The sequence below is a fragment of the Tasmannia lanceolata genome, unplaced genomic scaffold (genome assembly GCF_043159265.1).
Source record: "Tasmannia lanceolata isolate RefF3 unplaced genomic scaffold, GAP_Taslan_0.1 ptg000003l, whole genome shotgun sequence".
NCBI lineage: Eukaryota > Viridiplantae > Streptophyta > Magnoliopsida > Canellales > Winteraceae > Tasmannia > Tasmannia lanceolata.
In genome coordinates, this window is record NW_027518680.1 from 4892738 (window position 1) to 5009827 (window position 117090).

Below are 117090 nucleotides of genomic sequence, written 5' to 3' on the forward strand. Positions count from 1 at the left end.
ATAGAGTACAAAAGCATCGAAAACGGATAAGAGATGAAGAAGTTATGATTTTTCAAAGTTTTTTTGTAAATTTTCAGGGTTCAGAAGTCCGAAAACCTTGGACCAATTCCACTGGCTTCCCTTCGGAAGTCCGAAGGTCCCAAACTGTGTTTTTTATGAAAATTCCATATTCGTCCCAAAAACTTCAAGAGGCCATAACTTTCTCGTTTTAACTCCGATTCGCAAATGGTTGGATCCGTTGGACTTGTATCGACGAGAGGAATCCATTAAACTCAATTTCAAGCTCCAAATCAATACACATAATTATAAGAAAATTATCCAAGCTTGTACTTTAAACCCACCAAAACTTCTCAAAAATCAAGACGATCCGATCCTAGATTCGTTAGAGATTCTGGAACAAAGCGAACCCTAAGAAATTGAAGGTCAATCCTTGAACACATCTTAAACAAAATCAAAACCTTCACTTTTATCTTTTCGAGATCACCTAATCCTTGTTTTAGGGTTTCTAAAATCATAACCCAAAGAAGAACATAGTTCTTACCTTGTTCTTCACTTTCTTCTTCCAAAACTTGTTCTCCTCCTTTCTCACGGAAAATCCTCTCTTGGGGCTGTAGAAAATGAGTTAGGGTTCTCTTGATGGCTCTAAAGTTCTTCTAAGATGTGTATTTATAGGCTTTCTTAAAGAAGTCCTAATTTTAGTCTAATTCACATGGACAAAAACGCCCTTCATTTTTAGAGGGGAACGAATTTTTAAAAGAGGACAATTTAGGTATTTACAGTAAACAAATATTTTACCTCTTATTTACCCTCATTTGTGTCACGGTTCTCTCAAAACCCCTTCTAATATTTCCAAGTGCACCAAAAAACAGAGGCATGTTTTCTCTTTATAAAAAGGATAACGGTGTTTCTTGTCATAGAAAAGCCCATTTTGCTAGGGATCGTCTTAAGGCATTTCGCGGGGGCGGCTGTTGCATGAGAGAGTAGCCACATAGGCTCACTTTTCAGCAAATTTTGTCTTATTTATTTAATTCATCCAAGGTGGCTGCACTTTCATGCAATACCCAGCCTACGAAATGCCTTCTGCGATGGTCCCTAGCAAATCAACCCACGAAGAGGTTTGTATTTAAAATAGAGACCTTTGATCTTATAGAACATCATGTGGTAACCCACATGGTCTTGGTCCCATCTCGAACGTACATTCCATGACTAAGATAAAGTAGTTGAAAAATCAATGATCATATAGAACATCATGAGGTAACTTTTGTTAGTGAAACCCTATACGTTGGGCCCCTACTTTAATAGGACGTATCCTAAAATCAACTCCATAGGACGATCCTAAACGTCATATCTATAGTGGTCTAAAACCTCAATAAATTGGAGGGTTAGGATCATCATATGGAGGTGATTTTAAGGGAACAACCTATTTAAGTCAGGTTCTAATCTTATGCCCTCCATTTTAAACCTCCTTGCGTTAGAGGTTTATTTTCGATCATCCTAATTCCTATGGAGATGATTTTTGGGCACACGCGAACTATGTATCTGGGGCCTAATAAATAAGCAGTTAGGGTCATCCAAACAATTTGTTCTCACTGATATTTTTCAAAGGAATGATTTATGCAAGGGCGTCCTTGCATAAATAGTCGTGAAAGGGCTCATGATTTGATCCACGTCATTAAGTATAACTGATTTTACATTTTCAACTGGTTTTAAAATGTAACCGGAAATGACGTGGATCAAATCAACGGCCCTTTTCTGGCTCATTATGCAAGGGCTCCCCGCTCCTTTGCCTCTATCATTCCTCTATTTTTTATATACGTTCTAACACCATATAAAAACCCATTATATGATTTGAGGGGTCGTGCAAGAGAGAAGTTTTAGTTTTGGAGACATATGCAAAGTGTATGCCATTTTTTGAATTGTGGATTGAATTATTGAAATGCAACGGTCTACAAGTTTAAAATAATTGTTTTTTTTTTTTAAGAAATATAAAAAGAATTACAACTATTCGTATGTAATTGTCTTGGCATAGATGTAGTGAGAGCAGAGTAGGCATGCACATCGTCGGTAAGGCAGAAGGATCATGTCCCAAGAAATAATCAGTTGCATAGTTCTAGAAAGGATCTAAACATTATAAGAGATCCCTTGCCCTAATGAGCCAGATTTGGGGTTCTCTGAATGATGTACTCTTAAAAATAATTACTGAAAGCGGAGTTGTTCACCAGAAATCAAGTGGATTATGACATTACGTATTTGGAATTGGAACCTTCTCCAAGCAACCAACTCTCCATAAAAGGATCTCCAACCACCATGGAGGATAAATAGGAGACGAGAATTTGTAAGACAAGAAACGGGCAAGACCCATAAAGACAAGCGAATCTCCCACATCCGCATTCAACGAAAACACCCTATCAGGGAAGCTTTCTAAAGCAAAAGAGTTACCACTCTTAAAAACGGCTACCTCCTCCTCTTTTTTGAAGGCTTGAAGTCGTAAAGAGTGAAAGCGATAAGTTTCTGACAAAACAGCTCGCTGAATCGTGCGAACACAGAGCTCCGTAAAATGAGAATGAAAACACTACAAGAAAAAGGGCATTCACCGACGTTCGTCATGTTGAACGTCCCTAATAATAGTACATACACCGACGTTCACCAAAGGAGCGACGATGAAGGGTTTTTCCGCGCGACTAACCACTCGCGCCCAAAAAAATATGCTTAATAATTTACCTACGTTTTCTAATTATAACATCGTTAAATGTCTATTTAATTAGAAGAGGAATTACCGGCTTTCTTGAGCATCGCTGGTTTGGTAAAATACCGGCGTGATTTTTGAACGTCGCTGAGGGCAAAGATAAGGAAACCCACGCGCGCGGGAAAACCTTATTTCTATTGGGTTAACCTTTTTCATCATTTTCATCGACTTTCTCTCTGGCGCGAACAAAAGCTAGGGTTTCCTTCTTCCTTTCTCTTGCCGTCGCCGTGAAGAAACTCAGCCGCCGTCGCCACTGGTTTCAAGGTAGGGTTTGTTTTCTGAAGAGGAAGAAGAAGAATGGGTTTGGGTTTCGATTTATGGTCGTTTTGAAGAACAAAAACAGGGAGGATTCATAAAGGAGGAGCTCCATTGTCTCAGCCTCCATCATCTCTCAGATCTCTTTTTTGGGAGGATTTTGGAGGTCTCTACGTAAAAACGGTACCCTCTCTCTCTCTCTCTCTCTCTCTCTCTCTCTCTCTCTCTCTCTCTTACACACACACACACACACACACGCTTCTTTATAAATAGATTAATTTCATGGAGGATTCAGTTTGATATTTGGGGCTTTTTTCATGGATTTTTTGGGGTTTTTTCATGGTAATATGATTATGTTTTTTTGGGTTTTCATGAGATTTTATTTTGGGGTTTTCGTGGACTATGTATGTATCGGACCTAGGGTTTTCGTCGGTAGCGAATCCAAAGCTTTGCCTTCATTTTTTTTTCCTGTGAGTGGACTTTTTTTAATGGAATGTGGAAGTATATGTTGAATGTCATCTGTAAAAGTTGTTCTGCTATTACTTGTTTGATTTTGTTTGATTGCGTAGCTACTTTCTGTTAGTCTTATTCATGCATGTTCCATTATTTGTAGCATCTGTTATGGTTTTGTATGGGTTTGGAATGGGTTTCAGCCTAGAAACCCTATATATGTTATTACACCCTAAAAAAGTTATTAAACCCTAAGGGGCGTTTGGATACGTGGATTTTGGAATCCTGGATTTCTTCAAAATTGTAGCTAAGAGACAAGAGAAGAAGCGGATCAGCTGTCGTTTTTGACTCATTTCTGACTTCTTGCCCTTCTTCCCGTCAGCAACAGAGAAGCATATCCTCTCATATTTCCAGGTTTTAGAAATCTGAGGATGCAAGAAAGATTTTTAAAACATGATTTTCTCACTTAAAATCCATGAAACGCTGCCACGACAGCGGCAGCAGCTTGATCATGAACCCTCTTTTACACTGTTTTTAAACTAAAAACCTGGATTCTAAAATCCGCGTATCCAAACGGCCCCTAAATATATTATTAGACCCTAAATCACTACAAGAAAAACGGTAATTAGCGGCATTCTCTTACCGACGTTCCTAAAAAGCGACCCTAATATTCTATATGCAATGACGTTCAAGTAGTAGAACGTAGGCGAATTGATATTCCCGCGCAAGTAACTTGTCCCGCCCAAAATAACTTATGTTTAGGTGGTAACTTGCGTAAATGCTAAATTGATCATCTGTTAATAAGCTCCAGTATTCGCTAAATAAGTCAAATTTCATTTTCTCAAGTGGAATCTTGCTAACTTTGGCTTGAAGTTCTTATCTTACAGGTGAATTGAAGGTGGAGCACTATTACTATTACGGATTTAGAGGTTAGATCCCTAGCCAAGATCTCTGGGTATGTATTGGGGTTTTTTTCTCTCATTTCAATTCTTATGGATTCTATATTTTCTTTAATCGTTATTTCAATTGGAAAGTAGCTCCTTTGGTGATGGAAGTGTGAAATCCACTGCCAGTCTTTCTAAAAGTTGCGGCGATGGTTACATAAGTTCTTGGCACCCTCCCCTTCTAAAAGTATGATTTTCTTTCTGTATTTAATTAGATCAAGCATAATGGTTTAGTGGTAGTGTGTTCCTCCTGGTTGGATGACAAACATACTAATTATCATCAAATTGGAGCATTCACTGATGGTCGTCATGTTGAATGTCCCTAATAACAGTACATGCACCGACGTTCACTGAAGGAGCGATGGTGAAGTCCCACCATCATTCTTTGTTAGCATCTTGAAAATTTTTAGATGCTTATCTTAATCTTGTAGAAGTCCCACCATCATTCTTCCTTGTTCGTTTTGCAGAAATGGTTATCCTTTGATTATAGGATTTAATTGTTAGTGATTTTTATATGAAATTGTTCTTGACTTCCTATAACTGTGCCGAGGATGTCCATTGAAGTGTATCGAATATTGTTACTGATGTTGCCTGTGTTGGGTATATAATATAACCCATGTATGTTCTAATATAAGCCCAATAAGATAATGGACCGGTGTAGTGGGCCTATTTGGGCTAGAGTCCACTAACCTATTAATACCCTAGTGTATCTAATATATATAGGGGCTGGAGGCAACAAACTTGGTATTCCAAATTAGATACCTTGGGTGTAATGCTTCAAGCAACATCTTGCTTGACCTAATTCCTCTAACAATCTTGAAGCATTTAACATAAACCCTAAAATACGTTTGTTTTTTTTTCCCTCTTGGGGACGTTCTAAACTCCCACAAAACAAGAAGAGTACGTCTGCCTCTAAAACATGGGTTGTTTTCAAGCGTGGGTTCCCTGAAAAGAGAATCAAAGAAGCCATCGTCAGACTTGTGGCCTGCAATTATCTCTCTTGGATATTCGTTGAATTTCTCATTTATTATTTCCACCAGGAATACCAGCAGAGATGTGATGACTCCTTTTTCTCGCACAAGGAAAAACAACTCGTGTGATTATCCTACAGAAAGTGTGAGTGTGTATGTCGGTTGGAAGAAACCTATTGAAACGGTGGTGAAACCCTCTTCAACGGCAGTAGGAAAAGTTAAACAAGGTTTTGAATTGGGGTTTCTATCCACGGTGATTGATTATACACCGAACCCCATCGTTTGTTGGAACCTGCTATTATACACCGAGCAGCCCTCTCCCTCATCCGAGCCTTTGTGCAATTGCAAACTTGAAACCCAACCATCCTTGGTGGCCAAAATTTATTTTCTTTGTCGCTTGGATTTCAAGTTCCAGAAATTGAGCCGAAGTGCTTGGTTTTTGGGCGATGGTCACTCTCTTCTCATCTTGGGTTCTATCTTGTTGAACGACCCATCCCTACTCCAAAGGGCTGAGATTGTGGAAGTTCTTGGTGGCCTAGAATATTTCTTGGTGGAGACCAAATCTTTGGTGAAATACTTGGTGGAGGTTGTAAGTACACAACAAGTTTTGGTGGAAAATGAACTCTTATTGGTGGTGTAGACACCCCATTTTGACCGGCCCCTTTTCCTCGAAATTGAATAAAATTCCTGAATTCCGAGTCCCGAAATCAATATTTGAACCCTGGAATCGTGAGCCTCGATCCCCATACCCATGTTTCTGAAGTTTCCAAAGATCACAAAATATCCCTGAGTTTTTAGCATTAGCAATGCTCCATTTGTACCGTTAAACTCTAAATGACATTTTCACCAACCCATCTTGTCTATCAGTGTTTATCAAAGTTCATTACATTTCCTAAGAAGCTCTCACAAGCCTTTTAGAACCGAATAGGCAAGATCAGTTGGCGCGCTTATCTGAGCTTGGCTGTGACAATATCATTTTAAAAAAAAGAAATCATTTATCCCACCCCTACTCTTACCTGGGACACCCCCTATACAGCCAGCAAGGATGGAAAATTACACCAGAGGGGGCTGTCCACGGAAAGTAGAGCGCGCGGATATGTCATTCCCCTTTTCTACTTGGGCCACCCCTTTGTAGAATAAAAAAAAATATATATATATATATATATATATATATATACACTAGGGAGAGGGGGGCTGTCCAGGTAATGAATAGGGGGTGTGAATGCCTTTTGCCCCTTTTAAATACCCAACCAAATTAGGGCTAGAGGAGGGAGTCCCCATTTTTCAAAGGGAGAAAACCTAGCTGCAAGCTAAGATTTTCGAGAAGAGGAGAGAAGCAGAAAGCAGAGAGGGAGAGAGAAGGGGAGGAGCCGCCATCTCCACGGCCTCGTCCCCATCTTCGTCATCATCTCCCCATCCTCCCTAGCCGAGCCGCATCTCAAACCCTCCCCACCATAGCAGCCACCACTCCAACCGCCTCCTCCAACCGATTCTCATCTCAGCCGCACCACCCTCGCCACCACCACTTCAAGCCGGAATCCGGCAAGGCTTCCTCCATTACCGGAGCCAAGCTCCACTTCACCTACCACCACAGAGCTGTCGGCCAATCGTCTCCCACCTCCTCCGGTGAGTCCGCCACTTTCCTTCTCCATCTTCTTCTTCTTCTTCTCCCTTTCTCCTCAAAGCCCATTTCACCCAAACCATCAAACCCTTCTTCTCCGGTCGGATTCTCACCGGAATCCGACCATAATCTCCATTAGATCCGGCCCTTCATCCACTTCCCACCATCTACCTCCACTAGCCTCCATCTCCTCACAGCCACCACCAGAAAACCCATTTTATTTTACTCTCTGTAACCCACGGCCGAAACCCATCTTCTCCGACGATTCTGCCGGAAATCCGACCATCTCCACACCACCGTTCGGCAACCATTCCCTCTCCTTCACCACTCCATCCCATTTCTCTGACCATTAAACCCACCTCAAACCCATCTCTGCTACCCAGCAAACCCTCCATCAACATCTTCTACATTTGTTTACGCCATTAAATCCGGTCATCCTCACCGATTCCGGCCGGAATCCGGCAAAGCCACACCACCTTCACACCCACACCGACCATAACCTTCATCTCCGGCAACCCCATCGGAGCTCCGACCAAATCTGCGCCACCATCTTCTTCGTCATTTTTCTCTTCTTCTCTAAAACCCACCTCAAACCCATTTTTCTTAACCCCAACCCAACCGAGCTCCACCATCCATCTCCTATCCCCAGTTCAAACCCATTCCACCAAACCCATGCCATTTTCCCCCAAACTCACTCCTCAAACCTTAAGATCTGAGAATCATCCTTCTTTGTTCAAAAATTAGGTTTCTAGATCAGAGTATATTTCCATTTCATGTAGAAAAAAAAATGCGCAAGGGAGATTTCAAAGCTATGTGTTCGTGGATCCTTGAGGAAAGGAGAAGCTAATTCTGTCATCATATTCCTCTCGCTGTGGATTTGTCATCGCTGCAATCACACTCGGCATTGTTTCTTATTTCTGGTTTATCATTTGCTGTCATTTAGGGGTCCAGGTAATTTACTTACCTTCTTTTAGTCCGCATGCATATATAAAAGGTCAATTTCATATTCAAGCTCATAGTAAATTTCTTAATTGCCTCGGATTTAGAATTTCTTTCTATGTTTTCTCTATTAAATTCTTGAGGGCGGCTTTAAACTTAATGCTTGCCTGATAGAAGAGATAGCCTTGTGCTATTCTTGGAGCATTATATTGCAGCATTTGTGTGGGCATCATGTTAGATTGGATGTATGAATGACATTATGGCCTTTGTATTCATGTCCTGTACATGTACAGAGAGCATAGTTCATGTCTAAATTGTGGCCATGCTAGGAGGGATTGCTGAATTGCAAATGATTTGTGAGGATCATTTATATGGTTGCAAGCTCAGGTTGGTAAATGATTAGGTTAGGACAAGAGCTTGGTGTTTTATAGGCAGCTTAACTCATTTTGACTTTTTAACCTGACCGTACTGTATTTTGGCAAATTTCAATGGTTGTGTTCGGTGGTGAATTAGGTTCCTTGTAATATTGGAAGTAAGGTCGTAGGGATATCGTATGTACAGCGAGCTGCTAGGAATTCGCATATGCATTAGTGACCAATTCATGGAAGCCATTGGTCCCAACAAACAGTTTTCTTGTTGCTATTGATAATTGCTGAAATCCTTGATTCTAACTCTCATTTCCTTCAAGGTGCATTCTACATTTGTTTCCAAGCGAAATTTGATTAGCATGTTGGAGTAGTCACTCTCGAGTCTCTTATGTTCTAATTTTACTTCCATATATCTCTACGTAGTGAATGAGCATCTTATTCTTATCCTAGGATCATATTCCTTTTCATTTCCTTTTTAGGACCTCCTTTGATTTTGGGATTTACCTTGCTTTTTCGAAACTTTCATCGGTTCTCGGAGTTTCATTGATTTTTGGAAATATCTCTTGGGTTTTGGCAACGATGGAACGTTTCTTGAGCCAGCCTCTTCCCTTCCTGCCTTAGAGTTTTCGCAGGTTAAGGGATTCTCTCCTCTTAGAGTGTTTAGCCAGTTAGAACCCTTCTCAGGGCAATGATAAGGTTACTTGGAGCCCGTCTTTATGTTTTGTGGCTCACCGCTTCGCACTTGGATCTGCACAAGTTGATGTCCCCTGTATGTACTGAAATTTTTACTAATTGGAATTATCATAATCTTTTGATATTTCTAATACTCTTCTTATCTTAAGCATTGAGTTAGGTTCTGAAGACAATAATGAATGGACTGTTCAGGTGAGATTATCTTGAAGCTTATCATATTTGTTTAATTTTATTTAAATAAATTGTTTTAGGAAAGAAGGAGATCAGATGACTACTCTATTCGATATTATCGACATGAGTACTGTCTGATTTCAAGGCGGGATTAGAAATATTATCTTGTGTATTATGATATCAGATGATTACTTTAGCATCATCTGATTTCATCCCCACATTGGGGTGGTGTTTGTGGTTGGGCATAGAAGTGTTTGATATTGTTTCTGCTTTATTAGGCTATCCAGCGGCTGGTCTGGACTAATTTATGTTGTTTATCATTTTATGATTGCTATAGGTTGTGTATTTTTTAATTGAAAATTCTTCTTTGCTTAACACTTGATTTATTTTTATAAGAATAGAATGGAATTTGCGATTATCTGGTAGCCTTTTCTTCTCTCTTTGATAGACTAACACAGTCTTATAGATTTCTGTTAAATTTCTTTAGATACTAGAATCTCCTCTCATTGCGAGGGCGATGAAGGCGCTAGCCCAAGCCCATCCTTAGGGGACTTGCTCAGTCCAAGTAGCATACCCCTCCTTTGCATATAGGAGACTTGCCCAGTCTCATTCTCTTGCTAAACCTCCTCTTCGTGCGTCGTTTGGTTTTGGGAGAACACCCTACTCGGGTTGGCGGCATACCCCTACCCTTATGGGTATTGGGTTGCACATTTGTTGCACCCTAGGGCTAGGTAGCTGTCCGGCCCGGCTGGGTGTTTTACCTTTGCCAAATATGCATAGGGTCTCTTATTCCTTTTTACGTCATTTGTGTCTCGGAGACACGCCTTGTCTCATGTAGAGAGTTTCCCCTTTAGGAGGCTTACCTAGCCTCATGTTAGAGTGGCCTCCTCTATTAGAGTGAGTCTTTGACTCAGTAGTGTTATTAGAGAGTCTCTGACTCATTTGTTCCCCCCTCTTTAGTGTTGTTAGTTCGGAGTCTCTCCTTTAGAGTTGTTGATTACTTCGCTTTGATTAGAGGCTAACTCAGTCTTATTAGAGCTTTGCTTGCTTGGGATCTTGGATCGTTTTCTCTCTTCTTGGGACGCTATCTTTCTTGTTGTGGTTCGTCTCTTTGAGGCGTCAGTTGCTTGTTCGGGGTTTCCCCTTTTGGATTTAGGGCTTTGCCCTAGTTTGTGGTTGTTCTTGCGTGTTCCCTTTAAGATTGAAAGCATTTAAAGGGTTAGAGCATTGGAAAAGCTTTAAAATCCAAAAGCATTAGAAATTTAAAACTCAAAAACATTTGAAAACTTTAAAAATATCAAAAACATTTGAAAATATAAAAAAACCTTAAAAAATCTGAAGTGTTAGTGTTTCTTTTAGAAGCGTAGTTTGAGAGTTCGTTTCGAACTACGTTGGCTTGATCCTCTTCCACGAGGTACGTAGTGCAGCTTGAGATTCTTATCTCAAGTCCAGCCAAACTTTGTAAATAAATGCTTTAACCCTTTTTTCTTCAAAACCTTGTTTTCAACAAGATCTTCCTCTAGAGTTAGGAGTTTGTCCTAGATAGAGAGTTTTAGAGTTAAGAGTTTGTCTTTTGTTGTGTGCTTGTTGTGTGTTTGTGTTAGAGTTAGGAGTTTGTCCTAGCTAGGAGCGCCTCCATCCGGTCAGTTGGCGATTCACATCGCCGACTGATGACTAGGTCTTGGATACGTTAGCAATCCTATGGTTTTCCTTAGGGCATACAGCCTAGTTACACGTAGGTTGTAGGAACCACCTGCATTAGCTTAGGGCTAACCTGCATTTAGTTATGGCATATAGGGTGTCCTAAAAATTCACAATTCACTGGAATTTAAATAATCGTTCAAGAAGCTTTAATAATTAGTCCGGTCTTTTAGATTGAGTCTAAGATAGAGGTCTAGGTGTCTTAGGCATCATAGTTTAGAATAAGTGCGAAGAACTACGTTGCCTTGATTCTCGTGGAGGCGGGGATACGTAGGCTTCTTTGGATGAATATCAGACCATCCGAGGACTCGGGCTAATGTTTTAGAGTCTTAGGATTTATTGTGTTGTTATTATATGTTTTGATGTGTTCTCTTACCTTCTTGTGCTGATCCTATACCTTTAGCTATATCATGCATGTGTTTGTCCACCAGAACTTAGACACATGTTAGGCATGTCACTCATAACCTAGCTATGCTTATGTGACACCTCTTTCATTTATTTTTTGTGTGCTTATTATTTCTATTCTCAGGAAATGCATGCTTAGATAGACGATTCCTGAGGATCGTTCCCATTTCACATGATTTTTGCCCAAAACTCTTCGAGGTTAATAATAAATGGCATAAGAGACCAAGTGTTCGCACTCGGGCGAATTGGGGGCGCTCTTCGGACCTTCTCCATTCGTCATCAGGCACAGACCTTTTGTATCTCTGGTTATCCATTGCAAACAGAGCATTTGTTTTGGTTCCATGGCTTGTCCATGGATGGCGACTCTGAGTTATTTTTCAGATATATCTTGGTTTCGAGCCCTGGCTCCGGATCAGGATGTATCTCTTTCTTTTATATCGCCACTCATGCTATGCTGTGAGGGTGGCATCCGTTTCGAGAGTTCCTTGGCAGAGCTCTCTTCCGTTGTGGAGATCTTAGAGGATTGCTGTGGGGGCCTCGTGTCCCCCGCCGCACTCGTCCTCTCAGGATCGGGGTCCACAGGTGGTTGTTCCATCTGTTTTGGGCGTGATAACAGCCCTCACACTTGGATTTATTCCATCCATTGCCGAATCCAATTTTTGCATAAACTTCCATTGTCGTCGAACCCCTTTTTGGGTCATCATGGTGGTCATTTGGTGCAAAATCAAAGCGTTTGGGCTGATTCTTTGTGGTGCAATTCTTCGGGCGGATTACACCAACACCGGAAAAGGTTTCAGTCGGATCTCACCGGTTCTTCACCGGTTTTGCTGTGGTTCAGTTCAGGCGGATTTTGCGATTCGGCTTTCTCAGGAAAGGGATTTGGTTCTTTGAGCTCGGCCTAGAATTTGTTTCTTGCGCGGTTTCTTATAGCCGGTTCTTGCCGGTTTTTCACCCGGTTCACGCGGTTCGTTGTGGTTCTCGCGGTATGGGTCTTGGATTTGGCTCTCGGATTGGGTTCTTGTGATTCGCCAACCAGGTGCACTCTTTCCACTTTATTTTCGTCAATAGTTTAATACAATGGAAAAGAATGGTATGCCTTTTGAGATGGTCAAACTTCAATCCTTTGGTAGATCTGAGTTTAACTCATGGAAGCAAAATACTCAATTCGGTCTAAAATATATGAATTATTTTTACACCGTTTTGAGTACCTTTGCTGAGACAGATGAAGAAGTTGATGAATCTCAATGGCTTAGAGCTGAGGATTTCTGCAAAGACTACTTGTTGAATTATCTTTCAGATCGTCTTGCAGAAACCTATAGTAAATATAACACTGCTAAAGCACTATGGGACAACTTAGATGCTCAATTCAAGAAGGAGGAGGAATTGTCCAAGACTCATCTTGTGGACAAATTCATGGATTTCAAGTTCCAGGAGGACATGAAAATCACTCATCAAGTTATTGATCTAGAGAATTTGAGATCTAAGTTGTATAATAATAAAAAAATAGTTGTCTGTGATTCGTTTCTTGTTGGTGCAATTATATATAAGTTACCATCTGCATGACACTCCTTCAAAACCGAGATGTATCGGAAAATGTGCAAGTGGGACTGGATGATCTCAAACGATTCATTCGAATCGAAGATGAGAATCGAGCTAGGAATAACTTGGAGATGGTTAGACAGCAACAGTCTGCTACTAACGCGGTAATATATCCCAAGAAATTTCCTCAGAAATCCAAGTCACCTAAAAGTGAACATCCTAAGTTGAAGGCCAAAAAGACTATCTTTCAGAAAAAGAAGGGCAAGTACCACAACTGTGGGCAATAGGGTCAGTTTGCTGCAGAGTGTACACAACCTAAGACGGTAAATCTGACTCACCATAAAAGGAAGCTCATATGATGGTGAGCAGTGCTGAGCCTAAGAGTTTTGTTGCCATGTTAGGCAATGGTATGGCCAGTGCTTCCTCAGACTGGTGGTTAGAAACAGATGCCATTTGTCATGCTTGCAACTCAAAGAACGTTTTTCACTAAGTGTTATCGAAGTAAAGGAGACTGGTACAGTGGCTAGTGGAGCAGACATGGAAGTCACTCACACTGGTACTGTGAACTTGGCCCTTTTTTCAGGTAAACTGCTTAGTTTATAAGATGTTAAAGTGTTTTCCATTAGTATGTTTGACTATGCTGGCATATGCACTTCATTTATGTGTGGTAGAGTAATTTTTTATTGTTAACTCATACTATTTTGATTGTGCATACTTGATAGATGGTATGTATGGTTTGAGTTTAAGAAATGAGACTGTTAGTTATGATAGTCCACCGCTCATTGATCCTAAGTTGTTACACAACCGATTGGGACATGTGCACTATCAAAAAATGGTCCACCTACTATGACTCATACGATACCATTATATATGTCAATTAAATTTGACAAGTGTGAGAGGTAGGAGTGATAGAGAAGGAGAAGATACATATTGACAGGGTTCAAGGAATTCTGTGCCTCTCAGGGCATAATCCTTGAAACTACTGCTCCTCACTCGCCTCAATCAAATGACATAGCTGAGTGTAAGAACATAACGTTAACTTAATGTTAAACTCCATGTTAATGACAGCTGGCATGCCTAGTTGCATTTGGGGAGAGGCAGCTTTGACTGCACATCACATTCTAAATCTCTATATGCTCCTCCATGTGATAGAGTACTTAAGAATTTGGTGAGGACTTTGTGACCTACCAATTGGAGAATGATCCATCATCCTATCAGGAAGTGATGAGATCTAGGGACTCTATGTTGTGGGCAGAAGCCATTCATGATGAAATGAGCTCTCTGTTAGAAAATCTAACTTGACAGCTAGTCCATTTGCAATGAGGCTAAGACTATGGGTTGTAAGTAGATATTTGTTTGTATGTTATTCTACACATCTCGTATGGATGTTAAGATCTAACAATCCTTGTATTGGTCTTCATCAAACACTTAAATTGTGACATCAGAAATTTGACAAAGTAGTAAAGAGCTTTGGGTTTTCTGATCAATTACTCAGATAAATGCCTTTACTATCGTTTTGTGTCAAATAAGGTTATGCTTATTTGCTTGTATGTAGCTGTTGATTCTTGTTTCCAATCTCTCTGTGGTGAGTTATGTGAAACTAACCTTGGGTAAAGAATTCGACATGAAAAGACCTGGGTGTTGTAAACACCATTCTTGGTATGAAAGTAAGTTTTTTGAAAGGCAAGGAATCACCCTTGGCCTAGCCCATTATATGAAATACTACTTTTCTTTTTGAGGATGCAGTGGGTGCAAACCGATTGAGACACCATTTTGATTATACCAAGAAGCTGATCTCTAAAGAAGAGACAGTGTGAGTCAGTTCGATTATTTTAAACTGATTGGTAGTCTCATGTATGTTTTATGTTGCACTAGGCCAGACATAGCCTTTATAGATGGCATGCTGAGTTGTTTTGCTAGCAATCCTGACCATGAGCATAGAAATGGCCTTATGAGGCTGATGAGATACCTTTCGTGTACTCAAGAGTATGCTCTAAATTATGATGGCCATCCACTTGTTGTGGAAGAATATTCTGATGCGTCATGGGGATCAGAATTAGGGGAAAGCAAATCTACTGCTGATGTGTGGAAGTCGAATTGGAACTTTATGCTCTAGCTTCGGTTGCAAATGAAAGCAGAGGAGATAAAGATTCTGATTATGGTTATGGACATTCCACTAACCCAGTTAAGGTTTAGTTCCTTAAGTATGTTCTGTGATAATCAAGCTACAATTACGATTGTGAAGAACTCACTCTTTAATGGTAAGAGGAGACATCTTAGGCTGAAACATGCCATGCTGAATTATCTCATTGAACACGGGATTATCACTTTGATTGATGTGAGATCGAAGGATAATATGGCCGATGCTCTCGCAAAGGGACTGAACAAATATCGAATATTCAAAACTGTTGGGGAGATGGGGTTAAAGTCTTTATAGACATGACTTAACCTACATTCATGTTATTTTGAATCTTCGAATCTCCCTTTTGGCCAAGATAAGCACTTGATATGTTTCGACGATGTTTACAGTTGTTGTGTGTCATTCCACATTTGATGACATGTCCTTTTTGGGAAAGGTTGTACATTCCAAACTTGATGATACAGCTTAACTCAAATATGGATAAGATGACTATAACATTCCAAAAAGAAACATGAAATGGTTCTTTGCAAAAGAAACTATTTGGTCTTGTTCTTTAATGAAACTTGACAATTAGGAATGGTTATTTGCAAAAGAAGTTGTTTAGGTCTTGTTCTTTATTGAAACTTGACAATGATGCTTATGGTGAGAGTGATACTGATACTTTTTCAGCCATTTGAATTGTACTAAGTTCTTCTTCAGGTAGAACTAGATACTTTCGTGAATTATGGAATTGTACTAAGTTCTTCTTCAGGTAGAACTAGATACTTTAGTGTTTTACACAAATGATTGGATTCATTTTCATGAAATCCATATTTGGTAATTCACAGGGATTGGCAAAAAGGAGGAGCTTGTCTTCATTTGGACTTTGATGAAGATGACTTACTTGATGAGTAAATCTTCTAAAGTCATAAAGACTATGCTTACACTTCAGTATGCATAGAGTTCACTTTTTTGTGGAACTTTATTTTGGATCTCGATGAGAATCATACCTCATGAATGAATTCATCTAAGATCAATGGGGTTCACTTATATGTGAAACTACCTTTTGGTTGAGTTTAGCTTGTTGTATATCTAAAATTCTTGGTTTGTCATAAAAGGATTCATGTTTTCATTTGGATTACAGATCTTTTATGATATAAACCATATGGTGATGTTGATGTTTCTATATTTTATTTTGAACATTACACTATCTATCTATTGGATTGTGCTATATGTAGAACATAGGAGGAGATTGTTGGGTATATAATATAACCCATGTATGTTCTAATATAAGCCCAATAAGATAATGGACCAGTGTAGTGGGCCTATTTGGTGATGTGATATAAACCATATGGTGATGTGGATGTTTCTATATTTTGTTTTGAACATTACACTATCTATCTATTGGATTGTGCTATATGTAGAACATAGGAGGAGATTGTTGGGTATATAATATAACCCATGTATGTTCTAATATAAGCCCAATAAGATAATGGACCGGTGTAGTGGGCCTATTTGGGCTAGAGCCCACTAACCTATTAAAACCCTAGTGTATCTAATATATATAGGGGCTGGAGGCAACAAACTTGGTATTCCAAATTAGATACCTTGGGTGTAATGCTTCAAGCAACCTCTTGCTTGACCTAATTCCTCTAACAGCCTGATGGTCTTATTTTTGCATACTGCTCTTGTAGAGACAACGACACTGACTTCTCTCAGCAACAACATCTCTTCTCTTGCCTCTACATATGGTTTAGGAATGACAAACTCTACTCCATTCTCATTTTTCGTTCACATATGATGCTTTTTGTATATAGGGAAATGTTATCAACACAAATATCTTTTAATAATTGCAAACACCCAGCTTGTATTTTCTTTCTTAATTGGCTTGTGAGAGCATGTAGTGACCTATAATAACCTTTGACAGCTGTTTAGATAATAAAAAACTGGAAATATCCAAAAATAGTTGTATTGATATTATTTCCCTTGATTTATGTGGACATATGTGTGAGAATCAGGAATAAAAAAATTGCAGGAGTGGACGATTGGTTGAAAATTTTCAGTGAATGGTTGGAGTTCATTTTGGATTAGATAAATGGTTGGAGTTCATTTTGGATTATCCAAAAATCTTACGCATGTTTAACGATCCTCTACAGAAAAACTAGATCTGTATGATGAAGCAAGGAGAGATTTTGGTTGTCGTATGGCCATTGAGATGATGAAATGCTACAATTTACTTATTTAGTTGTTACTTAATTTGATGTCTTCATTATTTATCATCTAATAAAATGTGTACTTCTAAAGCAATGGGATATTTTTTTACTAGAGGATGTGCTTTGGGTCTAAGATAGTAGAGATAGAAAGCTTTGTTGTGCAAGAACTAAGCCTCACATGCAATTATTAGGGCCATGAGAAGAACTAGAGAACTTTTGATTCAATAAGTTTATGCTTTTCAATTGAAGATTCAATAATTTATTGTTGTGGTTCTTGTGAATTTTTGATTTGCGAATAAAATATCATGTCAATGATAGATCCATACGGAAAATAGGAGTGACTACAGCAAGAAAAGTTAAAATGCTCTAATCTATATTATGTACAACATGAAGTTGTAAGAAAGAAGATGCAGAACATTGATCCAATCTTGGTAGACCATATTGATTCTGAAAATAATTGGATAGCTGAAAAAGAAGGTTCTTTTCTTCTTGTTGATCGTAGCAGTCAGGATAACAATGGCATGGTGTTTGATTTCATTGCTATTCAATCATTTCTTGTTCGTTCAACTGATGTGCCACTTTGACCACCATCCCAATTGGTTGGTAGTAGTTTTGGATCTACTTCCCGACCTAATAGGAGACAGAGTACTACTAAAAGTAAGTATAATTTCTAGTTTTATAAAATCTATATTCCAGTTCAGCTTTATAATTAATTATTTTTAGTTAAAATTAAAGGTAAGGTTGTAGCACATGTGTATCATGTTACAATAGATGAGGGAGAGGAGTATAGTGATAAAGGTGATTGTGAGGGGATTGGATATCACAAGTACACATATTACATGGTTGAAGAGGATGGGGATGATGCGATTGAGGAATAAGACAGATAAACGATGAGTCTGAGTCCTTATTTATACACCTTTTCATGTGTGTTTTCTATTTGTGACATCGTGTCCGTGACGTGGAAATGTGATGTAAAATTGTTATTTTGTTTGCCCAGTGTTGGTAGCTTGGTAAGTATTTGAAAACTCAATGACCACTAGGCCATTAACTGATTGTTTGTAATATCTGTTAGATGGGTTTCATTCTTTATTTTCTTTGCGTAACATCATTTCTGGGAAGAAAAAATTATCATCCTCAATTGAGTTACTCATGTCTGAAACAACATTTGGATGCATGTGGGACCCATTCACTTTTTTAACATGCAGCTAAGTGCATATGTTTTATTAATCACTGATGTAGATCTCCCTTTTTATATTACAGGTCATATCTTTATCATTTAGTCATGGCAAAGAGAAAGAATATCCCCACCTCCCATGACTCACAGCCACCCTCTATGAGGAGACATATTACCCCCCCCCCCCCCGCCCAGAGGATAGAGCCTCACGCACCTTGCATGGTAGTTGAGACGCTCCCATCTTACATGGAAGATGAGACACTCCCACCTTCAGATTGGCAAGAGCCGATCACACATTCAGAGATACAGGAGACGAGCCCACATTTAAATGCACACGAGCTTATCCCACCTTCACAGGATCTCCATATGTCTTCCCATTTCATCCCCTCCTCATTGAAGAGGACTCGAGGGGCCACACATTGCAAAGATACATGGGGTTCTAAAGAGAAAAAAATTATGGAATTTAATGAGCTTGGGCAGCCCGAGTGTCCAAAAGCTTGCAAATTGGCGAATTTCCTCGGGTCTGTAGCGAGAATGGGTGATAAATTGCCGCTTACTTATCTTGACTGGAGGAAGATGCCGAAGCAAAATAAAGATGACGCATGGGATATTGTTATGGTATACTGAAATGACAGACATTTGTCTTTGTTTCTTCATCATCAAATTGCCAATTATATTATATTCCAGTCTTTTTTTTTACATGTAATGTAGGAAAAATGGGCTTTTGGTGATAGCCATAAGGGTTGGGTTATTGCAAACATTGGAAGGAAGTGGCGGGAATGGAGGTGTACCCTGAAGACAAACTATTTTGACGAGGATCTTCCGCCGCCACTAGATAGAATTACTGAGTCGCACTACCGATTTCTGTGTGACCACTGGAGTACACGAGCATCGAAGGTAAGATTGAATGTTAAATAAATTTTGGGTTCTTCTACGTGCAAAAGAATGAAATTGAATATTTTTTGGATGTCATGATTTAGGACCTTTGCATTCAAAACAAAGCGAACCGCGCCTTACAAATGATAAAACACACCGGTGGGACAAAAAGCAACGCAGTGTATTGGAAAGAGGAGGTAATTTCAATAATAACTTTAATTGATTTACTTGTCAGCTCTTCGATACTTACAAACAATGATATTTTTCTATGAGGACAGACCGTCAAGAATGGTAGGCCTCAAAGCCGTGGAGATATCTTCATACGTATCCACCAAAAGAAAGACAAAACGCCTTATGATGATACCTGCAAAGCTATTATAGTAAGTTTTGTAACATTCGTAGTTAATCTACTATATTACTCTTGATATGACAATTTATATAAAACTTGATTATTTCACCTTCTCTTTATTGCAGGCACAAATAAAGGACATCCAGACTCAGCATCCCGAGTCTAGGTCCTCAATTGCCCCAGATGATGACTTAGGGCGGGTCTTTGGCGCAGAGAAACGAGGCAGGGTGGTCATGCTGGGACCTAGCCCTACGCTGTCTAGGTTGTTTGGCTCGCCATCAGGTGGTGGGATGTGGCAGGAGAAGGCTGCATCACTTGAGCGGGCCAATGAACAACTGAATGATGAGGTGGCGCGTATGAGTGCGAGGCCAGTCTGAAATGGAGCGACGCTACTTTCTCATTTTCAGGGCATTGAAAGTAGCAATGTATGTGTAACTTTCTCATTTTCAGGGCGTTGAAAGTAGCAATGTATGTGTATAATTTATTTTTCATTTAATAGATCTACTTGTTCAATCGTTCCTTCACATATCTATATTGTTTTTTTTCTTAGGCATCTTGCGATCTTAATCCTCTGCAGCAGCATGTACCCCCCACTAAGCAGCCAGGGAGATGCGATTCTAGTAAGACCGGAATAAATTTAGTGACTTTTAATCTATATCATATGGCAAAAACTGTCCGAATTAAATAATATATGATTTTTTTCTGATTATTTGGCTTTTTCTAAGGTTACATTAATGAGCATTTGACGTGCGAGGGTCAGAGTTGCACGTGGCGTTCGTATGAGCGTCGATCCATTACATGTAGTTGATGATGAGCCATTAGGGGAGTTTTTCACCGAGGTCGAGATATCGGTCGCAGTGCTTCCGGATGAGGCTCTAGTAAGACCGTCTGAATTCTTCACATGTATGGGAGACGCGGTAGGAGCACCAATCGCTTGGCCATCCCACCTAGTAAGTAAATGATATATAAGGCATGAATTTATTGGTGGTTGATGATATTTATATTGACAAGTATACTAATTTTTGTCAATACTTTTGCGTTTCATTTATTTTCAGGTAAGACCGGGATGGATTCTTTGAGCCGCCTTATGTTTGTGGCTTCCCTTGCACTTAATTAGTTTTTTTGAGCCATTGTATTACACTTCCTCATCTTATTGTCGTAGAACCTTTTTGGTTTTTGTATATATTTGGTGATGGGGATGGTGATGGTAATGCTGATGGTGGGGGAGGTGGTGATAGTGATGGTGATCCTTTCCATTAAACACTCTGTCTATTTTTTGTAAAATTATACCTTTCTATTCGTTTGGGAAGATATGCTTATGAGCCTGTACATGAACTTATATTTTCCTATTTGGTTCAGAAATGATACATGGATCTTTGATGACTAGAAAGAAATGTTATATTGTTTTATTATACTTACATTTGGAGATTTTAATCCATCCCTAACCATTTCTTGCGTGTGTATATTTAGTTGGAATTCTTAATGAAAACGTATTACTTGAGTCAACATATACATGTAAGACCTTGCATGCTGAATTGAAAGTTACTTCCTAAAAGCCAAGCGATCGGTCAAGAATCTTGTGTTAACTTCATCAATTTCAGCGGTGTGGAAACAGGATGGTTTGGATAAAGAGAAAAATGATCCTTTAGATCCCTTTGTGTTTTGTACAGGATACTACAAGTCCTGGGAGGGCATTGGATCAAGAGAAAAATGATCCTTTAGATCCACATAATGGAAATCATGAGTTTTTTTTTTTTTTTTGGTTATTTGTTGCCTCTTTCCTTCTATGCTTCTATAGTTTATTTGATTTGGGGTTTTCATCTAGGGTTTCTATTTTTTTCCCTCATGGAAGCAATGAATTTAAGTACAGGCAAGACTACATGGGTTTCCCTCTTCTCCCTACTTCAGACCCCTTTTGGGTTTGCTTTGTACAAGATACTAGAGGTCATGGGAGAGCTTTGGATCAAGAGAAAAGTGATCCTTTGGATCTACATAATGGAAATCGTGAGTTCTTTTTGTTATTTGTTGCCTCGTTCCTTCTATATATTAGGATGTGGCAACACTATTGATATGATCGTTTGTCTCTTGAGTAATTGTTCATCTATAAGTGTATTCAAGATGCTATCTAATTGTACATCTACATTTATGATATGCATAATCTGGTGGTGGGTGGGGCCAAGATGAAGAAAAGACCCTTGAGGGAGATAACCGTCCATGGGGTTAAGCATGGTGGGGTTTATTTGGAATTGCCGAATTGGTATGCAAAAATCTCCTATTTCTGTTATCTTCAACTTATATTCAAAATATACTTGAATTTTTTCTGTTCGTTTATTTGTCAGACATTTTTTTAGTTTGGGTGTTCATGCATAGACTGAAAATAAAACCTGTAGTTTGATGGGCTTTATAGGAATCTCACCAAGTTTATTGGGTAATGTTTTAATTTATTGGGTTTTGAATGTCCCATTAGTTGGGAATGTTTTAATTTCTTTCTATGTTTTCCTTTCTGAAATTCTGAATTTGATACCATGGCCCCGTTCGTTTGGGACTCTCTCTCTCTCTCTCTCTCTCTCTCTCTCTCTCTCTCTCAAGCTCTCTATCTCTGTGTTCACACGCTCGTGTGTTTCATTTCTAGATACGCATCTGTTCAAACGTTTCTTTCTCGTTCTTTTTTGAATTTTAGCATCATGATTTGGTTTTTGTTTTTTAAATTTTCTATTCCTATGGTGTTCTCTATATCTTTCATGAAAGTATGGTGCAGTCCTTCTCTCCTTCTGGAGGAATTGTCTCAAGTATGTTACTATCACTTTATATGATGGCTGGTTAACATTTTACTTCAAATTTTTCAGCAAGTAAGTTTTTTCCACGATGTGGCAAATTGTTAGGTGACCAGTTAAAATTATATGGCAATTGAAACATTTGCATGGTATAAAGTGTTTGAATTTGTATGCTAGGGATCATGGGTCCGGTTGGTGATGTGTCTACAATGTCCCCATTTGCACATGGGAGTGTTGCTTTGCAAGAATCCGACCTTAACCATTCCCAACTGTCATATATTTGCACATGGGAGTGTTGCTTTGCAAGAATCCGACCTTAAGCATTCCCACCTGTCATATTTTTGCAAGAATCCGACCTTATTAATTTACCTACAGTTCAAACTCATCTCCAGCTATAGATGGTAAAAGATTATCATTAAAACCATTAACAATCATGAAAGTGTAATTCATTTCAATTCGGACAAATTGTATGTTTTATGTGACACTTGAGTAATGCGGACAAATATGATTTTAGGTATAAAACATGGGCTGTGCAACATTAGTATCATGCTGTTAGTGCTAAAATCTGTGAACACTTTGAATTTCCAAATAAAATAATATTAATGTTCAACATTCTATTTGATTCTTGGTTGATGCAATGCTGGGCATAGAATTCAAAGTTATGTCGTCGTTTTAATGTTTAAAAGCTATTGATATCAAACATTTTGAACCTATTTAAATAGTGAGGAATTATATGATGAAAGGCTGTATAAACACGTAAAGGTGGTACGACGGAAGTACCACCCTTGATATTTGATCCAACAGCAACTCCTAAAAAAGTGAGCTGCTGTTATCAAGGATGGGATGATGGATACTTGTTTATATGGCCCTTCATCATATAATATGATGGATACTTGTTTATATGCAATCTTCTGATGGAGCTCTCCAAATAATGCTTTTTGCTTCAGTTGGATTTTGGAATAGAGGGAGGTTCAAAAGCTTTGTGATCTTCTAGTTTTCTTCACTCATAATGTCATCAAGATTGAGGAAGAGGATTCTCTCACGAGCGGTTCTAATAATCATTTTTATGATTACCTGCTGTGCCTCTTGCAACCTTCATGGATTATGATATTTGTCTCAAGCCAGATATGATGAATGGCTCCTATGAAGAGGATGCGAACCAAGGTATATGTCTGATCTTTTGCTTTGAATTTCTTTCTTATCCATTCTTCGTCATCGGTAAGAGTTTTGTTTTGTTTCTTGTTTCTTCCTGTTTGAGATGCGCCAAAGTATTGACCTCCAGACCCAGGCAGAATAACCGCATGAGAAAAAGAGGTGATTGAGACTTTCAGGTTCCGCATTGCATAGAGGCCATCTAATATCTCTTGTTGGGCCAAGGAAATGCAGTTTGTCACGGGTACTCAGCTTGTCAGCTTGCCCTGTATTGCTTGCCATGATGTGATGCTGTATTTTGGAATTTGACCGGGGAACCAAACAGTCGAGGTCCAAAGTACATTTTGGCTTACAGATCTGATGGTATTCCATTCGCTTTTTGTGGAGAATTTTCCGCTTGCTTCAGTTTTCCAGATGATCTTTGATTCAGATTAAGTATACACAGCAGAGATGATGATTATTTTGAGTTCATGAAGGTGCTCTTCCTCTTGGATCATGTTCCACCAACCTTTGACTTTTGTATTATGAATAGAGGCATTTTGAGGGATGAAGTTGAGGGAGGATCCTAGGGTCGTCTGAGCACAGATGGGACTGTTTGGATGCCATGGGTCAGTTCAGAACAGCAGCTTTGATTTGGTTCCAACTAGATAGCAAGTGTTTGGGCTGGCCAAAACTCTAGCTTTTAGAATGCTTCTGGCTACCCATGAGAGGCTTCTAGGCATAGGCATGCTCCAGATGCTCCGGCCTCTAATGTACTTTAGGTTGAACTATGGGATATTTCTATTTTCAAGGATGTGCCATAACAGCTTGAGCTGCGCAGCTTTGTTTAGATCTGACTCCTTTTTTTGGTTTGCATATGGTTCCCAGGCAGCACCATGATATCTCTTTTCTAGGCTGCAACCCGACTAGAAGAAATCTAGAAGAGTCTTCTCATTTTTCTCCAGCACATTTGCACGGATGTGAAATGCAGCAGACCAGTACATCTGGTGGGTGCTAAGAACTGCTAGAATTAGCTCCATTGTTCCGGCTCTTGATAAATTCTTATTGAACCAAACTGAGATGCGACTGTGATGCAGGTGAGGTGGTAGGAATGATGATCAACAGTTCACATCAACCTTTCATTGGCTCGTGTAACACTAGTCCCAAGTTGCAATTTAGAAAATGAATGACAATTTGAGCATTAGATGCAAAGAGATCTTCTATGTTCAAACAGAGAATGCATTGACTTGATACATCTGGTCATTTCTTAAACTCCATATGCGTATCTTCATCAAGCAATTGCAGAGAGCTCACGAAAAATCAAGGAGCTGGACAGTGGGGCATCCAGATCTATTACAATGCAAAGAATTCTTCGCAAAATGAAAGTGTCTTACAGCAGAGAAGAGGGAGAAGCTTGAATCTCGGCTCCTAGAGTCTTCTTGTAGATGAATTACATTCAATCTGAGATTTTCCCAAAAATTCGAAAAACCCTCGTACAGATGCATATAAAAGTTCTTCATCTAACTCCTTTGTAGATAATTTTTCGGTCTATCTTTTAGAATGAGTGTGATACAGGCTGTACAATCCTTCATTCAGACTCTCTCTCTAGAACTTTGTTAATCTAGTATTCAGAGATAGTCATAATATCCCTCAAGCTCTTTTTCTAAGAAACTCTATGCTAATGACATAAGAGGTTTCATTCAAATCCTTCATTTTATAGTTTTGAGTGAGAGATTGATTCACTTTATGTAAAGAACTCAAATCACAATTGGCAAGTATCGCACTGACCTCAAGGTATATACATTGATCTACAATAATCAAATTCAAAAATGATTTTAATATAGAAAAAACTATATTTTGAGCTTTAGAAATCCATTTTATAGCCGAAGTTGTCTGAGTTGAAATGTCTCTTATAGTCCTTTGATTAAGCAGACGAAATCTCCAAAATTGTGATCGACTATATGAGCTTAAGAAACTCATTTAAGTAGAGATTGTCTTATTTTTGAAATGTCCCTTGTAGGCCTTTGATCGAGCAGTTGAAATCTCCAATCAATATGGGAATATTTAAGTTTCTTGGTGAGCTCAAGAAAGGACAATATTATAGTCCTCGAGGACATTTTACGTTTTGGATGTAAATGTTTCGAGTTAAAGAGAGAAGGTAGAGGTTTTTCTTCTATAGAATGGGAGTGTACATATCAACTCCCGCCATCCTCGCCCATTTATATTTCAAGAAAGAGAAGGTGATGATGATACATGTAATACAAGTTCTTCTCTAAAATACAAAGTGTCCCACCTAAATTATCACAAAAAATCAAAAATAAATTGACAAAATAAGAAAAAAATTAAAGAGAAAAAAATAGTTCAAGGATTTAGGTTTACCAAAAAAAAAATATAATTGAAAGTAACTATCTTGGTGAGTTGAGCATAACTAAGGTCCTCTCTCTTTAAAAAGGGATAAAAAAACTAAAATGTAGGTACATTTGTTCTAGGAAAACAATTCTAAAATGGGATCCAGTGTATAAAATAAAGAAGGTGGTGAAATTGACAGATGATTTGGTCATTTTCAAATTGATTTTTTTGGCATTTGAAAGGATTCATGCCCCTTTCTTTGTCACAAGTGCCATGAAAAGACACTTTCATCTTATTTTCCAGATGGGATTCCCATTTTGCTAGCAACTCCCTACGTTTTAAGTTCCATAAAATAGATAACTCTTCCTCACTTTCCATTTTTAAAAGTCGAGGAGGTGAGATGTTTTAAGAGAGGAACTCTTTGAAAGCTTGAGAAACGTGGGATAAAATTAGGGAAATGATATCAGCACTGCGATGTTTTAATAAGATGCGTGAAACATCTTGTTGTTTAATATTTAAAGGGATTGTTAGATCTTTTTGAGAACTGTAATATCTTTCTTAGCCCTTTAAATACTAAACAAGAGGATGCTTTCACGCATCTTAAAATGTTGCAGTGTTGATATCATTTCCCTAAAATTAATCATACAAAGTTATTATGGGGGTATGGAGAGACAGATAGACTTTAGGAAATTTTTTTTTTTTTTTTTTTTTGGGGGGGGGGGGGGGGGGGGGGGGGGTGGTGGGGGGGGGGGGTGAGAGGATTTAGGAAATCTAAGAGAGGATAGTTTGTGAAAGTATGAAACAACCGATTACTCCCAAAGCTTAAGCTGCTGGAGAAGGTGTTATTTATTCTTTTATACTTTAACACTCCCCCTCACGTGCGGCCCCTCTTTCTTTGGGTTGGCCTACACATGGTACACGTGGCCCCGCTTTTGGGTTGGCCATTGCATGTGGATTTTTTTTTATCATGGAGGTTTGAACTCAGGACCTTTTACTCTGATACCATGTGAAACAACCAATTACTCCCAAAGCTTAAGCTGTTGGAGAAGGTGTTATTTATTCTTTTATACTTTAATATAGTTACCCAAAAATTCATATTGAACTTCGATAGGAGCTTCTCTTAGGACAATGACGCGTTGATTTAGTCGTCGCTGGAGCCACAAGGACTATCTAAATTGATTTTTAATAAAAGTTAAAGAGATTGAGTAATTTTACATTGGATACTTCATGATCGTCACTGTGCGTGCAAGAGAGGAGAGTTTATGAGAGAGAAAGAGAGAACCTGCAAAAACAACTAATAAAAATTTCAGGAAAATGGCCCCGAAATTGCGTTTTATTTTTTTAATTATGGGTGGTTGGTACTTTCAACTTGTTGTACAGTGCAAAAAGACCGGTTCGCCCTCAAGTATGCATGCATGAGAATAAAGCCAATTTTTCTTCATCACCTCCGAACGGTGGAAATGTCGGGTCGTGCTGGGAAAATGCTCGGTCGAGTCATGTAAATGTCGGGTAAATGTTGAAACGACTCTTTTTCGACACGACCCATTTACGTGACATTTTTTTGTTATTATGAAAGATAACTATATTTTGAACATAAAAAGACAGAGACATTTACACACATGACCCTACTTATTTTTACATGAGCCGACATTTTTCCGACACGACCCAACATTTCTTTTGACACAATCAGACATTTTTCGACATGAACCTAACTTTCATCGAGTTAACCCCAAATTTCACCATTTTTACACCAGATCGACTATTTAGACCGGGTTTTTTTGTATTAAAACTCTTTTTAGCCATTGATTCAATTCATTTATGAAATGATTGAAGTAAAACAATGGTGTGACTTAACGTTCAGGTGGCCGACGGTTACTAATTTTGCTATCTCGAAGGAGGTTGCTTGCATGGTTTTAAATTTTGGTTTCGGTATGCATTTCGGCCCTCATCGAAACCAAAATTTCAGCTAAAATCTGAAATTTCAAAATTTCGGCCGAAATCCAGTACACCATTAAAAACAATATTTTATTCAATACCAAATTTCGGTCTAAATTTTGGGAAAAGACTATATAATTAAAAATTTTGAGAGTTTTGAGTTGGATTTCATTAAATTTATTTCGGCCGAAATTTGGTACCATTTCAGGTATTGGGAATTTCGGTTTTGGTGCTGACCGAAATTTCAGATTTAGGTCGAAATTTAAATCCATGATTGCTTGCGAACGTAGGTTGATGTCGATGTTGCTCTTCTCTCATGCAAAAGTCAACTGTGAAATGGCTTTCCACGAAATTGCCTAGCAAATCCCTTATTTTAAATTTGTGCTGGTGTGGCATGGTACTCTATAATATGGGGCTTTTCATTTTTTATGTGGGAAGTTGGGAACACACGAATTGTACAAAAAAAAAAAAAAGTGGTTTTATGACTAAGTTTTTATGACGTGATGACAGAGACAATAAAGATCAATAGCTTAAATTTATGAGTTAGACTGCCTGAACAATCATTGTCAAGGTATGGATCTTAATGATCAACATTGTGTCCCATATAGCATACATGTTTGGTCAAGACCGTTGATTTAGTGGATTCCCACTAGGCAAAGCATATGATCTTGGCCCTATGCCACATGCAAGGCCCATAAAAACGATCACCAACAACAAACAGTTGTTTTCTATTCTTTTGACTGGCTCCTAATAGGACCCGTATTTGATGAAGGCTTGAGGAGTGAGGACCATCCAATTACAGTGACACCAGCTGTAATGGAGACTAGACTTGTGGTTGCTTGAGAATTCTAATTTCAAGATAAATATATCCAAGTCAAACAAAATTATCTAAGGAAACTTCCTCATCTTCTATTCTCATTAAAACCTTGGATACTGACAATTGATTTGCCTTTTCCATTTGAAAGGAATGATTGTATGGGTCATAACATTAAATCTTGCTATTGGGCCGATGTAAGATTTACCATCATACAATTTTTAGACACTGCTTAATCAAATCAGGTAAGAAAACTAAAATTTTGTTTACACCAGCGTTGATCGTTTAACTAACATAGGTTGATGCATCAATTAAGACCATTGATTGCAATCTTCACAAATAGTGCACTACCCATAATCAAGCTCCACTTATAGATTCAAGCTCCGTGGTTCTTCTTCCACAACCAACCTGATAGCCTACACTCTAATACAGTGAAAGTCACACATGTAGAGGAAAAGAGGAGAAGATGAAAGAGAAAAGAAACCCCATAATCTACTTGACTCATAGTCCTTTCACTTTCTCACACGAAAAAAATACTCTCTCTCTACCTCCTCAAGGTGAAAAAAGAGGTTTGGGGTAATGCCTATGGGTCTATTGGTTGAGGTTTTGTATCTCAACCTCGAGGTCAAAGGTTCAATCTCATCTTACCTATCCAAAAAAGGTGAACAAGAAAGAAAAACACTTTTCTTTCTCCGGAACTCTCCCACAAAAAAGGTTCAATCCCCTCTTCGTGTGTTGTGTCTCCTTTAGGTTTTGTGTGAGGCCTTTTGTATAAAGTTTATCTTTTAAAAACCTAATGTTTGGACCTTCGTAATATATAACTAGAAGGATTGGGAAACAAATTCTCATTTTTTTATTTATTTTCTGCTTTCCTTACCTCTTGATTTTAGAGGAAGTAAAAATGCTTGCATTTGGAAAATTGACAACCCACAAGGACTATCTGCGAATAGTAGATGGCAACCAAACAATGCTAGGAAGAGAAAATTTTAGGGAAATGTTATCAGCACTACAGCATTTTGATGATCGCAGTCCGGATTTTATTAAAAGTACTGTATTGCCCTCACCATAGGATGATCCAAACCGTCCATTAGATGGGCCCATAGCCTAAATAGGTTGTGCCCCAAAAATCACTTCCATAGGTTTATCCTAACCATCTGATCTTAATGTTAGAGGGTTGATCCTAACCCTCCCTTTATAGATCAGAGGGTTAGGATCAACCTATGGAAATAATTTTTGGGGCACAACCTATTTAGGCTATGGCCCATCTAATGGACGGTTTGAATCATCCTATGGTACCGGCCATACTGTACTTTTAATAAAGTGAGGAGAAAAAATGGATCGTACTATTGTGGAGGGTGATTCTCCAAACGTGATACGTTGGTTGAAAGGTTTGAGAGAGCCTCCTTGGAGATTTTCTCTTTTTTTTAATGAAATAAATGACTTAATTGCGGGGTCTTTTATTGTCTTCAACCATGTGCGAAGATCGCCAAATAGGGAGGCAGATTCTTTGGCTGGAGGTGGGGTTAGTCGGGTGTTTTCTTATTTTTGTTTTGTTTTTCTGTCCTCTGTAATTTGGGGGTGGTCCATCTCGATCTGCTTCCTTCTTTAATGAAATCATCTTTCCATTTCAAAAAAATAAAAAATAAAGTGAGGAGTGCGATAATCAAAATAAAGTAGTGCTGATAACATTTCCCATATCTTATCCTTATTTATACTTTGATTTTTCCAAATTTGGTGCAACCAAATGGATCCTAAGTAGTCAAATTATGAAACCCATAAGGGGAGAGTTCAATTTTTCCTAAAACTAATTCATAGTTAATATCAGAAATCCAACCCTCTCTTTTTCATTTTAGGTTTTCTCTAAAAGCACAAAAACATCTCCTAGTTAAAACCAGGAGACCAAATAAAATAGTTTACCATCTAGAAACAAAACAAAACCCAACAATATTTCAGTGCTATTTGAAATCCAAGCTGGGGTCCATCAAGTGGAAAATCTAAATAAAAGTGAAAAGATTGGTCCCACCCCCACTACATTATAAAACAGGAAATGATATATCACTCCCTTATAAAACAAGCGTGTCTCATTGGCGTCCTACCTTACTATATCATGAGAAGACGACAACCGGCATCAAGATTAATGCTAATGATCTGTTCTTTGGTATTGTACATATAGGGACATGTATACGACAATAAATGCCATTGATCTTTTAGAAAATCTTGAAGGCCCAATTTGTAGGGGCGTCAACTGATCCACTTCGGATCGGATCCACCTATGTCTTAGTCATGATCTATTCAAATCCCTTATCAGTCGGATCATATTCGGAGTGTTCTTCGGATCCTACTTCTTGTGTCCCAGTCATGATCCATTTCAAATCGGACCGTCCATCTGAGTGTCCTAGTAGGTCCTACTTACAAAACAACAAAAAATCTCAACCTTCTTCAGTTGAAATGAACTCCAAAACTTCCTCAATTATGAAAAGAATTAGTCACTATATCTAATAATAACACATGATTTTGATGAAGAATATGATTTATTGTTGAAAAGAACTCCACTATTTGAGGGTGCACGACGATAAAACTTTTGAATAATTAATCCTTGTTGAAGGTCAGTGGCAAGTTTATAAGAAGAAACACCGATTGAGGATAGGAATAGAAAAAGATGCCTGGAAAAGGGGGGAAGTGGAAAGTTGTAAGCTAAGTAATATTTAGTTCATTTTTATGAAAATGCCCCTCCTTTAAGTATTAATATAAGAAATATTTTGAGGCTATTTTAGTAAAAGGATTTCGGATCGTGACTATCCATTAGATTTTTTTGCCATGTCTTGATCACGATCATAAATTTTTTGGATCTTACGAAGAGGATCCACAATATGTCCATGGATCCTTCTCATGTGCCTAGATCCTGTTGATTAAGGTTCGGATTCGGACTATCCATCGGACCATCTAGGTCCATTGACACCCCGCAATTTGTTTGTACTTTGAGAACTAATTTCGAGTCCCAAACTGATTATTTGACTCATAATTAAGGCACTGTTTGTTTTTTATTTGGAGAATTAGTTATGAGTCCAAAACTGATTATTGACTCCAAAGTAAATGTAAATCTGAGCCCAATAACCAGTTTTCGATGCGCAATCAATTCACAAAATCCAAAATAAATAGGTCTTAAATGTAATTTTGAGTCTAAAAGAAGTTGGGTCCGAGTGAGTAGTGACCCACATGATTGCCCTATGCTGGACGTGCTTTCTATGGTAAAACGAAAGACTACAAAAAAAAACGAAAAAAAAAATCAACAATTTTTTTTTACAACCCTAAATCAGTTTTTGTGGATCAAGTGCCTATGAGTATCCGATCAAGGTTCTTTCAATTGCATGTAACTGCCCTAGTGGTGCTCAATCGGATCAATAAACCCGATCACATCTAAATCACACACGACCCCAAACCATGATTGTTGTGAAACAGCCTAAACATCATTTTACAAACATTCACATTTGGAATTTAGGTTTCCTCGGTACGGGTGAAACTCGGGTCGGGTTTGATCGGGTTGAGGCCAACCATAACCCTAACCCAGCCCGAGATAGCATTCCCTCGACCCTAACCCAACCCGAGGCTTGGGTTGAGGATGGTCAACCCTAACCCAACCCACTTTTAAATTTCTCAACCCTAACCCAACCCATCTAACCAAAATCGAGTCATGTTGGTTCGGGTTCACCTTGGGCCAAATAGAAAAATACAATAACCCATAAGAGGGCGGAAGTCATGTTCAGGTCAGGTTGCCAAGGCCATAAACCTAGCCCAACCAAAAATTAAATCAGGTTGGCTTTTCCTAACCCTAACCTAACCCGAGGAAATGCCAACCCAACCCAACCCAAGCCAAAATCGGGTTGAACCCGTCGGGCTCGGGTCGAGCCCGACCCAACTTGACCTTATTCGTCGAGGTGTGTTCCAAAGCGTAGGCAACTAGGGCAGAGAAGTAGTGGAATTTATTATTTAAGGAGCTTCCCTATCCAATATTTACCCAAAAAAGCAGGGATAAGTCCAGACCTCATTGGGATAGTAAATTACGAATGGGGGTAAAGTCTGTGGGCGACCTAATTTCGTGAGTCTCTACACCGTCTTTCCCGACCTGTTTTCTCCTCTATCTGGTAACTCTCTCTCTCGCCGGATATTCTATCTATCTCACCGGATTTCTTCATCTTTCACCGGATTTTTTTTCTCAGATCGATTTTCCGGCAACAACGATCGATCTTCGATACGAGGTGGATCTGAAAAAACTTACGCCAATGAACGGAGAGCCACGAGATCTCGCCCCTTCAAAAGAGGCGGATCTGCAGGAATCACCTCAGAGATCTTTGATCCAAGGTATGTTATTGTTTGCCTTTTCCTCTACTCACGATCGATTATCTCATTTTCTAGGTTTTTTTTTTTTTTTTTTTGGCTGAACGCCTTTAGTTCTGCAATCATCTGTATCGGTTTGGTTAAGGTTTTTTCTAGGGCTTTTAATCGCTTTGTGATTTTTCGTGCACAACTGTGGGGCTGTTTTGGCTTTTAGGCTGTTTGTAGATTCAAAGTTTGGATTTTTTAAGAGGTTCTGATAAGTTCAGCAGTAGATTTTTTTTGCATATTTGTTTTGTGTTTTTTTTTTTTTTTTTTTGGGGGGGGGGGTAGTTTAGTTTATGATAAATTTAGGGTTTCTGATCAATTTAGCATCCCCTTTAATATCTTATTACTGTGCTTTTGGCTTTGTTACTATTTGAATTGATTTTCTGGATATGTTATAGAGGCACTGATATGTTTAGCAGGCTAGTTTGTAAATTGAAAGTTTGGTTAGATTTAAGTTCTGATAAATTTAGATGCACTTTGTATTTTTTTAATCACTCTTGGGGGATTAACGTATCTGGACTCTTTTTTTTTTTTACCCGGACTATGTTTGATTAATTAATACAAGATTTTTGATATGTTTCACGCAGATGGGATTTCTGAATTTATTGATTCTCGATTCCTTTGCTCTTCTTCTTTTATTTTTTATTTACTAGTTTGTGAGAGGATGAGAGGTTTTTTTTTTACTCCGGAATTTATCTAGGAACCAGAGGGCGGCACCTTGAATTTTATTGATGAAAGAAAATTACAAAAGGAGGATATTCCATCTTACCTCATCTTATTTAAAACGGATGTTTGGAATACCCAAACATTACATCTAATAGCACCCCTGGCATTAATAGGAAGATCCTTCTACTGGTTAAATGCTTTATTACCTTTTCTTTTGCAAGCATAATTTGCCAAGGAATCGGCAACTTGATTGGCTTCTCTATAGACATGTGATATCCTAGGCTTAAGCTCCATGATCAACGATACCACTTCCTGCCAATACAATTTAATGGTCCAAGGGGGAGATGTGAGAGGATGAGAGTTTCTTATGATGTTGATCAGGTTTTTCTTTTGAATGTAAGGATGTATCTAATTGTGTGATAGATGTTGGTTCATTTCTTGTTGATATTCTGATCAAATTATCCTCTTTTTTCCTTTTTCCCCTTTTTTGGACGTTCATGAAATGAACGGGGTTACTAGATTCCTGATTTTTTCTTATTTCTTGCTCTTATATGAGACAACATTCTGAACTTCTTATCAATGTGATGTTGCAATTTCAATGATGTGATTTAGTTACAATTTCAATGATTTTAGCTCATAGATATGTTTTTCGTCACAAGTTTTTTGAAGTGTTTAAACTTAGGTTTTTTAGAAATCTGCATTTTGGAACCAAAATAATGTGATCCACAACATGTTAATAATTTTTTGGAGAAAAAAATAGGCTGATCTCTAACTTAATGCTTCATTTAGATAGAATCCTTTCACACGGAATCTTCTGTTCTCTCGTATAATAAAGAAACGTTTCAAGCAAAGAACCCCACTCAAGTGAGCTCTCCCATCAACCAACGGATCAATTTGTTAATTAGATTCTTCTACGTTCATAAAGGATCAGCAGCATTGATTTGATTGTTTGTCTTCTTTGGATCTAATTTGGTTCAACTGAACTTATTGGCTTGTTTGTCTTCATTTGTTCTAATTTGTTTTTATATCATTAATTATACTGAAATAGTTTTATTGAAGTCCGTCCTTTTTTACTTTTTCAATATTGAATCAGATAACTACATAATCATGATGCCATTCAAAAAAAAAAAAAAAACTACATAATCACGATGTTACAGCCAAATTTGTGTTAGGTGTAGAATTTACCTTGAGCAGTATGTAACTGTGTTAAGAGCTGCATTCCAATGACCCCCACCTTACTTTGAGCGATGTATAATTGCTCTTGAAAAATGTCACTACATTTTCTTCCACCTTGGCCTTGTCTTTCACCATTGATCCCCTCTTCTACAAGTTGCAATATGGCGAAAGAAACCCGTATTTTTATTCCCCGCTTTGAGCCAGGTCTGCATGCACTTTTTCCTCCAATTAACCTCCCCCATTCGAAGAAGGTCTTTGAATTCATTTTTTAGTTTGACTCTATCCACTTTCTCTTCCTCCAATTAATCTTCTTGTCCTAGTTCGTGTTTTGCCCTACAAAGTCAATCAAAACTCCTTTGACTCTTCCAAGTATTGACCGCATCAACTGAGTACTCCTTTGACGCTTCCAAGTTATGACCACATCAACTGAGTACTCGATCGCGCTGCTTCTTGTCGACTAGGATTTACTTTGGCTATGTTTTGGCCCGCAGATGCATTTTGAAACACTGGTCTCTTCATAGATTACATCTTGGTCTGGCCTTCCAAATTTATATTTTGGACCCCAAATACTTGTATTTTACCAAAATAAAGTTACTATTTCAATTTGATTTATTTCCTAGATGGATGTGGTATGATTAGGTAATAGAAGCACCGATGATTAAAATAAAAAAACATTCCTTTGTTTTTTGCTTAGAGGCCTATTCTCAGGCTAATATTTCAGATGGTACCTATGCGTTATATGTTGAATGTGATTGTGTATTAGACTAATGTAAACTCCAATTTGGTGGTGGTATTTTGAAGCTGGGATAATTGGGAATGTCATGCACTGGTGTATTGGATCTTGTAATCAATGGGATAGGGTGCTCCAACATCAATGTTAGATTTCTTTTCTTCTAGTCTGCAATATAGTTTCACAAGCTTCTTGTATGGTTATGATTATATGTTACTTCTAAATACTCTTTGGTGTACTTGGGGTTTCTCCTTGCCTAATATTTGTAGTACTCTTTGGTGAATTTGGGGTTTTCATTGCCTAATATTTGTAGTACTCTTTTGGTGACATTGGGGTTTCTCCTTGCCTAATATTTGTAATACTTTCAATTTAATGTCAGAAAAAAATTAGTATCTAAAGCTATAATAGAAGTTTAAATTCTCTAGATTTCCTTTAACTGATGCATTTTCCTACCTTTGTTGCAGGTCTTCATGATAAGCATCGACTGGATCTAGAAAATTTGACATTAACGACACAGCCCTTCAAGACATTCAATCTTTTCACTTTGGCTACTTTGCAATATCTGAAGCAATCGATATTATATGTTCTGAGAAAAGGTAGTCATGTTATGCTTCTGGGTATCGTGGTACTGGTTTCTGGATTTCTGCTGATGGTCATTGATGGACCTCATGAGAAGGTATTAAGCGTTATGTTAATTATGCAAAAATTCTCCTTGTATCTCTTGTTTGATAATATATGTACTATATTGTGTGATGTGCAAGGCTGCTCATTATCCATGTGACTGTAAACTTGTCTTATAGTAGTCACGGATGGAATTGTCAATACATGAGGACCAAGTTATAAAATTTGTTCTTGCTGATGTTCATTCCAAGTTCCAACTGTTTAGACTTTAGAGGTCCATGTTGCTTGGAAGGTTAATTTAGCAAACTGGTTGAAGCTTGAAGTTTTGTATTATTTTTTTCTTTTTGAATGGCGAAGTTTTGTATTATTTGAAAGGTATTATTATAATATGACCAAGGGTGCTAAATTTGGAATATGTTGTAACATTACGGCATTTTAGGAGTAAACTCTGAAGTTTTTTCTAGTTCTTTACATGTACTTTTTCCTGCCGTTGTTGTTCAAATGTTTCTTTGACTAATTGTGATGAATTTATCCTGTGGCATGCTTTTTCAGCATGTTCAGGAGTTTCTTCGCTATTTCAGATTTGTATTGTGGTGGGTTGCACTGGGCGTGGCTTCATCAATTGGACTTGGTAAGTGGATCTGAGAGTATTGTCTTAGTATTTCCATTAATCTCGGTGATTGAATGTTTGGACTCTTTCCCTTCATGAAAGTTGATGCTATCATAACTATTGTCATCTTAGAGATCAAGTGAATTTATTTTGATTGCTATTAGGAAATTCAGTATTTCATAACTTTTCTTTCTACATCAAATTCACTAACACACAAACATATGCTGTGGCCATCACATGTTTATACATAAATACTTTTTTTAACTTTCTTACTAGCTTGGATATTGTTCTAATATGTTCTTAGTCATGCAAACTCATATTAAAGCAACGGCAGGGACTATGAGACCTCCAATCTTTTGATTATTCATTTGGATATTTTCCACTTTGCACATTAAAATCCTCTATGTTTTCTCATGGTATCCAGTGTTCAACCTCATCACCATGCAAAAAATCAGCAAGGGGTTTGCGGTTAATCTCCAACTCAGCCTATTTGGACCATAGTTACCAGTAATCTTTCTATTTGAATCGGAAGCTCGCTTCAGGATTTGGGGGGGGGGGGGGGGGGGGGGGGGGTTGATGCTATGTCACAAATATCTCCGATATTTCAAAATATCACGTTTTTATCGTGACAATTTGATAAGACGACAAAATTCCGAAATAAAAATATAGTGATAAAAATTTGGGGTGGTGGTGGTGGGGGGGGGGGGGGGGGTGTTGATGCTATGTCACAAATATCTCCGATATTTCAAAATATCACGTTTTTATCGTGACAATTTGATAAGACGACAAAATTCCAAAATAAAAATATAGTGATATTTTCATTTTCATCATAAAATATCGCGATATTATCCCGATATTTTTACAATATTTTATTTTATATTTTTTTCTTAAATATATATATATTTATTTATTTAAATAATTTTTTTAATCATTTTTTCCTCGATATAAACACGAAAAATAATTTTAAAAAAATCCAATACATCCCGAGATTTTCCCTTGTCGAGAAATTCCCGAGAATGATATTTGTGACATAGGGTTAATGTACATTGACGAAAATACCCCAAACTGGGTATGTAGTTACACCACTACGTCTAACACTTCCCCTCAAGCTAGAGTGTGTATATCATGCATCCCCAGCTTGGCACACATATCATTTATCCTTGCTCTACTTAGAGGTCTAGTAAACGTGTCAACTGTATGTGTGTGGTTAATGTACAATGACGAAAATAACCCAAATTGGGTATGTAATTACACTGCTACGTCGAACACTCCCCCTCGAGCTCTCCGTATATATTATATATCCCCAGCTTGGCACATATCATTTATCCTTACTTTGCTTGGAGGTTTAGTAAACATGTCAGCTATATGATTTCCTGATCTAGTGAAAACACTACAAATCTCCCTTTTTATATCCTCTAACGAATGAAATGACAGTCCACCTCAATGTGCTTCGTTCTCTCATTAAAGACAGAATTTGAAGCAATAAGTACTGCTTCCTTATTATCACAATACAGTGAGGCTCTAGATGAAGAAGGCAAACCAATCTTTGACAAAAAGGATCTCAACCAAATCAACTCACCACATGTGTTGAAAGAGAAGAGGAATGAGAAGAAAAGTGAGTTAGGGAAAATGTCTCCCCCTCACAAATATATATATATATATATATATATGACCATGGGGGGATCCAAAGCATTGTGCCTGTCCATTTCCCCCCTTCACAAATGGCAGGGTTAGGATGATCCTATAGGGCTGATTTTTGGTACACACCCGCCTTCCTAATGAATGCTTTGGATCCCCCCCCCCCCAAAAAAAAATAAAATAAAAATGTGCCCCCCTATGGTTTGTGAGCTCTGCTCGGATAAGCTTATCTGAGCAGCTGCTCACAAACCATTTCCTCATATATATATATATATATATATGAGTTCCTACACCGTAGTGTAGATAACTTATCTACACCCTAGCTTAAAATACAATGGGGGTGCGCCTTGTTTGGGTGATCCAAAGCCTTCATTTGATAGGCCCTTACATAGATAAGGTGTGCCCAAAAAATCAGCTCCATAGGATTATCCCAACCCTTCAAACTATGGAGGCAAAAGATGGACAGATTTGTGAAGGTTTATACACGTCCATAAACCTGTCCATCTTTTGCCTCCATAGTTCGAAGTGTTGGGATAATCCTATGGAGCTGATTTTTTGGGCACACCCTATCTATGTGAGGGCCCATCAAATGAATGCTTTTGATCACTCAAACAATGCGCCTCCCACTGTATTTTAAGCCTATGGTGTAGATAAGTTATCTACACTAGGGTATATGAACTCCTCTCTCTCTCTCTCTCTCTATATATATATATATATATATATATATATATATATATATATATATATATATATATAAGAATATAAAAAGGTACAATGACCAAAATACCCTTAGAGCATATAAACCTTTGAACACTCCCCCTCAAGCTGGAGTGTATATGTCGTACATTCCCAGCTTGTTACAAATATCTCTCAACTTTGCCTTACTCGGCTTAGTAAACACATCAGCTAGTTGATCCACTAATCCAGTGAAAAATGTGCATATCGCTCTTCTGAATTATCTGACGGATGAAATGACAGTCCACTTCAAAATGTTTGGTTCACTCATGAAAGACTTGATTTGTAGCATTGTGAACATCCTTATTGTCACAATATAACTGAGATGGAGAAGAGGAAGAGAGACCAATCTCTGATAAAAAAGAGCGCAACCAGATTAGCTCTCCACTTGTGTGTGCCATGGCTCGATATTCGGCTTGTGCACTTGATTTAGCTACCACTTCTTGTTTCTTGTTTCGACATGACACCAAGTTACCTCCAACGAAGGTGCAATATCCAGGGGTTGATCTCCTATATGTTGGAAATCCTGCCCAATCTGCATCTTTGAACCCTACTATTTTCTCATGACCATGTCTCTTAAATAACAAGCCTCTCCCTGGAGCACCTTTCAAATATCTAATAATCTGAAGCACTGCTACCCAGTGGGAGGTACGTGTTGAGCTTATGAACTAGCTGATACAACAAACGAGATGTCGGGATGAGTGACGTGAGCATGGCTTTAAATTTCATCCAAAATTTGAAATTTTAACACTAAAACTGAAATCGTCGAAATGTATTGCTACCTAGTGGGAGGTACGTGTTGAGCTTATGAACTAGCTGATACAACAAACGAGATGTCTAGATGAGTGACGTGAGCATGGCTTTAAATTTCATCCAAAATTTGAAATTTTAACACTAAAACCGAAATCGTCGAAATTTACCAAATTTCGGCTGAAATTTTGGTCGAAATTTCGATAAAATACTAATTTTTTATTTCTTTAAAGAGTTTCGGAACAAAACCGATATTTCGTGAGCTTCTACCGAAATTTTGAGATTTTGGCTGAAATTTCAGTTGCAGTGAACACCGAAATTATACCCGAAACTGAAATTTAAAACCATGACCGTGAGATAGATTAGCCTCCCAACCAACCTTCTGTATAAGCCAGGGTCATCTAATAACTCTCCCTCATCTGGAAGAAGTTTTACGTTCGTGTCCATGGGCACATCAGCAGGTTTTTCCTCGAGACGACATCAATTCCAAGAAAGTACCTCAAACGACTCAGGTCTTTGGTGGAAAACTCTTTCCGCAGGAAAGTCTTTAACTTCTGTATACCCATTGAATCCCTCCTAGTAATAATAATATCATCCACATATGCTATCAGAAGAACATATCTAGCATCAAACTGATGGCTAAATATTGAATGATCAACGGCACATTGCTTCATGCCAAACCGCATAACAGCAATACTGAATCTCCCAAACCATGCTCTAGGAGATTGTTTAAGGCCATGAAGAGATTTTCAAAGGCGGCAAACCGAGGATGACATCTCCCCCGGAGCAACATACTCTGGAGGTTGCTCCATGTAGACCTCCTCGGTGAGGTCACCATAAAGAAAGGCATTCTTAACATCCAGCTGATATAAGTGCTAACCCCGGTCGAAGACCAAGGAAATCAACACACGAACTCACGGAATTTTGGCAATTCGAGAGAATGTTTCAGTGTAGTCAACGCCGAATGTCTGCGTATAACCCTTTGCTACCAAGCGTGCTTTAAGGCGCCCAACAGTGAGAGAAGTTAGGGTTTTCAGGAGGGGTTGGCGTGGGGTGGGAGAAGGTTTAGAGTGAGCGAAATTAGGGTTTTCAAGAGGGGTTGGCGTCGGGCGAGAGAGGGTTTAGGGTGAGAGAAGTTAAGGTTTTTCAGGGGGCGTGGAAAGGGAGAAAGAATGGAAGAGGGGTGTCTTCCAATGGCGGTCCCTAGGGCTCCAAAAAACCTAGGGCTCTGATACCACGTTGAAAGAGAAGAGGAATGAGAAGAAAAGTGAGTTAGGGAGAATGTCTCCCCCTCACAAATATCTCCCTCTCCCTCTCTCTCTCTCTCTCTCTCTCTCTATATATATATATATATATATATATATATATATATATATATATATATATATATATAAGAATGTATAAAGGTACATTGACCAAAATACCCTTAAGCACGTATAAACCTTCTAACAATATGTATGAGTAGGACTGTCAATCGGGCCGAGCTTGGGCGAGCCTGAGGTGCTCAAGCTCAGCCCATGTCTATACAACGGGCTTCGGGCCGAGTTCGGGCTTGCCCATCACCTCTTATTTTCTGCACAAGAAAAGACTAAGCTAAGCACAGAAAAGCCAATTTCATAGAAAACAATTAAACTTGTTGGCTTTGGCATGTGAGAAAAGCCACACCGATTAATTTTTTGCTATATTTTGTCTTATTCATTTAATAAATCTGAGGTCGAACTATAGCCTATGGGATATGATGATCCAAACCGTTCATATGGAGTGGGCTGAAGAGGGGCACAATAAAGAAAGAAAAAAACCTATTTAATGTCGAACTATAGCCTATAGGATATTAATGTTTAAGTAACCTATTAGTTAATATCTACTAATTTCAAGGGCATAAAAAATCTTGAAAAATTATATAGTAAAAATATTATCGGGCCCGGGCCTATAACGGGCTGGACGACCCTTGATCAAGCTCAGCCCAAATTAGAGTTCGGGCTTCAACTTTTGACCAAGCTTGGTTTGGCTTGTTCTCATTTTAATTATGGGCGGGCTTTTAGCGGGCCAAACGGGGGGGTTCGAGCTTGCCCATCCCGATTGACAGTCCTATGTATGAGCCATGACTCTATATATTCTGCACTTGACCTGGCTACCACATCCTGCTTTTTACTTTTTCATGAAATCAGGTTGCCTCCAATAAAGGTGCGGTACTTAGTTGTAGACCTCATGTCTGCAAGAGATTTTGCCCAGTCTACATTAGTATACCCCTTTACTCTCATGTGATTATGTTTTCTGAAGAACAATCCTTTACTAGCTCTGATACTATGTTAGTGGTACCCTAAACTCCCATTAGTGAAAGAAAGAGAAGAGAGAAGAGATGGAAAGGAAAGATATGAGAGAGTTTAATGCCTCTCCTTCTCATAGCATATTTATTTGTGTGTGAGACTGGGGTTAATGTACAATGACGAAAATACCCCAAACTGGTATGTAATTACACCGCTACATCTAACAGCTACATTAAATCAATAGGAATGAAACATGTAAAATTATTGTTTTTTTTATTGATAGAAAAAAATGTAAAATTATAAATCTCTAAGGCCCTGTTTGGTTGCTCAAAGGTGGCTGGGAGAGTAGCGGAATAAGAAGTCAAAAGGGAGTAGACAAGCATGGAAGATGTCTAGAATTTCCACTAGTGGAAAAAGTGGTAAGTAGTGTTTGGTTGCGAGGCAATCCTCTTGAAGAGTAGTGGAAAATGTAGGGGTGTCATTACCAATATAGATTATGGTAAAGAGAGATAGGGAAGAGCGAAAGAGAATAAGACAAAACCTTTTCCAATCTTCATCCACCCAAATTTCTCCATTTTGGTAACATTTGGTTGGAAGATATGAGGGGTGGGAACATTAGCGCCACATGGGTGCCACGTAGGAAAAAAATGCGATGATGTCCCAAACATGTCTGGGAGTCAAATGGAGTTTCAATGCAAATTTGGCAACCAAACATGAATCGGCATTCATTGAAAGTTTATTGGCATTTGATACTCCAATAAATGGTGAGTGTTTGAGCAACCAAACAGGGCCTAAAGGGATTTGTTAGCGACCATTGCAGAAGGCATTTCGCGGGCCGGCCGTTGCATTATGGATGATTGTTTTGCACGTACGACGGTTTCTAAGTGTGTATTTGCGCTTATTCTAGTATTTCATGAAGTTTTATCTTAAAATTCTATTATTTGCATATGTTTCCATGCGTTTCTGTGATTTTACCATATTTCTACCCCAATTTCTAACCGAAACCGAAATGTTTCTGTTTCTGTGGCAACAGAATCGAAACTGAAACTGAAATTTGAAACCTTGCTTTAAAGGCTGAGTAACAAGTAACAACACCCTGAAGTGTATATATGTTGTGCTAGAGTCTGTATTGTGAGGGTAAACCGAGGTCGGATTCTGATATACCAATGAGTGGGCAACACCAAAAATCCACTATGGGGACCAGTTTGCACAATATGGGAAACCGATTGTCCAAGTCGAGGGCCATGACCATAGAAACTTTATGACAAGGTTTTAAATTTCGGTTTCGGGCATTAGCGAAATAGAAACATTTCAGTTTCAGTAGGAATTTATTGTCCAAGTCGAGGGCCAAGATCATGAAAACCATGAAAAGTAACTCATACTCTATGTTTTTTTATTATGACCACCAAATCTTTAACTTCTATTGTTTCAATTCAGGTGTCTGAGGGCTTATTGTCTTTCATTTTTTGTCGTACGGCCAGCTGGAACTTAAAGTTTTTCTAAATCAATAGTAGTCTTTCTTTTTGTGATGTTCTGAATGATACAGGGTACCAACCGTTCTTTGTATTTTGAAACCTGTAATGTCTGTTAGTGTCTTTTTTCTCCAATAAGGTATTACATCTTCTCAATGATTGTTGGAAGGTGTGTGTCTGCCCTCTGAAATGTTGCTTGTTGCTATCTTGGTTGAAACGACTTTGCCTTAAATCAGTTGTTTCCACTTAGTACGATGCTGACCCGTGTTTTTTTAATTAATTAATCTGTTTTTTACAGGATCCGGTTTGCACACATTTTTGTTGTATCTGGGCCCCCATATTGCCCTGTTTACAATAAAAGCCATGCAGTGTGGACGAGTCGATTTGAAAACTGCTGCATATGATACCATACAGTTGAACAGCAGCCCTTCATGGCTTAAAAAGGATTGTTCTGCATATGGCCCGCCATTGTTTCAATCGTTACCTGGTTCAATGGTTAGTGTTCCACTTAGCAGCATATTGCCTCAGGTTCAGTTAGAGGCTATTTTGTGGGGCATTGGAACAGCCCTTGGGGAGCTTCCTCCTTATTTCATATCAAGAGCAGGTATATTTTCTAGTTATACATCAATGTGGATACCTCATTATTATGTTATGAAATTTTATTGTTTCTAGTTTATAATTGAGAACTTTTCAATGGGAAAGAATCGAATTTGTTCCTGAGAGTAACTAAATCTTTTAATGAGGATGAAAATGTATAGAATAAATCACTTGTGTACGATTTAGAAAATTTTTAAGTTGTGTTATATCCAGGGACATGGTATCTCTTATCTAATAATAGTAGGAAAATATTTAAATAAGAAAATGACGAGTGATTTTAGAAAAAATTTTAGGTTGTGTTATACCCAGAGACATAGTATCTCTTATCTAATAATAGTAGGAAAATGTTCGAATAAATTACTATTAATATAAGTTAAGACTTATCAATTCTCATGACACACAGTTGGTTACAACTCAATCATTGGATCTTGGGTGGGGTTTTGTTTGGGGTGGGGGGGGGGGGGAGGGGGGGTTGTTTAGTGTTTCTTATGAGCTGAATGGCCTCACCCATGTGTCCAGAAGCTGATTTAGTCATGCTTACAACCAAGAATTATGCTTACTCTACTTTTTAGAAAAAATTATGTGTATTTTTGGTTTGATTTATTGATCCTCGAGAGATGAATGGCCCGTAGAGCAGAAGAACTTCATCATGGTCTTAATGTGTGTTGATAGTTGCCCGTGGATTTCAATAGGTTGTAAGGGGATAGACACTCTAAATGGAGTTAGTTGGGCCAATGATTTGGCACTCTATGTGAGACGGGGAATTCTAAAATTTCTTAAGGGAGTCAGGGATGTTCCAACGCCTTATATCAAAACAGACTGATGACCTTGCAAAATGAGTAGATGGTTGTCCAAGTTTCAAGTACTATGTGGGTTACGTTGTCACATATTCATGAAAGCAAGTAACAATTGGGCCCACTTACTATTTAAGATAGTACACTACAAATCTACAAAAGTACCCATGTCAACTCAATACGGTTTTATCTGTCTGCATATACATGGTGGATTTAGTCTTTTGTAATATGATGGCTTAGTCAGGAACCTTGTTAGTGCACTTAAAGGTTTCTTCTACATGTTGAAGAGAACAAATGTGGTTGCTTTTTTCGTTCTTGAAACTTGGGTGAGCTATATTCACCATTCAGTCTGCATCTAGGCATCATCTATACGAAATTAACTGGATGGGTTGCAAACTACTGCAGCATTTGTTCTCTTAGTAAGGTAGGCTTTTATTTGAAACAAATAAGTTACGCTCTCCCCCTTAAAGTTACTTCTGTTTGTGCTTCCCTAATGGGAGTTCAGATAAGGTTGTAATCAATGTTCTTTAACATCACCCTTCTGCAACAAGTTACTTATTTATACAATCATCCGTAGAAGTGGAATAATAAGAGACTAGATTGTTAATTTTTTCAGAAAATTCGTCCCTGTTGAATCGAGCTTTCCAACTATATAAAGCTGGAATTAGTTGTGAACTTATATGATCAAGTATAGTTTTCTTTAATAAAGTTTTATCACCATTAAAAATAAGTATAGGCTTGCAATGCAATGTGATATCTTATCTTTGGCTGGACCATTGCCCCAGTAGTTGATGACCCAAGTGTTACTGCATTGAGGTGATGGTCAATCAAAGTTTGCCCACTGGAAGGGGGAAGATTTTTTCTATTCTTCTATTGTAGTTGCTTTGACATACTCATATTTTCGACATGAGTATGTGTAAGTATCATGGTTTAATCAGTACGTCCACATCCAATGTCGGTTGTTAATCAATGATTTTATTTCATTCTAAGTCGGTTCTATATTGCAACATGTATGTCAGGTAGCAAATCGGACGCAGTGGAGCTGGATGCTCCTTCAAAGGAAGATGGAGTCATTCGCCGTCGTCTAAAGCAAATTAAACGCTGGTTCTTCCGTCGCAAGCAGCATCTGAATTTTTTCACAATCTTAGTACTTGCTTCGGTTAGTTTAAGTTCTTGTTCTCTTTCTAGTGTGCTGTTTTCAAAAATAATACTTTTATGCTGACTTCCATGACAATTTTTAGTGTTAAAAGCCATTGCTCTTTTTGTTTAGTAGTATATAAAATTGATTTATCCAATAGGTTTACTAATTTCTGCTGTTTGACTGATGATGAACTTGTGGAAGAGTAACAACTTTGTATCTATTATTATGTTTATTTTATTTTGAATGGTAACAACTTGTAGCTATATTTGGGATATGAGTGAGTATGAAACTCGTTTATGTTAAATGATGTCCTCGCATTTCAATATGATTCAATTTGCATTTTTTTTTTTTTTTAAAGTTCCATCTGGATTACTAATCCATTCCAAAATCAATTTTGTCATTCCATTTTTTGGCTTCCAATTGCATTTTAAGTTTCAGTTACATCTTGGCGCTGCTTTGAAATGTGTTTTATCTTGCAGTTCGACTTGGGGTGGAGAAACTGCTACCTCTGTTTCGTGACATGTGGTGCAGTGTGAGGCAGATTGTAGGCCCCCATTAAGTGGCATATTTTCCCATTAGGACTTTTAGGGATTATTTCCTCATTATTTAGTTTCTAGTATTTTTATTTCCATGTTTTAGTTTTAGGGATTTTACTTTCCATGGAATTTTATTTCAGTTGCCTATAAATAGGCCTCTTGTATTAGGGATTTTTAACTTTTTAAGGCACTGAAACAAAACAATTTTGGGTTAGGGTTCTTGTATGGAATTGGTTGGCTTTTGTGTGCATGGTTTGAAATTTTAAAATTTCGGATGCGAGCCCGAAATTTTGTACACGCTCACGAAATCCCGGATTTTTTGGACGAAATTTCGATCGAAATTCTTGAAGGCTTTAAAATATTTATTATTTTAATTTCAATTTCGACGAAATTCCCAAAATTTCGGCTTTGGTCCTCACTGAAATCCAAAAATTGGATTTCGGTCGAAATTTAAAACCATGTTTGTTTTTACCCGGGCTGTTTCACTAGAAACTTTTGCTGGGCGTGTTAATCACGGGGGCCTTGGATGAGCAATAGATGAATAACACACCTTGGATCTTTTGCTCTGATACCAAATTTGATGTAGAACCGAGAAGAGAAATAGAAGAAATGGGAGAAAGAGAAGTAGAGAAGAGAGGGACGAAGCGTAGGAGAAGAATCGAAGAAGAAACCTGTATAGGGGAGAAATCTCAATCAATTCAATTAATCATCAAAAGTTAAAAATCCCTAATACAAGATTCCTATTTATAGGCAACTGAAATAAAATTCCATGGAAAGTAAAATCCCTAAAACTAAAACATGGAAATAAAAATACTAGAAACTAAATAATGCAGAAATAAATCCCTAAAAGTCCTAATGGGCAAATATGCCACTTAATGGGGGCCTACAATCTGCATCACAGTGTCTTCCTCACTCTTCATGTAGCAGTGACTTGGAAACCACTCGCTCTCTTGAAAGATACAAGCACAGTTATTTCCCTTTGAGGGGATTTTCCCACTGCAAATTTTTGCAGTTGATAGTTCTGTCACCACAGAGATTCAGGGTCTGCTCGAAAACCCACCCCTGCAGATAAGGCCTATTTGCAAATGAAATTGTTTTAAATAGATTTCATGTGCAACTTGGGTAAGTGGTGCTCTTGATTGTCACATCTGAATGCATTTATAGATTACTCACGTCATCTATAAGCTTTATTTGCACATGAGTTTATTTCTCATCGGAGGAAAATGACTTCATCTGCACGTAAATTTATTAAAGTTTTTATCATTGTCATTTTCTTGGGCGCGTCATTTTTTGCCTTGTTTCTCCTTAGACAAGCACCTGTCAACTCTTACCACCAAATCCACCCTGATTTTCAACTCGTTATCTGATCAACGTCTGAATGCCATTAAAAAAAAAGGCCGAATGTGAGAGACCCTTACTATTCCTCTCTCTTTTTATTTGAATGGTACACTTACTATCTTCCTTTTGCAATCCATTATGTTTCTTCTGTTTGGAGGATTTCCTGGCCTTATTTCTCACCAGCGACCCAACCCAGGTCATTCCTAGTTTGATCCGAAGATTGGGTCGGCAATGCCATGAACTCCAAAATCAGGTTATCTGCGAGGGAGATTAGATTTGAATTTTGGGGTTCTATTGGTGAGAAGGATTCTAATGAGGCTGAGCTACAATCCCTCCTGTTTGGTATATATCTTGTGGATCAGTATTTGTTAGATCATCTTATCATTGAGGGCAATACTCTCAATGTGGTGATATGGTTGAGAGAGGGATTGTTATACTTGAAGGTCCGTGGATGATATTGAAGAGTTACTGGTTATGATTGAGGGTCATAATACGGAGTTTTGTTACATGGCAATCCGCCAATTGCGTTGCTGATCGGTCTGCTCGCACCGAAATCTTGAGATGAGATCTTATCATTTGATTAGCTTCCTATCTGATAATATTATGGTGTTTCCTTCTTTCTTTTTCTGTTTTGCTTTTAGCTTTGCTTCTTCTTCTTGACATCCTTAGCCTGTGTTTCTTTTGCCCTTTTGGTGCTTTAATCATATTTGCTTAAAAAAAACAATCATTAGCGAGTTGATATGGTGTTCTAGTTCCTTATTCCCTTTTCCTCTGTATATTACCTTCTTCTAGTTCTACCTATATTCTGTGCATTTTGCTTTTTTTAATCATTTTTTCTACATTTCACCAAGAAAAGATGTATGTTATGTTTACCTGTGCATTTAGAGTTCATTGCCAATGGAAAGAAAGGAAGTCTTTGGTTGCCATAGTTCAAGATGTCATTGGGGTTGGAAGGAGGGTGCAAGACGGGTCACCATTAGGCACACTCAAGCTCAATTTTGATGGTTTCGATTTAAAATCCAGACATGGCTCATATTATGGGAGTTTCTATAGATGCGTGAGGCAAAGTTGTGACTTTTCTCAGGTCCGTTAATGGCATGGGTTTGTTAGCGTTGGATTGTTTTTAATAAGTTTCTGGTATAGTGGTAAGCTAAAGGGGAAGGGAGATTCTTCTGATGCCGTCACGTGGACTCGAGTCCCATGGATGCAGTCGTATATTATTAATGAGATCAATAATTTATTTAGAGTTGAAATGTAACCTTTTAAGCACACTGAAGAAGGAAACAAATGTTGGTGGGTACACTTGCCAGGGCCACCTAATGATATTGGAATTGTGTGTTGGGCATTTTGTCTCCTTTTTAATTTGCTTTCGGGATGTTAATTTTCGTAATTTATCCACTTGGATCATGCATCTCCATACCTACTTCCAATGTTTGCGTTTTTGTAACTAGTAATACTCAACTCAACTAAGCCTTTGTCCCAAACTAGTTAGGGTCGGCGAATGAATCCTTTACAAAATTTTCATGAAGAACGTTAAAGGATCTACCTGGCTCAAATTGACCAAGTCTACTCCGGACACTAGTTGGGTTCTTCTACATGGATCATTTTCTTCCATTCTATCCTATCCAAAGTCATGTTCTCTGTTATGTAGCGTTTGTAATTAGTAATACCAGTGAAAAATATGTGGTGTTTTAACTTAAAGAATGACAAATCACACCACTCTTCCTTGAGGGAGCACACTGTAGCTGCATATCATTTGAGTAAATACTAAATCATAATCTTGTCAGTGCAACTTTGAACTTGCATAAATTTAATATGTTGAAGGCTTTATTCCTGGCAACTTGTTTTTCAGGTGCCAAACCCACTATTTGATCTAGCTGGGATCATGTGTGGCCAATTTGGAATTTCGTTCTGGAAGTTCTTTCTTGCAACATTAACTGGGAAGGCAATTATTAAGGCTCACATACAGGTTTGTCGAAGTTATCCTTGCTTTTCTGTTTCATAGGATTATCAAATGTGCCACTGGGAAGGCACTTTTCCAATGATCCAATCAACAAATGCTGGTACTTTTTGAAGACAACTTGTCATTTGACAAGGCTTACTCTTTCATTTACATGCTCATTAACAAGGTGGATGCAATTGAATCTAAGAAATCGAGAGGGTGTCATCAAATATTTATGAGATGTTCCCTTTAAAAAAAATGGAACTATTTATGGGATCCAAACAATCAGTAGTCACTTAAAACTTTAACCATCCAAGAACTGAAAAGTGAATTTTTTAAGTACCCATTGTTATGGCATCTGATATTGCCGGTTGTTTTGGTTTATGTGGCAGACGGTCTTTATCATCACTGTTTGCAATAATCAACTATTAGAATGGACAGAGAATGAGCTGATTTGGGTGCTTCGTCTCATACCTGGACTGTCTTCTATCCAGCCCAACCTCACTGCTAAGCTGTATAAGATGAAAGACAAGTACTTGACCACTACAGTCCCAGCCCCTCCAAGTATCAAGGTATGAACAATTATTTTTTGCTATACAAGTATAATGGGCATTCAAACAAACAGAAAAGATCGATGCAGGAGCTTTTCAAGTATTCCTGTGACAAGCAGTAGTTAAAGAATAAAGAATATAAGATGTATTTTCTATCCTGTTAGTTCTGTATCTTTCCAACTGTCCTACTCTCCCTCATTGCATTATTCCTCTGTCCATTTTTTAATCATGTGCATATATTAGAAAAGACCGGAGGTGCTCAAGCAACAAGATAAAAGGGAAAAAGAAAGATAATGATTGTATCAGATTACTTCTATGGGAGATTCTCTGAATGAGACTTTTCACTTTTGAGTTCTTTATAATCCTTTTGCTGTTTTTGATCAGTTGGGTACCCCATTGGATCTGTGTTTTCTAGGGGTATCCCATTGGATCAGTTGGGTACTTCTATGGGAGATTCTCTGAATTAGACTTTTCACTTTTGAGTTCTTTATATTCCTTTTGCTGTCTTTGATCAGTTGGGTACCCCCATTGGATCTGTGTTTTCTGGAGATTCTCTGAATGAAACTTCTCACTTTTGAGTTCTTTATATTCCGGAGGTGCTCAAGCAACACGAAAAAAGGGAAAAAGAAAGATAATGAGTGTATCAGATTACTTCTATGGGAGATTCTCTGAATGAGACTTTTCACTTCTGAGTTCTTTATAATCCTGTTGCTGTCTTTGATCAGTTGGGTACCCCATTGGATCTGTGTTTTCTGCCTTAGGCTGTTCATCAAAATGCATATAGTTTTTAAGTTCTGTGAAAGATTATGTAACCTGGGTTGCTGGATTTTTCAGATTAAAGTGCTTCTTTCACATAACTTGCTACCGTTTATTTGATAATATTTGAAATTAATCCATTTAATTTTTTTTCCAGGGAGATCATTGGGATCTATCTGTTAGTTCCATCTGGAATACTATTATTTGGCTCGTGGTCATCAATTTCTTTGTTAAGATAGTCACCTCAACAGCTCAGAGGTTTCTCAAGAAACAGCAGGAATTAGAGTTGGCCGCTTTGAATAACAAATTGTCTGCGGCAAGCCAGTCCAATGCCGGGGCCGATCACATATCTAATTGATTGGAATTTAAGTGCTTTGTGTTTTTTATTTGTAGAAGTAAACTGCACGATTGAAGCCAGCCATTGCAAGATTGTTGTCACACCATTGAAGCCCAGTACTAGTTGTATAGGAAACAGCCTTGGTCGAAAAAAAAAAAGGGGGAAGGTGCAGGTTTATTTATTCTGCTAGAGGGGGAAGGCATATTGTGCATGGCATTGGGCCATTGCTTGTAGGAATTGGACCTTTTAGAATGTAATTCTTTGGGCAAATGCAAGACATTGTTTACGTAATAATTTCTCTCTGACTGACTAACTCTAGATAAGAAACTAAAAATAAACTATGTGCATGTCGAACAAGCCTGAGATATTGTCTAGTCCCACTTATGATGGTCAACCTGTATGATTAAAGATGAGAATAGCAATAATCGGCATTGTACGGACGTGGCATGCTTGAAACATCATTAACCAAAGTAGATTAAGAGCAGGCAGAAAAAGCCATACTTGGTTTGGTAGCATAAATTCCTTGTACTTATGAAGCTGGTATTTACACACTGCTGTTTTCAACTGGCTGCTATGCTTCCCAACAAGCCATATAAGCCAATGAAGGAATATATAGAGAGGGTGTGCATGTTATCAAAACAAATGGGGTGTAAATATCTCTAAATGCAACACGATGTGTGTTCGTAGTTCGAAAGGCTGTTTTTTAGAATTGCGATAGAAAAGCTACAAAATTGCAGAGGACGCATGATAGGCAAAATCCTTCATTTACTGATCTTAACAGGGTAGGTCTCGAGAGTCGAGACCAACCAACTTCTTTAGATCACCGTAGAGAATCCTACTAAGCTACAAACTTGCAGAGGACCCATGCTAGGCAAAATCCTTCGTTTACTGATCTTAACAGGGTAGGTCTCGAGACCAACCAACTTCTTTAGATCACCGTAGAGAATCCTACTACTTCAAGATTGACCTGTCTTTGTAAAATCAACTCATCTGACTGAACTTGCAAAATATCAGAAGTCGCATGAGTATACATAACACAGATAAATTAGTGACAGATTTCCTCAGGAAGTGGCATAATATGTACATGATCTTAACACTGTATCCTGAATCAAATGAAGCACAGCATAAGGAGCATTCTTAGCTTGAATATCTCTGCATTAAATACAGTTCTTTTACCATAACTAGGGTGCTCTTGCCTGCTGCTCCCATCTTAGATCCCTGAAGAACTGGGAAACTGCAGCCCTAGGATCACCATTTGAAATGGCAAAGTAATATTCAGCAGTTCCATCATCTACTTGCATAGTTCTCTTCATGGAATCAACTATCCTCCTCTTTCCCCTTCCGGTTGTCCTGTTCGCCAGATTGCTCAATTTGTCATCAGGGCCGCCTTCAAGATAGAGCACTGCCACTTCTCTTTTCGCGTGGACATCCAACTCTATGTAGCAGGTGCTGTTGAGAAGAGCATCTGGGTTGCTTAAAGGGATTAGAAGCCTCTGTCTTGAGTATATGCCATGGTCACTCATCATGTTGTTCAAACGCTTTATGTCCATCACCTGAAGATACAAGAGCAGTCAGAATGTTAAAAGTAGTCCAAAGAGATAACATGTTTACTTACTATCTTTTAAACAGTACAAACTAGAAGTCAAAAAAATAAATAGTTAGTGCCTCTAAAAGTGGAAGGGTAAGCAATGTATGGCACCCAAAGTTAGTGCCAGAGTCACGACTCATGGATATCATACAAGACGGTCCGATCAAAGACTTGAATCACTGAACCACAGAATACAAGTTGACGAGAATCTAAACTCTCTCACACAAGGCCCCTGACTTTAAATAGCACCCCAAACAAATTTCCCCTCTAGCCAATGGAATCAGCTATTTCCTGAATAAGGATCAAGTCCACATCTATTATGCCACAAATGATTCTTTCTTTTAAGGCTAATCTTTGACTCATAGCGACACCAATCATGGGGGGGAAATGACATAGTTGCTCCACCTGATTAATGATGATCCATCAAAGGTCACTGGATCATACTTAATGGAGGTGGGGAGACTGACAGGTAACTGTTGATCACCTTGATACATCAAGGTAAGCTGCAATCTGCTATTGTCTTGAGAGTAGACCTAACATACGTTGAGAGAGACCTTAAGGAAGTAGAAATAACCCTGCGCCATTGATCATTCCGAAAGAAGAAACTCTTGGACAACACAAACAACATAACTCCTTCACTTGCAATTGAAAACATATTCTTGAGTCCTATAAAAATGACCACTCAATCCAATGATAAGCCCTTTTAGAGGTCGATCTTGATGGCCAACCCAACTGAGCTTGACAGATGTTTCATGTCAATGGTATCAGTTTTAACAACCATGATGCCAAGGAACTAGAGCCCCTAACAGTAATTTTGGTTTCAACAACCAAAAGACCCATAACCTTTCTAACCCAAAACTTTCACCAATCAACCTTGATTTTACAAGCTCAAACTTGGATTCTATATAATCTAGGATTGTAAAATAAAGGTTCATGTCTATGTATCCAAACGGGCCCTAAGCATTTCATTCATCACAAAAACCCTAACTCAATTCACCATGATGAAGCAGGAAAAAAAAAAAAAAAAATAACTCAATGAAGGAAATAAAACTCAATTGTGGAGACCTGCACAGAGTATTTGACGGCGAGGCCGGCGACGGTGTCCGTGCGAACCAGGCGGTGGGAGATAGCGAAGCGGCCAAGGCTGTTGTCGCGCCAGAAGCTGCCGGAAGACGGTTTTCCGACGACGTCCTTCAATTTCCACGGCGATTTGAAGGCTCTTATTTGCATCTCCCTGTCGGAGGCGACCGAGTTCCAAACTCGGCAGACGCAGGCGGAACGAGCGAGATCGGAGAGTGGAAGTCGCTCGAAGATGGTTTGGAGAATGTCTCGAGAAATTAGGGCAGAGAAATTCGAATTTAAGGCGGAGATGTTATTGCCTGAATAATCTAGGGTTCCGGTAAGGTTCGATCCATTTTCTAGGGTTTCGGTGGGATCGGAGATGAGCTGATTGGGGATTTCATCGTCTTCGGAGCCACCCCGTTCCATGGAAGAAAAAAAGGAATACGTGGACTGGGATGGATGGTGGTTTCTGTTTTGTTCTTGGGACTTGTCGGTACGGGTGTCGATGGACCGGGAGGATCCGGTGGAACCAAAATGGGATTTGCTAGGGACCATCCATATGGCATTTCTCAGGCCCGGGTGTTGAACAGCAGAGCAGCCACATATGCTTACTCTTCAAAAGAATTTGTCTCATTCATTTAATTCATACAAGGTCGCTGCTCTCTCATGCACAGCCGGCCCGCAAAATACCGCCGGCCCGCAAAATACCTTCTGCGATGGTCCCTAGCAAAAATGAAAGAGAAAAAGATAAAAAGCATCATTCTCCTAGCCAAGTTCCACCTTGTTTGAGAAATTTGGTTTTGAAAGTACAAGGTTAGACATGGATGCTACTTCACCAAACATGCAATAGTTACTTATGAAACTTGTTTGGTAGTCTTTAGGGATTTCGATGCTACATTAGCAACCAAACAAGAGATGTTGCCGACGTGGCACCCAAATGCAAAGCAAAACCCCTAAATTGTCGTAGCTTTTGGGCAATGGAACACATTGTCAACCTCTTAAAGTAGTGGTAGGGAGTGCCAATAGCAATATAGAGAGAGCATCATTCCTAAGAAATCCAGGCAAAAAATAACCTTTTGTTGTTTTTTATTTGGATTTTATTGGGGGGAAACATGGGTGACACATCACCAAACATGTAAGCCATCCTTGGTAGTGCATAGGTATTTCAATGCTACATTGGCAACCAAACAAGGGGTTTTGTTGATGTGGCACCTACCAAAACCAGTAACCCATCCCAGCTTTTGTGAAACCAAAAAGACCCGAGGAAACTCGGTTAAGGTAGAGAGGGAAATTGACTCGGGTGAGTCAACAATTGACTCGGTGAGTTTTCAAGCAGGGGGCAAGACCAAGTTTTCACATTTCGGTCCTCACCGAGATCAAAATTTGAACCGAAAATTTGAAATTTCAATTTCAGCTGAAATCCGACAAAAATAGTCAATTGCTATTTTTTCTCCTATTTTATTTTGATCGAAATTTTGGACGGCTGAAATTTCGGGATAATATTAAACGAAATGTCGGGATAATATTAAACGAAATCCCATAAATTGAAATTTTGGGATAATATTAAACAAAATTCCATAAATTTAGTCGAAATGTCGGGATAAACGAAATTTCGGCCGAAATAAACTACTGTTTCGGGTATTTCCAATTTGGCTTTCTATCCAGACCGAAACCCGAAATTTCGGATTTCAGTAGAAATTTAAAACCTTGGGCAAGACACACTTTCAGGTGCCCTCTCGGATCACTCAAAATCCTCCTTTCCACATTCTTACATAGACCTCCACTCCTGTCTCCACTATTCACTCCTCGCTGCTTCAAAATCAGTCTTGCTGTTTTCTTTACTGGTCTGAGAAAAAGAAACACAGAAAAACAGCTCCAGTCTCTGTTAATGGCGGTTATTAAAGAAGAAGAAGAAGACGAGAAAAAACCCTGTAGCTCGCAGGCAAAAGAAAAACCCCCCTCTTTAAAATCACATTCCATCGATTCTCCCGCAAATGCCTTTGCTTTCTGGGCTTATTTCACAATCTCTGTCTCTCTCGTCACAATCTTCTTCATATTTACATCTTCCCTATCTGAAAAAGATGAAAGATCATGGTTCCTGAGCTTACCCGACGATTTACGCTCCCATTATTCAAAGGGGAAAACAATCAAGGTCCAGATAAACCCTAGCCGTTCCCCAATCGAAGTTTTCGTAATCGAAGACGGCCCGAAAGACGCAGAAACCCTAGTTTTCATCCATGGATTGGGTTCTAATTCCTTCTCATTCCGTAAAGTACTTAAATCACTCAGTTCAAGCGGTTTTCGCGCCATTGCGATCGATCTCCCTGGTTCGGGTTTCTCTAGTAAATCGGTTCTTGAAGAGGAGGAAAAATGGGATGGGGTTTTAGGGCAAATTTGGGATATTTACAGTGATATAAAGGAGAAGGGTTTGTTTTGGGGATTTGATCAGCTCATTGAGACGGGGCATATCCCTTATGAAGAGAATGAGATTAGGGTTAGGGTTTCGAAGAGGAATATCTTGAAGCCGTTAAGGTGCAGATCCGAGGAGTTAGGTCGAATTATCGGGCAGGTGATCAATTCCATGGATCTTGCACCTGTGCATTTGGTTTTGCACGATTCGGGATTGGGGCCGGGTACGAATTGGGTATCGCAGAATCCGGGTTCTGTCAGTAGTGTGACACTTGTTGATGCCACCGCGAATTCGGTTGCTTTGCCTTTATGGGTTTTGGAAATGCCTGTGATTAGAGAGGTTTTGTTGGGGTTTCCGTATGTTTATGTTGGGTTTCTTAGACTTTGCTGTTCGAGATCGATAGAGACTTCAGTTGCAGAAGTACATAAAAAACTTATAAGGAACAAGGATGGTCGGCGTGCGGTTATTGGTGTTGGGAAGGGTCTGAATTATAGCTTTGATTTGGGGGAATGGGCTGGTTCAGATATGCTGATGGATATTCCAGTTCGGGTGTTGTGGTCTGGTAATTGGTCCAAAGGGTGGATTGAAGAGGGATTCAGAGTTGCCAATATGATTCCGCGAGCAAAATTTGTCACACATTCTGGAGGGAGGTGGCCTCAGGTGAGGATTGTTTTGATCAAATGAACATTGTCTTTTTAAATTTTGGTAGGATATTTTGTTGAAAGTTAATGCCTTATATTTTATGTATTGATTCTTTTCTTCTTTGATGTACTTGAGCAATCTGAAAATTGAAAAAAATATGGCATCGAGTGTATAGTTAAAACTGACAATTTCATTGACTAACTTCAGGCTAAATATCTGACATTGAAATGTATTTGCCATGTAATAAGCAAAAGAAATAATTATCTAGATGATCAACTCACTTAATGTGACATTTATTCATGATACCTTGTAATGGGAAAATGCAGAGTTTGTGATTTTTGTTTGATCTAAACAAAAGATCGTTAAATAAGTGACATATGAAAGAGAAATTGTTCTCATTATCGTTAGAAGTCAATGGATTGTACTTAGAAGAATTTATCTCTTATAGGCCAATGCCATTGCCTCATGAGAATTTCTGCAATGTTGTTCTTAATTTTGAATCTCTACCAAAGTTATGTTGCTGTTGGAAATGATTTACAAATCAGCCAATAAATGCTCATTTTTCAGTCCTCCCTTGCTTCTACAATACTTTTGTGAATGTAGAAAACTTACTATGACTAGCACTCATGCATTTGCATAGAATTCCAAGCTAAATATGGCCTAAAAGTAAATTATCCTCTGAATCATGGAAGACAATTGGGTGATAAAAACATTTCCCTCCTTGCATGAACTCTATAACATGTCCAAAGTTGATATTCTTTTATTTTTTCACTATTGAAACAATGACAGTTTAGAAGGTAACAAACATCAGGGCAGAGCTTGCCCTACATATAATACATAAGTGTCGGCACTGTTGGTCCCACTTTTCGCAAAGATGTCAGCTAAATTATTTGCCACTTGGGTGAAGGATACGCAGCCCTCTAATCTCAAAGGACCTCTATGACATAGAGTAGACGCAGTGGATTGGTGCCCTGGTACCAAATGACACATATAGGCGTAACGGAAACTCTATCTGTAGGGATGTAGAAGCTCGGCAAGGGAAATTGGAAGGAAAAGGAAGGGAAAAGTAAGTAAAGGGATATGAAGGAAATCTTTCTTGGAGAAAGGTGGACGTGAAGGGAATGCTATGAGTGAATTCTAGGGATAATTGGTTAAGGTCGAATGGGGCGGAAGTTCCCGATTTCCAAAACAAGAACAAGAAAGAAGCTCAAGAAGAGTGGCTTGTCAGTTGAGATTGGAATTGGTTATAATCTATGATTTGGCCGACACTTTGAATTTATTGTCGACACACATGTTGTGTCATGTCCAACACGACATCTGTGTCCGCATGTGTCGAAACTCCTTTAGACACTTTTAAATGTATTGCTAGAAGTGTCAATAACTTTACATGTATGTATGTATATGAGTGTGCTGCTATTTCTATATTTTTAGGGGTTGCCATGTTCAAAACTCGGCACACGTATCTGTATCCACAAATCATGATTATATGTACTTCCTATTTTAGCCGTGTCCCCGTTTCTAAATTTTGGGAGTTTGCCGTGTCAGACACTCCGTGTCCGTGTCCACAAATCATAGGTTATAATTCAAGAAGGCTTCTTGGTGGGTTTTCGCGAATCAAGAAAGGTTAATCGGTTTGGGTAGTTAGGCAGTTAGGCTTAAGATTGAAGGTGAATCAGGGGGTTTTCGGGTGTATGAAATCAAAGGATTTCGGGAAGATTTGGAAGGAGGTTTGCTTTCAACTAAAGATGGTTATGGGAGGCTATTGGGAAAAGAAGATTGAAGGCTTTGGGAAGGACTTTAGACGTCTGGATGTGGGGCTGACTATGTTTGTAGTTAGGTGATTTCTGTGGCTGTTATTGTGGGGTGTTGTGGGTAAGCTTAGAAGAGGTTCTGGATGGCTGTGAAGGGGATCAAAATCGTGACTGAGAATTGGTGGAAAAGAAGATGGGTTTTGGTTGAGCTAAAGGGGACAGCTAAGGGCTGCGGGTGATTGTTAGTCGCGTAAAAGGAGGTCTTAAAGTAAGGTGTTCCTAGTATGGTAGGGTGTCTGTTTGGGTAGTTTTGTGAGAGGTTGTTGGACTGTTAGAAGGTGGCAGAGAAAACAAGTGATGAGCCGATTAAAACAAACCTGAAGGTGATCGTAGCTTGTAGGGAATCAGTTTCTTTATGAAAACCCGAAACCTAATCTCTCTCTCTCTCTCTCTCTCTCTCTCTCTCTCTCTCTCTTTGTGAATTGTGGCAAATTTCATTAATAAGACAGGAAGACTGAGAGTCCACCCAAACATGTACAACATAGAACAAAGATAAAGACAGAATAGAAGGCTACTCTATTTCTTTTGTGCATGTGAGAAGGTCTGCAAATGGGATAGCTTATAGGCTAGCTAGGGAAGGTGTTCTCAGATCGGAGTTAGAATTATTTGATTTCCTGCCTCCTTATTAGGGCGATTTGATTGTACCCGAAACTCAATCTTCCGAGGCAACTTGATAGAAATTCTGAGGGACCGAAACATAAATTTTTTATTTTAATAATAAAAAGGACTTGTTCTTCTTTAATGATACTGTGCAGTTAGCCTAAAAATTCTTCTAACTTTCCTAAAATCTCTCTCTCTCTCTCTCTCTCTAAAATCTATCATATTTTATACGTCGAACTTTACAAATCCTTCTAATAAAGAATTTCTAAAAAAACCTCTCAACTCCTATTCTCATTGGAGGAAAAAAAACAAAATCCTAATAAAATAAAACCATCTAAAACTTCTCTATTATCTTAGACGACCAACTCAAAGCAAATACAAAAGTTATTAAAAAGAAATTCTAAGTAAAGCTAACCGACTCTTCTGAAACTTGTGATCAACGAGGACCTTCAATCATGGCGGTGATCCGATCTATGGATGATTTTGATCGCGGTTCTGAGGGTCTTGAGCAGTCTGATCACAAATCTGACGCTCTTGGCTGTTGATCTGCCCAAGCTGGAGGGATGCACCTGCATCACTCTCCCCACTTTAGCCAAGCCAGTAAGCTTCTTTTTGAAGAAACGAATTCCCATAAGTAATGCTTTAATCTCCTCTTCATTCGAATCTACCATATCAATTGGCCCAGAAAAAAATCAAGAAGAACCTTAGTAGGCGGGCACACCAAATATTTTATGGGTGAAGATGGGTAAAATGATAATCTTTTAAATCGCAGTAGGCATATGAATCTTTCAGGGCCTAAGAAAATAACACAGTGCCATTCATTCATTACCGTTTCAGTTTCAGACAACATCCCTTAGCTCTTGGTGTTAGACCATGCAGCTTATCCATACTTCCTTGAGGGTTCTATTCAAGTCATTCCAAAATTTTCAGCTATTCTTGTCCAAGCTGAGGTTTGTGCAAGCCCCTACTGGTGCAGTTCAGTGCTGCTCTGATTCCTAAAGCTATGCAGCTGGTAACAATGCATTTTATTCACAGGGAAAATTGTACATTCGAGTCAAAGCCACGAGGCCACGAACTTCTTTATAATTTTGAATTGGAGAAGCCTTGGAACCACATCAACATGATTATTTTCAAATTTTCATTTTTCATTTTCCTAACCAAGCAACTGGAATTCTGATTTGTTCGTTTCAGTGTGGAGAATTTGTTGGTTTATATATGCAAATGTTTGAATTATGTCTCTTGACAAGGATAGCTTACAAGTCTTTGGCTGGTTCTGTTATTGGCATTTAAGAAGCCAAGTGTTTTTTTTTTTGAGAAGGTAACAGAATATATTCATAGAAAGCAAAAATCAATACAAGGGGGACAAGTCGTCCTCTAGACATCTGTGACCCAAAAGAAACCCAAAATATACAAGAAAATCAAGAAATAAGGCCGACAGACTACAGATGATCGTGCTCCACGATGAGGACTGTGTCCTGGTCAACTCCATCCTTGCCCAGCACATCAACCAAGCTATTTGCGGATCGATGCATGTGAGATAATATAGGATGAATAATGGCGACCAAATCCCGAATCTCGTCAATCTTCTGAGCCATTCGCCACGGACCGCAATTCTTTTTCTTAGCCCATGTGGTATTTGCCGAATCTCCTTCTACAATAAGGGGACCAAGGTTATGATGTGCATACCAAAGAGAAGAGCGGACACCTCGGCCTCATTGGCGTCGCATACGCCTGTTGGCCCAGAGGAAGACATAATGATGGATCCACGGTGATCTCGAACGACCCCACCAACTCCCGCCCTACCCGGATTACCACGGGAACTCCCATCAAAATTGAGCTTGAACCAACCTTCCGACGGTGGCATCCAAATGGGCGAGATTTCTTCTCAGAGACAACCGTGAGCCACAAGATGGTGCTAACTGATAAGGGTTTCCTCTTTTGGCATGGGTCCATTTGATAAGGGACCGATTTTATGTCCGGATGGATTGACAAGATGTTGGATTGGGTAGCGAGGCCGACTTGCTAAGCAAGTGAGGTTGCATCTATGGCGGAGTTGGAAGTTTTTTATTTCCTCCCCCCTTAATGTGTTGCGGGTCATGTTTTGGTTGTTTTTTCTTGTCATTTGTATTGTCTTGATCATCTCGATCGCTAGGGTCTTCCTGGTCTTTCTCTCTTCTTTTATTTAATTCATTACAATTCAAAAAGAAATCAGTTATGTATCTGTTTCATTACTGAATACTGATATTATTCTTAACCAGCAAGAAATATATCCAGCAGATTCCCAAACCAAAAAAACTATAAAAGCACTTTTCTATTTTATCAACTCATACACAATAACTATCATAAACCACGATTACAAGTAAGAAAATGCATCATGAACAATACTATACAATAGTAAACAATACCAAAAGAATATCATCTAGATAGCACGTTAGTTACAGATCATAAACAGATCTACAACCATACTAAACCCTGATCCAAGTAATAAAATAAGAAACCTATTCTGAAACACAAAATTGATATCAATGGGAACACATTGCATATCCAAGATTCAAAATTACTCATTTTTCCGAAGTATAAGAAATTTGTGATGAGGCGCCAGATTTCATATTGCCGAAAAACAAGGATCGGGTTTAGATGCAAATGATGCGGGGAGTTTATCTGTAACACTTCATACAAAGATTCATAAAGTCAAGACCCTTCTGTCTTTAATTCACAGATGCCCATTAGACTACAATTTACGGAGACAATAGATAAACAAAAAGAATATCCGAAAAATCAAATACACAACAGGAATTGGGTAAAGTCGTGACAGCACTAGATTTGACAAAAACCAGGCACTCCATAACTTGAAAACAATCAAACATAGGTCAATGGAAATTATTATTTTTTTAAATAGGATCCCATAAATTACAAAAGCTCTATAGAAAGAAACCCAGGAAACAATCCATTAAATACTTAAACAATTTTTAAAGAACACACACATAAAGAAAAGAGGTAAAACCATAGTTACCGGATTCACCATCCGCCCTCCGATCTGCGATCCGGGGTCGCACGATCCGAAAGGCTTGAACAATCTTAACCCTAATCATAACTAAAGGCTTGAACAATCTTAACCCGCGGGAGAGAAAGAGAGAGAGAGATGCATATAGACTAGAAGAGAGATGGAGAGAGCCACAAATTTTATATATTTTGGGTTGAATTGGAACTGGAGCTTTATTTTGAAAAAAATATGTAGGGCATACATGAGGTTTTTTTATTTTTTTATTAAATGGATGTAGTATGGACTATGGAAGGATATTCATATATTCCAACGGGAACTTTCTTTTGAAAAAATATGTATGACATACACGAGGTTTTTATATTTTGTGTATTAAATGTGTGTAGTGTATACTATGGAATGACATTCTTGTAAAAATATATGAAATAATATAGATATATATATACCCTCATCGTACCGCGTACCGGACCACCATCGTACCCCATACCCGTTCCCGTACCGCGTACCGGAACAAACCGCGTTCCAGGTAACCTAGGGTAAAACATAAATCCCAAGACATCAATACAAGGGTGGTAATAAATTCAAACTGTCCTCTTTCAACACAACTCCTTCGTGGGGCATCTGTTGTCTTTGAACAGGTAGGCGCCCCACTGTATTTTTTTAAAAAAAAAGTGCACGGAATGATTACACGTATTTAAAAAAAAACACTTGGGCCCAGTAGATTCATTGCTGGGCCACCAACTGAGAGAGAGAGAGAGAGATGGTTGTGCTTTGGACGTGAGATACTTAAAAAAGTGACGAAAACCAAACCCCGAAGCTAAATAAGCAATAAAATCAAACCAAAAGAGAAACACAAAACTTAAAAAACCCCACAAACCAAACTTCAGAAGAATAGAAGATCATTAGAAAAACAGAAACAAAACAAAACTTCAAAAACAGAAAAGAAAAAAGAAGATCGTTCGAAAGGAAAAATACCTCAAACCAGCATCCCACGGTGGTGAAAATAGCAGCCGTGAGATAGGAGCGTGTAACAATGGGCATCTGTTTGTACCATTCCTTAACTGCTTGTGCCATTCTAGATTTTCCCACCAAAGGCTTGAACAATCTTAACCGTAATACCGAGCTTCTCAATCAAACCCAAGAGGAAGATTTTAGAGAGAGAGAGAGAGAGAGAGAGAGAGAGAGAGAGAGAGAGAGAGAGAGAGAGAGAGAGATGTGCTCGTAGCAAATAAAAGGGGACGGAGGGGTAAAACTAAAAAGAGTTCGAGTAAAAAACAAACTAAGATATATTCGTCCCTTTATTTACTTGAGACCATGGTTTAAAATTTCGGTTTCGGTAACCATTTCGGACCCCACCGAAAACTGAAATTTCGGCGAAATCCGAATTTGGTAATTTGGTTCGAAATGCCAGACCGAATTTTCGAAATTTCAGCCGAAATTCCGAAATTTCGGCTGAAATTTTGTAACACTTTTTAAAAAAATAAATAATGGCATTTAATCGAAATTTTGGACCGAAATTTGGTAAATGGCAAAAAATGAAATTTTGGAAAATTTCGGTTTCGGTCCCCACCGAAATCTGGTCGAAATTTAAAACCATGCTTGAGACAGCCCCCCAGTGTAAAAGAGGATTCATAAATACAGTAGAGCGGGCTGTCCCAGGTAAAAAAGGGGTGAACAAATCACTTCATAACACTTTCTAAATCAAATTGTAGTTCAATCGAAAACCAACACCTCTCCTAGTCGAACTCGTAGTTTCATAAGGAAACAACTTTCTATTTTTTTTATTCAAGAGTACCCACCAATTCCTATGAAACTACTTTCTTTCTTTTTTTATTCCAAAGTACAGAGAACGACCCACCACTTCCTATTTATTTGTCATCCCCTCTAGACCATCACATCTCTCTCTGTCTCTCTCCCTTCTCTTTCTCTCCCCTCTCCCTCCAGTAAAGATGAGTTCTTCAGGGAAGAAAGCCGAAAAAGGAGCTCTCAACCCCTTGTTTATGAATAACAAGAAGGTTGAAGACATAGTGGAATTTCAAAGATTGAACCAACTAGTGGTTAGAGACCTAATGGAAGTACGAAGATTGAAAGAACTGGCAGATGTGAAAGAATAAAGATAGTCAGAAAGTAAACAATTTGTTGAGGCTCACTGCAACTCGTCAGAAGAGCCCCACAAAAAGCTCGGTAAAAGCATTGCATCGTTCAGAGAGTTCGAAGGATCGAGTACACTGACAATATTGAAAGGAAATCAAGTTCTTGAGGCTAATTACTACGAGCTTCCAAAGAGGCCCGTCAAGAGCATTTCATGGAGCGGAGAAACAAGTAAAGCTGTCAGTAAAGAGCGAGGTCTTGTAGTAGAAAATTAACGGGCACGGCCAAAGTTTCCGCGGGAAGGGAGAATGATGGATTTTGTAAGGCTACATGGAGAGCCACGTTGGATCACCCAGAAGATGTTGCGGCACAGTGATATAGACAAGGGCCAAGGCCGATTAACCTTGACCCAGAAGCAAGTAGAACATTATTTCCTTCCAATCTTACGTCAAGGTGAGGATGTTGAGAAAGGGTTTGAAGTCAGTGTGAGAAAGATGGAACTGAATTCGAATTGGTGTTTAGGCACTGGCCTTGTACTGGTGCTTATGTGTTCGTAAAAGGATGGCGTGATTTCTCCATTTCCAACAAATTGGCAGAGAACGATGACATTGACATATGGACTTTTCGCCATTTTGAAAATGGAAAACTCTGTTTTGTTATCATTGTTTGGTTTTAAGCACTATGGATCCATGCATTTTTTTTTATAGGCGGTCCATGCTTCCTTTCAACCCAAATTGAATAGGATTGGTTGAAGTTATCTTTCGTCCGTGTGTGAAAGAAAGTATGAAATTTTAGCAATATTTTTCATTTCCAAACTTTTCCTGCAAATTCTTTCAATCCAAACAAGGCCATAGTATATATATTTTGATTAAATTCTTCTTGATTTATTTTCATGATATTTATACCCGCCTTGGTTAATAAAGATTTGGTTTTGAATTCTTGTATTTTTCTAATAAAGAGTGGTATAAATCTTGATCAATAAAGCTCACAAACATAAAATACCACATGGCGTAGAAACATGTATACATTTTTAATGGGAAAGCTGTAGAGTCAAGATCCCATTGGTTTCCCTTAATTTCCATAACCTCTTATCCCATGGGTTTCAATATATGCCATGCGATTGCGTATGGGACCGATGTCCACATGGACTCCCCAAGGCATCCAAAGAACGCACCGGGCCAATTAATGATGACTTTTCGGACCCTTTTTTGAAGGACCCATGAAAACCCAAAAAACTTAAAGATCCCCATCCATACCTGGAATGTATATGGGCAGTGCAAAAATAGATGATCAGGGTTTTCCTTGGAGTTTTTGCAAAGAGCACACCATGTCGCCATAGGAATGCCCCGTCTCTTAAGTTTGTCACAAGTATTGACCCCACGTTGTAGTAATGTCTAGAGGAAAGCAGAAATGTGAGGCGGTGCCACCGTCTTCCATCGAGAGGGGGTCCCGTTCCCATCATTAAGTTTTTGAAAGAAAGACTTAACAGAGAAACCCCCTTGGCTGTCCGGTGTCCATACCCAGCTATCATCCTCATGATTTGATAAGTAGCAGGCTGATAATTTGCCAATGAGAGATCCGAAATTGTCTATCTCGGAGACCTTGAGATTTCGGCGTAGCTGGATGTCCCAAAAATTATTGTCATTTGCCTCACGTCTAATTAGATAGTCAGTAATCGATTTCCACACTCCAGATCCTCTATTGAAGGAAGGGCTGTTGCAAACCCAGTCACCCCAACCACGACCATATTTTTCGCCAATGAAGCTATGCCATAAGGCGTTCTTCTCCGTCCCAAAGCGTCAAAACCATTTACCCAATAAAGCCAAATTCCTTAGCTGAATCATGCCGAGGCCAAGTCCGCCATTGTTTTTTGATTTACATACCTTGTTCCAGCTAATAAGGTGTTTTAGTCTTTTGCCCATCTCTCTACCTTCCCAAAGGAAGTCCCTTTGAATTTTTTCATTACACTTTGCAACACGGGCGGGCACTTTGAACAATGACATATAGTAGACTGGCATATTGGCGAGGGCGAATTTGATGAGTGTAATTCGACTCCCAAAGGATAAATACGACCGCTTCCACATCGCAAGTTTTCTTTCAATTCTCTCAATAACAGGGTCCCATAAATCAGTCTTTGGAATGCCATAACCCGAAGTCAAACCAAGGTATGCAATAGGAAGGGTTGCAACCTGACATCCCGGTGCTCGCGCATAGTTGGCAACAGTACCCAATTCCAGATTTATACCGGCGACGACGCTCTTTGACAGGTTTATTTTCAGGACGGAGATGATCTTGAACCATCGGAAGATTCTCTTGACATTATATACCTGATCTTCTTTATCGGAGAGTAACAACACCATATCATCAACGAATTGAAGGTGCGGGATTGTGTTATTGGAAGCGCGACTGGGTTTTAAGCCCGAGATATATCTACACTGTCCAGCTTTAGAGATAAGCAGACTCAGAGATTACATCACCGTTATGAATAAGTAAGGTGCTAAGGGATCACCCTGTCTTAGGCCTCGGGTACATCCAAAATATCCATCTAGTGCGCCATTAACGAGGACAGAAAAGGTCGCCGATTTGAGGCATCTCGACATCCAATTTTGCCATTTTTGTCCGAAGCCCATACGCGCCAAGATATAGTCCAGAACCCCCCAATCAACGTGATCATAAGCTTTTTCGAAATCGATGCGGATCAGTATACCCCTTTCATCCGCGCGCTTCATGGTATCGAGGATCTCGTTCGCAAATTAAGATGCCGTCGAGAATCTGATGGTTTGCAACAAAAGCGCTCTGGTAATTTGATTTCATTCGCAATTAAGAGGCCAAGTGTTTGTACGTTCGTGTTTTGGAGGAATGGGATTTTGATCTGAAATTTCCTTTCAATAATTTTTTTTTAATTCAGGGAAATGTGGTTGATTTCGATAGTGGCATTGTTGTCAGTTCCATTGATGCTTTCTATTAGGTGATATTGTTTGGATGGTTATGTCAGGAAGATGCAGCAGATGAGATAGCTGAAAAGATTGGTGAGTTTGTGTCATCGTTGCCGAAATCCATTCTGCAGATTGAGGAAGAACCTTTGCCTGATCATATCCAGAAAATGTTTGATGAAGCAGATAATGGTCATCATCATCACCACCACCACCATCATCACGGAGCCCATAACCCACATGGGGATCATGATCATGTTCATTCAGCCGGCTATATGGATGCATATGGTCTTGGTCATGGATGGGGCAGTTGATTTTATTATAACTCTGCCTTTGGCTTCCTTAATATATGAAGGTTAGCTTCAACCTAATCATTTTGTTGTTATCGCATTTGTACTAAGTTTGGAAAGTTATTTTCTTATCGCCCAATTTAATGGTTTCTTCCTTCATGTGCAGCCCAGAAACGGTTGGTGTTGTGGCAACTCCGGGAGGTAATGCAATTTACTGAAAAAGATGTTTTATTGAGGCTTCTGTATGTCTGTGTGTGTACAATAGTCTGTCTTAGAAGCTTGTATTAAGGGACTGGTTGGTCTCTCTGGCTTTAAAAGTGTTCTTCGGACCTATGAGCCTGTGATCGGTTGTTAGTTAAGAGACATGCTTCTTCCTGAAAGACTTCTTTACATTGAAATGCTTGGATTTTGATCTTCGTGTAAAGGGTATGTTTTGCCATTTTTGTCTGAAGATAATGGGGCAACAAAAAGGTCAAATTAATGATCAGGAAGATTATTTAGAACAGAATAAAGAATAGTGTAAGTGTGCTTGAGTCTACCCGGTAAGATTATCTTCTTTTTTTTGTATTTGATCCAAGCGTTTCATCTTTAAGATGGTTGTTGGACTTTTCATTGGAGTGTTTGTAGATGAGCGATGGAGATAAGGACACCTTAGAATTAGTATTTTGCAAATTCTACAACATGTTTTGATCCAAAACCCTTGATTTTAGGCTTAAATGGCTATTTTCTCACAAAAATGATCCAAACCATTTTTTTATCTAATGTTAAGGTGCAAAATAATTTTCAATAAAAAGTTTACCACCCTTTATATTTGATCCAGCAGCTTCTTAAAAAGTGAGCTGCTGTTTGATCAAATATCAAGGGTGGTACCTCCACCGTATAGGTGTAAGGCCTTATACCATATAAAATCTCTGTTCTTAGAATCTCAGACCTATACAAGGAGACTTTATCGAGATATATAAGCACGAAATATTTTTCTTCTCTAATATCTCGAATGAAAGCTTGAAATATTCAAGTCTAATTCAAGAGAACAAATCAAACTTTTATCAAGTTCTACGAGATAAGTTCCAGCCATATCCAATGCTCGTCTCCTCCTGCTGACTACTTATACCCCTACTCTCCAAAAATAAGAGTGGGTATGAGTACTGGTAAGGTCCACTTGTTTACTCGTCTCCTCCCTGCTGACTACTTATACCCCTACTCTCCAAAAATAAGAGTGGGTATGAGTACTAGTAAGGTCCACTTGTTCACTCGTCTCCTCCCTACTGACTAATTATACCCCTACTCTCCCAAAATAAGAGTGGGTATGAGTACTAGTAAGGTCCACTTGTTCACTGATCCAAACCATTTATCTATTAGGCTTTGCAATGCTGTGAATCGGCTGTAGACCAAAATCCACCTCCTAGACGATTCCCACCATGCAAATTTAATTAATCGTACATGGATGGTGAGAAAAATGAAGAAGCAATGGTATGTCGTATTCATGGTAGAAAAATAAAGTGACTCTTGCCAAGTTGGTAGAGTAAAAAGAGGTAGGGTTAGACAGAAAACAATTTGGGGATAAACAGTGAGGAAAGACCCGGGGGCTAAGACCATAACAAAGAACATGACCTTTTTGATAGGATATAATGGAAGAAAATGATCCATGGTGACAACCCAACTAGTGTAGGAATAGAATTAGTGAATTTGAGCCTAGATCCTTTCACCTGCTTCATGAAAATTTTATAAAGAATTATTTAGCCGATCCTGACAGGTTTGAGACAGAGGCTGAGTTGAGTAGCTTGTGAGAGCCTTATCTTACTATTCTCTCTCTTGGTCAATATAAATTAAGGTTAAGAGTTTTGGCCTTCTCTTTGGTTGTTGAGTTATTAGTTTGGAGCGATGGGAGCAGCGTCGGTTTCCGTAGCTTCTCCTCACGCTCTCTCCATCTCGTTTTCAACTCCTTTTAGAGCTCGTTGCATTCGTTTCCTTTCTCTTTCTGTTCCCTTCTTCAGAACCCAACAATCAATTATTAGCACGGGAACTCGAATTCTTCCTCTTACAGTCGTACGCAACAGCGGGTCCATCAGGGCCCGACCTTCTTCGGAGTTAAGGAAGAAGGCCGAAGATCCAAAGCCCGACGAGAAGCTTCGGGCTCTCAGAGATCTGTTCTCCAGGCCCGGTATCGGAATCGACGCTTATATCATCCCTTCCCAAGATGCCCATCAGGTTCCATTTCTCAGCCATTGGATTTTTACTTCATTTCTTTTCTGGGTCTCTCTCCTTTTTGTATTTTTTTGCTGTTTAATATCTGGATATGATTACTATGGTCTTTCTTTTGATAATTGTGATGGGTTGGATTTGCTTGGCGTTTGTTACGGTCCTAAGTAGGGGCCTGCCTAGGTATGGGACTAGGTGAGACCCAGCCTAGTACGGGACAGGTTTAAATGGCCTAGCCTAATGCGTTCCATCAGTTCTGGAGCTTTTGGCATATTGGCTAGGCACCTAACATTTAACATTTGGTATGAGCAGCCACCGCGCCCAGTGTTAAAATCATGGAAGGGGCGACATGTGGAAAGGGCTACCTTGATAAAAAGGCCAGAGTGAAAGCTGCCATAGAATGGGCCATCGAAGACAACGGATGCAGAAATGTGGTGGAATGTTACGGTTATGAATGGGTGCCTGCCTAGGTATGGGACTAGGTGGGACCCAACCTGGTATGAGACGGGTTTAAAGGGCCTAGCCTAACCCCTTCCATCAGCTTTGGAGCTTTCGGCATATTGGTTAGGTACCTAACAGTGTTAAAACCATAGATGACTAGTTGTACGATGAATGTTGTAGTTATTATTTTGAATCATGTAGTTTTACGAATCCAAAGGTGCTCGAGGTGACTATTGTTGTTGTGATTTCGTAGTTATGTTTTTACGATGAAATTTATGAATCCAAAGATGCCAACTGTGTGATTAGTTATAAGTTGTAATATGGTAGTTATGATTTTGTTTGGTGTAAGTTTCTGAATGCAAAGACGCATACAGGCTTTTTTTTTCTTTGATTCCTCCATTATTGGATTTTATGCTTTCACTTTGAACTTTTGCACAAGTGTGCAGGCAGACTCCAAAACTCTTCATGTTAGTGTTACTGTTGCAATGTTGAAGCCTCTCTTGTAGAGGATGGCAAGACTGTTCAAAACTTCAAATCATTTTATGGGTGCTATTGCCTATATCCAAAACAAACACTCCTAATAAATATGCACCTAATCATTTTTCTAAAATAAGCACACACTTGTCGAGGTCATCATACACTTCCATCATGAAATGACCAAAAGTAGATTCAGGTAAACCAAAGAAAATCCTATTTCTGCATTTGAGGTCTCTCGAAGAGAAAAAAAAACCCCTTAATTTATATCTTTGGAGTTTTGAATGTTTTCTCTATGTGATCTTGATAGAGCATATTGTGCTTCTGAGATCCATGATCATTTTCTGGTTTTTGTTTGGATTGTGTACTAGAGATTGAGAACGAGAATCCCTTTTGCAATGGATCTTTTGGGCTTCCCTTTTCAAGTTGAATAATTTTAGAAGTTTTTCTTGTTGTGAGTCTTCATTGATGTGAATGTAGAATATTAAATGGATGCTATTTCCTTATTGTAATTGCCTTCCAATTTTGGCATACTGATATTGTCTGGTTTCTAGAGTGAGTTTATTGCTGAATGTTTTATGCGGAGGGCCTATATAACGGGGTTTACTGGTAGCGCTGGCACTGCTGTGGTCACAAAGGACAAAGCAGCTCTCTGGACTGATGGCCGTTACTTTCTTCAGGTATGCGCTCCATATATTTACACATATGCTAGTGGATTTGAATTTTCATTTAGTTTACGAAAAAGGTTCTTGATTATGATTAGTAAAACTAGGTGGTTTCATCTTCTAAATGTATGGATTCACTAATACTTCTTGTCGTGATGACTAGGCAGAGAAGCAGTTAAATTCTAATTGGGTTCTTATGAGAGCTGGCAACTTTGGAGTTCCTACAACTAGTGAATGGCTTAACGATGTTTTAGCTCCTGGTTGCAAAATTGGCATTGACCCTGTGAGTTACATGCCAGTTCATATTGGATGTATAAATTGTCATAATGCTATCTGTACATAACAAATACCTTTTCATGTGCTTGGACTATTGATGCGGTTAAGGAAATGACGTACTTTATTCCTGCAAATATAATATAAAGATTCTGATTTTAGTGTTTCGGTTGGCCTTTGAACCTGTTAATCTGGAAATGGCCATTTTATTACTTTCAAAGCTTACTTAAGGTTTACTCATCATTGATCTGATTGATCATGGGTTTAGATTATGAACTTCAAAAATTTCAGTCATCATCGATCTGATTGATCACCAGGGTAGATTATGGACTTTAAAAATCTCATGAAATTCTAGCAACTAGGGGGAACTTACTGATATGATTAGTTGATAAATTAGCTCCGTCTGTCACAGACTTGGGTCATGAAAAATACACCCGTATTGAGATTAAAAATTCAAATAAAATCACCAAAATTAATAAATAAAAAAAGTCTTCCTTCTCCAATCTTTGGTTTAAATTACCTATGGATTTGCGCAACATTTGCCAACCAACCCTTAGTAGCTACATCTTACTTGGTCATCCACACAAGTCCTCAGAGTTATTTAAAACCCTATAAATGTGAATCTATCTTTGTATTAAATACTTCATATATCAAAAACGGTTATTTAAGGGAAATTATATATCTGCCCCTTTTTTTAAAAAAAACAAAACAAAAAAACATCCCCACCTTTTGTGTACTTGGGACAGCCAGTTGCAGTGTATCTATGACTGCTGAGGGGCTGATGTATTTCAAGTGGGAAGGATTCAAGGGACCTGATTGCCAGTACACTGCAGCTGGCTGTCCCAAGTAAAGAAAAGGGGCGCATTTATCATTTCCCTTATTTAAGCCTTATGAATATAAATTAATTTTAAATGCATGTAAATAGAAAAATAAAAAAGAAAGGTGACTCTTGGTCCCATGCATGTCATGTGCATATTTGATAATGATATGATGGGCAACTACGAGTCGAACCCATTGCAATTGTTTCTATCATGAGTGGATGATCCTAGGACCTTGATCAATAAGGTATCGTTTGGGACTTCCTTAGAAAATCTAAACTGTTGATTTTTGTAGGTGGTAATCTTACAGATGAGGTGTTCATGAGGCATGGGACGACGACCATGCATGTGCTATGTGGGACCCAAGGTCAGAATATTGGGTCCACAGAAACATGAGTCATAAAAGCATTTTTTTTTTTTTTTGGCACGAATCACTTTTGCGCATTGCATGCTTACTCTTCTGCTATTTGTATATAAACAACTGAACTTATTAGGGCACTTGTTTAAAGCTATTACATTTAGAGACCATTTACTAAATTGTGTGCATTTAGTTATAATATGCATGCCTTCATTGAAACCAAGAAGCCTATTTGTTCATTACTTTTTAGACTATAATCTCTTCATGATTAAACCTTTAACACATGAACCTTTTTTTTTCTCTCTTTTTAGTTTAATTTTTCTTTTTCAATATCTAAAATCTCTTTTAAATATTTTTCTTTATATTTGTGCATTGTTTAAATGCCATCTTGTCTTTGATTTTGTGATGGGGAGCAGTTTCTTTTTTCTTCTGATGCTGCGGAGGAATTGAAAGAGGTCATTTCTAAAAAGAATCATGAATTGGTTTATCTATACGATTGTAATCTTGTGGATGAAATTTGGAAGGATTCAAATCCAAAACCTCCTATGAAACCACTTAGAGTGCACGACATCAGATATGCTGGCATTGATGTCTTATCAAAGCTGTCTTCCCTAAGATCCGAGCTCGTTGAAGCTGGTTCTACAGCTATTGTTATTTCTATGCTTGATGAAGTAGCCTGGCTATTGAATGTGGTAATTTTTCTAACTGACCGGCATGCCTCTAAATGATGCAATTAATGTCTTCTTGCTAGTTTTACTTTTATGCAAAGATACCTGTAAGAACATGAAAACCACAGAGAGTTGGAAGCAAGTCTTATCCCTACCTCATTCTTGTTTTGCAAGGAAACTTGGCATCTTTTAATGTAATAACCTGCTTTGGACAATTTTATTTTTGTCACCATTTAGTCATTGTAAGTTTTGCTCTTAATTTTGATATATGGAGCTAAGGGTGACTGAAATGCATGTTTAAAGATGTTGCATATGGCATGGTAAGATTAGTCAGATGGTTTCACAAATCCGATTTTCCCTTGCTTCTTTCATTGGAAACAATGGAAACAATGTAACATGGTTATGATTTGAATTGGAGCAGCTATGTTTCTATTTCCATGCTGACCGAAACCGAAACCGAAACCGAAATTTAAAACCTTGGCTTCATAGCCATATGCGGTGGTTGGTGTGGGACTTACTGCTCAAGAGGCTTTAGGGATCACTCTAGTGACTTGAGTAGCATCTTGATCGAGTACAATCTCAGTCAGATCATCAGTTTCTGCAGCGGGGTTGTGACCAGGAGTTGGAGAAATTCTAATCCATCCTAATTGATGCTAAATAGCAGTTAATCTCTCTATTACTTGGCTATACATCTCTGCTAATTCCTGATTATATGGTGGTTCTTGTTGGTAAGTCCTACCGCTTCTTGTATAAGGTAAAACCTAGGCTCTGATACCAATTGGCGTAGGACAGCTGTCCTACTGGAACCAAACGATTGAAGGTTCTAATCAAGTATCAGATAGAAATAAGCAAATGTGATTAATATGGGCTATGAATCGTTTTAGAGGACTGATTGTGTGTGTTGGAGGCTTGTTTGGTTTGAATAGGACTGTGATAGGTCTGTAAATTAACACTAGTATGAATATTAGGAGTGGTAGAGGTTCAGGTAGAAGGTAGATGAGTGTTTGCCTGTTTTGGGTGAAAAAAATATGTGCATCGACTGTTGCGTGTAGAGATAGGGGTTAGGGGAACTTACATTCGATGACTATGGACAGAAACAGTTTAGCAAAATATTAGAAAAGGTCTTGGTAAAAAAAGAACGATTTCACAACTAGGGGCCACCAGGTAAACAATGACTATGGCTGAGGTTGCTTGTCTCGATCGTTGGGATGCAACAGCCTATTGATAAAGAATATATATTCTATACAAAGAAACATACAACCTATTACATCTCATGATAATGGAAAGTCATGAATTACAATCAATCAGGATAAATAAAGATTATAAATTACAATCAATAAAGAATACGTAAAAATATTCTCTTGCACAATATGATATGAATTTGAAAGAGCTTTCTTCTTGGGCTAGTCAATGATGGTAATGTTTATGATATCAGCAATGCTTAAAATATTCCCTTGCACAATATGGCACGACTTTGAAAGAGCTTCCTTCTTGGGCTAGTCAGAGATGGAAATGTTCATGACATCAGCATGATGTCCATGATCGCTTGAACAAGGAGATAGATGTGAAATATTTGATGACATCATCTTATGTCATGATGTCTTTGAATGTGATACGCTAACACCCACCTGCAAGCTGGATGGGGCGGTAGATACTTTCAGCTTGTCTCGAAGCCATTGAAACTGTTTGATGGGCAAACCCTTCATGAAACTGTTGGCTAGTTGATTGTCACTATTGATGAATAGCACTTGAAGAGCCCCTCTAGCTACCTGTTCTCTAACAAAGTGATAATCAACTTCAATATGCTTGGTAAGAGCATGTAAGACAGGATTAGCTACAAGATAACTAGCCCTCACATTGTTATAATGTAGGAGAGGAGGGTGCTTGATAAAGAGACCAATGCCACACATTAGAGATTGCAACCTACATAAATCGGCAGTGGTAGTAGCAAGAGCCCGATATTCTGCTTCTGTTGACGATCGTGAGATAGTGGGATGTTTGCGAGAGCTCCAAAGTATGAGATTAGGGCTGAGATAAACACAACTGCCGGATATAGAGTGATGACTATCAGTACGGCCTGCCCAATCCGCATCAAAATAGGCCAACAAGGCCATAAATGAAGAGCCCCGAAAGAAAAGTCCATGACCAATAGTGCCCTTTAGATAACACAAGATGCGCTTTACTGTGTCCGTGTGTGACGTGGTGAGCTGATACATGAATTGGCACACCTGATTTACTGCATAAGAAAGATCAGGTCGGGTCATGGTTAAGTATTGTAATGCACCGACAATGCTTCGATGTGTAGTAGGATCTGACAGAGGGTCCACATTCAATGCTTATAGTTTAGTTCTCAAAGACATCATGACATAAGATGATTTTTTTTTTTAAATGGCAATATATTGAAAAAGGAACCGAGATGGTCCACCAGAAACACAATGAGGAAAAGCATAAAAAGACAACAAAATACAATAGAAAATACAAAACAAACTTCTCACGGGGGAAGGAAATCGAACCACTCCAACCCCATTTTATGTACTCCAGATCTAGCGAGAGAATCCGCCCTACCATTTGCTTCGCGTCTAACATGCTTAAAAACCATAGACGACTCTGAAATGAGATCAGAAATTTCCTCAAAGTAACTAAGGAATCTCCACGGGGGAGCCACTCTCCCAAATAACCAACTAATTACATTTGAAGAATCTCCCTCCACAATCACCCTATCATAAGAATCATCACTTAGGTGCTTTATCCCCTGATATGCAGCCCTTACTTCCGCTTCAGATGAGTCAGACCTTCCAATTGGACCTGCAAAAGCCCACGATACCACCCCTCGGGAATCCCTGCATAGCCCTCCAACCCCAGCTGGACCCGGATTACCCAGGCAGGACCCATCAAAATTTAATTTAAGAAAACCTTCAGGAGGGGCTTCCCATTTCTGACTTCTCTTCTCTCTCCTCATACCTTCAGAGCACACAATGCGCCACCCCTCCCACAGATCGAAGGCTGATACAACCTTTTGAGGAAGAGGAAATTGAGAAAGGCTTCTTCTTGATTCCTAAAGACAAAGCACCCGGACCTGATGGCTTCTGCTTAGCTTTTTTCCAAGCTTGTTGGTCGGCTGTGAAAAGTGACATCCTTCGTTTTTTCAAGGAGTTCTATGATGGTATGACTCTTGATAGGGGCACAGGGGCTACATTTATAACTTTAATCCCCAAGGTTAAAGGGGCCTCTAAGGTGTCTGATTTCCGTCCAATCAGCCTGGTTGGATGCCTGTACAAGGTTTTGTCCAAGGTGTTAGCTGACCGAATTAAAGTAGTGTTTCCTTTTGTAATTTCGGATAGTCAGAGTGCCTTTGTTAGTAAGAGGAAAATTCTGGATTGTTCTCTAATTGCGAATGAAGTCATTGAATCATATTCAAGAAGTGGATCTAGGGGCGTGTTGTGTAAGCTAGACATGGAAAAAGCCTACGATAGAGTGGACTGGGATTGTCTGGACTATCTTCTGGGGAGGTTGGGATTCAGAAATCGATGGCGAGGATGGATGAGGCAATGCATCTCCTCGGCATGGTTTTCTGTTCTGGTTAATGGGTCGCCAAAAGGTTTTTTCAAGTCTTCCAGGGGGTTAAGGCAAGGGGATCCTCTCTCTCCCTTTTTTTCATAATTATTGCGGAAACTCTCAATCGATTGATGGTAAAAGGAAGTAGCAAGGGGCTGTTTGAGGGCTTTATCATTGGTAGTAACAGAATAGAAGTGTCGCTTTTGCAATTTGCTGACGACATCATTCTATTCTTTGCTCCTAACAGGATGAAGATTTTAAATTTGAAGGCTTCGCTAAGATGCTATGTGCTGATTACTGGTCAAAGATCAAACTTCCAGAAATCCAGCTTGTTTGCTATCAATCTCCTCCCTCAGAAGCTCTCGGTTTTGCAAATGTGATGGGTTGCAGTTTGGAGACTCTACCTTCATCGTATTTAGGGCTCCCTTTGGGGGTTGGAAAACCGAGAAAAGAGCTTTGGACCCCTATTGTAGAAAGAATAAAACGAAGGTTGGAAACTTGGAAAAAAAATCTTGTTTCGAAGGGCGGAACATACCCGTGTACTATCTGTCTCTATTTAACTATCCATGTACTAAATAGGGGTTTTGGCTAACATACCCGTGCACTATCTGTCTCTATTTAACTGTCCGGTGAGTGCAGTTTTGAGAATTGAACAGATTCAAAGAAGATTTTTGTGGGGTGGGTCAAATAATAAAGGAGGAATTCCTTTAGTAAAGTGGGATAAGGTTTGTGTTCCTATAAAGAATGGAGGGTTGGGGATCCAGAGAATGAAAGAGTTCAACAGTGCTCTCTTGGGTAAATGGCTATGGCGTTTTGGTGTGGAACAATCTTCTTTATGGGTAAAAGTTATTGGGAGCAAGTATGGTTTCCTACATGGTAATTGGTGTTCGGATGATAAGTATAGTAAGAAAGGAGGGACCATTTGGCGTAATATTTTGAGGTTCAAGCAAAGCTTTGAGGCGGGAATTCAGTTTAAAGTATATAAAGGAGATCGGTATAAAATTTTGGTTGGACTCATGGTGTTCTGCTGAGCCTTTGGCGGTGCTTTTCCCTGGTTTGTTCTCGATGGCCTTGGACAAAGAAGTGATGGTGTGCGATTGCTTCGAGAGAGTTCACAATAAGGTGGTTTGGAATCCTTGTTTCAAAAGATATTTCTTTGAGAGAGAATTACCGTTTATCTCTCATATGCTTCATCTCATTGAGAGGTGTTATATAAAAAGAAGTGGGTTGGACAAAAGGATATGGATATGGGATTCATCTGGCTTATTTACCGTGAAATCTTTTTACTGTCAGTTGCTGCCTGCTTTTGGAGCCCTTATCTCTACTGATGTTTGGAAGTTTCATGGCCCCCCATCGGTATCTTTTTTCAGCTGGGCAGTGTGTAATGGGAGGATTCAGACCATTGAGTTTCTAAGAAAAAGGGGTATGTGCCTAGTGGACCATTGTTCGCTGTGTTTGGAAGATGGGGAATCGATTGACCACCGTCTTATTCATTGCAAGGTAACAAGAGAGATTTGGGGTCTCATTTTGGATAGGTTTGGTATTTACTGGGTCTTTCCAAAGTCTCTAGCAGAACTATTTTCGAGTTGGGATTTTGTGCCCTGGAAAAAGAAAGGTAAGGTGCTTTGGAGATTATGTCTAATAGCTTTGTGGTGGGTCATTTGGAAGGAAAGAAACTCGAGAGTTTTCGAAGGAGTAGCAAAGTCATCGTATTGGTTATATAATAAAATCATCGCCATGGTTATTTATTGGGTGAAGAGCATCCCTCTGTTTACATTCGTATCATGACATAAGATGATATCATCAAATCTTCCATATCTATTCTTTTCATTCAAGCCACTAGGAACATTTTGATGATGTCAGGAACATTTCCATCATTGACTAGCCCAAGAAAGAAGCTCTTTCAAATTCGTGCCGTATTGTGTAAGAGAATATTTTAAGCATTGCTGATGCCATGAACATTAACATCATTTGACTAGCCTAAGAAGGAAGCTCTTTCAAATTAATGCCCTATTGTGCAAGAGAATATTTTAAAGCATTCTTTATTGATTGTAATTTATAATTTTCCTTTATCCTGATTGATTGTAATTCATGACTTTCCATTGTCATGAGATATGATAGGATATACATTTCTTTGTATAGAATATCTATTTTTTATAAATAGATTCTTGCATCCTAACGATTGGGACAAGTAACCTTTGCCATATTCTTTGTTTTCAGGTTACAGGTCATTGGTTCGCAGGCTATAGGTTCTAAGGGTCTAGGCAATTACACAGATGGACGGTATGGATTAAGGTAGACTGTAGGCTGGTTGCTTGCTTGGGGTTTGTAAGGCGTTTACAGTCTATGGATGATGGGTTTAGACATTTTCAGGGATCAGCATGTTCGATTCGCGTGTGGAGACGTGTCGACACGGATTCGGCATAGGGGGGCAAAGAATCCATGCAACACGGGCAACTAATCTCCCTCTGTTATGGGTACTTTGACAACTTTCTATAGTTTCCGGGAGGTTTATCGAATTGAGAAGTTGTGGCCAGGATTGCCCTTGCCCTACATGGGATCCTCCTCTTGTGTTTCAGAAGCTGAACTTTGATGGGGCAAGCCTTGAAAATCCTTGTCAATCTAGCATTATGGGCCTTTCATGAGTTCTTCGAGAGATGTTGGGTGAGATTTCTTGGGCTCTATTAGCGAGAATGACTCTAATGAGGCTAAGGTGCAGGCTCTCCTCTTTGGTATCAAGTTTGTGGATCAAAAATTTTCTTGATCGACTTATCATTGAGGGTGACATCCTCAATGTTATCAGATGGCTGGGGCAGTGCTTGCTATTCCTATAAGTTTTCTAATGCTATTGAAGAGATTCTGGATTTGATTGAGGGCCATACTATGGAAATCTAACTCACTCGACATTTGGCTTATTGCGATGCAAACCGACTTGCTTGTTGTGGAATAGATAGAGATGGGATCTCTATGCTTGATTTCCTTCCTCCTTGAGACTCTTGTAGTGTTTTTTCATTTTTTTTTTGTTTTTTTTTATTTTAGTAGGGTTTGTGTAGTTTGTAGTTTTCTTTTTCGAGACCTGCTCAGTCTTGGTGTTTCTTCTTTCGCTCTTTTAATTATATTTGCTTGCCATTCAAAAAATATTGTATGTAAATAATATTATAATAAATAAGATAGGATGAACATTCTTCTCACACATAATCAAACATGTTTGCCAGACTTGGCAAGTTCTTCCTGGAGTGTCCTTTAACCCTTGTCAGATAGTCTCGGGATCGCATTAAATGCCCAATTATTTGATGGCTGTCATTACTTTAATATCTTTTGTGGCTTTCAATCTCTTAATTCCTTTGAATTTTATTCTGGTTCTACAGAGAGGAAATGATGTTCCACATTCACCCGTGGCCTATGCATATTTAATTGTGGAGATTAGTGGTGCTAAATTGTTTATTGAGAATACTAAAGTCACCCAGGAAGTGATGTCTCATTTGAAGGATTCGGGGGTAGAATTGAGACCATATGGAGCCATTCTTTCTGAAATAGAGAGGTAGTTTTGTGAACTTGAAAAGTACTGCTCTTCCTAAATTATTACCTTGACATTATTGTCATTTTATGGTTGAAGTGATGGTTGAGATCCACATCTGTCATTGTTTTTACCACTATCTTTGTGTCACTAGTTTTACCGCTATATTTTGTATCAATGAGTTGTAGCCAAACATTATTCTACTCTACCATTGTTATCCTTGATACATTTTAGGCAATGATATATGAATGGTTCATGTAAGTAATTAAGAGGATTAACGAGGAAAAAATCTGACTAAATATCCAAAGCTTCTTTTGTACATGATTTCTTAGCTTCCAAGCAAGTGATTTTGGTATTTCATGTTTTATTTTTCACTGTTTCACTATTTCCAAACTTGTTTTCTGGTGGATGGCAGGCTTTCTGCCAGTATCTTGCAGATGCTTTCTTCATGTTGTTCTGTTTATTTCAGACAGAGGCCATGGAAAACCTGACACTGCCACTTTCATACAGTTATATGATAATAAATATAATATTTCATTTGATGTGACCTTTAAAAAAAAAATACTATATTTGATGTTACTTTAAAGGGATTTGCTAGGGTCCATCGCAAAAGGCATTTCGCGGCTGGTCTGTTGCATGCTGGACCAGCCACCTCATGAATGAAGACAACAGCTTTTGTCTCCATTCACGAGGTGGCGTGTCTGATGTGCGACAGACGGGCTTCAAAATGCCTTTTGCGATGGACGCTAGCAATTCTCTACTTTAAATTTGTGCAAAACATAGTGAAATGCATGCATGTAGATTAAATATATATATATATATATATATATATATATATATATATATATATATATATATATATATATATATATTGTATGAATATCACCTGGAAACAAAGGAAAACATCATAGCATTGTTTGTCGTTTCTGACAAAAAGAAAAAAAAAATCTGTGTGGTTGTTTGTAGCCTGATAGTTTTCATCAAACAATCAATCTAACTAGAATTTCAGGCATTCTGCCAACTGAAACAACTCAACGAACATGTCACTATGTCATTCATTTGAAGTGGAAGATAATTGTTAAAAATATAAATCTTCCGTCTGATGGATAAAGTTGAGATCAGAGATCAATTCTTTTTTAGAACTACTTAAACAAAAAACTGAGAAGCTTGTGAGAAGCTTGTCTTCAACTATAAACTTATAAAGTGTCACTCAAGGTGATCGATAAAGTTGCGAAGTCTATCAAGTGTTCTGACGTGGCAACATCTCCATGTTGCACACGTCTCTTGGCTTCAAAGGATAAGTGTAAGCGGAAGATGACTTTTCCACGTTTGTAATTTAGGGAGATGAGTCCAAGAGGAGATAAAACTTCATATTTTAATTTTTGTCAGTAGTTGAGTCCGAGTGGCTATTTGAGTTCTGTTGGGATAGGAATAGGAGTATTGGAAACATCTCCATGTTGCACACGTCTCTTGGCTTCAAATGATAAGTGTAAGCGGAAGATGACTTTTCCACGTTTGTAATTTAGGGAGATGAGTCCAACAGTAGATAAAGCTTCATATTTTAATTTTTGTCAGTAGTTGAGTCCGAGTGGCTATTTGAGTTCTGTTGGGATAGGAATAGGAGTATAGGTGTTAATCTCAGCCGTAAGGTTAGATCAACAGCTGAGAAGGAGTCTTGTTTAGGGTAAGATTTACATTCTATATATACCTAAGTGCAAGGGTTGTTGCATGGCTGATTTTATTTTCATTGATATCAAAGGAAGAATGTGTTTTCTTCTTAGTTTATTTGTGTTCTTCGTGGATTCGTGGAACTACCCTTCGCGGATTCGAAGGCTTATTTTGATCAGAGGTCGACGGCAATCAACCCCCGAATCATTCTCCGCGCTTCCGGCTACACCATGTTCCATCTTCCATGTACAGAATAAATGTGTTGTTGCCAGCCTTCTTCTTGGTTTTATGTTAGACTTAGATCATATCATGATAGCAAGGTTTCAAATTTCGGTTTCAGAATGCGTTTCGGTCCTCACCGAAGAAATTTCGGACGAAATCCAACGAAATCAAACAGTGGCTATTTTATCGGCTATTTTATCTCTTACAAAATTTCGACCGAAATTACGAAATTTTGGCAATTCTGGCTGAAATTTAGGGATAATATTAAATAATAATCATAAATCGAGATTTTTGGGTGAAATCCCTAAAATTTCGGATGAAATTTCAAAATTTCGGGTGAAATAAACTACTATTTCGGGTTTTACCGATTTCGATTTCGGTATCCACCGAAACCCGAAATTTCGGATTTCGGTCGAAATTTAAAACCTTGCATGATAGTACCCTTTTGTCTTGCTCACTCCAATTGCTTCTGTATCTGAACCAACTTTGATACAAATTTGGTTTGTAATATGTTATGTTTGTTCTTATTTAATAATTGCTTTTCAAATGCATTAAAATTTGGAATTTCCATTTCAAAACATGCAACGGCTAGTAGAAACTAAGTTGTTCCTAATTTGGTTGAGTAAGACCCTTGTTTGTTTTGACTTTCTTTGTTATCTCTAAATTATTTAATGCAGCTGAAATCATACTGTGTATTAGACTACATAATTAGCTTTTATTGACTGTTATATTCTGAATCATAATTAGCTTTTTCAGTTTGGCAGCGCAAGGAGCAAATGTTTGGTTGGATACATCATCTGTAAATGCAGCAATTGTCAGTGCCTATAAATCTGCTTGTTATAGATATCTTGGAAGGCTTGGTAATACAAACAAAAGTAAAGCTGGGAGAGATAAATCTGTCACCATTCAGACATGGGGAGGCTCTAATATTCCTATTGAGGGACCTGCTGGAGTGTACAGAGTTTCCCCTGTCACTCAGGCAAAAGCAGTGAAAAATCATGCTGAAATTGAGGGGATGCAAAATTCACATTTGAGGTAACTACTTGTTCTTCCGTCCGTTTCTCTTGGAATAAAATAGTGAACCGCTATTAATTTATTTATATAACGTTGATTGCTGAATGCTTTATTTAATCCTATGGAATTTATACATAGGCATGTGTATCAGTGCCAATCATGGATTAAATACACGCATCCAACATGATAATTTTTTGGTGGAGCGTACTTGTTATGTGGATTTTAATCTTTATGAAGAAAAAGGGTTCTCCACTGCCATGACTTTTTTTTACTGACAATTTTGACTTGTAACATGTGATATGGTTCTTTATGCTTTTATTTTTAAGACAACGATGTGGCTGCACTTTGGATGGAATCAAGTAATGCTATATTTATGTTTTGATTTTTATGGCAACAATGCGTCTGCACTTTGGATGGAACCATGTAACACTCTATACTCGTGCGTATTTTTCGCAAGAAACTTAATTTTTGCCAAGTTTTGATAAATTCATATCTTACAAAATGCCTTTTCTGTAAGTTTGAATATATATTTTGATCCTTTTGTCATCTATGAAATAGGGTGTGTGGGTTAAGTTCTCTGACTTATAAGACAACGATGTAACACTCTATACTCATACATATTTTTTGCAAGAAACTTAATTTTTGCCAACTTTTGATAAATTCATATCTTACAAAATGCCATTTCTATACGAATATAGATTTTGATCCTTTTGTCATCCACCAAATAGGATGTGCAGGTTAAGTTCTCAACTCTCAATCAGAAGTATTGTGTGAAACTATCTTTTACATCTTCCTCAATCCCCATAAGTATAACCAGTGTATTATACCTGTTAAAGTATAAAAGATTAAGGGTTTTGCTAACGAGTGCCCTTAGGGCACCCGTTAAGGTGCATTGGGAATGATATATTTTACCATCATTTTACACACTATTTGATAAAAATACTCATAATTAGTGAATTTATTATCAAAAGATGTGTAAAATATCATTCCCAATGCACCTTAACGGGTGCCCTTAGGGCACTCGTTAGCAAAACCCAGAGATTAAATAACGCCTTCTCCAACAGCTTAAGGTTTTAGAGTAATTGGTAATTTCACATGGTATCAGAGCAAAGCAGTGTTTAAAAACTTGTCGACTCGGCTCAGAACTCGGCCGAGTCGACGTGGAATAGTGATGGCCGCGTTCAGGAGTCACGGACTCGGCGAGTCCGGGCCGAGTCTGGTTGAGTTTTGCCGAGTCGAACACTAATCTAGCGGCCATCACTGTTTCGTGACTCCCCCACCTTGTAAAAAAAGAGAAAAATCAAGATTTGTTCCACTAAAAAATCATTAGATTCATACCTATAAATTTAGGTGTAAGGCCATTCTCCTCCATACCATGAAAAGCCCTCATCATCGTCTGATTTCTAGATCGTCGCCGTGGCAAAAGAAAAGCTGCATGCTGGTTCGTTTCTTGCTTGTTTCTAGTTTGAGATAAGAGGAGAACGATAATGCTTTATTCGAATGGTTAAAACACTTGAAATCTGAACCGTTCGATCATGGGATCATCTTACATTCACACCATGTTTAGAAAATAGCAAAACCCTAAAAACCTTTGGCAGGATTTGAAATTTTTTAGTGCTGTAAATGGCAGGTAATATATTCAACATCATTTTACACGGGACAGCACCTTGTTGTGTAAAAGAGTGATCACAAACATACACGAAGAGGGTGTACCAAGTAAAAACAAGGTGCTAATATATCACTCATGATGCCTACCACCATAAGCTAGTCATTTTAGAGTAAATGTGCTCTGACTTTCTCTGTATGCCTAAGATGTGTAGGAAAAATAGGGTGTACGTTAATAGGTAGGAAGAATAAGTGGGGCACAGGTGGCATGCTTTGTCCCATCCTCTCACACCTGCCATCATTGACCTTCATTAAATATTAGGAAGTGATATATCCACCCCCTTTTCTTTCTTTGGCCGGCTCCATCTAGAGTTTTTATGGCCATACTTTTACACTACAAGGGGGTGGACCAAAGAATCATATATTCCTGCAAAAACATAATACATTTAGGGAAATGGCATTCACCCATTTTTCTTCTTGGGAACCCCTTCTAGTGTAAAAGAGTAATCATAAGTGCACTAGAGGGGGCTGGTCCGGGGAAGAAAAGGGGCCGAATATCAAATCAATGGACGGTTCAGATTGCTGCAGTAACCCAGCTTGCCTTTTCTTTTTAAATTGGCTTGTGAGAGTTTTTTGGGATTGTAATAACTTTTTGACATCTGTTAATTAATAAAATACAAGATGAGTTATTATCATTTTTTTCTTTTTTTTTTATAAAAATTAGACTCAATTGACTTGGCCGCGTCGACCGCATTCTAGGCCGCGTCCGCGCCGAGTCGACAAGGATTTTCTTCGGCCGCGTTCCGCATCGCATCCGCGTTTTTAAACACTGGAGCAAAGGTCCTGAGTTCAAACCTCCTTCATGTCAACATTCCACATGCAATGGTCAACCCAAAAGTAGGGTCACATGTGCCACGTGTAGGTCAACCCAGAGAAAGAGGGCCCACACATGAGGGGGAGTGTTAAAGTATAAAAGAATAAATAATGCCTTGTCCAACAGCTTAAACTTTTGGAGTAACTGGTCGTTTCACAATTCCAAAATATTTTCTTTCAAATTTCTACGAATCAGTTTCTAGAAATGCATTGCTTGGGTATATTGGTTGACATTCTTTTGTATTGGCAACAACACCACTGTTTATGGGCTTCTTTTCCACATTACAATAGTAATTTTTGTTAAAAATCTGTATGTGGTCATCTTGTTCTTAGATATGTTAGAATTTAGCAAGACCCCAAACCTTTTCATATGATCTTTTGACCATTTTGATGCCTGACAGTTCTATCATATCTTCATGGCATCAGCCTTACTCTGTGATTATGGGTTGTTATTTATCTATAAATTGGGGACCTAATTTCACTAAATAAGGAAAACCCTTCATCCTTTTGGCTACAATTAAACCAAGATCTATGAAATCCTCATAAAATGGTCAACATATCCGTTCTACACCCATGTGCATCACTTATTTAACAACCCTTTGAAATTGGAGTGCAAATGTTTTCCATTGAGAACCAATTGTCTATAGGACTAAAAACTAAAGATACACCATACATGTAGGTTGCCATTGGCATTGGCATCAAGGATTAAAATTCCATCTGACTTAAATACATTTCACATATTGTGTATCAGATTTTTGGATCACCTGTTGCACACTTCGACAATCATGTTTGATATTTGAAGTTTGAAATTCCAAAGTTTTTGTGTGACATATGTTAGCAAAAGAAAACTAGAAGTGAGAATGATCAGAACATTAAAAATTTACTTGTGCATTAACACTAGTACTTATAGAGAGAAGTGCGAGTTAAAAGATATGATACTTTTTTGCAGAGATGCAGCTGCTCTAGCAGAGTTTTGGGCTTGGCTGGAACAAGAAATTCTTAGTAGTGTGGAACTAACAGAAGTAGAAGTTGCTGACAAACTACATGAATTTCGTGCAAAACAGGCGGGTTTTCTGGATACAAGTTTTGATACCATAAGTGGTATATTTCCTTGAAATTCATACTTAATTTTTCATTGTTAGGCCATGCGGAAATTTTCATTGCTAAGCCATGTGGAAATTTCCATTGTTAAGCCATGTGTTCTGAATCTCCTGCTTTTGTTTCGTTCACTTAAGATCTTCTAATAAAATGCATTGCATATCTATGCAAGAGCCTTTATAATCAATGGGGAACTTCATCTCTAGCTAATGTTTAACAAACAATAGTTTAATTCATATTTTGAGTAATCTCTAATTTTTATTTAACATTTTTTTAGGTAAAGGAATGCTCCAATGCTTTTTGAATGCATTGTATCACCATGCTTCCTATCTCTATCATGCATATGGGGCATACCTTGATTGAGATGGACCATCAAATGGTTTGTTACACCCATGGTTTTAAATTTTCACTGAAACTGACACGAAACGACCAAAATGTTTCCGTTTCCATATCCACCGAAAATGGAACAACCGAAATGCATAAACGAAAATCATAAGTGTAATAGTTGTATATTATATCAGTATGTGTTTTTTTTGAATAATTATATCAGTATGTGTTACATATTTATATGAATTGCATGTGATATGCGGTGGATGTATTATATTTAAATATTTATGTAACTATATGTAAAATTTGGTATGTACTAAATTATCAGACATGTGCGACAGTGCATGTCAGTAGGTTCTCGATGTTTTTAAATCGCTGTGACGCTGTGTATAGTTGTCTTGCTTATGTGATGGTTTCTAAGTGTGTATTTGTGCTAATTCTAGCATTTCCTAAAATGTCATCTTTACATTCTATCATTTTTGTTTGAACTAGTATGTTTGCAAGTTTACATTGTATCATTTGCATATGTTTCCATAATTTTACAGAATTTCTACCGAAATTTCCAACCGAAACTAAAATATTTCCATTTTCGTGGTGACCGAAACCGAAACCGAAACTGAAATTTAAAACTTTGGTTTCACCTTAGATTTCCTATAGCCCAAAAGTCAACCATTGTAACCATGTCCTAAGTGCCTTTATTGGTCACTTAGCCTGTACCATTGTATATTCATATTTTATAAACTTTTTAATGGATACCGTTCGGATACTTAGGTTCATCCAATCATAATGATTTTTGGGCATTGAACCTTCTTAGATTATATCTACTACATGAATGGCTTTGATCAATCATGGTCAGCCTCATATATAGATATAGACTAGGAAGCATGGTAATACAATTCGTTCAGGATGTCTGTGATCATTCCTTTTTTAAGAATAACTGCGGAATTTCTTTTTCTTTCTTCATTGTAGCAATTAATGTAGATTTATTTTTCAGGTTATGGTGCAAATGGTGCTATCATACATTATAAACCAGATCCAAAGAACTGCAGTGTTATGGGTGATAAGAATCTCTTCTTATTAGATAGTGGTGGTCAGTATGTTGATGGTACCACTGACATTACAAGGACTGTACATTTTGGTCAACCTACTTTACGACAAAAAGAATGCTTCACCAGAGTTTTACAGGTTTCTCATCCTTTGAACTATGTTTAGGTTTATAAGTTTAGTAGAATTTTATAAAATGGTCATATCCTTTGAACCATTATGGTAGTATCCTATGAACGGGGCCAATAAAGGATACCACATGAACAATTTTTGTATTTGGAAAATTTTTTGAGATTAGAAAAGTGCTATATTTTTCATTCCATCCCTTAATGATCATTCTTTTAGAATGATTTTTCCGAATGATTATTTCAGAACATAATCATTCCAATCAAATTGTTTTGGCTTTTCTAATTTCAGTTTTTCTCCTGGCTATCTGGGTCACAGGGTCATATAGCTCTTGATCAGGCAGTATTCCCTGAAAATACTCCTGGTTTTGTACTCGATGTATTAGCCCGTTCTTTTCTTTGGAAGATTGGACTTGATTACAGGCATGGTAATTTTCTTGGTCATCCAGCCAATTTGTTTTGTTGTGGGAGCATTTGCATCACTGTTGTTATTTACTTTGTGAATTTTCTCTTCCATGCATATTTGCAATGGCTGAAGATAAATATTCATGTATGATGTCCTACTTCCCTTTTTCTATAGGAACTGGCCACGGCGTAGGAGCTGCATTAAATGTCCATGAAGGTCCTCAAAGTATAAGCTTCCGATATGGAAATATGACTGGTTTGCAAAAAGGCATGATTATTAGTAATGAACCCGGGTATTATGAAGACCATTCCTTTGGTATCCGGATTGAGGTACCAATTCTATTCTGTTAAAATTTCTTATGCATGCTCAAAACTGCATGTCCAAATGGGGTCTCTCTCTCTCTCTCTCTCTCTCTCTCTCTCTCTCTCTCTCTCTCTCTCTCTCTCTCTCTCTGTATTCTATGAACAATATTCTTTTATTAAAGAAAATGGTATCATTTTACTGCACCCAATTTTTGTATGACTGCATGTGCATTTACAGTTCTTTGCATATCCATGTTTTGGGTACACCATTGTGAGCATGCATGGAAATTGTGGATTAAGCTTCAAAGTTTGTGCCCTGATAGTCGGATTGCGTTTTTTGGTTTGACTGATTTTTCCTTAAATAGTAAATCACATGACAACGAGTTTTGCCTATTTGGTTAGTGGTTTTACTCTACTTTGATATTGTATTGACGGGTTTTCCCTATTTGGTTTGGGGTTTTACTCTAACTTTATATTGTATTGATATTTGTGAAAATCTATTAGTTGTTTGTATGATTGTTTAATTCTCTGGTAAGTTTTCTACTTTTGTGGATTCCTATAGTTTACTTGCACAGAGCAAAGTTAGACTCGGAAAATTGTTTGAGGTTTATCATGGCACCGAAGAATCCTATTGATCCACGTGATAGGCATGGGCAATTAGAGCAAATTCTTTAAAGGGTGTCACAAAAGATAGATCGACTCACGTCTATTGTTGATTCACCGCTTGGAGGCAAACCCAGAAAGGAAGATGATGTTGATAGGGAGTTGAATTATGAAGGAGTCACCACATTGTTGTGGGGCTCCAAAATGTGAAGTTCAAGATTGAGACTGTGATGATGGAGATCAAGGAATATTATTTGGTAAGGACATATTGTTCGAGCGAACATAATCAAAACTCTATAGTAAAGGTAGGAATACTAAATTTCTATGATAAATTGCCGTTTACACAAGGAATGTAGATGAGATGATTCTATTACCAAAGATTAAAGTATCACCATTGATTTGTTTTTGTTTTTAGGTAGGTAAGCTGGGATTGAACCTCCGACTTCCCTAGTTGAAGAACATAGCCTTGAGTGTAATTTTGTATTAGATAAGTTGGAAAAAAATGGTGAGCGTTGAGTCAAAAGACAATCTTATCACCTCCAAAAATCATCAATGAAGAGGCATGGCAATGGGCTAATATCTTCTGAATAATGTGTAATTTGGTAGGAATGCTACGTAACCTCATTATTGAGGGATGATCCAGTGAAAACTTCGTTTCAAGGGAGATGATGGGTTAATTACAAATGAAAGAAGAAAAGCACCCTCAATCATACAAGACACAATGTTTCATGAAGGGAAGTAATTTTTGCTTTTTACTACTTATTGCTGAGTCTCTTTTTGACCCAAGCACAAAGAGGAAGTTTGATATGATATAGTCTCAATAAATGTATGCCACATATTACTTGGGATATTATGGTTATATGATTGAGATGCAAGTTATTGGGAACAGAAAAACACATTCTATTTTGAAGGGTAGAGAAAAAATATCACTTTTGCCTATGAAGATTTTAAATCCCACCGTTTAAAGAGGGGTTTTTCTCTTAATTTCCAAAGATCATAGAAAACAACATCGTATTGGGAATTAAATATGTTAGTAAGGACTAAGGATGATGTTCAATCAACCTTGGTTTCAAATTTCGATTTCAGAATGCGTTTCGGTCCTCACCGAAACCGAAATTTCAGACTGAAATTTCGAAATTTCGGGCGAAATCCAACAAAATCAATTTAGAAGATATTTTAAGTCGTACAAAATTTCGGCTGAAATTTCAGGATAATATTAAATAAGGGATAAATTTCAGATTGTTTGGGATATTCCTTACGAAATTTATTTTGGTCGAAATTTCATACCGTTTCGGGTTTACCAGATTTCGATTTCGGTCTCTACCGAAACCCGAAATTTCGAGCTGAAATTTCGGATTTCGGTCGAAATTTCAAACCATGCAATCAACACTCCTCCCCAAGCCTTTTAGTCTTATTATAGAATGGTAATTTTGTACCTTCCATGATTTTTTTTAGAGCAGAGGAATTTTAACTTCTTTTCAAGAATGGAGGCATTTTATACAGCTAGAAAATAAGAGAATTGTCTTTTTACTATTTGGTAGCAAAGTAAAGCTTGAAGGAAAAGTCAAGACTGATAACTTCCTAGTTATGCTTGGTATGTGCAACTTTGAGGAATTAGCAACGTCAAAGATGATTGATTATCATGAATCGAGAGATGAGACATGGAAGAACAAGCCTGCAATCAAGGCTTGTGTCTTTCAAAATGGTGACTTGGAAATTTGGACTACTATAAGTTCTTGGCGCTTGAAGATGCGAACTCGAGGCCAACTTGTCTCAAACCTAGAGGAAAATTGTACATGCAAAGCTCATGAAAAATCCCATAGGTCAGCAAAGATAATTCAAGAGAAGAAGTTGATCGACCGAGATCCAAAAGTGGAGTTGAAGGCCACTAACAATCATGCTAATGTTAATAGTGGGTCCTATAGAGCTCCGTTTGTCCTGAAAATTGGCAATCCGGGTCATTATTTTTTCGACTCGATTCGCAACGACTCGTAAGAGTCACAAGTAGGGGTGGTTATTCGGTTATAACCGAACCGAAATAACCAAAATTTGATAATCGAAACCGAACCGAAATTTTTAAAAACCGAACCGAAACCGAACCGATTAAAAATTCGGTTATTCGGTTATAACTGAATAACCGAATAGTGGGAGAAAAAGAGGGTAAAAAGCAAAATCTTGGTTTCGATCGGAGGGCTAGGATCATCCAATCGAAATGATTTTTTTAGCACAACCTAATTAAGTTGTGATCAATCAAATGGACGGTTTTGATCATCCTACGGAGTGTCCATATATCACTTTTTTTTTTTAAAAATAATGGTTTTTATCATAATTTTGGTTAACCGAAATTTTTTTTTGAGATAACCGAAACCAAAACCGAATAATTGAATTTCCAAAAAAAAAAAAACTGAACCGAAAAGGAAAAAAACCGAACCGAACTGACCGAACCAATTCGGTTCGGTTCAATTATTCGGTTTTAACCGAATAATGAACACCCCTAGTCACAAGACAACTCGTAAGAGTCTTCAACAGAGGCGAGTCGCCTATGCGACTCGAGTCGAAAGCCCAACGACTCGACTTGACTCGAGCGTTGACTCGTACGACTCGTAAAAGTTTGACAACTATGGCGATGGTTCAATTCTCTAGCAAATTTTCTCTTTTTGGTGAATTTCTAGTAGTTTACTTGCATCATTTCTGTTTGCCCTAAAAAATTTAATTAATTAAATTATTTTTAGTGGATGATCACTGTTTCACTTGTTTGTATTTCTCATTATGCAATATACACATTTTGCAAACATTGCATTCAAGTGGATGAAACAAATGTAACAATCTTGTGCATGCATTTATCATGGTTTATTGTTCTAAAATGTTTTCTAATACATCTTTCTGCAGAATCTCCTTTGTGTTAAAGAGGTTGACACACCGAACTGTTTTGGTGGAATCGGATTTCTTGGATTCGAAAAACTCACATTTGTCCCCATTCAGGTAAGCCGGGAAGTCAGCGACATTATTCTCTGTGTGTGTGTGTGTGTGTGTGTGTGTGTGTGTGTGTGTGTGTTATTCATGAAAGCAATGGCTTATTCATAGAAGAGAACAGTCATATGCTAGTGATTTTATAAGAGGACATAATTTCTCCGTACCTTTTTAGCACTACCAGCAAAAGTTTGTTTGGTTGGATATATTTAACACTCTCATTGGTGTTTTATGGAAAGAATACATTTCTTGAATTGTTTGCAGTCTTACATTTATGCTTCAGATTATAGCTCTTTGGATCCACCTTTGGAATGTATTACAAAAGGGTCTGATTACTCGATGGAACCATTGCTTTAAATCAATTCAATGCTATTGTGGTTTATTTATTACTCTACCAACAAGTTTCCTTAACTGAATGTGATGTCCCTTTATTCATTTCCCTAGGTCAGTAGTAAAGGTTTCACAGATTTTGGGTGACCATGCACTGACAACTTATTGTATTGGGTGACCTGTCCCCTCTGGTGAGTCCTTTGCTTTGGGTGCTTATCTAGGATTTTGTTATGGCATGCACCCATATGTTTTTTTGTCTATTAGTTAGCACCCTCTTTGTGCTGTGGTCTTTAGGCATCATACCTCAGAGAAAAGATGTATAGAAATTTATAGTTGCCGAAGAGTAACGCTAACTGCTAAGCAAGGTCGCCACACTTGCCTGTTGGCATGGACAGAGAACTGATCTTTTCCCCTCAGAAAAATGCTTGATCACCCAATTTGTAGTTGTTTCTCAGATCTAACATTGGGATATAATTTCTTTTATTCTGAAGCTCAACTTTCTCTGAAGACAGTTGGACCAGCCCAAGCAGCACTTTTAGCAAATTCATAGTTCTCCCAAAGGTGATGTCCTGGAACAAGGGTGAGGAGAACTTGGTTTGTGTTTTCATGTCTAACAGTTAAATGGGTTAATTTGGATATAACACCCTCTCTGGAATTATCAACCCGAGCCCTTCACATTATTTTTCTTCTAGTGTTACAAGCGTTTCTCCTACTGCGGCACCAGTCAAGAGCGTGCACACATTGCATTGATGATGTTATATGTTTAGATGTTTACTGTGTTTGAGCAAAAGTGGACTTGCATTGGGGATTATAGAACGCATCAAAGCAGATTATCGGCAGAGAGAAGGCCTCTACATAGACCATACTGATGATATCATCATGATGTCACCATCATATTGTGCTGATGCCAGAGGTGGGCCCATTAGGTCTCATTTGCTTTGAAAATAGCAAGCCATGTTGTCTTTGATTATGGGGGATTTTGGTGACTTTAATTAGTTTTAGGAGAGGGTTTAGTAGGGATCTGAGGGGAGTCAATTTTGCAAGCTTTTGAGACACGTAAGCCGTAAGTTTCTTTCTAAATTTTGGTTTAGATGTATTTTACTCATTAGTGCTTCAAAATCAAGACTTGGACAGGGTACAAATAGAAGGGGACTCTCTTAATGTTATTAGGTGGCTTCGAGGTTCCCATACGGCTCCATGGAGATTCACGGATTTATTTGATGAAATTAAGGATAGAATTGGATCCTCTTCGATATCCTTTATTCTCATAAGGCGGTCAGATAATGGAGAGGCTGACATACTTGTTAGAGAGGGTGTTCATGGTGGGCGGGGGGGGGGTGGAGTTCTTTGACTACCTTCTCCCCTAGCTATTTTTTCACTTGTTTTTTGTATCTTTTCTGGGCTAACATGCCATACCTTTCCTTGCATCTTATGGGACTTTCTCGGTCTCTTTCTCTTTTTTAATAAATGTTCCATACAATTCACAAAAAATGTTTTTAAGTCATTAGTAAAGTCTATTTGCCTCTAGCCAGACACTAGGATTAGATGGGATAATGGGATGGATGGTTGAGATTAGAAGTTGGGTTTAGTTGTGTTTGAGAGGGAGTATATGTGCTTCTTCTTCTTCCTCTCTTTTTTTTATGTGTTTTTGAAAGAATTATTGTACTTTTTTTGCTTTAACATTGAGCTTCAGTTCCCATATTAAATTGTGTGAGAACTCTTGCATATTATTTCTGCTCATTTGTCTTGATCATCTTGTTATTTTTGGCATGCTTTGGTTTGCCTTATGTTTCTTTCTGAAACTCTGAGATTTGGATGAAGTTAAATTGATGTTAGTGGCCTCTATTTCTGGATCTAAACAAGGGCCTTACCCTATATAGCTTTCGTATGCCTCCGCACCCAATTTGATTGAATCAAAAGGTTCTTCCACCACAGCTAATTAGTTGCTTCAAATATTTATTCTCAGACTGGAGGGCTGTGGTATAGGTGGAAGAATGGTTGTCCCAATTCTTATTTCAGTGGGATGACTTAATGCAGCTGACTTTTTATTGGACACCTCCCCACAACCCTGGCTTAGTTGACATTACGTTGGCTGAGGCGATGACTTGAGGCAATCGTGTTCCACTCATTTCCTTCAAATTGGTTTGATGGAAGACAGCCTACATGGACTAATGGCAACTTCTTCACATATACTCATATGAGATTATTGTGGTTTCTCCTGTTTATTCAAATGCCTATTATGTGGCTGATATGTTAACAAGCCAAGGGGTTTCTCTTTCTTTATAGGTTTTTCCTGTTTTATTAGAGATTTTGGTCAACTTTTTTTGTTAGATTTGGAATCTTGGAGGTGCCACTTCGAAGCAGTTAGCTCATCTGCTTGCTAAGAAAATGTGTTTTTCTTTCATGGCAACTTTAACATGCGGCAAATTTCTGAATTAGATAAGAAAAAATGTTTCTCAATTACTCTAGTGCTTCTAGGAAATTTAGTACCTTTTGTTTTAGGAAACTATAAGTTTTAAGGTGGCTTTCTCTCTTGTTTTAGTTGTTCACCCTGTTGGGGTTTATACTCTTTGTTGTATAGCTTTGCCCTTAATTGTGGCAGTCTGTCACTCTGTCTTACAAAACATGATTGCTAGTCATAAGCTTGGTCTCATCCTGATATTCTTGTCGTATAGTAGCCTTGTGCACCCACTTACAAACCTTAGCGTGAAACTGCCAATTACTCCAATAGCTTAAGCTGTTGGAGAAGGCATTATTTAATCTTTTATGCTATAACACTCCCCTTCACGTGTGGCCCCTCTTTCTTTGGGTTGGCCTACACGTGGCACATGTGGCCCCACTTTTGGGTTGACCATTGCATGTGGATTTTTTGATATCAATGAGGTTTGAACTGAGGACCTTTGCTTTGATACCATGTGAAACTACCAGTTACTCCAGTAGCTCAAGTTGTTGGAGAAGGCATTATTTAATCTTTTATACTATAACACTTACTTACGCCAATCAATTTTCAATTGATTCGTTCCTCTGCTCTGCTCCTACTGCTCCCGCCTCCGCTCAAAGCTTCTATGGCTCTGTAAATGTCAGGAGCCATGAAACATACTTTTAGGGAACTCAGGCTTTGGGCTATTCTTCCTAGAGCCTAATAGATTTGGTGTTTTCCATCTTTGTCATAGACGTCTTTCATTAGTTTGTGCATCATAAATACTGATTGGTAGCCATAGTGTGTGATTTTCATGTGCAGCCTAATGACACAGCTTCTATTCATACCAATTGTATTTGGTTGTGATTAGCTATGTCTGTTATTTTTCTGTGCATTCTTTGGTTGAGTGATGGCCTCCTGTGATCAGAAATGAAGAAATCAAATTCTCTACATTTTAATGTGGTAGATGTTGGGTGGCCAGGAACCGGTGAGAATGAACTTATATTTCAAGGATCTTTTAGCAATTGGTGATATTTTATGATTAACAACTTCTTGTAAAGAATCATGGCTTTAGTTTAGTCGTGCAAGATGATGGAAATAATCATAAGACTATAGAAAATGGGAGTTCCCAATTTATTTAAAGTAATTGTTTAGATTTTATTGCTTGGTTCATTTTAGCTTTAAATTTAATTTCTCTTGACTATTTGATGTTCTATTTCCGTGTTGGTTCGATTGCACAGAGTAAAATGATTAGCTTAACTCTGTTATTATCTGGTTACATTGCACAAAATAAAATGGTTAACATTATATTTGTTATCGTGTATGGTTCCATTATGCAGAGTAAAATGATTAACTTATCGTTGTTATCCTCTGATGAGATCAATTGGCTCAACGATTACCATTCACAAGTTTGGGAGAAGGTCAGTTTTTCACACATCTTCAAACCAAATCTTCCACCAGTTTATGCTCCCTCTAAACTGTCTATATTTATTAGCTATTAAAATTAAAGAAAATTTTGGTTTCATTCAATTGCATCAAATCAATGGTTATAATAGTTGAATAAGGAAAACACTTTGAAAACGGGATTCCGTTTGGAAAATAAAAACATGAACGAAATGACCGTTGATTTGACCCTTTTCAATGTGTATTTATTGCTTTTATGGGGATTTGAGCTCCATCCATTTGTCTCCATTTGTCTTTTAGTGGACGTGGCTCAAATGGTTGATGCCCGTTTTTTTCCCCAAAAACGGAATCCCGTTTTCCTAGCAGTGCTCATTGAATAAATAATATGAATGAACTAATTCTGTTTCAGTCATTTAATATGAATACGCTTACTTCAATTTGATTTTCCTCTATACTTTGCTTGAAAAGGCACTGACATGATAAAACCAATATTGTTGAAGTTATTATATTCATATTTAGGAAAGTAGAGCTGCTGAGAACATCTGAAAATGGAATAACCCATCTGGGTGACATTAAACTCCTCCATTTCCATACATCTTCGGCTGATTGCAAATAATGACAAAGTGAAGATGCAAATGCTACTATGCAATATTCTGTCAACTAATATTCTCTATTATATTCAATCAAAATTTGGATATTCAAGGAATATTTTATGTTCCTCTTATAATTTCCTTAAGGGGCGAGCCTTGGCGCAACGGTAAGGTTGTTCCATTGTGACCTGGTGGTCACGGGTTCGAGTCACGGAAACAGCCTCTCTGCGAAAGCAGGGGCAAGGCTGCGTACATCTAGCCCTCCCCAGACCCCGCAATGGCGGGAGCCTCATGCACTGGGCCGCCCTGTTATAATTTCCTTCCCAATAGTTACTTTTATTATTTTTGCGTCATATTAGATCCATGAATCTTTTCATAAGGGCAGTTTTAAATTTTCTAAATGATTGAACTGCTATTTCTGGAAACTTAAATGCGGTTTCAATGGAACCCATCTAAATGTATTTGGATTCTGCAAGCTTTCATTTAGTTTTAGTTGATGACACTATAGTTTCTGCCTGCCCTCCAATCATGATATCGTTGTTCAATCATAGAAGCTGTGGAGGGTACAATCAAGAATCGTTTGGTCAAGGAATCAGAAGCATTTTAGTCCTCCAGCCTAGTACATGGTAAAAGCAATGGTTGCACAGAAATGTGAACTTTTGCTTCAGAGATAAAATGTAGAGAATTTAGGAACTTGATACTTTATGGTATTATATAAGATTTCTTCACCAAAAATACTAAATATTAGAGGGCCTAGATAGTTACTAATTTTAGCTGGAACAAGTGTAGTTTCTTAAAAGGGAAGTGATATATCTTCCCCTTTTGATTAATTGGGACACCCAGCAGCAGTGTATGTGGCAATCAGCCCCATTGAATCCTTCTGGCGTGAAGTACATCAGCCCCTGCAGTCATTGATACACTGTCAAAAGGGGCGGATATATCACTTCCCTTCTTAAAAACTTGTTGAAAATCCAAATTTATTGATTACTCGTCCCTCATAAACATTAACGTGGATTAATTCTGATTATATAGTCAATCAATTCTTATGAAACAAGGAGTCAACAGTCCCATTTGATATATGAATAGCTGAATACTAGCTGTTGAGAGTGGAATACACCAAGCTATTATTATGCAAGGGTTGTGGCTTTGAGGTGGCAGGTTCAGTCGGGTGTGTGTGAGTCGTCTCTGCGGTAGGGGTGCAACTCGACTCGGGTTGGGTCGGGTTGAGGTCAACCCGAGGAACCCATTTTTCCAACCCAACCCGATTTCCAACCCGGCTGGGTTCAACCCGACCCGACCCAACCCGATTTCCAATTCGGGTTGGGTCGGGTCGGGTTGACCTGATTTGATATGGTACCAACAGTTGTTTAGTTATAGCCTGATTAGTTGTATAAGTTTATTGGTCATTTGTTTGATGGCACTAACCACCTCAAGCCAGGTTGTTTTGGATTTTGAGAACCAATTATGAGTCACCAATAATCAGTTTTTGACACAATTGGTTCTAAAAATCCAAAATAAACAGGACTAACAATTAACAAAGCTACAAGTCTAAAAACTCTATGAAATAAAGTCTAAAAAGGTAAAAACTTGAAAAAAAAAAAAAAAAAAAAAAAAACTTAACAAAATAAGCCGGGTTACAATTCGGGTCGGGTTGCCCGATACCCCAACCCGATTTGCAAATCGGGTTACAAAATCCCAACCCGACCTGGAAAAACCCAACCCAGCAGAAAATCGGGTTGAAGCTGTCGGGTTCGGGTTGAGCCCGACCCAAGTTGCACTCCTACTCTGTGGCCATCTGATCTGGACCTGGCAGTTATGTTACACGGATTCTTTTGAATGGGCGATGTTAAGTATAAAAGATAAATAACGCCTTCTCCAACAGCTTAAGCTTTTGGAGAAGTTGGTAAGTTAACATGGTATCAGAGCCAAAGGTCTCGAGTTCAAACCTCCTAAATAGCAAAATCCACATGTGATGGTCGGCCCAAAGTGGGACCACATGTGCCACGTGTTTGCCAAGTGGGCCACACGTGCGGGGAGTGTTAAGTCTAAAAGATAAATAACGCCTTTCTCCAACAGCTTAAGCTTTTGGAGAAGCTGATAAGTTAACAGGCGAAGTACTCATGTCAGACAAGTGTCGATTCCAATATTTCAGGACTTTTTGTGACAGTTCTGGATCTCTTTTCCTTTTTGTTCTAAATACTAATACCACAACTTTGCAATTGCTGCATGTTTTGAGTTTTAACCGTAAATTATTTTATGGAAATAAAATAGGGCGATGATATTTTCACCCCCCCTGCAGTATGCATTCGCCCCACTTTTAACGTGTAGCGTTAAGTTGCCCACTGTTCACGTTATAAGGGGGTGAATGCGTACTGCAGGGGGGTGAAAATATCATCGTCCATAAAATATTATATTTATTTAACCTATTTAAAATTTTAATATATTATTTTTATAACCAGAGAAATAAAATTTGAGAATTGATTTAAATATTTTGACGAATCAACGAATGTTTCTTTCTGAGGTTTTCCAAATCCAACACTCGATATCCGTGTTAGATTCCAATACTCTGTACCCTTACTGATGCAACATACCTTTGCAGCTTCCGGCTCGCACCTGACTCGCTCTCACATGATCCCGATGCTTAATTACGCATAAAGTTATAATGCTTGTAATGATAATCCACACTCAAATTTGGTCTGTTAGTTTTACCAGATTATTATAAACAAGAAACCTGTTTGAGTGTGGTGTTTATCTATTTGCCCAGTATTTGTAACAGCTAGCAAGACATTTTGATGTTGCTCTAACTCCCCTCTGCTTTTCCCACTTGAACCATTCACAGGTTTCGCCATTGCTAGATGGCTCTGCTCTTCAGTGGCTTCGAGAAAACACGCAACCACTTCCCGCAGCATAACCAGGTAATATCTTCTTTCATCCGACCATCTTGTACTATTGTTTCTGATTCATGTGTTTCTGAGGTCTTGTAATTTTTGTAGAAAATGATGTTTTACGGCATTGTAGCCAATCTGTTATCACATTAAAAAATTTGTGTCATAATAATGTTCTCAGATCAAGGAGCTGAAAATTTTAAGGGGAATCCGCAACAGTGTCATGGGTTCAAATCAATTGAACTTGGCATCAAAGATCCAAGCATCTCTATACTTCTAAGGGCCGTTTGGATACGTGGATTTTAGGATTTTCTCAAAATTGTAGTTGGGAGACAAGAGAAGGAGACTGACTGCTTCACTTCTCTTTAGAATCTTGAATTTTAAATAAGAAATCCAGGTTTTAGAAATCTCTCCCACATCCATCCTGAGATTTCTAAAGCCTAAAAACATGGGATGATCTCCTGCTCTCTTGAAGGAAAGAAGGGCGAGAAAACAGAAAATGACGGCTGGTCTCCTTCTCTCTTCTCCCAACGAGGAAACCCAAGATTCTAAAATCCACGTAAAATGTGTGCAGGTTGTCATTAGGCTACACTTGGCAACAGCTTATTGGCTGATATGTTACTAATTTCATCTGATAAAGCACCATATAGTTTGCCTCTAACATGTAATTGATTTAAGCAAACTGCATAGGCCAAGCATTCAAGGGCTGAGATTAACCCAATGGGGATCAAAATTCCAACAACTTACAACCGATCAAAGACAACCAATAGTAGTCTCACATATGAGCAGTACGCCAAATAGGTGGCAGACATGCATGCATGACAAAATAATTTCTAAGGTAGAGTTCTTCTATAATCCACACAACACATTCAATTTCCAATAAAATATTGAGTTCTGAGAGGCAATGGGGAGCACTTTTATATCAGTTCCCAAAAATTCCAGCAACAAGATATGAATGGAATTGAATGCCCGGGCTACAATATGTAGCTGAAGCTTGTCTAGCTACAAATTACATTCCTTTTAAAGCCAATTTCAACTGAGCAAAACCAAGGCACGTTACTATTGTCACAAATCGCCCAATAATTTTCACCCAATGGTCGACTGATAAGCGAAGATGATACCTCTGGTTTCTTTCACAGAATTTTCATCACAAACAGCTGAAACTTGATGAAATTGGTAGGGAGTTTGGCAACTTCCAACACAAAGTGAAATGTGAGGCTAGGATTCCAACTCTACTCAACACAAGGATTCAGAGACAATCGTGCAAATATGATTTTCTTCAAGAGCAAATAAAATCTGCTTGCAACAGGGTATAATGGATAGTCGGAAATCATGGCCGAAGTACTCGCGATACCCGTGCCTGAAATTCTACCGAAGGGCTGCTCTCACAGCAGTCTCTTCTTCCTCTGCAAACCAACTCTTTCCATTCTTCCAAAATCCAAAGTCCCCAAAAATGACAATACCACCCTCTATTTATACTAACCCTATCGAGTATAAAGACAAAAATAACCCAATATAGACTGGGTTCCTAAATTTGAACTACGATGGTTCGAGTACTGGGAAACCTTGTCCAATTGACAATGGGGTCTTCTGAGAAGCTCCAAGAGAGAGATTACTGGGCCTATTCAAGTCCTAGGGGCAAGAAGGATTCCAATGAGGCAGAGGCGCATGCCCTTCGCTATGATATTCATCTTATTGATCATATCATGTTGGACTTCCTTATCAATGAGGGTGATTCTCTTAATGTTGTTAGATGAGTGAAAGATGGACAGCACTATCCTTAAGAGGTTCATGAATGCTATCGTGGAGATACCGATTTGATTACGAGTCACGGCATTGAGATTTGGCATATGTGGTGATCAGCAAATTGTGATGTTGAACAACTTGCCCACCGGTAAATGAAGCTGCGGGTGCCTGAATATTGAATCCCAGCTTTGCAAGGAAGAAAGCAAGTCCTTTATCAAATATTATGTAAAATACCCAGAAATTAGGAGCCTAATATGCATGGCACAGTCCCCTGCCAAACGGAAACAAACGGCGAAGAAGTTGCAGCATCTGCAAGAAAAGCCTCGCACCATTATTAGAATGTGATGAAACAATGGAAGGCTTCTCTAAACTGCCTCAACTTCCTGTGATGTGATGCCTATGTAAAGATTAAATTGTTTATCTTGGAGTATAGGATGCCCCAACAGCATAAATGGGTAGGCTTAAGCCAACCATGAAAATAAAAAGATATGCTCATTAAAGTTAGCAACAACAAAAAAAAAAGAGCTCAAAAAGAATAATAATTGAAACTCATTCTCAGGCAAACAATTGAAACACTAGCCCTGAAGGCCTTGGAAAGGATGGCTCACTCATGGTATAAATATTTATGTTAGCTGTTAGGTGTGTTGCATGGATTCAGATTCGTGTGTTGGGATCCGACACAAATTTGAGGTGTCTGATTCGGCACCAAAAATTAGGATTCATGGATTGACGGCGTTAGTGTTTTTTTATTAAGAGTAGAAGAATAATTGTGGATTCAGCAAATACCAAGAAAAGGGGGAAGTATGATTTTAAATTTCCACCGAAATCGAAACTGAAACGACCGAAATGCATAAACTAAAATCGTAAGTCTAATAGTAGGATACAATATTAGTATGTATTGTCTAGTTATATTTATATGGAATTCATGAAAAACATGGTGCATGCATTATGCATACATATTTATATAAATTTTATGTGAAATTTGGTATGTACCATATTATTAGACATGCACGACAGTGCAAGTCAGTGGGTGTTCGATGTTTTAAACAATTATGGATGGTTGGTTTGATTACGTGATTGTTTCTAAGTGTGTATTCATGCTTATTCTAACCTTTCCTGAAGTTCCATCTTTACATTACATCATTTGCAAATGCTTCTATATGTTTCTTTAATTTTACAGGATTTCCATCGAAATTCAAAACATTGGAGGAAAGGGGTCGATGTTCAAGGGTGGAGCGTGGAGGCCTATGGTTACCATTAAGAGAGGACGGACAATGCTTTTATAAAAAAAATTAAGAAGAGAACGTGTTTAAAAGGGAAAATCTACATGATTCTCATTTTAAAAGAGACAGTAATGTGTCAAATTCGCCCGCAAACACAGAATTCGTGCGGGACACAACTACGACAAGAATCCGTCTGTGTCCTATGTGAATCCATGTCCAATTTGCGTGTCGAAACATGTCGACACGGATTCGGCATAGGGACGGCGGAGAATCCATGCAACACAGGTTGTTAGCCATTGGATCTAATTCCCAAGCCAAGCCACTAATCATTTGAAGCTTAGATTTATCAAATAAGAAGAGCAAAGATTACAATTAAAAGAACAGCAGACAAGCTGAAGATAATGAATATGAAACCCATTATACTGAAAATGAATACGATCGACTGACTTTTATAGGCAGAGGGAGACCAAATAAGCAAAACAAAAACCATCCTCCTTTTCTCCTCATTGAGATTTCTAGTAAGTCTATATACTCCATAGAACAAAACCAGGTCAGAGATTATAACAGTGAGCCTTTGGAAGATTATTAAGGGCAGCCTCGGAGGATAAAAGGTCTCCCTCAAAAGTTGTGATTGCTTTCCTATTGGAGAACTTGAAAAGAAAGAAGCCATCTTCTAGAGTGAACATTTGTAGATCCCTAATAAGGTTCCATCTCCAAGATAAGTGTTCTTTTAAAGCAATGAAGTAGGACCTCTTGCCCAGGAAGTAGCCCACAAGGCAATTTTTCTTCCGCAAGCCACCCCTTGTAGGGCTAGGTCTTATAAGCAAGAAAAATGTATACGGAAATGATATGTTCGGGCCTTTTTCTTCCTCGGGCCACCCCATGTAATGTAAAAGGGTGGTCATAAATACACTAGAGGAGGTTGGCTGATGGAAGAAAGGGAAGTGAATATATCACTTCCAAATTATAACGAGGCTGTGCTGTCGAGGTGCTACCCGAGCTGTGTGGGTAAAGGATTGGGGCCAATCCTTACCTGACCCAACTTGAACCTCAGGTTGAGTGTCAACTGTAACAACCCGCTTTTAAATCTCTCAACCCTAGCACAACCCATCTAACCTCTGGTCAGGTTGGGTCGGGTTGGGTCAAGTCGAGTCTAACCCTAACCCTAACCCTAACCTGACCCAACCCAAACCTCGGTTCGAGAAGTGTCAACTAGAACCCAACCCACCTTTAAATCTCTCAACCCTAACCCTACCCCTAACCCATCTCATCCAATTAGGGGTGGCAAAATTGACCGAACCGAACCGGAACCGAGCCTAAACTGAACCGAAAATTCGGTTTTGGTCCGATTCAAATTTCGGTTCGGTTCGGTTTGGGGGTCGAACCGAACCGAAACCGAACCATTGCCACCCCTACATCCAACCCAACCCAAACCTCGGCTGAAAATATATGCAAAAAATAGATATTGGGTTTATAGTCAAAGTTCATAGTTGGACCTCAATAAAATGATAACATCACCACAAAATTAAGGGAACGATGTCAGTTTTGAATGCCTAATGTCTCAACCCTAACCTAACCCAACTCGACGGAAGACCAACCTAGCCCGAGCAGAAATCTGGTTAAAACCCATCAGGTTCGGATTGGGCCTTACCCAAAGAGGGGAAATGGCGGCTTCGTCACCTGCCCTCAGCAATAACAGCAACGAGACAGGCACCACCAATGGCGGCACTCCCCCTCGGCGTTCCGCTCTCATTGACACCCCAACCCCCACCCCAAAGCAGAATCTTCGCGGTCTCAACAAGCCCAAGTGCTCCACCTGCGGCAACGTTGCCCGTTCCAGGTTCTATTCTCTAACTCCTCTTTGTTTTTGTTTTTTTTGGAACTGATGGGACTTAGGGTTTCAGCTTCCTTTTCCAACTCCTATTTATTCTTTGAACCCCTTTATAATCCCTTTGATGTAGCTATGCTTCAAACCCTAGATTAGATAATCTCCTCTTAAAACTGGTTATCTCGTCACCGAAATCAGCATTAGTGCTACTATTTAGTTAAACATTTCACAAATTCTGAGATAATCAATTGGTAAATGAATGATGAATTCGAACCCAGTTTGCAACAAATAATGGGGGAACCCACAATCTGGCACCTGGGGTTATGGAGAACTTAAACCCTACAATTTGTGAGTACCTCAACTGAACCAACAGTGATTACGGAGAATTCAAACCCAACCATCTACTGATTTTGTTTATCTGTAATTAATCACCCAGAGCTTGATGCTCTATAGTCTATACAGTATCAAAGTATAGATCCACTACACCCACAACCTTATTCTATATTAGTACACAAGGAATCTATTTTTTTTTTTATTGACATGGCACCCCACCTGATAATGTCGACGCTCACGTCTACACCAAGCAATTTCCATCACTTAACTCTATAGTAACATACATGACAGAACCATGAAAAACCCTTGAATCTGCCAAGAAATGAAAGAGCCAGAAGACTCATCAGGGAGATTTTAAGGCTCCAATCGAACGTGAACTAAAAGAATGGTTCCTCTAGCAGGAAGAGTGAGAACTCTAGAGCTAGAACAACAGGAAACAGGTGCATGGGGGTGGCTCTCAACTGACAATTATTCAATGGAGGTTCTTTGTTGGAATTTGCGGGGTTGGGATCCTCAGAAAAGATAGCCCATGTCAAAGAAATGTTGCGGATCAATAAGCCTGTAATTTTCCCAGTGTTTCAAAACACGGATGTGCGTCAAAAAACGGAACCAAAGCAATTGTAGTCGACTCAGCACGACATGGTTAAGAATGCGGTTGACACGGTTTTAACTCGGGAGAGTCAAAGGTGTTTTCGGTGACTTTGTAGGGAAAAACACTGACTCGGACAAGAACGCGGCCAAGTAAAAAGGGAGTCAACTCGAAGGAGTCCACGATGACGCGGAGGAGCTTTGAAACTACTATTCAAAAAAAAGAGGAGCTTTGAAACTTTTAATTTTCTCGATTCAAGATATGAAACTAAGTGGGGCAAGTCTTTGATCAGAGAGTTGAGGGCAATCTGGCTTCTGTTTTACTTGCCTTGATTTGACCGGGGCTGCAGGTAGGATTCTAGTGGCTGAGGACGGATCCCAGCTTGATTTGGAAGACGAAGTCCTAGGTTCCTTTACTATTTCTATGCGAATCAGGATGAAGTATGACATATGCTTTTTTTGTTTTCTTTGGCATCTATGGTTCTAGTTCTACAACGGATCCTAACATTCTTTGGGAGGAGCTAGATGCTAATAGGGCTAGGTGGCTGCACCCTTGGCGTGTTGGAGGTGACTTTGATGTCACCAAATTCTTTCAAGACCGTGCTGAAATGACCCCATGTTTTCCTCAAGCATGCTAGCCTTTTTTAACTTCATCGTGAGGAACAATTTGGTTGGTGTAATACTAAGAGGGGCGAGATTCACTTGGTCAAGGTCTCGGAGTAGAAGCAGAATGGATGACTTCTTTGTTTGTTAGGCTTTGTTAGATCGCTTTCCCAACACTTGCCAGATTGCTTTGCCTGAGCCAATTTCTAACCACCGCCCTATTCTCTTGGACCCTAGGATGAACTCTTGGGGGCCAACACCTTTCCGGTTCTAGCTTACTTGGCTATAGGAACCCAAAATGCTTGAGAAGTTAGCCAATTGGTGGAAAGAAGCCCTATCTTTCGGTCGTGCTGATGTTATAATTGGGCAGAAGTTGAGATTCATCAAAGATAAAGTTAGAAGATGGTCTTGATCAGAGAAGGGGGTGGTCAACTTAAAAAAAAGAAAAGCGGTCACAGTAAGGCTGATGAAGGATCTTTAGGAGAAGGAAGATTTGGGCTCTTTATCCATTAAGGAGGAAGAGGTTCATAAGGATATAATAAACAATGTTTGAATGGTCCTTCAAGAAGAGTTGATGTGGAAACACTGTTCAAGAGTGAAGTGACTTAAGGAAAAAGATAAGAATACAGCTTACTTCTGTGGCATCGCTAGTGGAAGAAAGGAGAAATAGGATCCACTCATTTGTAATAAACGAGGTAAGAAGCGAAGATCAGGCGTCCGTCACTGATGATATATTGAACTTCAATCGTTCTCACTACTCCGAAGATGAATTGCTTTTCCTCTAGTAAGAGAGGCTTGATTTCAGCCACCTGGATCCAGATAGTATTTTTCGGTTTAAGTTAGGTTTTGGTGAGGATGAAGTTCGAAGGACCTTGTTTTTATGAAAGGTGATTGTGCCCCGAGCCTGACTGTTTTTTGTTATGCTTTCTTCTGGGAATGTTGGGACACAATTAAACTTGATGTGATGTCTCTGTTCGAGAAATTCCATAAGTATTTATCTTTGGATTTTTTTTTTTTGAATGGTAGTATTTATCTTGGGATAAACGCACAAGAGCAACATTCATTGCCATTATCCCAAAGAAGGATGGGGCAGAAAGACATATATGGTAGACCTATCAGCTTGGGAGGTAGCATGTACAAAAATCTTGGCAAAGGTCCTTGTGGACAGAGTCAAGAAAGTAATGGGAAAAATTTTCTCTCAGGACGAGAGCACATTCATTCAAGGAAGACAAATCTTGGATGGATTTCTCATTGCCAATGAACTACTAGACCCCCACATCCGCAGTCAGAATAAATGAGTGATTTGCAAATTGGATATGGAAAAGACCTATGGTAGACTTGAGTGAGATTGTTTGGACTATACTATGAGTCGAATGGGGTTCAATGCAAGATGGCAGATTTGGATTTAGAATTGCATCTATACCTCCTTTGATTAGCACCATAGAATGTTCCTGCGAATTATGAGGTAGCATTTCCCATATCAGCTCTTCTGATGTATCAAAGCTCTATCTAATGACTTCTATATGGCCGATTCTCTTTAGCAAGAAAGCATGTTCAATGGGTCATAGGTTCCACGGCTGTAAGGGTTCTCACGGGCTTTCGACAAGCGATCCTTTCTCCTCTTGTTCTCTATCACGATCGAAGCTCTGGGTAGAATGTTGGATAAGGCCAAGAAACTCAGAATGATAGAAGGTCTCAGGAATAGCCCCTCGGGAGTTGAGGTCTCCGATCTTCAGTGCACAGACAATTCCTTTTTATTTAGTGGTGCTAAGGAGGGTAAGATCAAGAATCTAAAGGCAGTCATTCATTGCTATGAAACAACCACAGGGCAACGCTCAAATTTTAAATGTTGATGGGCATCCGTTTTAGGGAGGAAGAGGTGGTCGTTTCACCAGAATTCTTGGTTGTTGAGTGGGATCTATCCCTGGTATATACTTGGGTCTCTCTATTTGTCACCAGTCCTCGTCAAGCTTTATGGGATCTAATCATGGAGATGATTGAGAAGCGCCTCTCCATGTGGAAAAGAGTACTCTCTCTCTCTCTCAAAGAGTACTCTCTCTCTCTCTCTCTCTCTCTCTCTCTCTCTCTCTCTCTCTCTCTCTCTCTCTCTCTCTCTCTCTGTGGCATAAATACTTAGGGGCCGTTGGATACACGGATTTTAGAATCCTGAATTTCCTCAAATCCTCGATGGAAGATGAGAGAAGGAGGAGACCGTCTGTCGTTTTCAGATTTCACACCCCTTTTTCTTTCCGTCGAGTCAAAGAGCAGGAGATCGTCACGTTTGCAGGTTTTCGAAATCTCGGGATGGGGGAGAGATTTCTAAAACCTGGATTCCTTACTTAAAATCCAAGAAACACTCTCTGGACCATGGTTTTAAATTTCGACCGAAATCCGAAATTTCGGATTTTGGTGGAGACCGACACCGAAATCACTAATACCCGAAACAGTATTTTATTTCGTCCGGAATTTCGGTCGAAATTTCACCCAAAAACCTGTTTTTTTTTAATTAAATTAATATTTTACCGAAATTTCGACCGAAATTTTATATCAAATAAAATATTGTTTATCTGGTTTTGTCGGATTTCAGCTGAAATCTCAAAATTTCGGTCGAAATTTCGATTTCAGTGGGGTCCGAAACCGGTACTGAAACCGAAATTTAAAACCATGGTCCGGACAGCATACAACAGCTTGATCATGAACTCTCTTTTACACTGTTTTCAAACTAAAACCTGGATTCTAAAATCTGTGTATCCAAACGGCCCCTTAATAAACACCATTCTATCAAATCTTCCTCTGTTTTTTATGCCCTTGTACAAATATTGGGTGAATGCTATCAATTGCATCGAACAACTGCTACGGAACTTATTATGAGATGACTCGGAAACCAAGAGAAGGTTCCATTTTGGGGAATGGAAAGAGGTTTGCAAGCGACAAGGCTTTGGGTCTTGTATAAGTTATCTGCTAAATTGAGCCTTAAGTAAGGTGCATGTTTGCAAGAGATAGAAAGATTGGGAGACAGGACTCTTATTTTTTTTTGACATGAAGCATCCGAATAATTAGGTAAATAGATAAATAAATAAAGTGGCTTTACCATGCTTGTCTTTTATGCTTTTATGCATGTCTCCACATTTCAAGTGCTCATCTTTTACAACCAGACATGAAGTGGTTCAGACTTCAGACAGTAAGCTATAATTGTGTAGAACTGGTTTGGGAATGATAATGTACTCAAATAAATTATGCCTACCCACTGAGGCCTTCTAAGCACTAATAATTTGCTGTGCAGGTGTCCATACCAGTCGTGCAAGAGTTGCTGCGCAAAAGCTCAAAATCCATGTCATATTCATGGTATGTGTTCTATTATTAGTGAATTCTGTTACAAAGCTAGAATGTCATGTGTTGGCCACATCTGTTGGACTCATCGCTATTTTTTCTTATATATTAGTATTTTGTTTAGGGCAATGATGAATTCGCACCCCTTTAACGTGAATTGCCTTTAAAAAGCGTTAAAGTCTGCCACATACCCTCCTTTAAAGGGGTGCGAATTATCCTATGGGGGGTGCGAATTTATCATCGCCCTTTGTTGATGCTAGTTTAATTTTAGATGAATTTCTATTTATCTATATACATCCATCCTTCTATCTTGTATGATTTTTTTTTTGCTAAAATCATATCATTATACTTCAATATTATTATGTACTCATGGATATCTTACTGTATTAGTTTTCCCTGTTTCTGACACCTTAATACCTTATATTTCTGAAATCTTATGTTCATGTAAACAAGTTACAAAGTTAATGAAGAATGATAAGACTTCATAACCTCTTGTTTTCTCCAAAAAAAAAAAAAAATCCTCACCTCTTGGTTATTTGGAACAGAATCATTAATCATAATGTTTGGAGAGATCTGTATATCATTTGAACCATTCAAAAAAAATCTGTGTATCATTGATTCTTATACTACATGGGAAGCTGTTCAGCTTCCCCAAACTAAACTTTAATGATATGGTTATATTTCTTATCTTCCTCATCTTATTGATTGACCTTCGCAGTTCTGAAGCCCAACGCCACTCTTCCGGACAAGCAACCTCCTTCAAACTCTCCTTTGTTTGACCAGCAATCAACCGATGTGCCTTCTACAGGGTAAGTCATATATATAGGATCGGCACCTTGTATCTACTTACAAACCATTGTCCTGCTCGAAACTCCTCCATGATTCATGTGCTGTACTTGTGTCAGGGCTTCCGTGAGGTTTTCTTCACTTCGGCAACTATCTAATAATTTTGCTCAATTCAATAGAGCTCACATTCCTCTAAGATCAAGGAAGCCATTGTCCCGAAAGGTTCATATTGACCTCATTTTCCTCTTGTTCCTGATACATAAATCTTCTATTTGGCTTCAGTAGACATTGCTTCGGATATGGGACATTGTTGCAGGATGCCGCAGCTATAAATGCATGGAGGTTCTCCAAGTTGAAGGAGCACAACAACAGTCACATTGAAGCCGAAAATGAAGCATTTGACAGATATATGCAGAATGTTAGTTTGCTGGAGGAAGCATTTTCCGTCAATTTGTCACTGGAAGGGCCCACAATAGATGGCCCACCTGCACTGGATTCTGCATCTTCCAGTGAAGACGAATCTCAGAAAGTGTGCTCAGGGATGAAACTTAAGCTGAAATCAAATTCTGAGAGAGCAAACAGCGTCAGACAGAGAATACGAGATCTCGTTGATGAAGGGCTGAGGAGGTTGCAAAAACAGGAGTTCGATGGTGATGATGAGGGCTCAGGCAATGCAGACGACCTTAATGGGCAGAAGGGGATTAAAAGGCCAAAGCATGTAGGAAAATGGCGGGCTGAAAGGACTGTGGCAGTAAATGATCTTATTGACAAATTGAACAAAGCTCGAAATGAGGATGAGTTGAAATCCTGCTTAGAGATGAAATTACAGTTGTTTAATGATAATGATCCAGATGATCTGTTGAATTCTGAAAAAGCTGGTTCTCCTGAAAGCAAGGATGTTCAGACACCCGATGAGCAGAATGCTGAAAATGTTTCAATACCCAACCAAGAATCAGATTCAATACCTTCATCTTCTTATTTGCAACGGAGATTGTGCAGCACCATTGAAATAAACCAAGAAATTCTATCTGATATTGACGTGCAGTTCTCTTCGCTAGCAGAACTTTGACATCAGCTCTAAAAGAGGTGCTTCACACTGTGTCTTGTCCTTGATTGATTATCTAGGCACTGCTTGACCTTCAGAACATACAGTAGAAACATTGGAAATGCCTTTGTAGTATCAGTTGAGAGGATCAAATGCTTTGAGGAGTTGTGCTCATTTCATGGTAACAAGCGATGGCTGAGCAGCGAGGGAGGGGTCCTGGCTCATTTGAGTTTAACGATAATGCCCTGACTGTATCATTCAAGCTTCCCGAAACAATTTTTTTCTGTGGCTGGGAATTTAAATCTGGAAAAGAAATTTCATGTTAATTGTTTTGTTGATAGTGTTTTTAGGGCCTTAAATACGGTTGTTTGTTTACATCTATCAATTCGAGTTAGAGAGGGTTCAGTCTATTCCTTATACTTATCTACAGGATATGTTGCTTATGTTTCCTCCTGATCTTTAAACTGGTTGAACTGCATGCACTAGATTGAATGCTGGAAAATGTCTTATTAGTTTCAGATCTCAGTAACATTCAGCCGAAGCTAAGGAAGCTCAACATTGACCATAAGAATATTGGATGCTGCGGCGTTGTGATTTTCAACATTATGGGTGTAATTTACCGTGATAATTTTGCCCTTAATGCGGCCCATTTGGTTTAAGCAGGACCTGTGTATACTCTTGTACCCGCGTGGCATCTTGAGTACAGGCAAATCTCATGCATACTTTTGAAAAATCACAAGGCTAGACTCAATCAATTTTGCTGAAGGCATATTCGTTTTGGAGGGTTAGGATCAACCCTCTAATGTGCCGTCCCTCTATAGATCGGAGGGTAAGGATCAAACTATGGGGCACAGCCTATTTAGGTTGTGTCCCATCTTATGGATGGTTTGGATCATCCTATGGTGTGGGCTGTACGGTACTTTTTGAAAAATAATGGACTATAAGACCTTTCATCGTATAAAAACTCTTGATTTTGAATGCAAAACTGTTTATGGACTCAAAATTGTGTTTAATTTTGAGTCCAATAATCAGTTTTGGACTCCATCAATTCTCAAAATCCAAAACGAGCAGGGCTTAATGGAATGTTGGCAGCCATGAAATATTAGTGGGAGTATGAAAAGCACTTGAAAAAGAGGAAAGTAAGAACCTAATTTGAATTAGCGTTTTTTTTTTTTTTTTCTTCTGAATTTGTTATGCTCTCACCCTGTCCGTTCCACTTGTGCCCTCTCAAGTCTCTCCCCTTCCCTCGGCTCATTTTTCACAATTGGGCCACGATGAAGTATTCATGGCAACCAATCAACAAAAAAAGAAGTATTCATAGCTGCCAAACATGCCTGTGAATGAGAGGTCTGATTAAGCTCACACCATCTTTTCGGTGAAAGATAATCCTAACTTAATCAATCGATCAGGTAGCAATAATCAATCCTCTCATCTAAACCCATAATTCCATAATAATCGAAGTAACAGAATCAAATGCTACAGTCTCAATAATCCCAAACAATACTTACTGTCTAAAGAATGTAAAGTATTGAAAGATACGATAATCAGAAATCAGAAATCACTTCTGCGCCTCCTCGCCGACTTCATGAGGATCAAACTCTGAAAATATTAATATAACCACAGTCAACTGAAAAGCTCAGTACATAATAACACACTACAAAAGTGGGGACATGAATGCTACAAAGGAAAGGTTCATAACTGAATAAAAAGGTATAGGCCACAAGTGAAGTACAATTTCAATAAGGAGGGGACAAAGGTTCATAAGGGCACAAGTCTAGTATCACATCAAAGGTCACAATATTCAAAAGGTCATTGTAGGTAATCAATATCGGTACGGGTGGAGGTCACTGTAGGTAATCAATATGGGTACGATTCCACCCCAAGATCATCTGCTTAGTCCAAAAAGCAAGTTATTTTCACCCCAACTGCCCACCGGTCCAAAAAGCGTGTTATTTCTTACACCAACCACCCACGGTGTCGGAACTAGTTCCTAGGTTCACATACATGTCGACAGGGCCAAGTTTATCCCCCATTGGCAGGATCACAGTTCTTTTGTTCACATATAGGCCATGCCCCAGTAACGGGGGTCTTTTCTGAGTTCACATAACCTAAGCCTCTCAATAGGCGTTCAAAGTTCACACAGTTCGAAAGAAGGTGTTCAAAGTTCAAAGTGAGTATTTCACATTAGTTCCGTAATGAATTCATATAGTAGAGGATGTCAGTCCAAAGGTTCATAGTTCTGAGAAGATTGTGAAGGCTATTCACAAAAGCTCTAAATCAGGAGAGATACAATGAGTATATCAATTAACAAGGTTCCATAGAGTCTAATCAACGAAAGTGATTAAGCATGCAAGACCCAAATAAAAATCCGAAATTTTGTTCAAAAGTTCATATATTCAAGGGATAATTACATTTACACCCCCTCTAGTTTCTGACACATCCACTTCCACCTCTATAGTTTAAAACGTGACAAATACACCCCTGTAGTTTCAATTTGTTTAAGGTTTGCCCCCTCAGCTGAAGGTTCGTCCATAGATTGAAGGGTTAGGATGATCCGATGGAGCTGATTTTTTGGGCACACCCTATCTATGTCAGGACCCATCAAATGAACGCTTTGGATCATCCAAACAATGTGGGCCCACATTATTTGGATGATTTTTTGGTAGTGTTTGGATTCGGGTATGGGCCCACATTATTTGGATGATCCAAAGCGTTCATTTGATGGGTCCTGACATAGATAGGGTGTGCCCAAAAAATCAGCTCCATCGGATCATCCTAACCCTTTAATCTATGGACGAACCTTCAGCTGAGGGAGCAAACCTTAAACAAATTGAAACTACAGGGGTGTATTTGTCACGTTTTAAACTATAGGGGTGGAAGTGGATGTGTCAGAAACTAGAGGGGGTGTAAATGTAATTACCCCTATATTCAAAGAAGTTAGGCATTGTGGTCAAAAGTCACGATATTGAATGGTAAGTCGCAACACTAAAGTAGTATGAAATTACGTACCTCGAATGACAAATATATATATATATATATATATATATATATATATATATATATATATATATATATATATATATATAAAGGAATAAGATTGTACGCTCGACCGTACCTAAAGTTAGGTACGGTAGAGTGCCAAATCACACGGGTCCCACATTTTTGGTGAGCATCTAAACCATTCATTTGCAAGGCCCCATCATAGATAGGGTGCATACCAAAAATCAGCTCCATAGGATCATCCTAACCCATCCATTTGTGGAGGCCAAAATGGACAGACAGTATTTGTCCACAAATCTGCCCATTTTGGCCTCTAGTTTTGGAGGGGTTAGGATGATTCAATGGTGCTGATTTTTGGTATGCACCCTATCTATGATGGGGCCTTGCAAATGAATGGTTTAGATGCCCACCAAAAATGGGGGACCTATGTGATTTGGCACTCTACCGTACCTAACTTTAGGCACGGTCGAGTGTACAATCCTTTTCCTCATATATATATATATATGAGAAAACGGTTCCTACACATGTGTAGAGAGTTCTCTACACACTAGCTTAAAATACAGTGGGGGCCCACATTGTTTGGGTGATCCAAGCCATCCATTTTAAAGGCCCTCACATAGATAGGGTGTCTACAAAAAATCAGATCCATAGGATCATCCCAACCCTACGATTTTGGGAGGTAAAATGGATGTCTTTAAACCTTTACAAATTAGTCCATTTGTTGCCTCCACAGTTCGAATGGTTAGGATGATCCTATGGATCTGATTTTTTGTGGACACCCTATCTATGTGAGGGCCTTAAAAATGAATGGTTTGGATCACCCAAATAATGTGGCCCCCACTGTATTTTAAGCTAGTGTGTAGATAACTTATCTACACATATGTGTAGGAACCGTTTTCTCATATATATATATCCCTTCAACAATTTGTAGGGCACAATACATATCCCAAACGATGTCATACATATCAATAAATAGGCCTAGGATGGTGGCCAAAGCAGTGGTTAAAACCTCCCAAAATTAAGAAAAATACTTCAAAATTTTCACTGGGTTCGGACGCCCGACACTATTCATCGGACGCCTCTGAGATTTTTCAGAAAAACCAACTCTTGGGTTTAAATTTCCATCACGTTCGGAAGCCCGAACAGACCTTCGAACGCCCGCTTACAGAGACTAGGTTTTTTCCGAAAATTCCAGATTCATCCCTGATTTTTCTAAAGCTTCAACGAACCATAACTTTTTCGTTTTAGCTCTGATTCGAGCGTGGTCAGATCCGTTAGACTCGTATCGACGAGAGGAATCCATCTAAATCAATTTCATGCTTTCAATCGGTACGAATAATTATTGTAAAATAATCTAATCTTTTAGGTTAAGATTCCTAAAACTAAAATTATATGACATAACGGCCAGATTTTGGGTTCGTTGGGGATCGAAGGGCGATACCTAACCTAAAGAATCCGAGATCAGTCAAAGGGTTTGTATTCTAAGTCATATTGATCACAAATCATACATTTTAAATACTTAATCCTTGTTTTAATGTTTGTAACATGCTAAATCATATGTAGAACATAGATCTTACCTCGATTTGCGTTCTCTCCTTCCAAATCGCAATCTTCCTCTCTTTCTCCACGTAGAGGATTGCAAAAACGGTTTAGGGTTTCTTAATCTCTCTTCAAGATGTATTTATAGGCTTTTCTAAAAAAGTCCTAGTCAAATTCTGACTCTAAATGCCAAACATGCCCTTGATTTACAAGG

The 117090-nt window shown here is 38.6% G+C and overlaps 6 protein-coding genes across 8 annotated transcripts; 5 read left to right on the forward strand and 1 right to left on the reverse strand.

Annotated features, from left to right (window-relative positions):
• Positions 1-7822: 7822 nt before the first annotated feature.
• LOC143860390 (uncharacterized) lies at positions 7823-20154 on the forward strand. Of its 2 annotated transcripts, none has more exons than XR_013239697.1 (7): positions 7823-7938; positions 18396-18927; positions 19021-19206; positions 19290-19382; positions 19464-19565; positions 19660-20002; positions 20085-20154. XR_013239697.1 is itself a non-coding variant. In XM_077370986.1 (7 exons), exons 2-6 carry the CDS (start codon positions 18418-18420, stop codon positions 19909-19911), a joined length of 1143 nt encoding a protein of 380 aa, XP_077227101.1. In that variant the 5' UTR covers positions 7823-7938; positions 18396-18417; the 3' UTR covers positions 19912-19959; positions 20085-20154. The 2 variants fall into 2 exon arrangements, 1 of the variants encoding a protein (XP_077227101.1); XM_077370986.1 differs by having other exon boundaries at positions 19660-19959.
• A 12358-nt stretch (positions 20155-32512) lies between these two features.
• Positions 32513-51868, forward strand: KMS1 (SNARE associated Golgi protein family). Of its 2 annotated transcripts, none has more exons than XM_077357636.1 (9): positions 32513-32633; positions 32755-32896; positions 35954-36165; positions 36663-36741; positions 43881-44186; positions 45993-46132; positions 49841-49957; positions 50323-50502; positions 51395-51868. In XM_077357636.1, the coding sequence occupies exons 2-9, from the start codon at positions 32818-32820 to the stop codon at positions 51593-51595; spliced, it is 1314 nt and encodes a 437-aa protein (XP_077213751.1). In that variant the 5' UTR covers positions 32513-32633; positions 32755-32817; the 3' UTR covers positions 51596-51868. The 2 variants fall into 2 exon arrangements, with proteins under 2 accessions (XP_077213751.1, XP_077213744.1); XM_077357629.1 differs by having other exon boundaries at positions 32524-32679.
• A 732-nt stretch (positions 51869-52600) lies between these two features.
• LOC143848648 (F-box protein At1g55000-like) lies at positions 52601-54730 on the reverse strand. Its single transcript, XM_077357644.1, has 2 exons — positions 54228-54730; positions 52601-53127 (listed from the first exon to the last, which is right to left on the reverse strand). The coding sequence occupies exons 1-2, from the start codon at positions 54648-54650 to the stop codon at positions 52756-52758; spliced, it is 795 nt and encodes a 264-aa protein (XP_077213759.1). The 5' UTR covers positions 54651-54730; the 3' UTR covers positions 52601-52755.
• Positions 54731-55956: 1226 nt separating this feature from the next.
• Positions 55957-68449, forward strand: AXR4 (alpha/beta-Hydrolases superfamily protein). The gene is made up of 3 exons (XM_077357654.1): positions 55957-57294; positions 67775-68067; positions 68169-68449. The coding sequence occupies exons 1-2, from the start codon at positions 56113-56115 to the stop codon at positions 68024-68026; spliced, it is 1434 nt and encodes a 477-aa protein (XP_077213769.1). The 5' UTR covers positions 55957-56112; the 3' UTR covers positions 68027-68067; positions 68169-68449.
• Positions 68450-69621: 1172 nt separating this feature from the next.
• Positions 69622-101064, forward strand: LOC143848669 (Metallopeptidase M24 family protein). Its single transcript, XM_077357664.1, has 13 exons — positions 69622-70210; positions 71671-71796; positions 71945-72064; positions 73647-73922; positions 80822-80994; positions 83617-83895; positions 87302-87453; positions 88772-88962; positions 89266-89374; positions 89527-89681; positions 93147-93239; positions 97317-97397; positions 100810-101064. Exons 1-13 carry the CDS (start codon positions 69884-69886, stop codon positions 100879-100881), a joined length of 2154 nt encoding a protein of 717 aa, XP_077213779.1. The 5' UTR covers positions 69622-69883; the 3' UTR covers positions 100882-101064.
• Positions 101065-104979: 3915 nt separating this feature from the next.
• Positions 104980-112747, forward strand: LOC143848678 (uncharacterized). The gene is made up of 5 exons (XM_077357674.1): positions 104980-105664; positions 110460-110521; positions 111225-111315; positions 111412-111514; positions 111609-112747. The coding sequence occupies exons 1-5, from the start codon at positions 105489-105491 to the stop codon at positions 112359-112361; spliced, it is 1185 nt and encodes a 394-aa protein (XP_077213789.1). The 5' UTR covers positions 104980-105488; the 3' UTR covers positions 112362-112747.
• Positions 112748-117090: the final 4343 nt, after the last annotated feature.

What these genes read in the sequence shown, in the direction of transcription:
- LOC143860390 (XM_077370986.1), top strand. Translation starts at nt 18,418, where the DNA reads ATGGCAAAGAGAAAGAATATCCCCACCTCCCATGACTCACAGCCACCC. An exon ending in ACGCATGGGATATTGTTATG is followed by an intron (nt 18,928 to 19,020) that starts GTATACTGAAAT and finishes CATGTAATGTAG; the next exon opens with GAAAAATGGGCTTTTGGTGA. An exon ending in CAGTGTATTGGAAAGAGGAG is followed by an intron (nt 19,383 to 19,463) that starts GTAATTTCAATA and finishes CTATGAGGACAG; the next exon opens with ACCGTCAAGAATGGTAGGCC.
- KMS1 (XM_077357636.1), top strand. Translation starts at nt 32,818, where the DNA reads ATGAACGGAGAGCCACGAGATCTCGCCCCTTCAAAAGAGGCGGATCTG. An exon ending in CAATCTTAGTACTTGCTTCG is followed by an intron (nt 46,133 to 49,840) that starts GTTAGTTTAAGT and finishes CTTGTTTTTCAG; the next exon opens with GTGCCAAACCCACTATTTGA. An exon ending in TTATTAAGGCTCACATACAG is followed by an intron (nt 49,958 to 50,322) that starts GTTTGTCGAAGT and finishes TTTATGTGGCAG; the next exon opens with ACGGTCTTTATCATCACTGT.
- LOC143848648 (XM_077357644.1), bottom strand. Translation starts at nt 54,650, where the DNA reads ATGGAACGGGGTGGCTCCGAAGACGATGAAATCCCCAATCAGCTCATC. An exon ending in CCGTCAAATACTCTGTGCAG is followed by an intron (nt 53,128 to 54,227) that starts GTCTCCACAATT and finishes TTGTATCTTCAG; the next exon opens with GTGATGGACATAAAGCGTTT.
- AXR4 (XM_077357654.1), top strand. Translation starts at nt 56,113, where the DNA reads ATGGCGGTTATTAAAGAAGAAGAAGAAGACGAGAAAAAACCCTGTAGC. An exon ending in CTGGAGGGAGGTGGCCTCAG is followed by an intron (nt 57,295 to 67,774) that starts GTGAGGATTGTT and finishes TGGTTATGTCAG; the next exon opens with GAAGATGCAGCAGATGAGAT.
- LOC143848669 (XM_077357664.1), top strand. Translation starts at nt 69,884, where the DNA reads ATGGGAGCAGCGTCGGTTTCCGTAGCTTCTCCTCACGCTCTCTCCATC. An exon ending in CCTTTGGTATCCGGATTGAG is followed by an intron (nt 89,682 to 93,146) that starts GTACCAATTCTA and finishes ATCTTTCTGCAG; the next exon opens with AATCTCCTTTGTGTTAAAGA. An exon ending in TCACATTTGTCCCCATTCAG is followed by an intron (nt 93,240 to 97,316) that starts GTAAGCCGGGAA and finishes TCCATTATGCAG; the next exon opens with AGTAAAATGATTAACTTATC.
- LOC143848678 (XM_077357674.1), top strand. Translation starts at nt 105,489, where the DNA reads ATGGCGGCTTCGTCACCTGCCCTCAGCAATAACAGCAACGAGACAGGC. An exon ending in ACCGATGTGCCTTCTACAGG is followed by an intron (nt 111,316 to 111,411) that starts GTAAGTCATATA and finishes TACTTGTGTCAG; the next exon opens with GGCTTCCGTGAGGTTTTCTT. An exon ending in GGAAGCCATTGTCCCGAAAG is followed by an intron (nt 111,515 to 111,608) that starts GTTCATATTGAC and finishes ACATTGTTGCAG; the next exon opens with GATGCCGCAGCTATAAATGC.